Source organism: Homarus americanus, unplaced genomic scaffold (genome assembly GCF_018991925.1).
Source record: "Homarus americanus isolate GMGI-L3 unplaced genomic scaffold, GMGI_Hamer_2.0 scaffold46197, whole genome shotgun sequence".
Classification (NCBI taxonomy): Eukaryota; Metazoa; Arthropoda; class Malacostraca; order Decapoda; family Nephropidae; genus Homarus; species Homarus americanus.
Window position 1 is genome coordinate 2,019,301 of NW_024723050.1, and position 144,179 is coordinate 2,163,479.

Below are 144,179 nucleotides of genomic sequence, written 5' to 3' on the forward strand. Positions count from 1 at the left end.
GATGTACAGTGCAGCTTGGTGCTGGGAAGTGGCAGCGTGGTTACAAGCGTGATGTAGAGAGAGCTGGTTGGTGAGGGTGCTCAGAGGAGGACAACTTGTGGGTCGCCATGCTCACCGGCGGGAGCGAGGGCCGCCAGGCAGTGGCGGAGGAGGTGGTGTAGCTTGCTGCGGCTGTAGCTAGAAGAAGAGAGCTGGTTGGTGAGGATGCTCAGAGGAGGACCAGCTTGTGGAAGCAGCCCTCGTTGGCTCACAAGCGACTGATGAGCAAAAGTACGGTGCCCTGCTCTGTGCCTTGCCCACGGAAGTCGCCACGCAGGTCTCACAGACCATTGCCAACCCTCCAGTTGTCAACAAATTCGCTACCCTGCGGGCTGCCTTGAAGACGCGTTATCAACAGACCAGCCCCAATCTCCTGCAAGACCTATCCTCTATCTCCCTCGGGAACTCAACCCCGGGACGTCTCTGGGAGGAGATGTGTCGGCTGAACTCCCGTCACACAGACAGACTCTATCCTGCGCCAACTTCACGCACAGAAGCTCCCCACACTGGTGCGCATCACCCTGTCTGCAGTAGATTACTCTGCAACACCAGAACTCTACGCATCCTCGGCAGACAGGATATTCAGCAATTGCGCTGCTGCAGGTCTCGCCGCTGCGAACAACCCAACGACCACACCAGTGCCTACCCCCGGACTTGTAAGCCGGGTCATCAACCCTCAGCCGAGCAATACCTCACAAGACATAAAGGACCTGTTGCAGACTTTGAACTGCAGGATGGACACCATTGAACAGTTCTGCTTCTCCAGGCCTGCTGCTGGGCCTGTTCCCGACTCACGCACCGCGCCCTACAATCCCATGCCTACTGCTGGGCCTGCTCCTGGCTCACGCACCGTGCCCTACAATCCAACGCCTGCTACCGGGCCTGTTTCTGGCTCATGCACAGCGCCCTACAATCCCCGATGAGCATTTCCTGCCCCGGAAACCTCTGCCAGCCCCCAGTACAACGGATCTACCCTATGCTGATATCACAGACGTTTCAGCACCAATGCTGAACACTGTGAGCCCCACTGCACCTACTCGGGAAACGGCAACAACAGGGATTGGTAGACGCCTTAGCCCCCGTTCCTTTAGGCGTCGCACTACTGCACATCACCGACCGCACCTCCGGCACGAAATTCCTCGTCGACAAAAGGTTCATCGGTCAGCATTATCCCTCCCTCACTATAAGACACATCAAATCAACCCTCTTATGACCTGTTCGCTGCCAACAGTACCCCCATCGCCTCCTACGGCGTACGCACCCTCGCCTTAGACCTCGGTCTGCCCAAGACTCTGCGTTGGTTATTTGTGATCACAGACGTGTCTCAACACATCCTTGGCTTCGACTTCCTCACCTTCCACAAGCTTGGCGTCGACCCAAGCCATCTATGCCTCATCCATGAGCCTACAGCACGCAAGATCCAGGGTTCATGTGCCAAACACACCAACACTATCACCTGTCTCGCGCCTTCCAACGAGTTCTCCTCCCTGCTCGATGAATTCAAGGAGCTTTTCTCACCCCGAGTCTCTCTACCCCCACCACCTACGTCGGGAATTTTCCACCACATCGAAACCGAAGGACCACCAGTCTTCTCACGCCCTCGCCGCCTGCGCCCTGAGCTCCTGAACACAGCCAAAGCAGAATTCAATAAACAACTGCAAGACGGCATCATTCGTCCTTCAAAGAGTCCCTGGGCATCGCCTCTTCACATGGTTCCTAAGCAAACACCCGGCGAGTGAAGGGTGTGTGGCGACTACAGAGCCCTGAACCTCGTCACCAAGCCTGACAGGTACCCTATTCTGCATGTCCAGGACTTCCACCACAAACTTCATGGCAAGACTATCTTCTCGAAGATCGACTTGGAGCGTGCCTTCCACCAGATCCCAGTAGCACCTGCAGATACCCAGAAGACAGCCATCACCACTCCGTTTGGACTCTTCGAGTATACTTTCATGAGTTTTGGCCTACGCAATGCAGCACAGACTTTCCAGAGGTACATGGACCATATGCTTCGCGACCTCGATTTTGTCACCGTCTACATTGACGACATTCTCGTCGCATCTTCGACGCCTGCTGAGCACCACCACCACCTACAACTCCTTCTCCAACGCCTGCAGAGCAACAACATGAAAGTTCATCCTGCTAAGTGCGTCTTTGGAGCCTCCGCCATCGATTTCCTCGGTCACAGAGTCTCGCCCAGTGGCATACAACCCCTACCACAGAAGATATCTGCCATTAGGGAGTTCCCCAAACCTGAAACGGCGAAGAAACTCCGAGAATTCCAGGGTTTAGTCAACTACTACCACCGCTTCATTGACAAAGCTGCCACCGTCCTAGTCCCCCTCTACGATCTTCTCAAGGGACTCCCAAAGAAGTCTCACAAGCCTCTTGTGTGGACTCAAGAGGCTGTTACGTCATTCACCACTATCAAACAGCACATCACACGCCTAACCCTCCTGGCCCACCCCGCACCTAACGCCCGGACCACTCTCACAACAGACGCTTCTTCTACTGCAGTGGGCGCCATCTTACAGCAGGAGATCAACGGAATTCTCACGCCCATTGCTTTCTTCTCACAACGGCTTCAACCACCACACCTCAAGTACAGCGCCTTTGATCGAGAACTCCTGGCCATATACCTGGCTGTCAAACATTTCCAGCACTTCCTCGAGGCCCGTCAGTTCACCATCTTCACTGATCACATGCCCCTCGTCCACGCCTTCGCTTCAGCTTCCCAGTCACATACACCTCGTGTCCTACACCACTTGGCTTACATCTCGGAGTTCTCCAGCGACGTCCAACACATTAAAGGCAGCCACAACGAGATCGCCGACGCCCTCTCTCGTTGTATATCCAACATTCTTCCCTCATTTCCACCCATTGATTATGGGCAGCTAGCCGCAGCTCAAGAGAACGACGAAGACCTGGCAGCATACAAGACATCCCCCTCAGGCCTCACACTCCAAGAACTCCCTGTTCCTGGCATGAACATAAAATTGTGGTGCGACGTATCCTGTGGGCAGCCTAGACAGTTTGTGCCTCTTGTCCACCGCCGCGCTGTTTTCGACCGCATCCATGGTCTCAGCCACCCAGCGCCTCCTCACGCAACATGTCGTCTGGCCCGGCATCAAGTCTGATACTAAGAAATGGGCTGCCCAGTGCCTGGCCTGCCAGTCCTCCAAAATACATCGTCACATACGGGCCCCCTTAGAAACCTTCCCCATTCCCAAAGGATGTTTTCAAGTTGTACACCTCGACATCGTGGGACCGCTTCCATCATCCTATGGTAGCACCTACATCTTCACCTGAATCGACCGTTTCACCAGGTGGATAGAAGCTATTCCCATGCCCAATGCTACAGCAGAGTCTGCCGTCCGCGCACTCATGTCCGGCTGGGTTTCCCGTTTTGGCCTCCCTGCAACCGTCATCACTGACCGAGGAGCCCACTTTGAGTCACAACTCTGGCAGGACCTCCTACAGTTCCTTGGTACTTCTAGGCAACGCACTACTGCATACCACCCTCAATCCAACGGCATGGTAGAGCGGTTTCACCAGCAGCTCAAGAACGCACTCAAGGCACAGCACGACCCTTACAGCTGGACGGATGAGTTGCCCTTAGTGCTTCTCGGCATCAGTGCATCACACAAGGAGGATATGGACTGTAGCCCAGCAGATATCACACTAGGCGAGCCCCTTCGCCTACCCGGAGATTTCTCACTCCCTCTTGACCTCCACCAACCCACTCCTGCCGTTCGTCACGACTTACTCCACAAACTACGACAAGCAGTTTCTGCATTCAGAGCTACTGCTCCACGCCAGCCTCCTCGGCGCCCTGAACACATCCCTCCTGCACTACTCACTGCCGAGTATGTTTTCGTCAGGCATGATGCTCACCGCAACCCACTACAACGCCCCTATGATGGACCCTTCCAGGTTGTTACCCATTCAGCGAAGTTCCTGACGATTATCCGGAATGGCAGACACGACACCGTCAGCATAGACCAAGTCAAACCGGCCACCTTACCCGTTGGGTCCCTAGCCCAGCAGCAACCCCCACGAACTACACCTGCACTAGTCTACCCGCAGTTACCACCTGCAGCAATACCCCGCCCACAACATTTTTGGGCACCCTAGTTCCACCCTCAGGTACCTGCTGCTCCTGTCGTGGACCCTCCTCCTGACGTGGACCCTGCTGCTCCTGTCATGGACCCCCCTCCTGACGTGGACCCTCCTCCAGACGTGGCCCCTGCTGCTCCTGTCGTGGACCCCCCTCCTGACGTGGACCCTGCTGCCGTCGTGGACCCTGTTGCTGTCATGTACCCTCCTCCTGACGTGAACCCTGCTGCCATCGTGGACCCCGTTGCTATCATGTACCCTCCTCCTGACCCAGCCAGACCCTGCCCACGACATTTCTGGGCACCCTATTTCCACCCTCAGGTACCTACTGCTCCTGTCGTGGACCCTCCTCCTGACGTGGACCCTGTTGCTGTCATGGACCCTCCTCCTGACGTGGCCCTGGCTCCTGACCCAGTCAACCCAGCCAGACCCTGCCCACAACATTTCTGGGCACCCCCCCTGCTCCTGTCCTGCACCCTGCTGTCGTGGTGGACCCTGTTGCTGCCATGGCCCCTGCCCACGACCCAGTCTGCCCAGCCAGTGACGTTGCCCCTGCTGTGACAAGAGCACAACAACCATTGCCTGTACAACCTCCTCTAATCCAAAATCCTCCTCCCCCTGATTCTCCCACAGGTTTTGTGTCACTAGATGGAGTCGTCACCCGTAGTGGTCGAGTGGTACGTACACCTGCCCGTTATGTGTCCCTTGTGGGACACAACCCTGTCAACCTCCAGCCTCCCGCCGCGTCCGGAGGGGAAGGGGAGTATTGTAGTGGACTCCATCCCCTACAAGGGACGACTGAGCTCCCGCGCGCCAATCAGCGTACAGCCAGCGGTGCCAGTAGACCTACTCTCCAGTGCGGACGCACACATAGCAATGCTAGGACCAGAGTGCCGGGTGTGCCTGGCTTCCTCCTCTGTGATTGGCCCTGACGCTACGCTCAACCCAAATCTTGATGTTTGTAAATTGTATAAATACGGCCATGGCTGGCCAGGGAAACCATTCTACTCTGACCTACTGGACCAGCAAGATCTCTCTCCAGCGCCTCACCACCCAGCTCCCTCAGAGAGCTCCTCGCCCTACAGGAACTCTGAGCAAGCTACACCTCACCTAGTAACTTCTTAGCACTGCATTGTGAGTTTCTATTCTACCTCATCCCTGTGAGATATCTACATGTACGTACGTTTGTGTGGCCATACAAAGAGAAAATAGACATCTAAAGAGAATTGACAACTGGCCACATTACAGTACGCTACAGACGTATGGCAAACCTACTTGAGATGCTGCATGAGGAGATAGTTAAAGTAGCCCCAATGCAAGTTCGCCAGTAGGTCGGAGAATTTGAAAGAGGTTTTTCTTAAGTGCTTAAGGGATCAAGGGTTGCAGAGTGGTTTACGTTGGTATTTGCGTGGCCAGCCTGGATTGTCTTATGAAGAATTGGTACAGGTAGCTGCAGAAGGGTCAAAGAAGATGACAAAGCAGCCAATTAAGGAAAAGAACCCATCTTCTGGGAGTTTCCTGCTAGGTTCTTGCTATATATATATATATATATATATATATATATATATATATATATATATATATATATATATATATATACACACACACAGTGGGGTATGCTATAACGAACGGATCCTACTACGAATATTCCTATAACGAGCGGTTTTACCTATGAAATTGAGAATGCTATAACGAACGAAACTCCTACAACGAACATTACAGTATTTAAATTTATTTTTTTTTTTTTTGCTAATTTATTGTTTTTTATTACAAGTATTAATGATATTCTTTATTTCAGGGGTTTAGATGCATATTTATGCACATTTTTAAAATTTTTACAATTTTATATTATATTTTTCAGTGTTAAGTGGTTGTATTTGGGGCCTGGAACGGATTAATCCTATAACGAACGAATGCTATAACGAACAAGGTTCTAGAACCAATTGGATTCGTTATAGCATACTCGACTTAGGACCTACTCGACTTCAGTATTTTTGAGTCCTGACATTAGTGATTGCGCTGTGTACTGACAAAATTTTTGTTTGTAATTCACTTTAAAATGGCTGGCAAGCTTAAAAGTGAGAGTTTTGTGGTGCTGAGAATAAAAAAAGACACCCATTATAGATTTTCTATGTATTATTTAAGCATTTTCGACTTACGACCTGGATTTGGGTCCCTAACCCCATCGTAAGTCGAGGAGCAGCTGTATGTATGTATGTGTGAATGTATGTATGTGTGTGTGTGTGTGTGTGTGTTTGTATACAGTGGTCCCTCGGTTAACGAGTACAATTCATTCCAGAAGGTTGCTCGTTAAACGAAAAATTCGTTAACCGAAACCATTGTTTCAATGGGTTTTTGGGTAATTGGTTCCAGCTCACCGAAAATTACATACAAACGAAAAATAAATGCAGTAAAGTACACTTACTTTGATGTGTGCATGTAGAAGGCTCCTGGTTGATGATGATGATGATGGGAATTAGAAGTGGGGTGGAGGAGAAGGGAGAAGAGAAGGCAATGGGGTGGAAGAGAAGTCACCCCATGCCGCCATTTCACCCATAAAATTTTAGTTCACTTGGTGTAATTCAAGATTATTTTCTTTAAATCAACACTGCACTATATATTATCAATATGTAAAATATATTTCAAAATGACCAATAATTTGACTGGAAACACAGAAAAAAAGCGTTTATGTTGAGTCTCAAACAAGATGTTCCTTCCTCTGAACCTGTAAACAAACTGATGCCAAGCTTGTTGTGTTGAGTGGCTGTTTGGCGCGTATAAAACTAGTTTCCTGTACTTCAATTATGTTCAATAATTGTTAAAATGACTAAAAAATTTAATATAAAACTTTTAAAATGATTGAATAGTACAACCTTCTTGATATTTACTAAAATGGTAAGGAATTTAAGCCCTTCAACTGATTACTGTATTGGCGGACTAATACAACGGCTAGCGAGCAAGCGAAAACATGTTGAGGGGCGCATGGAAGGAATTCGTTAATCGAGGGCTTGCTCGTTAACCTAAGTGAAAAATCTTATGGAAGGTAATTCGTAAACCGAAATTTTGTTAACAGAGGCGCTCGTTAACTGAGGGATCATTGAGAGAGGCTTAAGATCACAGGATGACCTTACAAAACATGAGTTCAGGTCAAAAACATGACATCCACTAATCCACACACCAACACCACTGGAAACATAAGAGGAGCTTAAAAGAAAGAGCGACGTAACTAGTCATGTTAAGTCAGGTAAAATATACAAGCCCCACTAGTCATCTATCCTACATCTACCTCGAATGCTTCAAAGCATTTTTAACCTTGGGTCACTGACAAATAAATTTGTGTAACATATCAGTTTTGTACTGACCATCACTAAGGTTTATAGAATTCAATTCTCTAATCAAACTTGCTTCAACCAGAAGTTTTTCTGTGACACATGATGATTTATACACTTCTAAACTGTTTTCCCAATCTATGGGATGATTATTGTTCCTAACATGAATGAACAGTGCACTGCTTTCAGATGCTGTTCTAATATTGTACTTGTGCTGTTTATTTCTGAGTTGCAATGCTTTCCCAGTCTGACCTACATAATTTCCATTACAATTGCTACATGGAATGCAGTAAACACTTCCATTTACATTCAAAGTTGGGCTATTCTTAATTAATATAAAATAGTAATAGTCAAGTCATACTTAAAAACAACATCAATGTTTAATAATTTAAGGGACTGAACTAATGGGACAAATTTGCGGGGTTAACATGATGTAGAATTGCACTAGGATGGAGGTTAGAAGGGAAACTCACAATGGCATTTTCTATTTATATATTATATACAATGCAGTGCTTGGGAGTTGCTAAGTGTGGTGAGGAGCATGTTGCACAGAGGTCTTGTCTGTTTGAGAGCGCTGAGTAGAATGGACTTCACGGCGAGGCTGGGGGCTTATATACATGAGTCCGCCGGAAGTGAACGTCGCTGCTGGCCGACCACCGCGAGTTTCTCTGCCAAGCCTAGCTGTCTGACTGCGTGGTGATCGGCTGGTCAGCGACAGTTGTAGGGGAGAGTATCCACTACAAATTCATTGCGATAAGAGAGTCAAAATATTCTTAAATGTAGGAACTTGCCTAGTTTGAGTAGAATGAAAGGATTTTTTAACCCTTTTAAAACAATGATCAACAGACAATGAAGGGTACCAAGTCTTTGTGCAATGGACTGAATGGGTTGCAGTTCATCAATATATTCAGGGTCACAAATACGCAAACATCTCAAAAACATAGCAGAAAAAAACTGACATTTTGATAGATTCCAGGTGACTCGATAAGAAATGTATGAAACTATCTACCTATGTATGCTTTTTGTACACCTTAAATTTATAGTTATGACCATTTCTCATGACAAGAATATCAAGAAATAGAAGGGATCCATTTATTTCTCTTAAGCATGTCGAAAAATTCCAGTGGGTCACTGTCTCTAGGCCAAAGACAAAGAACATCATCTACATAACTCTACCATTAAGGAATAAAGTCCCCTATATTGGGTAGTAATCTAGCCCCCCAAAAACTCCAAATAAATACAGGCTAAAGGAGCAGAAAGACAATTACCCATTTACTTACTTTTATCCTCTTCACCACTGATCGGCTCGTTAGCCACTTGGGCGATCGGTCACGTCTCTGATTACTTTTTCTTTTCTTTTATCCTCTTCACCAAATGATCGGCTCGTTAGCCGCTTGGGCAATCGGTCACGTCTCTGTTATGCACTGTTGGCAAGTACTGGGCATGCACCGGCTCCTGACTGTACCTGAACCTGCTCCAGTGTTGGTCAAGTCTTCTCTTGAAAGAGCTCACACTCGGTGCCGTCACAACACTCTCTGGTAGATTGTTCCAAGAATTCACAACTCTCACTCCGAAAAAGTTTGCCCTCACAGTTTTCTGGACTTGCGGCTTCTTCAATCTTGAGCTGTGACCCCTTGTGGGGCGAGCGTCCCGTAAGTATGTCTGGGAGTGCTGGTAGTTTGTTGAACAAAGGGTAGCATCAATATTGGGGATTGCTGCCCTCAGTACCTGTTGGAGAAGTCTCTCTCGATACATCTTTAAGGTGACCCCATGTCGACGTGCAGCACGTGCATTGCAACTATCAGCTATGTTGTTCAGTTGTCGTTTCACAGTGGCTTTCAGTATTGAGAAGCAATTCTCAATAGGATTTAGGAAAGGTGATTGTGGAGGAAGTTTCTTGATGACATGATCCTCAAATTCCTGTTAAATTCCTGCTTGAGAAGGTGCATTATCCATTAAAATCACAGTAGCCTCAGGACCTAGCACAGACTCTAGCGAGGTCATGAAATTTTTTAATACTTCCTTGGTCACAGATGTTACATGAATTTCATAATAGAATAGACCTGCCAGATTATAGATAGCTGCTATCATTGTCACGTTACTGCCAAGCTGTCCTGCAACGATCCTGTTGACGCATTATCCCCATGGAGCCCGGCCGTAGGTCCTACACGTATACAGGTTGTAGCTGGTTTCATCTACGTACACACTATGTTGATGAATGCCATCCATGTAACGTTGTGCTTCAGATTTAACTGCTACTTGGTTCATGACAAAACCAGGCCGAGGTGCAAATATCACAAGGGAAATTATGACAGGATGAGGGAGGAGATGAGGAGTATCCACTGGCCTGACTTACTAAGGAATAAGAATGCAGATACTACGCTGAATATCATAGCTAGTAAAGTTAACCATTTGATCAATAAATATATACCCAAGACCAAACCCAGTGCCTCTAGGAATACAAGGAGACCGCTACACATGAACCATGTGGCGGTCGACAAAGTTAAGAAGAAAACCCAGAAATTCAAGGTGTGGGTTAGGTCAAACGATGAGCAGGACAGGGGGATGTATGCAAGAGCCAGGAACCAAGTAAAGTCAGAGTGTAGAAGGGCTGAAAAAGAGTTCCAGAGGCAGCGAGCAAGTGAGGTCAAGTCAAACCCAAAGGCTTTTTATCGCTATGCAAAGTTGAAATTAAGAACGTGAGTATGCATATCGGACCTGAGGCTTGAAGATGGTAGTTATGCAGATTCTGACCAGGATAAAGCTGCGACATTGAACAAATTCTTTTCATCAGTGTTCACAAGAGAGGATGCGAACAATCTTCCTGCGTTTAAAGAAAGACGGTTCGACACAATGCTGACCGACATCGTGTTCTCGGATGAGTGTTAAGGAGAACTGTGTAACGAGCTTGCTGAGCCCCTTAAGATCCTGTTCTACAAAGGCCTGGATGAGCAAAAGGTCCCCGATGACTGGAAAATGGCTTATGTGAGTCCTATATTCAATAAGGGCGATCGTCACTCCACGAATAATTATAGCCCAGTGACCCTGACCAGCATAGTGTGCAAAGTACTAGAGAGTATTGTAAGAGATGCCATGATGGAACATTTACTACAAAACAACCTTGCAAAGGACTGCCAACACGGTTTTATGCTGGGACGATCCTGCTTAACACATTTTCTCTAGGTACTTAATGTACAGTCACCCAAAAAAGTCCTGTCGCGAACCACGAACCATGAGATTCAGGCTCGTGAACCCGAAGCAGTAGACACTGATACATTATTCTGTCCATAAATGCTTTGGATTCAAGAGTCTGAATCTCGGGGTTCATGGTTCGCAACAGGACTTTTTTGGGTGACTGTACAGTGGCAGCTCGAGCCTAGGAGCTGCAGAACTGCAGTCCCCCCCCAAACACTCACTGCCTGGCATATGATTCCTTCAGACACACAGCAGAATAATACACTATTAACAAATAAATTGTAATAAAAAGTCATTACAGCTCCTCTCCAACTTATGACCACCCGGACATACGACCGCCTCAGTCGTGCCAAAATTTTGTCAAATTACGTATTTTCGAGTCCCAACGTCAGTGATTGCGCTGTGTACTGACAAAATTTTCGTTTGTAATTCACTTTAAAATGGCTGGCAAGCTTAAAAGTGAGAGTTTTGTGGTGCTGAGAAGAAAAGAGACACCCATTTTAGATTTTCTATGTACAGTCAACCCTCACTTTAAGCGGTCCCACATTCCGCGTTTCCACGTTTACGCGGTGCCCTGCTGGAAACCAGGATGCTCACATTCCGCGGTGCGTGTACCCCTTTACGCGGAGAGTGTCTGGCGCGACGATATTTTATATCCGCCCCACCCGCCTGCTCCCGCCTCCTCCACCTGGCCAAGCCGTGCGGTAAGGTTGCGCAGTGCATGTCTCTGTTGCGTTATCACTGACGTCATATGACGTATCCGACTGTGATTGACCATGCATCCCTACCTCCCTCTGCTGTTAGCTGTAATTGGTTTAAAGTAATATGACGTGTCCACCTGGGGGAGGGAGGGAGGGAGGAAAGACGACGCTTAACCTAGCCGCGGCAGTTTCACCCCTCCAGGCCACACCGTGTAATCGTGCATCCATTGTTCTGTAAAATGGCTTCCGCCGGACCACCGCCCCCAGAGAGAAACCTTTCCTTACCTGGACCCAGCCGCCCTAAGCCCAAGAAGACACGACGTTCCTTAAGCTACGAGGTGAAGTACAAGATCATCCAAGAGTTAGAGAAAGGAACAAGACAGGTTGATTTGGCGCGCCAGCATGGTGTGAACGAATCTACGATCCAGACGATAAAGAAGGATGCAGCCAAGATAAAGGAGCACGTGAAGATCACAAAGTCTACAGGTGCTTCTATGATCAAGTATTTTCACAACCAGGTGCTTCTCAAGACTGAAAAATTACTTGTGAGCTACTTGGTGCGTCAGGCGCGACGGAACATGGCGGTCGACACGTGCTCTGTGAAGGACTACGCACGTGAACTGTATGCTGCAGTGTCACGAAAGATGGGAATTATAGAGCCCAAACCCTTTAATGCTTCCTCTGGGTGGTTACAGAGGTTTAAGATGCGGAACAAGATCACCAATATAAACATTGGTGGTGAAGAAGCTAGTGCTGACCGTGCTGCGGCTAGGGAATTTCCTCCGTTTTTACGTGAGATTATGGAGGAAGGACAGTACACCGACGACCAGGTGTTTAACATGGACGAATCTGGTCTTTTTTGGAAAAAGCTACCTTCCAAGACCGTTGTTGTGAAGAATGCCAGCAAGATTCGGGGTCGGAAGATGCAGAAGGAGCGCATCACCGTCCTGTTTACCACCAATGCCTCCGGTACCTGTAAGCTCAAGTTATCGGTGATCCACACAGCCCGCAAGCTGCACGCCTACAAGAACATGGACATGACCAAGCTAAATGTCCACTGGCTGACCGCACGTAAGGCGTGGATGTTCTCTACACTTTCCCTCTTCTGGTTTGATGACTGTTTCGTTCCCAATGTAAAGAAATTCTGTGAGCAACAGAATGTGCCATTCAAGATTTTGTTGCTGCTGGACAACGCACCAGGACACTCGCCCCTACTGTTAGATCGTCACCCCAACGTAAAAGTGATCTTCCTTCCTCCCAACACTACGTCTATATTACAGCCCATGGACCAAGAGTTAATCTGTAATGTAAAAGCTGCATTCTCAACAAAAAAATTCAAGCTCCTGAACGACTACACCAACACCAGGGAAGAGTTGCGTAACCTGAGTGACACCACCACCGATAGCAAGAGCGAAGAAGACGAGGATCAACAGTTGGCAGAGCAAAAGATACTTTTCAAACAATTCTGGAGAATATTTAACATCAAGAAAGCTGAGGACTTCTTGGTGGAGGCATGGGAGCCAGCTGTCTGTAGCAACTGTTCGTCACGCATGGAGACATGTGTTGCAAGGCATTCCGGGCGTAAGGCAGAGTCAATCTGTGACTGGTGAGGTTCAGACTGTTACAGAAGCAGTGGACCTTGCCAGAGAAGCTGCGCAGAGTGTTACAGCTGCAGGCTTCTCCGAGACCACCAACGACGACATCCTGGAGGTGATAATGGAACCTGATGTGACTACCGACGAGATGGTAGATGATGATGACGTCAGTGAAGAGGCAGGTGGTGCGTCATCCCAAGAAGAACGCCACTTATCCCATAGTAATGTAAGGGGTGCCATCGAGTGTATTGAGAAAGTCAAGCTCCTCCTTTCCGACGACCCTGACGCAAACAGGTATGAAATCTTCACTACCCAGCTGTTGCAGACTATGGAGCCCTACATCAAGGTTTATCACGACAACATAAACACCAGCCGTCAGCAAAGCATAACAGAGTTCTTCGCCCGCAACCCACCACAGCCAGCCCAAGCCAGTGATAGTGACAGATGGTAGAGACAGTGAAGATGACTTTGAGGGATTTGTCAGGGAGGCCCTGACAAGTGTGGATGACAGTGATGGTGACTCACCTGAGGGCCAGTAGCCTGCCCTCTGCCTCGGAACCAGCCTCCATCCCCGTATGCCGACCCATCTCTTCTACTAACGTAAGTGTTCAACCTAACTTTTAGTTTTCCTAACCTAACCTTTATTTTTCCTAACTTAACCTTTATTTTTCCTAACCTAACCTCTTCTATATTACTTGTTTGTGCATACCATCATAAAGTTAAGATAAATTTTTTACTACAACACAGTTGTGTGTCGTCAAAAAGTGGAGTTTGGGGGTCGGCCCGGTCTCTATTTCAATTAATCCCATATGTTATGTTATTCACTTTACGTGTTTCTCACTTTCCGCAGTACCCTGTGGGTTACATTAACCGCGTAAAGTGAGACCCAACTGTATTATTTAAGCATTTTTGACTTACGACCATTTCAACTTACTTTCATAGTTGCTGTATGATTCATGTCTGTTATTAATTGGTGCCACATCTGGAAACAATGAACTGCAGTCGGTGGAGTGAGTGAGAATTGTGAACTCTTGGAACAAAATGCCAGTGTTGTGACAGCACTGAGTGTGAGCTAATTCAAGGCCAGACTTGACCCACACTGGAGCAGGTTCCGATATATTCAGGAGCCAGTGCATGCCCAGTATTTGCCAACAGTGCATAACAGACGTGACCGATCACCCAAGCAGCTAACGAACCGATCAGTGGCAAAGAGGATAAAAGTAAAAGTAAATGTGAGAAATGAATAAAAATAATACTAATAAATAAAAGAAAAGAAAAAAATACTACAGTGCCATTTGGCAATTGTTTCACTAAGGACACGGGAAATAGGAGTATGCCCCCTCTCCCACGATTGTGGACTAACTCCCGCAGACATAAGAAATGTTTATTCTCTATGTTTTTCACATTACAGTGGTCCCTTGATTAACGAGCTACTACTACTACTGCTACTGTTGCGTATCAGTATCAGAGTCAGTCGTTAACTGAATCTATTGTTTCAATGAGATATTGGGTAATTGGTTCCAACTCACAGAAAAAGTACATCCAAAGTACTGTATACCAGTAATAGAATTAACAAAAACATTAAATATAAACTAAATACAGAACTGTACAATAATAAATAATAAACATTAGAATACTGTACAGTACTGTATTTTAACTTACTTTGGGCGTGTAAGTCGTAATCCCAGCGACTTTCTTTACATAGCAAACAGCTGATCATAGAGGCAGTCGATGATGACATGCCATATTCTTTACAGAGTGTATTGGTTCTAATGCTTTCTTCGTGTTTCTTAATAATTTCAGAATGACCAATAATTTAAAAGTAAAAATGCAAAAATATTCAAGAGACCAAACAATGTTCACTCCACTGTAAACAAAGTTAAACTGAGAAGCGTTGGAGGGTGATTCGATCAGCTGATGGGGGCACAAAAACTGTTCCCTGTACAGTACTGTCTATATTATCAATATGTTAACTAAATTAGAATGACCAATAATTTTAATATAAAAAATGTAAAAATATTCAAGAACACAACTTTCTTGATATTTACTGCACTGGAAACAAATGTAAACATAGAACCGATTCCTGTATTGGCGGACTAGCCAATCAGCTGATGCACACATCAAGGCGTGTTTCTCGTAAGGCTGTCGTTAATAGAAGTTGTACTCGTTAATAGAACTGAAAATCCTTATGGGAGCTAATTCGTTAACCGAAATCTCGTAAATTGAATGGACCGCTGTATAATAATCATTTCTTTTTACTTTTTTTTTACACATTCCATATGAACAATTGCGTGCATGTAACAGAGTAAAAAAAATGAATAAAATTATAGTCTATACTTCACTCTAACGACTAATTGGTACCATGAAAACGGTCATTAAAGTGAAACTCTTTTATGTGGTAAGTATACTTTACATGCTAAATGGGTCGATTGGTACCAGCCCTCAGACACTTTCACCCCCTATAACCCCCAAAAAATTACAACCACTTATTCACACACACATATAATTGACTCAAATTTAATTAAATGTACAATGCAGGTATTGTTTAATCAGGAAATAGGCAACTTAGGTTTGACGAGTGTTATCGGCAGTCATGGAACCAAACCCCCCTTTCCCACAAGCCTTTATAAGTCTTGCCAACCACAGGATTTTCAAGAAACTAACCACTGTGGTTGGTAAGGGACTACTGTAATGTCAATAGGCTCAAATATCACTTATGAGGGGTAGTTAAACAGGTAAGCTAATTTTCTTATAATTATACTTAATACAAATACAGTACTGTAATTACATCTTACTTATATCTAGATGTTATATACATAGTGGCTTCTGTAATCAATAAAACTACAGTACAGTACTACCAAAAAAACTAAAAATGTTTTGTTGAAATATGTACATTGAAAAATTCAGTCCCCACCAAGAGTTCCCTTGTGCAAGCCCAGCTTCATATCATTAGATAATGTTATTTTTTCACATATTTATTTCTTTATTATTCACATTTTGTTTCCTTTCCTATATATTATCACAACCTTAAGCAATCCTCTTTTTCGCAATAATAGTCACAATTTTCAAAATGTAAATAGGCATACTGTACTGATTCAGTACTCTTAAACATGCTTCCATCAGTGTAATATGGTCTTTAGCACTGAGTACATGAAGAAAATTACAAATGATTCAGGTGTTATAGAAATTGACTAAGATGCAGATATAATAATAAAGGTGCTCTCTGACTCCCCAAAGAACCGGGATTGACACACTGATTGGGAACAAGAAATTGGAGTAAAATATCCTGGTAAGACTGCACTTCCAGGGTTAGGGTGGAGAAAATATTTAACCTATTAATAAGGTGACATGGGATGGGAAAGTGTAAGTAAGTGATGGAAAGGGTAAAGTTCCTTCACCCCTGCATTGGAAGGGTAATGAGGGGAAAGACCCCTCCTACCTAGTGAATACAGAACAGAGAGGGTTATGGAGACAGAATCATCTCAAAGAATGACTCATTTCCTGAACCTTTTGCAAGGCTTTTGTCTAAGATGTGACCCAAAAGTACCAAGAACCATTGCATTTGATGGTTCTAAAACCTTCGAAACACCAACATTTGATGGCTATATGGGAGGCTTCTAGTTCGGGTGTAGTTACGGTGTGTATCTTGCAAAATGAGGGATTAATCCAGAAATCCCATTTTAGTTATGATCTGAAGCAAATGAATGGCCCATGTATGGGAAACACTCACTATTCACAATTCTAGGTTTCACACGTTTCATGCACAGATTTTGCAAGTAAGTTAATGTTTACTAACTCTATTCATGAACCCTGACCCCTAGCATTAATGTGTGTGTGTGTGTGTGAGATAGTGCATTCCCAAACAACATTAGGGACATAGGAGGAAGGTGCACAGAATGTAAAATTTTAAACAGTCTGCACAGCCTAAGCATGTTGCTTTGCCTGCCAGCCTTCTCCTTCCTTCTTGCAAATGCCAATCACCAGTGTTTCTTGGCCCACTACCTTTGCTTCAACATCAGGCATCATAACATTCCCTGCAAAGACAAGCACCTCTATCTCAACTTCAGCCCCCACCTCTCCAAAGTCAGGCACCACCAGCCCCAGCCTTCCTCACACCTGCAACTTCAGAGGAGTCATCCTTCTGACTTCCCCTCTTTATAGTTTATTATTATTTGCAGGTACAATATTTATTAGTCATTGTTCTTGACCAATTACCATCATCCCCCAAGTTCAGTTGTACCAGGAACCTAATGCAATACAGTACTTTTTTTTTTCCACTAAACCAAGTTTTTTACATTTGTAAATTCTGATTTTTTGTGGATTTTCAGTAAGATAATCCCTGCAAATAGCAAGGGTCTACTGTATACATTAGTTCAGTGCATCCATGACCATTACCATATCATGTCCTGACTGCAAAAGGTAGACTATAAAATGAGCTTTTTTTTTCCAACACAAATCTGGGTCCACCAATTCTTTAAAGAAAAGGGCTGTTGCCATTCAAAACAGAAAGACATCTTGATCATAGAAGTTTTTGCTGAAAACCATTCTTTGCTTCACCTGATCACAAAAAAAGTGAACCGAGTTTAATCTGAATCAAAACAGGTACATGGAGCAAACATACATTGAAATCATCTCACATGTGAAGTTCAGCTCTGAAGCAACTACACCCAACCTGCACTCACTTGTTAACTCATTAATTTCAAATGCAACATAATACAAAAATTACACAATATTTTAAAAATTTGATCAGAAAAGCTACATAATATCCATCCACAAGATCAACAAACAAACACATTGTTATGGTTGTTACGATGTCAAGGAGAGCACTTCAAAATGAAGCATAGTTCATGTACTGTCCAGGATATTTATACCTGGATATAATAAGCAAGGATTCTATATTGTATTATTGACAAAATTATCAAGAATAATGGATGGATCCTACACAGGCCACTAGCCTATTTCCCTTGGCATGACCACCTCTAGTGGGTGGCCATTAGGTAAATAAGGATGGCTCACTTCAGTGGGTGATACTGTCGATGGTGACAGCAGCTGCCAAACAGTCAGCATGTCAAAACATCAGATGGCAGGCTGAGTTCAAGGGTGGAGAAGAATTTGTACTGAATATTTTGCCATTAATTCGATTTCCTGTGTCGTTCATCTTGCCCAAGAAGCAATGCAAGAAGAGGACATAAAAGCCATCCCCGCCCTCTCCCTCAACCATCTCAAATCTCGAATATACACCACAACATAAAGCATTCAATGAATACTGGACACGCCTGATATATCGTAGAAGTAACACACTACACCATTTTGACGCTATAACCAGAGTTGACAACCATCACTACGAAGAGTACCATTAAGCTAATCAAGTCAAATTACTGAAAGTTACTTATTTAAATAAAATAAAACATTTCCACAAAAATGATAGTCATCATTTGGGCTTACCCATTAAAGCCTACAAAACAGTAAAGCTTCAAAGCTAGTGACAGTATTTTCTATAGTCATAATTTTTATTGATTACCATGACCTGTGGTGGCAAAGCAACAGGTGAGCATTGCTTCTTGAGGTAGGTCATGCAGAGATCTATAAATTCCTTAAATAAGGAGGCTCTGAATTTGTAGAGAAATAGAAGTTACCCAACACACTGAAAAGAAAATAAGTACAGCATATATAATAGGAGTAATTAAGTGATAACCCTCAAGCAAGGGCATCATATACATTCTAGGTTCAAGTTCAATTCTCAGCCAGGACATAAAATGTAATATGCTGTGGTAGGTTTAGATTTGATCAATACAGTCTCAATCTTAAAAATATATTTGTATTTACAAAGTTACAAAAAAAAAGCTAATTCCAGTGTAAGACTAGAGAGATATTAAATGGAGTATGTGACTTTATTTATTCTTACAATTAAAAGCAAACTTTCATTACATTTCAAATTCAATTTGTATAAAACAGAGTACAGTACTGTATACTTAAATTATTATATTTCACAATTGTATTATCTGGCTAAATAATCACTGAATACTCTTACCTTGCATTTGGATATAGTCCAAAATTATTAACTATCTGGCAATCACAGGTGTTGTTTTGAAAGCTCTGCAAATCTGGACAACCACAAGCAGAGAAGACCTCTTTTCCAGCATACTTTACTGCCTCTATCATGAGTGCAACAGCACGGTAGTGATTGCAAACTTGTTTTGCTGAAAGAAACAAAGATGGTACATGATGTGGTAACAGCACAATAAGTATTACAGTACTGTACTAGGGACTGGCTGTCAGTGTGAACTACAGAATTCCCATGGTGATGGACCAAGGTCACACAAGAGGCTCCTTTATTTGTATTACCAGTGCTCAGCAACTAAAATTTTTATGCTTTACTTAGGTTTTGACCATTCTAATATAAAAAAATGAAAAAATATTAAAGAGCACAACTTCCTTGATATTTATTCCAGTGGAAATGAATGTAAACATAGAAGAGATTACTGAATTGGCAGACTAGCCCATCAACTGATGCTCACAACAAAACGTGATGTTCTTAAGGATTTCGTTAATCAAAGTTTTGTTTGTTAACCGAATTGAAGATCCTTATGGGAGGTAATTCATTAAGCGAAATTTCGTTAATCGAACCGTTCGTTAACTGAGGGACCAGTGTGCGTGCGTGTATATATATATACAGTGACCCCTCCGTTAACGAACTCAATCCGTTCCAGAAGGTCGTTCGTTAACCGAAACCATTGTTTCAATGGGTTTTTGGGTAATTGGTTCCAGCTCACCGAAAATTTCCTAAATTCAACAAAAATGGTAGAAAAGTTCACTTACTTTGAGGTGTGTATGTAGAAGGCTCCTGGATGATGATGATGATGATGATGATGATGATGATGATGATGATGATGATGATGGGATTTAGAATGGGGGTGGAGGAGAAGGAAGAAGAGAAGGCATTGGGGTGGAAGAGAAGTCACCCCATGGCGTCATTTCACCCATAAAATTTTAGTTCTCTTGGTAAGATTCAAGATTATTTTCTTTAAATCAACACTGCACTGCATTATATATTGTCAGTATGTAAAATAAATTTCAAAATGACCAATAATTTGCTTGCAAACACAGAAAAAAGCATTTAGTTGAAGAGAGTCTCAAGCAAGATATTACCTCCACTGAAAAAGCAGAGAAACGGGCGCCTGTTTGCTGTGTTGACAGGCTGGATGGCGCGCATAAAACTAGTTTCTTTACTTTCAATTATGTTCAATAATTGTTAAAATGACTAAAAAATTTAATATTAAACTTTTAAAATTATTGAATAGTATAAACTTATTGATATTTACTAAAATGGTAAGGAATATAAGCCCTAGAACCGATTACTGTATTGGCGGACTAATACTACAGCTGGTGGACCGCCAAATGCAAGCGAAAACATGTTGAGGTCGACTCGTAAGAAACTCGTTACTCGAGGGATTGCTCGTTAACTGAAGTTAAGAATCTTATGGAAGGTAACTCGTTAACCGAAATCTCGTTAACCGAGGGACCACTGTACATGGTGTAGTATTTTCAGTTTCATGTAGTGTCCAAAAAAATATAAATAGTACTGTACTATGCTTTTGAATGTAACTTTTCCTCTTTATTTAAAAAATATGGATTCCATTCATTTTCATTGTTTATTTTTATTATTTTTTGAACTTAGGTCCAACTAGGACTCCGTCTCGTATATCAGATATTATAGAATTTAACAAAATATTTACCTTAACTCACACAAGATATGCTCAAACAAATGCTGTAGACATTGTTGTCTTGTGTTAGTAAACTATACTTTATATAACAAAAAAATACGATATTGTGACAATTTACCTGGACTAAAAATACCGAACTCTTTTCAAATACTGTATACCAAACAAACTTCGATATTGGACAAATTTTTCATATCCGTTTTATACCAAAAACCTCCCTATACCGAACAGGCTGCTCACCAATTATTTGAGAAGAGAGAGTAATACTGTACTGTGTATCATTTTCCTCTAAATATTGTAGAGTATAATAAATGTTTTAAATGATCTTATTACAAATACATACAGGATAATATCAGTTGTAATGCACCAACCTTTATTATAAAAAATATATTTTCCAAGATATGAACTAGGTAACCAACCTGTATCTGGAAAATACCAGTTTTGGCAACCTGGTTGTGACAGTCCTCCATTAGCATAAAAGTCAATGTGGCCAGGAGGGGAATGAGATCCTATTGAGGAGGTTCGAATGTTGACTACAAGAATGGCATCTCCAGCATCTAAGAACTCTTCATTGATTCGAGGTGGTAACCAAGGATATGATGCATCCATACCTAGAAAGATACAACCAGAAAAATTATCTATGGAACATAGCCATGAATGCACACACACTTGTATAAATTATAACAGGAGTATGAATCATTTGATGTAACAAAGGTTGAAAAACAAGGTTTCCCAAGACCACACATGTGACTGGAACTTATCCAGAAATTTGTGTGCACTCTCCTGTCAAAAATCAGTACAGTATTTACACAAGACCTTCAATGGATACAACTACTTCCACTGAAGGATGAAAGCGGTGGGTTTCACTGTCACAGTAGGATAGGCTATTTTGGCTTGCATTATAACATACTTTGTGCATAATTTAATTGCAAGTACCCGTATGTATTATTAAAACCAAATAGCATATGCGTACAGTATTAATGAAATTAGTACAATAGGTTCATGACACTTGTACAATATAAGAAAAGAATGACTGCCACTGTACCTAAATTCATCCTGATCTGTTCTTTTACTTACTCTACTAATATAAGATGACCTACTTGTACCATACATCTCTTTCATCAGTCATTTTACTATTTTTGCTGTGGTCTCGGAGTGTCAGCTATATTTATGTATCATTAAATTTTTCTTATAATAGTTCCCTGCACAGTAGTCACTATTTTATGCAAACTGCATAAGAAAAAATTGTTATTCCACATAAGGATGAACAAGAGCCTTGGAAAGAGTGTCATGAGAAGGAATTCTGAAATGAATGAATTTATTATACAGTAATCCCCCGGGTTACCCAAGGGATGCATCCTTGAAAATTTGACTGTACGTAAAATTCCATAACATGAACCCCATTTTCCATTGAATTCCATTGTATAATTGGAGATGTGTTCCTAAAGAAACTTTATTGGCAGAAAGAAGTAATACAAGCACATTTATGAATGAAAATAAATATATTTAAACACATACATTAATTTTTTTATCATATACAGTAATATGATAATAAATACACAAAAGACTTGAATTTACCTCACCACAAACAACATTGAGTGCTGCATGAAGTGAGGTGGTGCAAAGGGAGTTATTGGTAGATGTAGCAAACCCAAACACTTTTGCAATCTGGCCAAGTTTTTTTCCCCACATCAAACCTCAATAAAACATCAACTTTTATATCCAGCGTAATTCCTTTATGGGCTCTTTTAGCACCACTGCTTTCACTTGCACTTGATGGCCTCTTTTGACTCATCTTGAATACTGTAAGTGTAATACACTGCACAGTCTTGAATAAGATATGTACATAAGTGTTAAATCCAAGACAGATGTCAAACATACAAGCAGTGAGATATAAACAAACCGAGTCCAGGGGCGTAGGTACGTTGCGCACCCATGCTTGGTGGTAGCAAACACCAAGAAATCCAAATCAAATAAATTTTAATTTCTGTGAAATTTTTTATTGTTCTATATCGCAATTTTTGTGTTGAAAATATTTAATATTTACCCCATTTCCACTATGTCTAATTTATGGGTAGTACAGGGTATTCCAAATTTAGTGGTCATAATTTACAAATTCCGTATGGGCAAATTTCAGCAACGTCTATAAATATTTGCTTTAATTATAAAAATATCAAAGCACCATTCATATTCTTACCTGTCATTCTCCCAATGGTCCCTGTCTGAATCCTATCACCAATAAGGCCACTGATTCTTCCACCTAAGCTGAAGCCCATTATATGTATGTTGGTTAGCCTGAAGACATCACATGAAAGTAAAATAAGACCGGTTACAATATATCAAAAATATATACAGTACAGTAATGCAAAAGAAACTGAAGGATCAAAATTAATATGTAAAAGTTTTGATCATTAAAACATAACTTTACAGTATTGTATTACGTAGACATATGCCAGAGACATAAAAAAAATGGAATCCTTGGGCCTGAGTCATCGTTTCTTCTAGTAAAAAAGTGAGGTAACCTTATTAAGTGTTCATTACCTAATAGACTCTTTATTATCCACTGTCTAACTAAACTTGAGTGTCAATTGTCTATTGGTTCTACCCATCCAAACGTAAAAAAATTTCTCTATCATCTGCAGCCCAACATAGAATATCCAAGTTTCACACATCAAATACCTAAGAAATAGATCAAAGCTGCTCATAACATATTGTGTCAGGCATTACAAACAAATAACAAACTTGGCTTAAGAACATTGCAAAAACAAGATATTGGATGTTAATGTATGCACATATGAGTGGTTCTAATAAATACATGCTCTTGGCAAGTGTGAACAGCCTAAGGTTTCATCAATGGTTAAACACTTTGATCCCAATGTTTATCTTTACTCATATGAAAAATATATCAATCAGAAACATAATTGTTACAGCCAACCTCCAAGAAATTACAGATATCAAGGCTCACTAATGAGTGAGGGATGCAGATGTCACTGTGTTTCAATAAAATTTGACCATATTGTAAGAATATGATGACACTGATATTGGCACTAGGATAAACATAAAAAATCAGAAGTGTTACATCGATTGGTTCATTTAATGCAAAAGGCCAATAAAATGATGAATACTACTAAAACCGATTACGACTGCTTGTTCGCATTCATTTTGGAGTAATACGTATGGGTGCTGGTGACTTTCAGAGCACTCTATTTGTAACCACAGAACTTCCTGTTTCCTTCTTACAGAAATCTGGAACAGGAATATCTTTATTAGACGGTTATACAGCTCCAACATGGAAATTTAGGTAAAAAAAGGACAGGACCATCATTTTATATTTATGCAAATGCTGCATGAACACATCAACTTCAGGTTCCTCAAATTGCAAAGCTGTTGTATCCCATGTATGTACTGTATAAACATAAAAGGGAGTGAGCGCATTAAAATGCAAGAATACTGGTAACCCCCTTGCACCCTCCCACTGTGAATTAAGTGCAATTGTCCATTACTTATGCAACAATACTGTCCAGTTTCAAATTAATCCAATTAACATTGTTTGAGCTGATAACACACAATATGTACTTTTATGGAAGGTTCCATATGATTAGCCCTGAAACGTTCAGAACATTATTTAATGGCCATGAAGCGATTACGATGGAATGATAGCCTGATGACGTGGATGCAATGATTCATTGGTCAAAACCTGTTGAGCATAACACTACAGTTACACATAGAACACTGATCATATCACCAAGTTACATTGATTTTGTGATTACGTTACCAATCCATACTCACAGCACAACTACTGGTATATAGAACCATGCTACCTGTACTAGATATCTTCACATGTACATTTTGTCACATCAGGTAACTTTTATCTCTTTCACTTACATGTCAAGGGTGTTAGTATCTCCCAGTATTCATGGCTGGTCGTTAGGTTTGGTGTCCTTTCACTTGTCAAGGTTGGTTCTCCCAGAGTACAGTACTTTCCACATACACGAGCTGTTGACATTAGTACTCCCAAGGTACTAAGATATTTTGCTACAAATACACACACTCATACAAGCTGGAGCTCATTCACCTCACACGCAACTTTCGTGTGTGTTCTGTTCACTGCCATGTCTACCTCCCAACTGCCCTGCCATCTCGGCCTGGCGGACCCGAGACAAAGATGCCTTTGATTATGCCCACTTTTCCACTCCATCTTTCTAATCACCCACACCTTTCTGCTTTCTCACTCCATATTTTAAAATGTTATGTAATGTGATGTTAAAGGGATACAACTTTGCTCATTTATACTTAAACTTATCACAATCTCCCTAAAAATACTTTAGCTTTCGTGTTTATTCAAGACATCTTCAAGTCATGAGACCCACTAATCCCCCACCCAAGAAAGGGTGACCTGGCATTCCATCATAAGGTCAGTAACATGAGACCACTAATCCCCCATCCTACCTCCACCTGACATTGAGTCAGGTCAGGTCCCTTCCAAAAAATACTTTAACTTTCATCTTTTTCAAGACATTTTCAGAAAATTCCCTCGAATTTTACCCTCGGAAAATTTCTTCCTAATGCCGGAAATTTGTGGAAAATTCCGGCTTTGGGAATGATTTTCCGAGCAAATTTCAATTCCGGCTATCGGAGATTTCCGGGTTTGAGGGATTCCGGCTAATAGAGATATTACTGTATACTGTACATGAATGAAAAGAGGAAAAAAGTGTACCACTGTAGCAAAAGCTTTGTTATACAAGAATTTCCAGTGCTTCGATTATCCTATGCAATATTTAATCAGGTAAAGCAAAATAGTACTACAGTAAATGACTAGTTAAAAGTTCAATTTGTACATGGTAATCCCTCACCAACCATGGGTTTAGCAATAGTGATTTTGAGCACAGTATTCATGTTTCAGATTTTGTAAATCATTTCACCTACCCCACTATGCAGTTCTGAAGATTTCTGACCCAGTGCAATGGGAAATTTCACTGGATAATGTCCATCAACTGGCTTTTCTTGTACATTTCATTAGGTACTACACAGTATACGTTCCTAAAATGACAAGAATTATGTTATGAACTACCACACTAAAGTCATTTTCTTTCTCTATCCTCTTTAAATCAACACAAATTGTACACAAAAACAGCAGCTAGAGAGGGAACAACCTTCTACAAAGGCAACAGAATATGATTTAAGCGATCTAAGCAGCCAGACCACCTATGCACCTGGCACTTGGGGACACATTGGATCATGATGCAATCTCTCGGAACTCCCAGTAAATCTGCTCCCAGGCCCAGAACGGAGAGGTTTGGATAGATTTTCTCAGAAGTTTTCCGAAAAATGCACCTGATTTTCATCCTTGGAAACTCGTTCCCATGCTCAGAATAGAGAGAGTTTTCCCGGAAATTTTTTGGCTCAATTTCAATTCCGGCTATTGGAGAGTTCCAGGGATTCAGGTTAACAGAGATTACTTCAATTCTCATAAAAATTACTTACTCGACACTTTTTTCCTCAGCTAGCATGTCAATCATCCTTGCTGTGATGTCTGCGATGTGTCTGACATTGATCATCATGTATGGGCGGGAGATGGTCACTAGGTCCCAGTAGTCCACCAGAATTACAACACTCTTCAGGTCATGTGACAACAATGCTGAAGAGAGAAGATGCCTGGTTTTAATAGACATTACAATACAATAAAAATGAATAGCTGAATTATGTAATCCTAATTAGTGATGTAGAAGAAATAAGTGGCTTGTAAGATTCACTTTATTAAATTACCTACCAGTAGGCACAGTACAGCCTGTTGCCAAATTTATGTTGGTGTGTTTAATGGCATAATATACTGTACAGCAACCAAACAATGTCTGATGATGTTTTCCTACAAGTATTTCTTTCTCACTTAAGTCAAAACAGGGTAAAAGATTTAGGCCTATTGGATCCTGTGGTTGACTCACTGACCAGTGACACTTAAAGTTAGGGATTGTAATTTAAAATAAAATATACGTATATATAATTCAAGCCCTTTTGGCTGCCTCAGTTTTTACTGATTTTTAATTCCAGCAAAAGAGTGAAAGGAAACCAGATCATATTTTTCTTCACTTCAGTCTTAAAACAGGAATTTGTACTTCAGTCCTCCACTTATGACCAATGGGTCATCAAGGAATCACCTGTGAAATTCTAAGCCATTTAGGAATCGACTTTATTTATCAATATTAACATCTTCTGCTAAAAATAGGGATGATTTCCTAGACTGCCCTCAGCCAGGCAGGTCATGTAATGTGCCCACTAGGTCTACAGGTCAGAGAACCAAGAGATTTTAGAACATAGTGACTGGGAACTAATCTAACACATTCCGTCCCTCCCCATTACCGTATACATTTATCACTTTTAAAAGTAAACAATTAGAAGTAACAGTTTCCATTCAAGGGAGATCAGGCAGGCAGCTGGGCTTGTAAAGTCATATTATTAAGTTACCATTACCTTCAGCTACCAGGACCACCATAATGGACTTCAGGTACGATACCCAATTCAGTTTTCAACCACTACTTACCTGGTGCAGATGTGTGTCTTCTGCCCTTGTCTCCATAGAAACAGGACAGGTGCAGCTACCTCGATTTTATAGCAATCAGAATTTCAATAGGCTGTGTCACATGGTTCTTAGCATTACTGTATTACTATACAGTAAGTCCTCGTTTAACGTTGCCCCTGATAACATTGTGTCACTACTCTTTAGATACCCATAATTCGGACAACATCCCGCCGATTCGGTATAACGTTGTCACGTACTACTTTGTACGGCGCATCACCCCTCTCACCCGGTCAGAGCGGGAGGAGGAGCCACCCTCCGGGTCTCAGTGACTCGCCACCCTCCTCCTCCCACCACACATTTGCTCTACCTCAGCGCATCAGTGAGTACAACACAAAATGATTTGGTTTATTTATCTTTTCGGATGTATAATACTGTACTGTATATACTATTTTCTATAAAAATTCCATTGAATTTATGTACGGTATATGTAATGTATTTTATGGGGCAAACGTAGGCTGGGAATGTAACTCCCGTATTTTATCTATTTCTTATGGAAAAATTTACTCCGTTAACGTTGTTTCCGTTTATGTCACAATTTTCAGGAACAGAACCACTGCATTAAGCGAGGACTTACTGTGCTAGAATAAAGTGAGATTTTGGAATTTTCTCTGTTGTTTAGCAAGTGTTGTTTAATTTCATTATTAGCTATTCCTGAGTCCAACTGGTGTGCAGTGAAGCAGCACTGGCTTTAATCAGATTGCATTAAGAAAGCAACCTAATTTACAGCAAGTGGCTTTACCACCATTTTACAGTCATTTTCCAAGCTCGTGTGCATTAGCCATGATTACCTAATGGCAGCTCTCAGATGCTGTATAGTCTCTTACAGCCTATCTCATCAGGTTTTTATCTTTGAGGTCATTTCCTACAACCTACCCTTAGCTCTACTCTACTTCACATTCAGACTCAAGCACTCACGCATCTCTTGAACTAGAGTTAGTAGTATGTACAATATCTCAAAAAAGTGTCTGTCCACACTCTTCGTGAAACATTATGAAACCAAGAATGATAGATATTGGGATATGTGTGTTCCTGCCCTGTATAGTTTAACGTAAGTAATGCAATGTATGTTTATTTCAGCGTAATTAATATGATGTTCGGTTACCAAATGTAGTAGTACTGTATCAATATGTAACAGAGCCACGCAAACCAATAACCAACCCTCCCAGGACATCACAAGCTGCATGTAGCACTTCGAAAGTCATCGGACCCATCCTGGTAGATAATTTTTTTTAGATATTGTAGAGGATTGTGAAATATACAGTGGGTATACTGTATATCCAATAGAAAAATGAGTTTACTAATAATACTTACCATCAGTGAGGTCAACTACCCAAGATCTGAGAGAAGACTCAGTGTAGCCATGGATTATAATGGATACTGGTGTAGAGGGAGTGACAGGCAGTGCTGCAATGCTTTCTTTTGTTGCTTTAAACTCCTTTCTATCTTCATGTAAACTGTTAAGGAGAAGTTTGACAAAAACTGTGAATAAAGACACACACATTCATGAAATATCTCTCTAGCAAAAATTGGTCTGAATTGTTTATCCTTCTCTTCCCATAAAACTAATATTACTCACAGTATGACAAAATAAATAAAATATGTCTATTTGTGCCTCATTCAACAACATACTCCTTAGTTCTACCTTCTTACCGGGTACTTATCTTTCATCCCCTAAATTTAATTTTTTTTTAATTGCAGCATAGCTTAGTCAGTACAGTACAGTAATAACATATAGCAGAATATGATCCTACCAGTTGAGGTCATGATAGTGATCAGATATGAATCCAACTTCCCTTATTTGTGAGAAATTATACAGTATGTATAAATGTTCAGTACACTGTGCATACAAACATAAGGACCTTCTTGTCAAACAGCATTAAGAGTTATAACTCTTGATAAAGTTGACAATATATATCTTAAAATAACCTTTGAATCAAAAAATATCTTGTTTGAATAGGTTTTTCTAATCAACTTTAAATGGAGAAAATGAAAACTGCTTCCCCACTGATACTTGTAGTACAGTACACTACAAACAAAGTATGGTAGGTAACTGGGATACACAAAATAAATGTTTTCTTTTAAGGGTACCCTGCACATTTTAGTAAGGTGCTACACTAAATCTAATTTTCTCCCAAATTATTATTGAATACTGTATTATGGATTACCAATCTTATTAAAAAACATCAAATAAACAAAATCATGAGTCATTCAGGTTTTACAGTAAAAATGATGAAGACTACCATAGTATGACAATGGAGTTACAGATGTTGGAGTTGCAAACTTAATTTTAACGGTAAGGTAAAGATGATACAGCTCATATTATCAAGTTTGGCTACAGTGGTGAGGTGCTGTCAAAATATTTACTTTACCAGTCACATTGCTATCTTGCAGTGAATACTCCAGCAAAGCACTCATCAATTTAGAAGGGTCACCAAGTCATGGGTAAATGCTCCCATGCATACTTCCAACCTCACTTTTCAAAACACAGAACCTGAGATTCCCAAGACACAGTTCCCCTGTCTACCCACTTTTATGCCATACTCCTGGGGGCAAGGGGGAAGGCTATTAATCATGCGTATTGAGATTTAATCCCCTATTAATGTTTATTAACTTCTTGAATGACTCATGATTTTCAAAAGCCAGATAAAGAAAGGGAGGAGATAGAGAAAAGGGTTCTAATGCTGTTAGGGATGTACAGTGCAGTATTGCCAAATGTAAAGTTAATTTTTTTATATAGAATAGCCACATAAGCAGTGATGAGTAACGTCAGATACTTACCAGTGCCATATACTAAAGATGTAGTTCTTTGCAGGAGACTAAGATCCCTTTTGTATGAATGAGGAAACGGGCTCTGATTATCCATTATTTCAGACATGATACTGTAATTGGCACTAAGAATATTAACTACATCTTTAAAATAAAGACAGCATCGACAACATAGACCCTCATCATGTCAACTTTAATGCCAGAGGGCCAGTAATGAATGCAATTCAGTAAGCCCTTTCTGGTAAAGAACCACAATATTTGGCCATTAAAGATTATTGAAATAAATCCTACTAAGTCATAATCTAATATAAAAAAATGGCATGATGATGATTATGTGGGAAACTACTTCAACTTAAGGAGGAATAACCTTTCAGACTGCTCTAGATACCTGACAAGATTAACTGTTGCAGTTACAAGAAAACTGCAGCAGAACCAGAAACATAAAGTAAGAATATGACATCCATCTGTCACATGTTATCGGTGGATCACTTAACGAATGTGTGTTGCTATATTCAGTATTTTATTGGATTCTGATAATGTGGCTTTTTTTACATATCTCATGGGTAACTTACTGAAAACCCATAAGCCCTCAATGGATTTTTAGAGAGTTAATTAAGGGCATCATCCCGCTGTGAACGATCTAAAAACTATGAAAAACGATTTTCTTAAAAAATTCCTCTGAATCTGGCAACCTTTAACTACATGACTGTCAAGTTTGAATGATGTACTATAAGATCTACCCAAACAAGAATCATAAAAGCCTCCTTACCCTGTAGTCAGTTTTAGTTGATTCTTGTTATCTGTTGTCAACATAATACCCTGTACTAGTATTATGAGCAAATGATGTACAGTATTTACATTTATTGTTATATACAGTGGTCCCTCGGTTAACGAACACAATTCGTTCCAGAAGGTCTTTCGTTAACCGAAAATTTCGTTAACCGAAACCATTGTTTCAATGGGTTTTTGGGTAATTGGTTCCAGCTCACCGAAAATTACATACAAACTAAAAATAAATGCAGTAAAGTACACTTACTTTGAGGTGTGTATGTAGAAGGCTCCTGGTTGATGATGATGATGATGGGAATTAGAAGTGGGGTGGAGGAGAAGGGAAAAGAGAAGGCAATGGGGTGGAAGAGATGTCACCCCATGCTTCATGCCGCCATTTCACCCATAAAATTTTAGTTCACTTGGTGTAATTCAAGATTATTTTCTTTAAATCAACACTGCACTGCACTATATATTGTCAATATGTAAAATAAACTTCAGAATGACCAATAATTATACTGTAAAAATGTAAAAATAGTTTATGTTCAAGAGAGTCTCAAGCAAGATGCTTCCTCCACTGAGCAGGGACACACACTGACGCCATTTTGGGTGAGTTGAGTGGCTGTTTGGCGTGCTAAAAACTAGTTCCCTGTACTTCAATTATGTTAAATAATTGTTAAAATGACTAAAAACTTTAATATAAGACTTGGAAAATTATTGAATAGTACAACCTTCTTGATATTTACTCAAATGGTAATGAATTTAAGCCCTAAAACCGATTACTGTATTGGCGGACTAATACTACAGCTGGTGAGCAGGCGAAAACATGTTGGGAAAAATTCGTAAGGAATTCCTTAACCGAAGTGAAGAATCTTATGGAAGGTAATTCGTTAACCGAAATTTCGTTAACCGAGGGATCACTGTATTGTATATATTATTTATTAAAACTAATAAAAAAGTACATCTGGCAACACCTATCAATCAGTCTGCTGAGTGGTGAGATGTGTTTCTTCTCGATGCTTGGCTAGCCCACATGGAGAGCAGACCTATGTGTGGCTAGTGAACCCCCCCCCCCCCTCCTTGCCCTAGTAGTTACACAGTTTCTTCAGTCATTTTCTTCAGTCATTTTTAGACCACATCTTTGGCTATTAGGCATCTTATTTGTTCTCCCTTGTATTCATTACCACCAGTCCTTCCATTATGACACTTTGAAGTAAAACGCTTATCATTTGACACCATGTAAGAAGAAAAGTAGAAAAAATTCAGAGTATTAACCAGGGTTATTCTAACGAGTTTTACGAATCTGCATCATTCTAAAGAGTTCTAAACCTAAAAACAAAAAAAAGTGGTGTCTTTTGACAACCTTGCTCTCTAGCAAGTAATATCATGCAAAATCAAGATGGCACCAGGTCCCAAGATCTTGTAAATATTCAAAGCCTTGTAACTCAAAACAAAAATTTTGCACAAAATTAGAAATCACTCCAAAAGTTCTTGGACGATTTTCAATTTTCAAATAGCATTAGATTCACCAATGATATGAGAATATTCCATACTAGAAAGAGTGTGCATCTCTAAAGATTAATACAGTACACCTAAATTAATGGAAATGCCAAAATTTTTGGAGGATTGTTATGGGTTATTTAAAGGTTTTTCTTGTCACTGAATGGGTTCAGTAGGGTTGGGATATATAGCGACTTCATATAACGATTTTTTTATATCGCGGCTACCAAAAATATCGACATTTTCCAATATACAGCGATAAATTTATCTACAGTAGACTCACAACTTACATGGGGTTATGTTCCTGGGACCTCGCATAAAGCCAAAAACCGTATAAAGTCAAAAGCACTCCTAAAAATTTCCCTAAATTGCCAAAAAAATAAGTTAAAAAACTGTACAGTACAGTAAAGCCTCGAATAACGACGGTGATGTGTCCTCCAAAATTGCAGTGCAAGGTGAATCATCGTATTGCGAATCATTAATTACCATTAAAATAAAGCAATAATAATGAGATGCATTCCCAAGTGTGACCTTTTCATATCTTTTGTGTGGCTTTTTACCCTCTTTTCCCCCAAAACAATACAATTAATGAAAATTGCCAACTATATTCTTTAAATAATGTTTCTGAATGCACCTTATACAATGTAAATGAATAATAATATGGTCACACAAGAGGAGATGGGACGCCATTGTTTTCATTAGTGTTTGCAGCTGGGAGTCCGGGACGATAGTTCTACACGAGAAAATTAAGAAAATAAGACCCTGGTTGTAGCTGTAGTAAAATTAATAAAAAAAAATGAATATATATGTTTTAAGTAAAGTTATTTAATGTTAATAAATTGAACAATAGAAGTAGCTAACCACTAATGGAAAAGAAAAAAAAGTGAGATGGATTGGGGACGCCAACATGTACGTGCGCATTTAAGGATACCTAAGGATACCAGGTCATTTATCTTTATATGCGAAATGATCAATACAATTCATTAATAATACATAGAATATTAAAACACACAAGAGGATAAGAGCCAGCATTGTTGTCAGTGTTTGCACCCATAGTAGTAAAATTAATGTAAAAAATATGTAGGTTTTAATTAATGTTATTTAATTTACAGTAGAAGTAACCACTGATAATAAAGAAAAAACGTGAGACTGATTAGTGGAACGCCAATGTATACGTGCGCACTCAAAGAAGCATAGTGTCATTTACCTTAAAAATATGTACAAAAGATTCATTATTGTTTATTACTGAATATGTATTTGATTTAATTAATGTTTATTTATGCAAAATGAACAATTCAATTCATTAATAATATGCAGAATATTAAAACACACACGAAGAGACAAGACGGCATTGTTTTCGTGACTGACGATGGTTCTACATAAGAAACTGAAGAAAATAAGACCCTGGTTGTAGCTGTAGTGAACTTAATGTAAAAAAATTGAATACCTGTATGTATGTTTTAAGTACAGTAATGTTATTTTATGTTAATAAATGGAACACTAGAAGTAGCTAACCACTAATGGTAAAGAAATAAAGGGAGGCGATTGGGAACGCTAACCTATGTACAGTAAGTGCGTACATGTGAAAACATATCGTCATTTCTCTACATATGAATATGAAAGCAACACTTATTTACTGTTCATATATGTTTTAAATAATACTTACGAATGTAAAAAAAAAATTGTACTCACCAATAGTGGTATAGTTTAAAACATAAGGACAGTCAATGATGTTGTGCGAGTTTTTACTCAGATGACGAAGTCATCTGGTTCAACTCTGGCTGAAGCTGTAGGTTCAACTCTGGCTGAAACTGTAAGTTCAACTCTGGCTGAAGCTGTAGTTTTCCATAAAGCTGTTGCTGAAACTGTAACTGAACCTGAAGTTGTTGTTGAAGCTGCTTATGATGCTGAATTTGATGGTGTAGCTGAAGTTGATGGCTTAAGCCTTCGAATAATAAAGCTGTCGAAAGAACCTTGCACAGCTGCTTTCTTTTCTTATTATACATCTTTATGTAGAGGTCATTTGCATTTATTTAAATTTTAATGCTTTGTTCTGTTAATGGATCCACTTCAGAAAATATGTTCATTGCTTGCTCCATATAATATCCACAGGCCTCTCACCCTTTTCATATTGTTTTAAAACATCTAGTTTCTCGGCTAAGCTTATACAGTGGGGTATGCTATAAGGAATGGATTCTACTACGAATATTCCTACAACGAACGGTTTTACCTAAAAAATTGAGAATGCTATAACGAACGAAACTCCTACAACGATTTTTTTTTTTTTACTAATTTATAGATTTTTTTATTACAAGTATTAATGATATTCTTTATTTCAGGGGTTTAGATGCATATTTATGCACATTTTTACAATTTTTACAATTTTATATTATATTTTTCAGTGTTAAGTGGTTGTATTTGGGGGCCTGGAACGGATTAATCCTATAACGAACGAATGCTATAACGAACAAGGTTCTAGAACCAATTAGATTCGTTATAGCATACCCCACTGTACACTTTCTATTAGCTTTTGAAACAACACTACCATCACTTGCTCTCTTGCTCATGTTGAATAGGGATGCAAAATGCTGTAAGAAACCTGAGAAAGTTTTTCTCCTTTTCCTGTTCAGATGCGTGAAAACAAAGGGCCCGCCAGCTGCGATTGCTTATACTAGTGATGCTGGCGTCACCACTAACAAGCCCAGCAGCCTCCGTGTGCAAGGAGTGGTTTGTTTTTTTATATTGGGATTTAGTTATTATTTATATGAAAATTTAATATATTTTTTAATTTTGTCGTAAATACTAAGAAAATAATGGAGTTAATTGAATTGGGTCCTACATTAACCAGGGTCTTAGATATGAATCTTCATTAGTTGAACCGTCGTTATCGGAGGCTTTACTGTACTTAAATGTACTCTAAAAGACTAAAAATTTTATCTCTTGTGCAAAATATATGAAGTTTATATTCTAATTATTCGCTGTCTTGCAAGGATTCCAGGAAGGCAATTTATATTCTGCTAACTTTAGTCTGTGACATTTTATAAGATAAAAACTTTATGCCTAAAATCACTTTCAATCTTGCCGGAAGTGTAGGTGGAGGTGATGTACAGGTTGACAACCCTTTATCCGAAATTCCGAAAACCGAAAAGCTCTGAAAACCGAAATTTTTTCTTTGGATTTTTTTTTTTTTTTTTTTTTTTAAACAGGGATTAGCCCATCCAGGCATAGATCACTAATCCACATCGGGGCCTGGGGGGCAAAAATGTAATACAGTTAACCCTCACTTTACGCGGTCCCGCATTCCGCGTTTCCACGTTTACGCGGTGCCATGCCGGAACCCAGGATGCTCACATTCCGCGGTGCGTGTACCCCTTTACGCGGAGAGCGGCTGACGAGCCACGCCATTTTTGGTTTCAAACCTCCCGCCATCCGCCATGTTGTGTAAGCTGCGCGAACATGGTGCGCACAAGGTCGCCCAGTCATCAAAACATTACCAGTTCTTCACCCGCCACCCACCACAGCCGGCCCAAGTCAGTGATAGTGATAATTATGGTGAGGATATGGACTTATATGGACTTTGGGGAGTTTGACAAAGAGGCCCTACAAGCCTCTGTGGTGGATAGTGATACAATTGATACAAGTGACACAGGTGAGGGCCAATAATCTGCCCTCTGCCTCGGAACCAACCGCCCATCCCCGTGTGCCCAGCCATTTTTTCTACTAATGTAAGTGTTAAAAAACCTAATATTATTGATATTTCTCTTAATTATTAATTGTGTGTGCATACCATCATAAAGTTAAGATAATATTTTTACTACAACATAGTTGTGTGTCGTCAAAAAGTGGAGTTTGGGGATCGGCCCGGACTCCATTTCAATTAATCCCATATGTTATGTTATTCACTTTACGCGTTTGTCACTTTCCGCGGTACCCTGTGGGTTACATTAACCGCGTAAAGTGAGACCCAACTGTAGTAATACTAATTATAATAATAATAATTATATAATAATAATTATTCATAGTAAATAAAAAATTTTAATTAAAAAATACACCAAAATAAAATAATAATGATAATAATAATATTAAAATATAATAATAAAAGTTATAATAATAATCATAACAATAATACTGTATTATAAAAATAATAATAATAATAAAAAAATACAAGAATGAAAAAAAGATAAAAAGTGAGAAACATGACCTATGCCTATGAATTATTATTATTATAATTATTATTATATTTTCGCCCCCCCCAGGCCCCAATGTGGGTCAGTGACTTGTGCCCGGGTGGGCTAATACACATAATAATATATATAAAAAAAAAAAAAAAAAAAAAAAAAAAAAAAAAAAAAAAAAAAAAAAAAAAAAAAAAATCCGAAATACCTCTGGCCCCAAGGATTTCGGAAAACGGATTGTCAACCTGTACTATGACAGCTGGCCCAGCCGCCGGCTAAGGTTACCTAATGGTATTTATTTATCTGTCATATAGGGAGACTTTACCTTTTTCTCTTATAAAATGACACTGAAATGACTTAAGAGAATATAATTAACATTGCTAATATTCTTGTAAGATAGTGATTAATTTAAATATAAACATGCTATAGTTTGCACTAGACAGAAACAGAAATTTCATTATTTGGTAAATTTGAGTACAAAGGACTAAAACTTTTATCTCTTGAGCAAAATATTTGATGTTTATATTCAAATTATTCGCTGTCTTGCAAGGATTCTAGCAATGCAATTTATATTCTGCTAACTTTAGTCTGTGCCATTTTACGTCAAGTTTAGTCACTTTTATTGGCCTCCAGAACGTAATCCTATTTTCCCCATCGATTACATGTAACTATATATCGCGATTTAATATATAGCAAACATCCTTGGACCCCATCTTGTGACAGGGTCCCGACCCTACTGTTTAACTGTTTTGTTCAAGTATTAAAGTATCATCAGTCTAAGCTCTCTTATCATTAAAAGTAGAAATAATTTCCATCAAAATTGTTTGCTATACAGTGATCCCTCGGTTAACGAACGCCTCGGTTAACGAACTGCCTTCCATAAGAATCTTCAATTCGGTTAACGAACAAAAATTCGGTTAACGAATTTCTTACGAACCGACCTCAACATGTTTTCGCTTGCACTGGCCGGGCAACCAGCTTTAATATCAGTCCGCCAATACATTAATCGGTTCTAGGGCCTAAATTCCTTACTATTTTAGTAAATATCAAGAAGTTTATACTATTCAATAATTTTAAAAGTTTAATATTCAATTTTTTAGTCATTTTAACAATTATTGAACATAATTGAAGGTAAAGTGACTAGTTTAATGCACGGCATCCAGCCTCTTAACACAGCAAACAGGCGTTAGTCTCTCTGTTTTCACTGGAGGTAACATCTTGCTTGAGACTCTCTTCAACTAAACGCTTTTTTTCTGTGTTTCCAAGCAAATTATTGGTCATTTTGAAATATATTTTACATATTGACAATATATAATGCAGTGCAGTGTTGATTTAAAGAAAATAATCTTGAAATACACCAAGAGAACTAAAATTTTATGGGTGAAATGGTGCCATGGGGTGACTTCTCTTCCACCCCAATGCCTTCTCTTCTTCCTTCTCCTCCACCCCCATTCTAATTCCCATCATCATCATCATCATCCAGGAGCCTTCTACATACACACCTCAAAGTAAGTGAACTTTTCTACCATTTTTGTTGAATTTAGGAAATTTTCGGTGAGCTGGAACCAATTACCCAAAAACCCATTGAAACAACGGTTTCGGTTAATGAACTTTTCGGTTAACGAACAACCTGCTGGAACGGATTGAGTTCGTTAACCGAGGGACCACTGTATTTCAATTATAAATACAAATTAAAAACATAAATAATATTAAAAAAATTATCACCCCACTTTGTTTAAATTTTAATGGAAACACTGTTGGATGATCCTAAATAATGTTTTAAATTTTCATATATCCATTCATAAAAAAAAGGGTTCCAGCAGGACAATGCCTTTAAATTCCATGAACATGACATCATCAACAGAAGTTCCCAAAACATTTAATTATAAAGTTCCTGACAGCCTAACAAAGATTTATTAAATGCCCTTTGCTTGGTGTTGCGTGAGCTCTCTCTGTCAATCTTTAATAATATATTTCACTCCCTGTGACCTTCTACAGCATGAAGGGTTAAACACTCTTAAGTAGCATACCATAAAGAATTCTTTATGATGAGTGAAGAAGTCATGAAAGAGAGGGAAATTCTCCTGCATTATTGATACAATATAAATCCCTGTCCTCTCCTAATTCCTACAAACAATGGTAAATACTTATACAGGTATATGTAAATTTGAATGTGATCATAAACTTCTAAAGCAGCCTACCTGGTACTGTAATAGAAGAGAACACCCACACGGCCACTTGGGTAGCTGGAATACACCTTTACCACTATTACAGCTACCAAGGCAACCATCACAGGTACCACCAATACTCGCAACACATTCATCCTGCTGCTGCAATCTTATTTTGTAACAATTATGATGATGAACACTCCAGTCACTTGCATCATTTGTCAGTCACACTTCTGGAAGTCAATATCCCTTTTTACATTATATATTATATTTACTTACAGTTGCTTCCACATGAACATACCACAGCCTGGGAGTGTGAGAGGACTCGGGTACGAAATGTGGCAATACAGCACCGTAGTCAAGGCTGAATGAATGGGCGTGAAACAGTGAAATTACCCAGTTTACAATGAAGTAAACATAAGCAAACCCTGTAATACAAGGAACCAGCCAACAGCGTGATCAAGGGTTTCTTGTCCATGAATATGGTGCTGCGTTGTTGCCAGATCTCATACCTGTGCCCTCACACACTCCCAGGTACAATCATGTGGAGGCAAGTGTACATGAGCTGTAATACAAACAACATTACTGACTTTATGGCACAGATGTGGAACTTATTTATTTTAAGAAAAAAAGCTTTTTATGACAATCCACAGTCTGCACTATTAGTCAAGAATATCATAAACTGATACTGTACCCTGTATTGTGTTGGACCACATTAACATAGAAAGTTGAGAGACAGAAAGAGATAACCGAATTCACAGCTGGTTACCTAACCTTCAATGTTAACCTTCTCTTCCAGAAGACTAATAAGAGAAAATGATAAAAAAAAAATGGTTGAACTTACGAATCAAATTCTTTGCCACAAGAATATGGTAAGTCGCTCAACCCATGAGATTGCCTGCTAAGAACTCCACTGGTGAAACTTGCCTTGTACAGAAGGTTATTTACACTCGAAGGTAGGGGAAACTGCGCTAAACAGATCAGTATATATATATATATATATATATATATATATATATATATATATATATATATATATATATATATATATATATATATATATATATATATATATATATATATATATATATATATATATATATATATATATATATATATATATATATATATATATATATATATATATATATATATATACACACACACACAGTATAGTCTGCATTTACAGTACGCGGTCAATTGAACCCGCGGAGTAGCGCGTAAAACGAGAAACGCGTAAACGAAATAACAGAACATAGGGGATTAATTGAAATAGAGACTGGGCCGACTCCCAAACTCTACTTTTTCCGACACAATACATACCTTGTAGTAAAAATAACATCGTAATTATCGCTGACGTCATATGACGTATTGGACTGTGATTGGGCCACGCATCCTTACCACCCACGCATTCCCTCCGTCGCTAGCTGTGATTGGTCTAATGTAACATGACGTGCCCTGCCACCAGACGAAAGAAGTCGCTGACCTAGCCGGGCCAGTCTCATTGTTCTCAGTCTCCGTCTAGACTGTTCTCTCTTGTGCCCGCTATTCCCCTCACAATGGCTTCCGCTGGACCCCCACCACCCCACCCCCGAGAAACCTTGAACAACCTGGACCACGCCATGGTTATGTGAAGGAAGTCATCGAGTTGGAGGAGAAAATCAAGCTCATCCTTGACAAAGACACGGTCAAGCATCGGTATGAAGTGTCTAATAACCTTCTGTCGAAAATTATGGAGCCGTATGTCCAGATGTATGACGACAACATCAATGCTAGTCGTCAACGTAGTATTATGGACTTCTTAGCCCGCAACCCACCACAACCACAGCCAGCCCAAGTCAGTGATAGTGGCAGTGAGGATATGGACTTTGAGGGGTTTGTCAGGGAGGCCCTGCAAACCTCTGTGAATAGTGATAGTGATTCACTGGAGGGCCACTAATCTGCTCTCTGCCTCGGAACCAGCCGCCATCCACGTGCGCCGACCCATTTCTTCTACTAACGTAAGTGTTGAACAACTTTATGTTTGTACAGTAGTGTAATTTTTTATTTAGATATTATGGGTGTGTCAATACCATCATAAAATTATGATGTTATTTTTACTACAAGGTACATATTGTGTCGGAAAAAGTGGAGTTTGGGAGTCGGCCCAGTCTCTATTACAATTAATCCCATGTTCTGTTATTTCGTTTATGCATTTCTCATTTTACGCGGACCTCCACGGGTTCAATTGACCGCGTAAATGAAGTTTATACTGTATGTATGTATATATATATATATATATATATATATATATATATATATATATATATATATATATATATATATATATATATATATATATATATATATATATATATATATATATATATATATATATATATATATATATATATATATATATATATATATATATATATATATATATATATAAAGCCCATATGGAAGAAGTCCATCTGTTCTCCTAACCCCCTAGAAGACCCTAGCAACAAATAAGCGCTACCACTTGAAGCATTATTTGTTGATTGTTTCCTGAGCTGGACTTTCAACAAATGATCTAAAAATGAGTTGTACAGGGAATATGGGATTCCTTGTAAAGCAGCAGCGAAACATTTGTCCACTTCTGAATTTTCTTCATAGTCCAGCACAAACTTAGTTAATAACAGACACATCATAATTGCAGACCAAACATCTGCTGCCAATTTCCTAATTTTAAATTCTTCAAGCAGCAGTGCAGGAGCAACTGGTTTCAAATTTTTTTCATAACTTATATCAGCATATTTTGGAGCCGACAAATACTGGGAACGTTCATAGAAGGAACTCTTTTGTCATTAAATTGGAACTTCAAAAAACCAAACTTGTGAGCATTCCTGTCTGTGGGAATGAATGTTAAGTCTTTCAATAAATTAGCCCAGACTTCGTCTATTTCAGAGATAATCTTTGGGCAAATATCAGGCCAAGAAAGTGTAGTATCACCTTCCAAAAACAAAGAATGATGACCCAAAGTTGCTTGTCCTTCCTGTCTCTTTGTAGTTGCTGAGATATCAGGAAGCTTAGAGACATTTTCATAAAATATTTTGAATAAGGAATCCATAGATTCAGATGTAGTAGAAAACAAAGAAGACTAAGATCTTACCAATGTTACCCAAGGACTGTTGGAATCATCCTTACACTCAATGTTATCCATCAGCTGCGTGGCAGTTGACAGCAGCCTGTTTCCACTCATAGTAACCAACACTTTTGCCCCAGGTGGAAGTGGTTGCCAAGATGTGGATAGGATGAAGTCAATCCCAACAGGTTCTTCCTGCTCAAGATGCTGAATACTATGATTAGAACCAGCCTCATCGTCCTGATCCTGGAATCCACTGAAATCAGACTGAGTAGATAGAGGTTCTTGTAGACTTCCCATTGCCCCATTGTCTAGAGGGTCCAATAACTTATTTTTCTTAGCAGAAGCAGGCTTGTCTAAGTGGGGATTAAGTCTTTTACCTAACACCTAATAAACCTAAACTTTCTGCCAACTTAGGATCTTTCCATTGTTGTACATTCAAAAATTTACTCTTCAAGGCCTTATTCCACCTATTTTTAATTTGTATTTGCAATAAATCTTTCTTATCACCTGTAGCTTGATGAAATTAAAAAATTTGATCATAACAAACTGCACAATCCATTGGTGAAAATAGGTTATTTGAGACACAGCTGCCATGAATTATGCAAGCCACATGAGGATCTATCTTAGTAATCCAAGTCGCTGTACATTTTTTATAATTACATGTGGTATGGCCCCCTTGGGTCGTGGGTGAAACTACTACTACTGAATTCAAATTCTCTACTGACAGACAATTCCTTGTATGTAGTGCCTGAGCTGAACTTTCTAGTCCTTGTAGCTCATCACTCAATACTATCTCCTCAGGGACAGTTCCATAGTCTCCTCCATCATCCATAGGCCCGGACTCCTGTCCTTCATCCTCCAGTTGCACATCACTCATCTAAACTAGGAGGACACCATGAGTCACATTATATCATTATAAAAATATAATTGTTATATTATTTGTAAGTTAATTCATTAAGATCTCTTATTGTTATATAAGTCACTCATTTGACAATTATAAACAATTAACTCACTATGTCGTACCTCTCTCCCGACTCTTATCTCAAGTATCCCTTAGCTCAATGAAAATTTTTTTTTACATAAAATAATTTCATTTAGAACATTTTATTTAGAGGGATCATCAAGATCTCTATTTATTGCCAATCAGGGGCACAGACATTATCCCCCAAGTAATAACTTAAGTGAAAATTTCTATGTGCGCACTATCACCCAGCAGGGTTGACAGTGCCGAGTCGCTAACATAGCGCTCTATTGGCAACAGTGTTCACTATTACTCTAGCAATATTTATTGAGTTGAGAATTCCACCCTGAATTGTTCTCATATAACCCATATAAGGATGTAAAGTCCATTTCAGCATAACTCTAGATTGCTAGGAAGACCGGAAGGTCAACATTCCGGAAGGAACGCGAAATCTAGCAGCCTCGCTAAAGTTCGCCTGGAAAGGCTGAACCCACTACTGAGGAAATCAATAAAATAAAGTTATGAAGGGCAAAACTCAACTCTGGCCTTTATGCTAAGAGCAATTAGAAAACCGAGGGTGGAAGCCCAAAGGTTTTTGTGAACGAACATAAGAGTAGGAAAGAGACAGTCATGGCATTCATACAAGCACGTGAATAATTGGGACAAAGAAAACCGCAAACAGTATACATATATATGCATATATAAATAGATATACAGTCGATCCTCGTTAAAACGGACTAATAGGGGGGGAAGGGTGCCCATTTCAGCCGATTGTCCGAATTAACCGATTTAGGGGTTAATATTGCATTATATTTCAAAGAAAATGCAGTGAGTTTGTCCTTAGCCTTGCATATGTCCAAAACTGTTTGCTTTTTAACACCATACTCGTCACAAACTCTAGACACCGAAGTACCAGCCTCTAACTTCCTTATAAGTTCCAGTTTCTGGTTCACAGAAAGGGTCACATACTTCCTCTTCAGCGTATTACTCCCCCTTGAAGACATGATGTAAAATACAAGGCTGAAAGATCCCTAATCACTGAAATATCAATGAAAATTGCAGGGCAACACAACACTGATACTCGAATATGGCGCTAAGTCAACAATGACTGGCGGTCTGGCGCGCGCGCCATCTATCGGACAATCCCAGAACCAGAAATTTGATACGGACAGTCCCTCGCTTAGTTCAGATTTCGTCCAAATTATCCGAAATCCGGATTAAAGGGGTCCGAATTAACGAGGGTCGACTGTATTTACATATTCTCTTTCAGTGAAGACGAGCCCGGGAGGGCGCAGCGACATTCACTGAGTGACTTAAAGGCAAGGAATAGTCACAACGATCTAAACGACTTCACAAAGAAGACGTGTTGTGGTCGCCATGATGCTGACGAGAGATTGTACAAGAAATTGTCCCAAATACAATCTTTGAGAGACATAACAAAATAAAAGTCACTCTACTTCATCACTGCTAATAAGTACAAATACCACACTAAAAATCCTCGCGGAGCTTAGTATTTCAGCAATTACAACACAAATTCGCGGAGCTCTCCTTCGTGTGTATTTACAGCTGAATCGCCAGGCAAGAGATGAAGGTCGTGATGCTTATGGTGGGGGGTGAAGGAGGGGGTTTTGAGAATTGTAATTAAATGCCAGGTAGCGACGTGTCCTCCTAATATTACTTTTTAAGTAATTATTAGATGTTTTAATTGCCTGCATGTTGCCCTGGCGAGTTAGCTAGGAATTAACATACCTAGGTAACACTGCTGAGCGTCGCATTCCAACTTGAACAACAATAACAATAACATAACTCCTACCTCAGCCTGGTAAGGGGTTGTGGCTGCCCCAGCTGACTTTCAGGGGTGCACGATTTAAATTTTTTGTAGGCCCCAAATAAATATAAGTGGAGAAAATTTCCGTAACACGAAAAAGATGTGGCAATTTAGGAATTCGTATAAGCTAATTTTCATATCTCAAAATTTCATATAACGAGGGATACCTGTACAAATTAGAGAAAGAACTATGGGTAGATAAAAAAAAATTTGTTCTGCAAAGAAAAACATTATGTAAACTAGGATGTACAGGTAAAGTAAATCCTGTGAGATCCTTCAGAATGTAGGTTTTCTTACCAAAATACTGTAATAGAAGTTATGGAAATACAGTTCAGAAAAAAAAAAAAAAAGTACAATACTGTACACTGTGTACAGTGAATCTGGTTTGGACTGGTGATATTGGAGGTGTAAAAAAAGAATGCATCTTTGGACAAATATTTATGGCAAGCAATGCCTTTTGATAAGTTTACAATGAATTTTCTTAAAATAAATGTCATCCTGTTCTGCTACTGAGCCCCTGTGGCAAACCTTGTTTTATTTCTACAAAACAAGCTGTTGCTTTACTTATCTTTGAGTTAAATGACAATACAGTTTGATGTCATTTTCTGGAGAAATATGATGTCACAGACATTTTTGTACTTTTGTCAAATAATCTAGTGAAACAAGTCTCTCCTCCTATGATTCTTCACTCCAAAGGTTATCAAAAAAAAATATATATAAAACCCTGATTTTTTACCCTGACCTCCCAAAATAGTTTAGTGCTTACTGTATACCCAACATAGTTCATCCATGATATCAGGTTAGATTTGGTGCAAATATGGCCAAGATATATTTTACTACATTATCAGCGCTGATGCAAAAACAGACAAGACAGGATCATTCTAAAGGCACGTGTCCATTTGAGAGTGGACTTTCGATCGTTACTGTCGATACTTCTCTCCTGTGTGTCCACACGAGAGCATATTTCTGCCAGTTTCAGCTTTCGAGGGTTTTTCCGACAGAAACTGTCAGTGAGTACTCTCAGTGGTGTGTCCACCCGAACTAGAGCTGCACACTATAGTGACTCTCAGTTAGTCGGTAACAATGGCTAGAAGACGCGACAGGAAGTTTACTGCAGCAGTTATAGTTGCTGTCATCCTTAATTTTACTACTGCATGCTTATTCACTAGGGTGGCTAGGCCTAATGCAGCTGACTGTACAACTCAGCATATTAATATTTATATATATGTTAGATTAAAAATATTTATATGATTTTTTGCACTATTATTTAATCCCTTACCAAATTAGATGTTGGGGGCCTCACTGCAAGACATGGCTGTAGGAATTTAAGAGCTGAAAAGTACATCCAATTGCTTGTGTAGACTTCATCGGTGCTACTTCCAGTCTTCCTTTTTTAATCTTATTAAGTTCGTGTAAGACCTTAAAAATATTTTACGTAATAGGCCTACATTTAAGTGTGGTAAATTATCAAAGTGCGTTGCTACTTTTAATAATGACAAATGTAATTTTGTTGTGATTAGTATTAAAAATACTGAATAAACAAATACTACAATACCTGGTTTTGTAAATTGTGGAGTTTTCAAACAATTTCTGACTCGGTAACATTAATTTTCTTGCTAATGTCAGTTATGATTTGGGATTTCTTTCTCTGTTGTGGTAGTCTTCCCTCTTGGAATCCCACAGAATAGTTCTTCATAGGGGGATATTAATTCAAAAGTTTTCTCCTGAGTCCAGAGAGCCATGATTCACTTTTCGAGAGCACTGTCAAACTGCGAACTTAGCTCGTATAGCTGATGAGTTACTATGAGAGTTGTGAGCTAGCACGTTTCCACACGATAGCGAACTCACAGATAGTAGCTGTCCGACAGTAGACACGAACTACTGTATCTGACTGTTACTCTCAGAACCACATCCAGTTGATAGGAGCGCTGTCGACAGCACTCTCGACAGCACATTTCTCTCAAGTGGACACGTGCTTTTTTACCATAAATTACCTTGCAAACCATTTTGGGCAAGGGAATGACAGATGAAACATAAGAAATCATACCTGTCAGTAGTCTGTGCATTGCTTCTAAAATTTTAGAGAGGGTGGAGGGAGGGAGTCCTCTCCAATCTATTAGATATAAATTAATCTACAATGAATCATCTGCAGTTACTGTATTATGTGTCAAGAAGATGATCATGGGTAATGTCAGACTAGGTGATGCAGGTATGTGGTGGCTACAGGCCATAGAGTTTAGCCACCTGATTGGCTGAGTAGCAATGGTGAATAGGAGGCATCATTTCTTGTCAATTAGTTACAACCTAAACGACATTACATATACAGTACAATAGAGCTGTTACTGGTTTATATGGCAAGATGGAGAGATATAACGTTGTACCAGGAGATGGAGGTGTGTGGTGGCTAAGTGTCACAGACAGTCATGCCTGGTTGGCTACATGGAGGTGGTGAGTGACATGTCATCTCCCAAAATGTATACTGTATGCATTACAACTTAAAAATATGCATGCATTAATATTTTATTTTCCTAGTCTTTTACATACACAGTCCACTACAGTAAGTTCTGCTATAACGCTTGTTTTGATAACGCGAATTTGCTCTAACGTGATATATGAATAGAGGAACGATATTTGTATAACGCGATTTTTGCTTACTATTTCTCCAATTTTGTGGTATTAACTGTGAATATGGTAAAGAAGAATATCTCCAAGAAGCGTTCTGGTGATCGAATTCCCGGTGATGATCGTAAAAGAAAGGATATAACACTTGAAGAGAACCTCGATGTTATCAACCTCAAAATCACCCTTCTCCCCCATCAAGTTACATTCATATTTTTTCAAGGTAAAGTGTTACGTTTACTGTGTGATTTCATTATTAGATGTGAATGTAACCTTTATTTAGACTGTGCTATCCTTTGTGTTAGGCTAACTACTAATTTTTTTTCGATTTCGAGTAATCTGCACCTAACCCTATTTTCTCCATAAGCCCTGTTATTTCTATTACGCGATTTTCTATAACACGATATTTTACAAGAACACAACTATCGCGTTATAGCAGAACTGACTGTACAAGTAATGTAAAAAACTGGCAAGAAACAAGAAAGTATTTGTTGACCAACTGGTCTAAGAGTGTGTAGTGGTAGGAAGCCATGCTGAATTTTACTTGTTTACCAACCCTCATCATGGAAAAAGACATTACAGTACAGTAAAACCTCAATAAATCGGACTTCAATACAGTAAAAGTCCAAAAATCCGGATGCCAGAAATCCGGACCACCCGAGAATCCGGACTTTTCAAAAACTATTTTTTTTTTTTTTTTTTAGCGGGCTTTTGTGTGTATGTGCGCATGCGTGAGCGCCACAGCTGCACAGCGACAACAGGCGACCACGTGGTCGCCACTTTAAAACGAGCAATCAAACTGTGACAACATACCGTATATACTCGTCTATAACCTCCCCTCGTTTATAGGTCGACCCTGATTTTTTGACCAAGAAATCGTTAATTCATGATATTCCTCGTTTATAGTTCGACCCACGTTTTTGAGGGTAATGGAACAACAAAACCACTAAAAACGCTCTACGTCCTATAAACTGAGGCTTGCCGTGCATGAAACACAAGTGCTGAAGGCAAATTGTTTACCATTTATTATTACGACACTTTACACTGAAACCCGGGTAGTTTCAACAAAAATATTGTATATTTCCATTCAAGTATTTATTCAAGTCAATTAGGAGAAAATATTATTGAAATACAACAGTTTTTAAACTAAACCATTCGAAAAGCGATTACGGTAACATCTTTTGAACGAAAGAAAGCGAAAGTCATTGTTTTCGTCATGATTTTATCCCACTTTCCACTGTAATACGTATGTAATTTCAGGAAAAATATTACATTTCCATGAATGTATTATATCAAGCACAGTATGAATAGAATATCATTGTAATATATCAGAATTTTAACCGAAAACTATTAAAAAAACGAGTAACATTTCAAGAACATCGGAAGCTTAGGTAAAGTCTTTTGTTTTCGTCATGTATTTTATCCTATTTTACATTGAAATACATCACGTTTCAGCAAAACTACTATTTATTTCCGAGAATATATTCATTCAGGCACAGTTTAGGTAAAATTTACGTGTGATGTAATAATTTTTTAACTGAAAACGATTCGAAAAACACATACCCTCTAGCCCTGTTCAAGGAGAGGACTGGGAGAAGCTGTTTGGTGCTGCAGACGATGAAAAGGAAAATGATTTTGATGGATTTTAATGAAAATATTCAGAAATATGGTATCGTAGTATTTATTCAAGTCAATTAGGATAGAATATTATTGTAATACAACAGTTTTTTAACTGAAAACCATACGAAAAGCGATTACGGTAACATCTTTTGAACGAAAGAAAGGGAAAGTCATTGTTTTCGTCACGATTTTTTCCCACTTTCCACTGTAATACGTATGTCATTTCAGCAAAAATATTACATTTCCGTGAATGCATTATATCAAGCACAGTATGAATAGAATACCATTATAATATAACAATATTTTGAGTCCTACTCTTTCCATTTACAGAGTACTGTACAAGCCCATAATAATTGCTCCTAAAGTAGATAAACTTCGTTGTGTGAAGAGAAAGAAGAACACATTGAAATTGAGTGACAAACTTGAAATAATTAAGAAACTAGAACATGGTGTGAGCAATACTGTTCTAATGGAAACATACGACATTGGAAAGTATACAATTTATGATATAAAAATGGCAAAGAATAAAATTCTAGAATTCACAGCTTTTTCATTAAAACTGCTCGTTTTGACAAATGAAGCATGCTATATTTGCTATTGAATAAACTATCAAAATGTACCTGTTCATCTCTTCTTTATTCCTCCTTAAATTTGAATTTTAAAAGTACTGCCTGAGAATCCGGAAAATCCGAAAATCCGGACCAACCCAATCCCCAAGCAGTCCGGATTTTTGGACTTCTACTGTATATCAGAATTCATTTTTTAAGACTCTTGAGATGCTCTGGTCACCAGAAAAAAAAATGGGGAAGATTAAATAAAAAAAATCTGATGAAATGAACCACACTTACTGAATACTGTACTGTGGTCTAATCAGATTTGTTATAGGCCTACTGAGAACTAAGACACTTGAGTATGTGAGCAAGCTGGGGCTGCTCAGGTGTTGACACAAATGTCAGGTTTATTTATTTATTGATTCAGTATCATATTCTCATACAATTGGGCTCTTATGGTTTATGGTTCATCAAGATTAATATAACATTTTCAGTAATAGAGAAAAAATACAATACTGTATGTAATTTGTAATATGACTTGAAAATAAAAGGATAAGTTGTATCAGAAGGTTGTTTACTCAGATTCGATCCTGTGAGCTTTCAGTAGACCAGCTTACAACAGGGGTCAATATAACACACTGTATAGTATTTGATATGAAGATAGCTTCTTAAAAACGTTATTTACAACCTTTGAGTGTTATATGATGACTCAGTTTGGCTGCTTGTACACTTAGACAACTGATTAATGAATAAACGCAGGTATATACAGATGCATAATACTTTACACTACAATATTACTTATTAAGTGATGATAAATACACTGCAATAGTATTTATTAAGTGATGATAAATACAGGCAAACCCCGTTATTCATAGCCTCGGTATTCGTAAACCCGTTTATCCGTAATCAATTTATTGTTACCCATTTCCACTATTTGCAAGGGTTGCCCCGTTTATTTGAAAATTCTTACGAGCAAAAATTTTGAACCGCACGCCTCAACCGTAGCGTAGGACAGTGTGTGTACATATTTCTCCGCCATATGCTCCCGCTCGCCTCAGACCCACATGTGCTGACGTGTGATTTGTGTGATCTCGCAATGCCTAGGCGACCAGCTACTAAAACTCCCAGCAATGTTGCTAAGCGATCACATGTGGCAGTTACGTTGGACGTGAAATTTGATATCGTAAAAAGACATGAACACGGAGAAGGAACGTCAGTGATTGGGCACGTGCACAGCTTGGCTCCCTCTACGGTGCATTCTGTAGTTAAAAGTGCCGACAAGATCAAGGAGATGACCGGGTCTTTAACACCACTGATGGCTACGAAGGTGATGAGGTTTCGTGATGTCTACATTTAAAACTTACCTCAAACACCTACGCACATAAACATTCAAACACTCACAAACTCAAACATGTAAAGTACCCCTGTATACTGTACTTGTAAACATATACGCCTAATAAACTCAGTCCTTGTTATTGATGTTTATTTGATATTATGCCCTTGTTTCTTTATTTATTTTATGTTCTAAATGTATTGAGTAAAACAAGTGTTAAAATCTGAAGGCCGTGACCACTGCGATGCCCGTATCCCCCCTATTTACATTATTTCTTATGGGAGAAATTGCTCCGCTATTCACAATTTTGATATTCACGAGTTTCATGTCCGTAACCTTTGCGATAAGTGAGGCAGCCCTGTACACAACTGTACTGTACTAATTTACTAAGTGTTTGAAGACACATTGTGGTAAGCCGATAAGGTGTTTGCTCTTTGTAAACAAATGACTCATGGTGTTCAGTGTGGGATTCTTTTTTCAGGAAAGTTGATTCTCTTAGGATAATATTTTATCAAACTGGCACCAAATGATCCTAAATTATATGAGAATTGTGGTGGAATTGCATAAAGAAGTGTTAAAGGAATCTTGTGGGGGTTAGGAAGAGGGAGCCACCCACCCATGCTACCCCCCCTCCCTCTGCCAGCTGCTCAGATACACATTTGTCTTCCACATACAATATACTCCTACACTTATTTGTTCTTATTTTTATCTTTATAGTACTGTACAGTATACAGTTTTCTCTTTATTCATAAGACAAATTCTGTGGTTACTTACAAATAACACTTTACAGTAAATAACAACCATCTCGGTGACAGCCAGACCTGTATGTCTGATTTTCAACAAAGAGAGTTCTGTTCATACTTTTTTTTTATTGATTGATGTAATATTCACTTAAATACCTTGCTATACACTTAAAGACCTTAGTTGTTGAAGTGCAGTAATAACATAACTGATTTTCTTTAAACAGTTCAGATAAACAGTGTTATCCCCCCCCCATATATATTTATATATCGCCTTTCTCTGACTTTCGCATTTTTCGGACTGGGGTCTGCCCCAATTAGTCCGATATATCGAGGTTCTACTGTACAATCAATTATTTGGTTAAATTATTATCTAGTACTGTACAAGCTTTTGTTTAATTATTCATCAGCTGTAATATGGTGTAAGAGAGGTAAACTTTGCCATAATGGATTCTTGTTCAAAAAAATTTGTGTTTACATAACCCTTTTCAAGATGCAACTGTATTAAAACAAGGTTCTACTTTAATATTAAACCTAAAACTTATGGTGTTACATAGAAAACTATATTGCTACTAGAATTATTGTAGATTTACTATAATGTATAATAAAATGATGTGAACATAGCTAAATTAAGCTGTATGATAAAAAAATACACCATGTAAATAATCTTTGCTGGCATCACTATCAAGGTGGTGGTGAGTGATAGGTGTAGCTCAAAGACCCCCAAAATTGTCTTCCACAATTTAAAAGAACAGGTGTTGAATTCTCCAAAAAATATTCATTCAAGTGTTTTATATATATATATATATATATATATATATATATATATATATATATATATATATATATATATATATATATATATATATATATATATATATATATATATATATATATATATATATATATTAGCTCAACTACCTTTTATGTGTCCATTATGGATGCACATACATTTACTAAGAAATAAAATAAACAGCATTTGCATATAACAATTACATCCAAGGTGTATTGCCAGACATGACGATAAAATCCTTAAATAACACTAAAGTGGACTGAGTGATGCCACCCAAAGTTTTAAGATAGCTGTACCTGTGTGCATATTTCTTGTGTCCAAAATTCAATTAGGTATATACATAGTACTTACATTTCCTAAACAAATTTACCATTGACTTAAAGAAAGAGAATTACTGGTACAGTATAGACCTTCAAATCCAGGACTCCTGAAACCAAGACTGATCCAATTTTGAAGATTTTCTAGTTTTCTGGGACATTCATATTACCCTTGGCCTACCAGTAGACTACATCAAGTTTTGCTTCATCACACAAACTCAGTTGAACATTTGTTTTGCTTCTTAAATAACAAAATAAAGAAAACCTCATTGTTTGCATACTCTAAATAAAGGAATCATTAAATTTTGTATTTTATTAGTTGAAAGTTGCCAAGTAGGCCTACATAACACCGTATCTTGGGTTTGTTTACATCTGAATCCCAGCAGCTTCTATGTCAAGACCTTTGCAAGAAGTAGAGAGTTCATAAGTAATTATTGTCTGAGAGACAAGATAGTTTAATCTACTTATTACTATACTATATAAAATGATTCTTATTCTCAAAGTATGCAAACAATGGTGTTTTTATTTTTTTTATTTCAGATGAAAAACAAATGTTCCACTGAACTTGTGTGAGTGTGTGAAGAAGCAAAACTTGACTTAGAAAGAAAAGAAAATTCAATCTAACCCATGGAAGAAAATGTCTGGTTTTCTGAGATCAGGTTTTCAGGGTCTATACCTGTACATTGAAATTAAACTTCATGAAATCAATACGAATGCCTAACAATTTCCAGGCAGGTTACCGTTATTATGTTTGTCTCATGGCTCTCTTCTTCTCTATGTATTCTTTCTTGATCTGTTCACGTTCCTCGGCAGGTGGCAAGTTTGGAAGAATGCCTTCTTTTCGCCTCTCTACTCTGATGTCATTCTGCAAAGACTTACTGTCATGTTCCAATTGGTAAGAATACATATTAAATGTATTCACTCTAAAATAAATAAATTCCTAAATATTCCATGCTGAAATATGGGTGCATCTTAAACAGTACACCAGGCAGCTCATGGAGTGATTGAGGAATTCAATTTAATGTGACCACCAGTTCAGGTACAAGCCAGCAATATTTATTAAAAGGATAATCTTCACACACAATTTGTTACTGTCTTATCACCTAGGAGTAAGTAACCATTAAAATAAAACAGTGGAATAAGTGCATATAGTAGTCAACAATATAAACATTTGAACTTGTGTCAGTTTACAGGCCAGGCTCGGCATGGTCTGTTTAATGGATCAGCTGCTATGTGACAGTGGGTCACTTGGGAATGAACTAAGGTTGGGTAAGTCCAAGTGGGGTCATGGGCGGTTGTCACATGGGTCAAAGGTAAAGGTCTCTTTCTTGTTGACAGACTGTCTCTCTCCATAGTACCTCATCTTTTTTGGCTGAACCGAAAGGCTCGCCATTGTGTTTGATTTGCTCAGAAAGCGCCGTATGTTTCAAAGAATACAATCTGAAGCGACATTATAAGTCAAACACGCTACCTATAACAAATTTCGAGGAGAGGCATGAAAAGACGAGGTGGAGAAATTGAAGAGAAGATTACTTGGGCAGCAAAAGGTGTTCAAGAGTGTGAAGAATGACGCAGACAATATTGTTAGAGCAAGCTACCTTGTATGCCAGTGACTAGCCAAATTTTCAAAGCCATTCTCTGATGGTAACTTTGTGAAGAGCTGTATCAGTGATGATGTGCAAATACTTTGCCCAGGTAAGCCTAAGGATGCAGACAAAATTAGCCTCATGTGTCGCACTGAAGCAAGGTGAATAAAGAAAATGGCAGATGATATTAGTGGGTCATTAAAAAAAGTGGCATCAGAAATCAATGCTTTTTCCAAAGCAGCCCAACTGACAATATTCATCCAAGGAATCAACGATGATTTCAGTGTCTCCAGGATCTACTAACTTTTCAGTCAGTGAAAGGGACGACAACGGGGGAAGACCTTTTCTCAGAAGTAAAATCAGCATTTGAACACTGCGAACTGAAATGGGAAACTGGATGGTAATATAACTGATGGGGCAAGGGCTATGGTAGGCTCTAATGTTGACCTTGTTGCATGGAATAAAGCAGAGATGTGTGACCGCAGCTTGAATCGTCCATCAAGACTCTCTCTGTTCCAAGACACTTAATTTTAAGCATGTCATTGACCCAGTCAATACTTGCATCAATTTCATCAAACTTCGAGCTTTCAATTATCGCCAGTTCCGAGATTTCCTTGAAGATCTGGAATCAGATAAAGATCTCGTTTACTATTCTGGTGTACTGGCTCAGGAAAGGTAAAATGTTAAAAAGATTTTTAATTCTCAAAGATGGTGTCTACCTTCATGGAAATGAAAGGTAAGCCAGCGCTGGAATTTAATGATAATGATTGGCTGGCTGAATTGGCATTTCTCATCAATATTATGACACATCACAATGACTTGAACATCTAGGTACAGAAAAGAGGTCAACTGATTGATGAGTTATACAGCCACATCAAATATTTTCAAAAACTGCAATTGTGGCAGACACAACTTTGAAGAGATGAGACATCACACTTTCCTACTCTCCTCAAAGTTTGTGGAAATGAATTCCCTGGGAAAGATAATCAATTTGCTAGAAAACTTGATGTTTTGGCCCAGGAATTCCAATCTCGTCTCAAAGACTTCAAAACTGAAGAAAGCAGCCCGAACATCTTCTCCACACCATTTCATGTTGATGTTGATGACGCTCCAATTCATCTACAGATGGAACTGATCGAAGCTCAAGAGGACCGGGAACTGAGAGTTAAATTGCAAGATGTTCCACTTCATGAATTTTACAGCAAATATTTCCCAAGACACAAATATCCAGGTCTCACAGCATCTGCACTAAAGGTCTCACTGTTTGGCAGCACATATTTATGTGATTTTTTTTTTCACACATGAAGTTTATAAAAGTCCAACCACAGACCCAGACTCACAGAACAGCATCTGGAGTGCTGCCTTGGGGTTGCAACCTCTGAGATTCCTCCAAATTTTGAAAGGCTAAGTCGAAACATCCAAACCCAGGTGTCCCACTAGCTATGACTGGTAGTACTGTACTAATCTCCTATCTCTGACTACAAAATGTTGGACAAAATTGTAACCAAGTGTAAATAGTAAATTACTGTAAGTTCTGCTGTCTTACTAACTGAAACCCTGACTGGTTGTTTATATCATTGATTTATATATTAGTGACTCACAAAATAGAAAGTATTGTGACTGTAAAATAAATTGATCTGCACCAATATGTTTTATTTAATTTTAACCTTGACTGCTATTATGTTACATGCATAATTTCCTTAGTTCCTGTTTTTGATCACATGAAGTTAAATACATTGTGAATGCATTTTTTTAATACAGCATGCCCTTCAAATTCGCGGGGGTTAAGTTCTCAAAATGGCCACAAATAGCCAAATCCGCGAATAACATTTGCTGACCCGGGCGGGGGGGGGGGGTTACATTTTTACTCTTGTGCAAATAAATGTATATGCCCTTTATGTGTTTGCCCTTAGGACAATTATTTCTTTTACCTGTATTGTACTGTATATATGTGTGTGTGTGTGTGTGTGTGTGTGTGTGTGTGTGTGTAGACATACACACACAAAACACATACAAATGAATAATACTTGTGCAATTAGAAAATCCTCTCACAAATAATCAGAAACAAATGTATTAAAAATGTGTGAGTCTACCTTCAAGTCAACTCCATGCTTTGTTATTCATAAAGCACAGAATTGACTTCATGGTAAACTCACCTTTTTAATACATTTGTTTCTGATTATTTGTGAGATTATTTTCCCAGTATTATTTATTTGTATGTGTGTGTCTACACACATACCTGTATATACAATACATGTAAAAAAAATTACTGTCTCTAGAATGAATGGCTCCCTGTCCCAGCCGCAAAAATGCCAGCAACTTTAAAACTACCCTTAGACATTCTTGGGTACATTCAGAGTGTCATCCGCGAATAATTGAGGTCCATGAATTGTCAGGGCATGCTGTATATAGATGTGCCTATAGGTTTCATTGCTGTTCCTCTTGCACCAAGATTAACATTGACATTATTCTGGTGGGTTTCTCATAAGCAAGAAAAATGTTGGTACTGTAGGAAAAATCAACATATTCACAAACTGTTTCACTCATCTTCTGTTAAATGCCAAGAAACATTAACATTTTACTTCAAAAATTAATATGATGAATTTGTTTCACAAATGGGAAAAATAATGTGATTGTAAACTGAAAATATCGTAAGGTGGACGTAATGATAACCGTTTCACTATCCTTGCTTATACAATATTAACACAACTTTTGGGTTAGGTGGGATATAAATTTTGGTGGGTTGGCCCGCAGAAAAATACCTAAATCTTAATGCGGCGCATGACTGAGGAAAGGTTGTCAATGCCTACAGTACACCATAAAATATGGTACAGCATGCCGTGACAATTTGCGGACCACGATTATTCGTGGTTGACACACTGGAAGTACCCAAGAATGTCTGCGTGTAGTTTTAAAGTTGCTAGGACAGGGAGACATTCGTTCTAGAGACAGTAATTTCTTTTATCTGTATTATACATACAGTGGTCCCTCGGTTAATGAACACGATTCGTTCCAGAGGGTCGTTCATTAACCAAAAATTTCGTTAACCAAAACCATTGTTTCAGTGGGATATTGGGTAATTGGTTCCAGCTCACAGAAAAGTACATACAAAGTAAAAAAAAAAAAAAAAAAAAATGTAGTAAAGTTAGGGTTGCCATAAGTCCGTATTTTCCCGGACGTGTCCTCCATTTAGGTCTCGAAATCTTCATCCGGAAGGAATTTTTAAAATTCTTCAAAAGTCCGGAATTTCAGCATCCATCATTTTCTCCACGGAAAAAACATGAAACTGTGGAAAAAAAAAAAAAAAAGAGAGAGAGAGAGAGAGAGAGAGAGAGAGAGAGAGTCATTCAGTTTTCGTCAGCTGATAAGTCACTTGTACGCCTGTACGGTGTTGTCAACTTAACTGTCAAATATTTGATTGATAAGGGGGTAGAAGTTGATGAAGTGTTTTGACCAAGTTAGTAACCTGAAGCAGTTTGTGGAAAATTACAAGAGTGATGAAGAATTTAGTAATCTGCCAACACATGACAAGTGGACCAGATACTTTGAAAAATCAAAGAACATTGAATGCCACTCACAATTGCTAAGAATTGCACAATTCTTCTTTGCTATATCATCTCACAATGTAAATGTAAAAAGAGTTTTTTCATTTATGCAGTCAATGGACAAAGGAAAGGAACAAATTGAGTGTTGAAACAATGAAAGGCATTCTGACTGTACAGTACAACTTCCGAGAAACACTTTGCAGTGACTTCTATACCTTTCTAAAGAGCAATCAGCCAATACTGAAAAAGATCTGATCTACAGAAAAGTATGCATGGGCACATCAAGTCACACACACACACTTGTCAACCGTCAGTGAGACAAGACGTGCCCCGAAGGCGCTCCCGGTTTTAGCAGCCAGGCCGAGTCTGTTTGGCCCTGCCCACTCCCCCTGCTATACCCCTACCAGCCTTACTACACCAGGATCTATTCAGCAAAACATTCTAGTGATTAGTGAACGATTGATTACGGAGCAGTGTTCCTATAGTGCACTTAAGGAACTTTCTCGGCAAAGCATTCAAGTCATCAGTGCAATAAGTGATTATCATACAGTGCTCGATAGTGCACCCAAAGGAAAAGTCAGACAGTGGGCACTTTATCGGTCACCTTTAAAGTGCCAGTGACAAGGACCACCGCGGTGTTTACATATATCGTGAAAACTGTGTCGGCGACCCCAAGCACCAGGGACAAAGACCCGCGGTCTTTACGACTGACAAATATTAACAGATGTCTACCAGTGTCAGTGGCCCCCAAAGTGCCGTCAGTGACAAACACTTCCGTCCGCCCACAACAGATCTCAACAGATGGCCACCAATCACTTACTCCCGACGCACTCTGTACCATCTAAAGCGTGGGAACGGTTATCCTGATGGCAGTGTTATCGCGCGACTCAAGTCACTGAACATATTCCACGCGCGGAGCCGTAGACAAGGCCGTCATACACATAAGCCCATTAGAACCGTAACCTCCACTAGGAAACCGGAGAAACCCACCCCTGACAGACCATACCACCACACTGAAGTTCCACGGATATGGTATGATCTCCCGTCTTTACTGCTATCCAACGTCACTTCCCTAGCTAACAAGTTCGACGAGCTGGCAACTACAGTCAGGTCAGCCGCCGCGAGCGTCGTTGCCATATGTGAGGCTTGGCAAATTGTACCTGAAACGTGTCATATTGAGGGATATCAACTCTTTCATCACCTTCGTTCACATAGACGCGGAGGGGGCGTTGCCCTCTTCTGTCAAGATGACCTACGCCCGTCACGCCTGGATGTTCAAGTCCCAGCAGATGTGGAAGCATTATGGGTACGTGTCGTGCTACGGGCCCACCCGCGCAATACTGCTTCCATCATAATCTGTGTGGAATACCATCCGCCTCGATCACCCACCAGAGACACTCTTATCAATCATCTCATCACCACCTCAGACCACCTCAGAGTTAGGTACCCATGCGCCAAGTTAGTATTATGTGGGGATTTTAATGAAATTGACACCACCGATATCCAGGACCAGCTATCACTATCACAAGTTGTGACCTTCCCCACACACGGTCAGAATACCCTTGACCTTATCTTAACTGACTTGGCGGACCAGTACCAACCACCTCAACCAATGCCTCCTATCGGGTGTAGCACACACTTATCAGTGCTCTGGTCCCCAGCTGCCACTCCCACTCAAGTACAGAGACCCTACATCAAGACCTACAGGCCGATTACTGACTCTGCAGTCTTGCCGAGGCGTGGATAGTTCACCATCCCTGGACTGAAGTACTTGGCGTGGATGACGTGGAAACCAAATGGATCATTATACCAACACCACCACATAGCTCACCACCACTTCTTCCCCGAGGAAGTCCGTCCAGATCTCACCCAGCTGACTTGCCTGGATCACCTCGGATCAAGGCTTATGCAACAGAGGGAAGACAGAGCCTTTCATCTCCAATGACCACATCGCTACAGGTCCTTACATGGCTTGAGTCATCCATAAATCGCACTGCAAGAAGTCCACTACCCAAGCAAATTACAACACCTGAAGCAGATAACATCAGTCAATGGTATGGTAAGCAAAGAACTCTGTGGACTAAACAATAAGACACACCCCTCCTTCATACAGCCATCTCACTAATGTTGGCCTTGGCTAGGCAAACAAATAACCATTGGCTACTATATGCCAGGCGCTCGCGACGGCTTTAACACTCTCCCTGCTTACCTACCAGCCCCTTCCACTGACTTAGTAGAAAGAATTTGTGTAAAACGCTGGACGCTAAAATTAAAGCGGCTCTACCACCCCCCATTGACTTACCAATGAAACTCTTCAAGGAGGAGTTCTCCCAGACTTGCTAAACCCCTATGCTCCATCATCAATGCTTCTCTCAGTCAAGCCAGCAGATGCCCAGCTGACTGGAGGCCTCTTATGTATCACCAGTGCCCAAGTCAACCAGCCCACAATCATAAATCAGCTACGACCCTATTGCAATCACCCAATACCCAGCCTAATCTGTAAGTTTTGTGTTAGAGCTGGGCTTATGCTGATATTGCAGGAGTCACGTAGACCCTCAGCAATTTGGCAACATGAAAACTTCCTCCACCACTCACTGTCTTGTCAGCTTTTTCTCCGATTATATATACATGCATCTCGAGAAACGAAAAAACGTCTGTAGCTGTCGCCTTCATTGATTTCACTAAAAGCGTTAGGCCTAGTGGAAGCCACAATATAATCATCAACAAAGCTATTGACCTCCGGGCTTCGGAGAAGTCTTATACCAACACAGACTTACCCGCCAGTGACCGGCCAAGCTAATAAGCTTCGAGGGGCTGTCTCACCTTTCGAAGTCACTCACCTGTGGCGTCCCCCAAAGCACCAAGATGGGACCACTCTGCTTCCTTATGCTCATCAATGATGCCCTAAGATAAACCCCTGCTCGCTGAAATATAATAAGCGACTCCACCATTGGGATCAGCGTCAACAATTCTGCTCCCCAACTATACACGCCCTTCAGGTTATTGAACAGTCTCCAAAACTGGGCCACCTTAACCATGTCACCATCAACCATACCAAGACCATGGTTATGCACATCAACCTCTCCTCCGACATTGTCCCACCTCCTTCCATTACTCTGAGTCGGTACACTCCAGGTTATGGAATTCCACAGCTCCTCAGCGTCTATAGACAACAAACTAAGGTGGAAACCACATCGGTAAGTTATCAAATCCTCAGTTTCACGTCTCCCACCTCCTCCGCCGACTCAAGTCCCTCGGGAGTTCCTGCACCTGAGCTCCTCAGTGTCTACACAACATTCATACTTCCCAAAGCTCACCTATACCTCCCCCACCTGGTCTTCCTCCTAAATGCCACTAGCGTAAACACCTGAAAAAGTGCAAAAAGAGGGCATGCAGATTATTCTCCTCCTTCTACTCCACATATCAAAAGCTCAACACACACTGGCCCTTTTAGACTCTCACTGACCATCTACCACGACCTCATCTGCAAATTTGGTAAGCTTCTCGCCATCCCGACACGGCTCCTACTACCACCTAAGAGATCCCATGTCCGAGAATTGCTGTTCGACACCTGGCAGCATCCAGCCCATCGTGCAGGCAGTCGCTATAAGAACAGCCCAGTCCCAACCATTGTAAAAATTATCAATAACGCCAATAAATCAGTGTATTCACTCCCAGTAAACACTGCTCCTTACACTGTCACTATGTTGAAATAGACATGGTTTGAGCTTTCACATCTGATTATATGTCTCACTTATTGTCACTTATGTTACTTGTATATTATTTATGATATAACCCATTCCCCAAATAATAACAACCTTTTCAGCCTTCACAGCTGTAAGCTCTTTCAATAAACCTTGCGTTAATTATTTTTTATGTCTCACTTGTGTCACTTATGTTACTTGTATATTATTTGTAATTCGTAACCCATTCCCCAAATATGTAACTGTATATTTTCAGCCTTCTGGCTGCCAAGCTCTTTCAATAAACCGTTAATTATTTTTATTATTATTTTATTATTGCAGTGGGGGAAGAAGACTGCAGCTAAGGGAATGAAGATGTTCAGCCTTAAGCAAAGGTATTTTTTTTTTTAAGATTTTTATACCATGTACAGTATACTGTATATTATTATGTGTGTGCGGAGGATGTCTTCGGGTGTGTCCTCTTTTTTTAATGTTCAGATATGGCAACCCAAAGTAAAGTACACTTATTTTGAGGTGTGTATGTAGAAGGTTCCTGGTTGATGATGAAGATGGGAATTAGAAGTAGGGGTGGAGAAGAAGGGAGAAGAGAAGGAATTGGGGATGGAGGAGAAATCACCTTTCAGGGGACCCATGCTTGATGCTGTCATTTCACCAATAAAATTTTAAGTTCACTAGGTGTAATTCAAGATTATTTTACTTAAAATCAACAGTGCACTGCATTATATATTATCAATATGTTAACTAAATTTCAGAATGACCAATAATTTTAATGTAAAAATGCAAAAATATTCGAGACACCAACAAAATCAATGTTCACTCCACTGTAAACAAAGCCAAACTGACGCCTGGTGAGTGAGTCAAGCAGCTGATGGGCACACAAAAAACTAGTTCTCTGTACTGCATATATTATCAATATGTTAACTTAATTTTTAAAACGACTAATAAATTTAATCTAGAAAATGCAAAAATATAAAAGAGCACAACTTTCTTGATATTTACTCCATTGGAAACGAATGTAAACATAGAACAGATTACTGAATTGGCAGACTAGCCCATCAGCTGATGCTCACAACAAAAGGTGTTAGTCTTAAGGATTTCGTTAATCAAAGTTTTGTTCGTTAACCGAATTGAAGATCCTTTTGGGAGGTAATTCGTGAACCAAAATTTCGTTAATCGAACCGTTCGTTAACCGAGGGGTCACTACGTATGTGCGTGTATGTATCTACACACACACACACACACAATTATATTCAATATAGGTTAAAGAAATAATTGAACTAAGGGCAAACACATGAAGGGAATATACATTTCTTTGCACACGAGCAAAAATGCCATTTTGAGAACCTACTTCCCCCCCCCCACGAATTTTAAGGGCATGCTGTACCTGTAGTTCTTATGGTCAGACTCAACACCTTTCCCTCACCACCTCTTTGCATAGACAAAATGCATACCGTATATGTCGACGTATAAGACGGAACTTGAACCCTAAAAAAATCAGCCCAAAATTAGGGGCCGTCTTAAATGCCAGGTATAAAATCCAAACCTCTACATCCTGTGGTTTAGTGTGTCACCAGTGGTATTGGAGAACATCGTAAAACACTCCCCTTAATCCCATGGTCCTACCACTAATTATTTTCTACTGAAACTTACGTTTGGGAAGCTGGATTAAAAATAAGATTACCAGTGCATTAAAATGATAAAAATGTATTATAAACCTGTCTAACCTACCGTAAATACCGTAAAATAACAACATAATAAATGCAGGTATCATCACGCACCACCCGCCATTTGCAACTGCCGCCGAAGTAAACAAACAGCCAGTCCTACCAATCGTCTTGCCAAGCAAGTTTATAAATTAAAGAAAATACCTGCAGTGTATTTTATGCCTACATTTGTAATATATTACAGTATATTATAAATAAATAAATAAACAAATAAATCAGTAAATCCATTTCAAGTAAAAAGTAAAATTTTACTAGGCACCGACATTAGTTCCAGTAAAATAACCGACGCCTAAGTGACGTCACTAGTGTTTACACTACACCAGCTGGTAATGTTTGATGCCATTACTTGAGATACACTGGCCTTATTTTAAATAAACAAGGATGTGTTGCTTAGTAGTGTGTTTAACAGCATCACTCCACTGGTCAGTGGGATGGTTGGTAAAGGACTACTGGGGCAGTAAGCTCCCAGTGGTAAGTGTCAGAGCTGTGGTAGTCTTATACAGCGAGTATAGCTCAAAACCAATGTTCGAAATGGAAATTTGGGGGTCGTCTTATACACCCTGTGGCCTTGTACGCCGACATATACGGTAAGCAAAAATATTCTTTCGGGCCATAATTAGAGAATTGCCATTCAAAACCCAATACTTCTCCCTGTGGGCAGAATAACTAAAAATCCTAACCACCATAGTACTGTACTGACACTACTGATTCAGGAGTAAACACAGTTTCTAGATGATCAATAAAGCCTCACTAGATCATAAATCCCTGTTAAAACCAGGAAACTTGGAACTTAATGAATTCTCACAAGGCGGGCTAATGTATGGAAACATAAGAGATTGGAACTCTTGTACCAAATAAAGAAAATCAAGGTATTGGTCAACTAAAATAAAGCCAGGATTTCCCCAAACCACTAGGGACAAGCCAATAGCGACTGAAAACGTATTACTTGTACACTCGCAACAAAAAGTATCGGTGCATACTGTAGTGCGAACAATTTGAGACTAGTGACGATAGGTATTGGGAAAGGCGAGTTGTTCCAGCCATATGTTGGCAGCCCTGATTCTCAGCCATATGGCAACACCTAGTGGAGGGGGGGGGGGTGGATTATGAGGATACACTTACCAACCTTCCCGACATATCACAGTGAATACGTATCGTTTCGGAACGCGTCGATCTCACCCTGCACCGATACTTTTTGGTGCTAGTGTATATCAAATTAACAAGGTACGAGACAACCACAACTAACATGGCTAAACTCAGATCAAACCATGCTGGCTCACCTAAAAACAGAACTTCATCCCTGAATCCTAAACAAACTTCAAGCCAAAATCCTGTAAATACGGCTACTTTGCAGGCATCATGGATAATGAAAACTGCACTAAGGTATTGCTTTACATCAAACATGAAGCACAGCACAGCATCTCCCATCCTTCTTCCTTGTCCCTGGGAGCAGGATGGGAAGATGCCTGACTCCACCACCACTCCATCCTCAGGAAATTTGGAACCTAACTTGTAAAATATTTTTCATTCTGGAACATCAGTATTATACAGTTTCATTATGCAATCATACGTACCCAGAACTCCCTACACCTCTTGTAGTTCTCAAAATAGACAGCACAAGTTTCTCTGTTGTAGTTATTTTCATCCAAACACTTGAATGACAACTTGTGTTCCTGAAACAAATAAATTGTTTATTTCTTCCAAAAATGAGATGCAGTAGACCCCACCTAATCTGTGAAGTTAGATTGTAAGAGACTGTAAATTTCATGAATTGTCCATTAATGTAGTACCTGTACTGGCATTTATGGGAATTAGGCCTTACATTCAGGGTTCCTAAAATATTACCCTATGATTCACTTAAACCTGTAAAATAATTATTATTTTCACCTAATAAATTTAAAAACCTTGACAATATTCAGTTAAAAAATACATAAGCAAAAAATTCAAGAAATAGTCCACTGAAAAACATACAAATGCATGGGCACTGAGACAGATAACAAAAACCCCTTTAACGCTCATCTGAACTGTGAGAAACATCACCAAACCCACCTCCAACACACTCGCCCACTCTTCCTTCCCCCTCCCCGAAGTCAATGAAGAAGACTGAGGGGTCAAGTCAAAAAGAGTAGAGAGCATAAGGCTCTTCTTCTCTTTCATTCAGGGAAGGAGATAGAGAAAAGGAAAGATACAGACATCTACACTCATTTTTCTTCAATTTCAATTGTTTATTCCTTGATAGAGGAAGCGGGATCCTAGTGCTGTCACTAGGTACCCCTGTACAATAACACCAGAAGCATCTGGCAAGTGTGACAAGTATATACAGTATAAATATTATAAAGGGGCTCACTAAAGCCTAAGGAAGGAAGGATATTCCTTTAACACATAATCAATGTTATTTACATAGTATCTGGCCAGTATGGGGAGGATCATCGTGTCTCCGTCAGGAAATTTTTCTTCTCTTTGAAAGAGTCATAAGAATGGGAGGAAATAAAATAGATAGACAGTGAGAGTGGTAATCAAGGAATGTTGTGTTGGTATTGAGTTTTTTCATAAACAATATCATTTCTATATACAGAAGGTCCTGGTTATAAGAGTATTCACTATCCACGGTTTTACTTTTTTTTTATCCTCTTCACCCGATCGGCTCGCTAGCCGCCCGGGCGATCGGTCACGTCTCTGTTACGCAATATTGGCAAGTACTGGGCATGCACCAGCTCCTGAATGTACCTGAACCTGCTCCAGTGTTGGTCAAGTCTTGTCTTGAAAGAGCTCACACTAGGTGCCGTCACAACACTCTCTGGTAGATTGTTCCAAGAGTTTACAACTCTCACTCCGAAAAAGTTTGCCCTCACAGTTTTCTGGACTTGCGGCTTCTTCAATCTTGAGCTGTGACCCCTTGTGGGGCGAGCGTCCGCCAGCTCCAAGTAAGGACACTCAACTGAGTACAGTCATGCGCTGGTTAACGTCCTAGATACGCTCTTGGAAACGTGATGTTAACCGAAATGGACGTTGTCCGATCATCACATAAACTTTTTATTTATACTCATGTGTATGTGGAATACTACATACGTACATATACACTTTTACTGTTACATCACTACTGTAATGTGATACAGGTGATTAATTTTTATCTCTTGTGCAAAATACATGACGTTTATATTAAAATTATTCACTGTTTTACAAGAATTCCAGCAACACCGAGCAGATGGGGGAGAGGGTGGGAGCAAGCGAGGGGGCGTGGGGGGAGGGGAGGTAGTACGTTTGACAGTTGGCACAGGCCCAGGTCTAACGCGTGTATATTTATCAGTTCTTAGGTGACTAAGCTTCTCTCTTATAAAAAGCCAGTGAAATGACCTGGGTGAATATAATTAACATAGCTGGGATTCTTGTAACATACTGATCAATTTGAATATAGACATGCTATAATTTGCACTTGACAAAACAATTCTAGTACCGTAATCAAATTAGTACATGTGCACTCCAGCTTTGCACTAAGAAATCTATGTAAATCTACCCAAAAATACAGTTGAAAACTTTTTTATAAAATGTACTACAGTACTGTACACTAATGTACAACAATTTTTATCTCTTGAGCAAAATATATGACATTTATATTCAAATTATTGGCTGTCTTGCAAGGATTCCAGCAATGCAAATTATAATCTCCTAACTTTAGTCTGAGATATTATATAAGATAAAAACTGTAAGCCTAAAAGCCTGGCTGGGGGGTGGGGGGGGACTGACGGCTCCGCCACCCAGCGAGGGGTTGGGGGGGGGTTGAGGTGATAAGTTTGAGGCGAAGGTCTCTGTGTGTTTAATTAACAGTCCTACTAAGCTTCTCTCATTTTAAAATGCCAGTGATATGACTTAGGAGAATATAATTAACATAGCTGGAATTCTTGTAAGATACTGATTTATTTGAATATAAACATGTTGTAATTCACACTAGACATAACAATTTTAGTACCGTAATCAAATTAGTACATGTGCACTCCAGCTTTGCACTAAAGTCATTTACAGTATTTCTTTTACGTTTCTTTTAGTATGGTGTGTGCATGTAAATGGATGAAAATAAATGAAGAAATTTATGTAAATCTACCCAAAAATACAGTAGAATTTTTTTTTATAAAATGTACTACAGTATTGTACACTAATGTATTACATTTTTTATATCTTGATCAAAATATATGACGTTTATATTCAAATTAATCTCTGTCTTGCAAGGATTTCAGCAATGCAAATTATATTATCCTAACTTTAGTCTGAGATATTATATAAAATAAACATAAAGAAATCACCAGGGTGGGAAGAGGGGGCGGGAGGTGAGGTGACAGAATGTCTGGCGTTTGTATGTTCATTTATTTGAGATAAGATTTGACAGTTGGCGGTGAAGGCCTGCCTGCGTGTTTATTTATCATTACTTAAGAGTGACTAAGCTCTTCTCATAATTTTCCACCCAAACGACCTGGGTGAATATAACTTACATTGGAGGGATTCTTGTTAGTAATTTATTTGAATGTTTTTTTTTTTCAATTTAAATTTTAATTGTTTATTCCTTGATGGAGGAAGCGGGATCCTAGTGCTGTCACTTGGTACCCCTGTACCATAACACCAGAAGCAACTGGCCAGTATCACAAGTATATACAGTACAGTACAGTCATCCCTTGGTTATTGCGCCTAATTGGGACCCTGCCGATAAAGAAAGTACAAAACCTATGGGATTTATTCTAATTGGTTCATTTACCCAAGACCCAACCCCAAGTTTCCCATTTTACGACCATTTAGACCCACTAAATATATATATAATGTTATGGTAAATATCATAAACACACATAGGCATGGCTAGGTTTATTACAAAGTGATGAAAAGGGTATGCTTAATATTGTAGTCCACAAAACATGTAGCTATGCTTTTTTTATTTGGTCCCCGTCATACGAGTCCGTTTTCTCTCACATCACGACGCCTGAGTCCTCCGTTTTCTCTCTTAATCTTAGAGTGCACCAGAAACTACTATTTTTAGTAATGCCACGGAATTTGAAATTGCAACCCCAATTGCAACTGGGGTTGCAATTGTTGAGGCAACTAGATATGTCTAATTACAGCAAATGTGTTATTGTCAATTTGTAGGTGAAAGATTTTATCCTCAATAGATGTAGGTTAACATTTCACCTGTAGGCAAACACTTAAAAAAGCCTAAGTAAGGAAGCATATTCCTTTAACACATAATATCTGACCAGTATGGGGAGGATCATCATGTCTCCGTCAGGGGGTCGTGGAGTGGTGGTCCAGCAGGCATCACTTTTTTGGGGGGGGGACACGGATGTATATGCGATTGGACGTTGTTCGGTCGGACGTTAACCGGCGCATGACTGTAGCGCCCCTTGAGATGCTTATACACCTCAACTAGGTCACCCCTTGCCCGTCTGTAGTATAAGCTAAGCAAGTTCAGGCGCTCCAATCTCTAAGGGTAGTTGAGGTGCCGAAGCGCAGACACCAATCTGGTGGCCCTCCTTTAAACATTTTCAACCATCTCACAGTCCCTAGTATATATCGGGGACCAAACGGGGTGACAGTACTCCAGATGGGGAAGCACTTCACTCTTGAAGATCGTTACGAGGGACGGACCGTCTAGATATCTGAACAACCTTCTTATAAGACCTAATAATTTAGTTGCCCGATTTACCTACTTCTTCCAATGGCCCGAGAACTTCAGCTCATTGTCGACATACACACCTAGGTCCTTCTCACAATACCTCAAATAGTGCAGTTTCTTCATCCCGTTGGGACTCATGATACGCCTCCTTACCGTTGGTGCGCCCCAGGTGCATCCTCTTACACTTCGTGACATTGAATCTCAGCAGCCATTTCTTCGACTATTCTTGGAGCCCACAGAGGTCCTTATGCAGCTCTTCACAGTCCGCTTGGTTCTTGATTTCCGGAAATAACTTGGCGTCATCCGCAAACATTTGTATGGAGGAATGTACAGCGTCAGACATGTCATTTATGAAGCAAACAAACAACAGCAAGCCCAATACACTGCCCTGTGGTACCCTGCTTGTGACAGGTACAGATGATGATTTTGTGCCATTAATCACCACACACACTGCTTGCAGTCATGTAGAGTCTTCTATCCACGCTCGGACATTTCTCCGAATTCCGTACCCTTCCAGTTTGATTTTCAGCCTTTCGTGGGGTACAATGTTGAAAGCCTTGGCAATATCTAGGTATTTATATTGTCGATATTACCACCCCGTTCCAGAATATGGGTCCAAATATCCAATACCTTGAGCAATTGTGTTAAGCAGGAGCACCCCGGCATAAAACCATGTTGGCAATCCTTTACAAGGTTGCTTCGTAGTAGATGTTCCATCGCGGCATCTCTGATAATACTCTCATGTACTTTACAATCACTGGGGGCCTTTAGTTCATCCAGGCATTTACAGAACAGGATCTTCAGGGGCTCAGCAAGCTCGTTGCACAACTCTCTTAGCACTCTGGGATGCACCATGTCAGGGCCGGGACTCTTATGGACCTTTAGCTTTGACAGTTTATTTCTTATACCCTCTTCTGTGAACACAATGTGGGTCAGTACTGTGTCGAACTGTCTGTCTTCAAAAGCAGGAACGTTAATGGCATCCTCTCTTGTGAACACCGAGGAAAAGAAGCTGTTCAATGCCTCAGCTTTATCCTGGTCAGAATCTGCATAACTACCATCTTCAAGCCTCGGGTCTGATACTCCTACTCGCGTTTTTAATTTTGACTTTGCATAGCGGTAAAACACCTTTGGGTTTCACTTGACCTCACTTGCAACCAGCCTCTGGAACTCATTTTCATCCCTTCTACACTCTGCCTTTGATTAGTTTGTAGCTCTTGCATACATCCTCCTGTCCTGCTCATCGGTTGACCTTACCCACATCCTGAATTTCTGGGTTTTCTTCTTAACTTTGTCGACCGCCGCATGGTTCATGTGTAGGGATCCCCTCATATTCCTAGAAGCACTGGGTTTGGTTTTGGGTATACAGTAGTACCCCGATTTACGCGGTCAATTGAACCCACAGGGTACCGCGTAAAGTGAACAACAGAACATATGGGATTAATTCCAATAGAGACTGGCCCGACCCCCAAACTCCACTTTTTGACGACACACAACTATGTTGTAGTAAAAATATTATCTTAACTTTATGATGGTATGCACACACAATTAATAATTAAGAGAAATATAAATAATATTAGTTTTTTTAGCACTTACATTAGTAGAAAAGATGGCTGGGCACACGGGGATGGGGGGTTGGTTCCGAGGCAGAGGACAGATTATTGGCCCTCACCTGTATCACTTGTATCAATTGTATCACTATCCACCACATAGGCTTGCAGGGCCTCTTTGTCAAACCCCTCAAAGTCCATATAAGTCCATATCCTCACTATCACTATCACTGACTTAGGCCGGCTGTGGTGGGTGGCGGGTGAAGAACTCGGTAATGTTTTGATGACTGGGCGACCTTGTGCGCATCCTGCCCGCGCCGCTTCCCGCGTGTATGAGTAGATGCACCGCGGAAAGTGAAAGTTCGGTTCTGGCGAGGCACCGCGTAAATGAGAAATCGTGGAAAGTGAAACCGCGTAAAGCGGGGTAATACTGTATATTTAGCGATCAAATGGGTCACTTCATTAGCTTATGATATTCAGCGTAGTGTCTGCGTTCTTGTGCCTTAGTGAGTCAGGCCAGTGGATACCCCTCATCTCTTCCCTCATCCCATTGTAATTTCCCTTGTAATATTTGCACCTTGGCCTGGCTTTATCCTGAACTAGGTAACAGTTAAATCTGAATGACAACACTTCATGGTAACTGGTGCCAACTGGGGCAAGATGTTCCAGTTTGGCCACCATACCCTCCTCGTTTGCTATGATGAGGTCGAGTGGCTTGGGTGTTTGCTCCCCTCTGTAATGCGTCAGGTCTTTTAACATGTTGGAACACAAAATTATCTCAGAGTTTCTACAAAAAGAGTAGCAGGGTTATTCAAGTCATTTGGCGTGAGCTCACTTCTCCGGTCGATGTCGCCATAGTTAAAGTCCCCCATGATAAGGAGGTGGCTAGGGTTGAGCATCGCTACATTGTCTATTAAGGTTCTTAAGTTCTTTTGATTTAGTAGGCCACAGTTTGGGGATCTGTAGATACGCCAGACAATAAGTAAGTTCCCTCCCTTTAATTTAATTTTACACCACTGGGACTCTTCAAAAACATCCTCTCCCTGTACCCTCACCTGGCCGGCTCTAAGGTCTTGCCAAGCATAGATAACCACACCCCTCTTGCAAGTTTCATGAGAAAGGTTCGTAAATGAGTCATATCCAGCAATATCGAACTCACATTCCACTGGGTCGATTCTCCTGGTCTTGTACAACAGTTCTACAACTCCTACGATATCTGGTTGGTGTACTCTTAGTAGTGTTTCAAACTCCTCTCTCTTATCGAGAAACGTGTCAGTATTAGTGTACATGACATTCAAGCCAGAATTTGTTCTCGGTAACATCTCTGCTCTTGGTAGTAACTCCGGCTTCCCTCCATTCGCAGAAACTGCAGCATTTCTTAAGTAAACTGTATTTTGCAGGGTGTGGTTAGAAATGTCAGTGTTTATACGGCACTTGCCTCCTCCCGGCTGGTAGGCGGAGCTGGTTCCACCTCCCTGGTGAGGGGTAGAGTAGGTGGAGGGTGCACTGCTGCCCCCTGGCTCTGTGTCGGCACACTTGCTTCCACTACCCTCCCCCTGAATATAAACCATGTACACCCGTCCCCATTCCTCCTTGACTCCCCCCTCTTCTGCTTCAAGCCATGCAGGAGCTTCTTGTGCTGTTCCCTCTGCATTACCGTGCGATCTGGATGAATGAATGCACTCCGAGATGCCTCGCTCCTTGCTAACTTTTTTGCCTGCCGAATAACCTCCCATTTCTCCTCCTCACTCACTAGTGTGATCCTGAGGGGGCAAGGTTTATCCCCCTGCTTTTGTCCCAGCCTCCTCACATCATGTGGGGTTGCTGGCGTCTTCGGAACCTCTGTACAAATATTCTTAAACTGTATCTTATCTTGTGTTATCCTACTCTCAGTTCCCTCCGCCTGGCTCTCAGGGACTCCAAACACTATTACATTGTTCCTGTGCTGGAAACATTCCCGTTGTTTCTCCTCTCCCCTAACAGTAGGTCCGCTAATTGCCATTTCTTCGACACACTTCTTCAGAGTCATTAGTTGTTGTAGAACCTGTTCTGATCCTGTATTACTCTCCGCCACCTCCCGTGGCCGTGTCAAGGCATGAGCATAACTCCTCTTCGCTACCACCCCCATTCTATGGCTACTTCCTCAGTCTCAGCAAGGATCTCTTTCCCAACAGCAGTTAAGTGGTCAACTTTATGTGACCATTCACTTAAAAAGTCCCTGCATTTAAGTGAATTCCACTCAAAAACTCTGAAAACTCCGGATAAAATCTACGTAAGTACAGTATTTAAAACTCCCGACAAAATCTACGGAATTTTAGCTGAAGCGTTAGAAATTTCATCCTCTTCCTGGCGTCGTGCATGCACACACGTGACCCCACACCAGTCTCCCGCTTTGTTTCTTCCAGACCAGTGCTGTGTTGCCTTTGTTGTATCGTTTTGTGCATGTTGTGGTGAATTACAGTATTTTATAATTTTTGTAGCCTTGAGTTCCCAACCCAGACAGGGTGGTGCAGCACTCAAAAGGAAGCACACTAGCTATAGTATAGATGTAAAATTAGAAGTGATTAGGCAAAAGAAGAGTGAGAGTGGACAATCCACCTAGTCCGGTTTCTTTTTCATCCTACGACTAATCCTCCATCCCTCAACTCCATCAATCCAAACATCTCTACCTTTAAAGCTAAGTAAATAAAAATATTTTGTTATTGAAATTATTTATTTTAAAAACATTATAATAAGTTGCTGTGGACCACTGGGTAGCTGACACAACCTATGTTGCCTAAACACACCAACCCCAATGAACTTTAAGGACTTATAAAGTTACATAATTTCTTAAAATAATGGGTTATCAAATGTTTAAAAAATATTTCTAAGGTAAATAATTGTTAGATGATATCATATACAGGTACAATTTTTGAGAGTCATGTACAATGTCATGGTCTCAGTTTGACCTAGTATTTCCATTATTTCTTAAGGGGTTAATTCCCCGCTTTAAGTGGATTCATTATCAGAGGCGTTTTTCCAATCCCAATTAACCCCAGATAACGAGGACCCCCCCTGTATTTAACTAATTACTTATTTTTACAGTATAATTCATAATTAGTAATACAGTACAGTAATCTCCTCGAGATAATTGGTGCAGAGCTCTTCTGGGTAAACATCTCCGGAATTTGTTCTCAGACCCGGAACAGAAAAGTTTGGAGAGGTTTTCCAGAATTTTCTAAATTTTTCCAGAAAATGCGGCTGATTTTTATCCCAGAAAACTCACCCACAGACTCAGAATTGAGAACAAATTTAAAAAAAAAATTCCGGGACGATTTAAATTCTGCCTATTGGAGAGGTCTGGGGATTCTGACAAATGAGGAGATTACTGTATGTTTACTATACAAAATGCATTTTCATCCATCCATAATATCTTGATAGTACCTAAGTCAGAACATGTGATACGCCCACAGTATCCGTGTGATCAGATGACGTGACCGTTTGTACTAACATTTATTGTCGGCAGGAACAACTATTTTTTCGTGGGCGTATCTGTCTTAGTTTGATATGTATTTATTCAAACTAAAAAAAATTATTTAATGATAAATACATACAGTATTAAAAATATTTAATGCTTCCCTAAGATATTAAATATTTAATACATATTTAATGATTTTACCCTAAAGGCGATAAAGATACCTGTAGTGGATATGATCAGTGAGGAACAGAATAAAGTAAATTATTCTCAAGACACCAATCTTTCTCACTTCAACATTAATTACATCATTTCAAGAGCAATTTTTCTATACAAAATAGCCAGTTAAATTGTATTTATGTACTCAATTGTTCTCTATACAGTACTGATACCTCTTAGGGTACTTGATGCAGACTTTCCCTTCCATCTCAGACTAATGTCCTTTGATTCTCAGACCTAGGTCAGACTCAAACTCATCCTTCTGTCTCTGACTTAATTACCCTCAGATCTTGGACCTGTGTCAGACTTAAGCCTACTCAGAAAATCAACCTTCTCGGACTGCCCTTTCCCCCAATTAGGCTGTGTTCATGAATGTCTACTGTAATAAAATCATTGTAATCTATTATCGTCAATATATTAGTTATTGATTAATGTGATTAAAACATTTATAACAAACTCTTTGAAATAATGTCCAAGTATACTTTTGAGTTGCACTTTCACAACACAATAGAATGTTCATAACTAAACAGTACAACAAGGATGTGCTAGACTCCTTACCCCATCTAAACTCAATAAAGTATTTCATTCATGTTTATCTCTTATGTCATCCTTCTTCGAGTGTTATGGATAATCTAACATATTAGAATCAAATATGTACTTAACCCAATTGTACTTAGGATCCACAATGAGACATAATGGCCCCATCTGTTGCTGATGCTTGCCACAAAATAATTGGAACAGCAAGAGAGCAAGTCAGTACATTTTACTGTACCACAAAAAACAGAAGCCACGGTTGAGAACACCACAATGGACAAATTGACGGTTCTGGGTAAACACAAGAAATACACTCTGCCACGTTCATAGAGTGATACGATATGTATAATTTGTAATAAAAGTTTAAAGTCCTGATATATTAGTCGAGATAAGTTTATTTCTCTAGAAACAGGGCCGCCATTTGCAATGATGTCACCACCTTCTCTGCAGACGATGCACGGATGGAGATATGAGTCAATTTAGAAGTAATGACATTGTCTGGACTTTTTTGAGAATGCCTGATGCTAGGTTAACATGACAACATAGTGCTGTTATTGTTTTGATAATTCACTAATGAACCACTGGGATATATCAGCATTTATATTAATCAATGGGTAAAATTTTACTTTAACTACCATAAGTATTTCGATGCTTAGATTCGAGATAGGCTATATTGGGTAACTTTTAAGTTTTGGTCATCCCTGTACTTAGACATGCAGACTATGTTTTTCTGATGGCTTGCGATGTGTTATGAACGACTTAGACCTTCATTTCTATTGGAAATCACTAGTTTTGGGTTACTACCCCCCCCCCTCCCCTTTACCGGTGTACGTTAAGCTTATCTTATAACTTAAAATATAACTCATCATACCCTAACCTAACATATGGCCTGTACATTAAGTCCGTTCTTAACGTTGTCCTGCTTAACGTTGTTTCGGTACTACATTGCTAAACTTTAGAGACCAAAAATTTATATAACGTTGTGGTGATCTGATACTACGTCGTTTTGCATCATCACAGACTACATTTTACGGCGCATCACCCTCTCTCGTCTTGGCCCAGTCTCAGTGACTCACCACCATACTCCTCCGCTCCCGCTATACTGCTCCCCTTCACTACCCACCACACACTCGCTCTACCACCTCCGCCCATCGGTGAGTACCAATACAAACTTAGTAGTTGTATATGTATGCATTTTTTTCTTTAAAATGGCAATGATTTTCTGTATATGTAAAGTATTTCATGGGGCAAAGGGATGCTCAGGAACATAACTCCCGTAATTTATCTAATTCTTATGGGAAATTGATCCGCTTAACGTTGTTTCGTGTAACGTCGTGTTTTTAGGAACGTAACCCCGACGTTAAGCGAGGACACACAGTATTTTCTTATGCGCTCAAAACAAAAATTTGCGACAGAAATCCTATAGAGATAATTTGTCTTATTATTTAAAGTACTTAATCCCATAATTAGAATCTTAAGGTTCCCCAGATGACCAAAACCAAAATAATACCAATATTGTTTGGAATGTTTATACTATGAAATTTGTAGTTGGGGCAGCTAATATCCATTGAATTAGTTAATGTGCTTAGTAATATTTATTAATTCCATACGTGTATAACATTACTGTGTTGCATAGTAAAGCACAATTAATTATCTAATAATATTAATTTACTGAGCCGATCAGCCGAGAAGGTTGGCCAACTATTTCCAGGGTTCATCAAGGCAGGTGAAAGAAATTTACCAAAAGTAGATGTCTTTATGATTGTAGAGTATTGTCAAGAACTCCGCCATCCAGCTATGATGCAAGTTAAATTACATATCATCTGATCATCTCAAGCCCATCCCCTGGCCATGGTTGTCTCTTGTCCTTCCACAACACTAAATATAGACATCAGTGATGAAAACGTAAATTTTCCAGACATGAAATAGAGAACAGTGATGAAAACTTCCATGTTGGAGTTATCGGTCTTTTGCATCATTAAGGCACCCAGCAAGTAAATACACACAGTAATTTATTTGAACCTAAAAATAAGGTATGGCTGTGTATATGGCCACAAGTCCTGTATTTCTGATGGTAACAGCACATACACCACAGCTGGCTGCCTCCAGGATCCCTCTCTGTGGCTCGCACTTGTCAGTGACGTCACAAGCAATCACAGAGCTTTTTGCAGTCACGTGACTGTTTAACAACTTTAACCCTTATTTTTTTACATTTTTGGGCCCAATTTATTTAAAAATATCATTACCATAGTGAATCTAAGCATATTCTTTACCATTGACCTGCCATTTTACAAAAAAATTCCAACCGTCAACTCGTCCATTGGGAAGACCTGCTTTCTAAATGTTAGTACAGTGCAGTATTTACCTATAAAAAAAGTATTCTATGGGACACAACAAACAATAAATATTAGGTATACCTTGATACATGGATTTTTGTCATCCTGTAACACCTTGGTACCTTTTCTTATGTTTTCTTGTCGATTTTCTTCAGTTTTGGATGGATCACCTAATAGTCCATGAAACATAATTTGTCAATCCTCTGGATCTGAAAAATAGTTTGAGTTTGTAAAAATATAGAACTGAAGTTAGAAATCCCATTCTTGCTTATGGCTAAGAGGAGGATTCAAGTGACCTGTAAGATAGCCAATTTTACTGACACTGATATACTGTACTGTACTAAAACATGGCAGATGAAATTTAATGCAGCAGAATGTAAAGTTCTAATGCTTGGAAATGGAAATAGGGGAGCCAGCTATCGGCTGAAGAATGTACATACTGTATAGGTAGAGAGAAATCAGACGCTGACCTAACCTAACCTAAAATAACCTAACCTGACCTAACTCTCATCATATGATGGAATCACTTATTTCTTACCTTACTGGCCTGGTTCTGGTTTGCCGTTCAATTCTGAGATTAGTACTGGTGAAAATGGCACCTTTCTAAAAAATTTCCTTTGTAATCACTGACGGTGTACGACCACCAACATCTCTTCTTTGTTTTGGGAATAAGGAACGAGTTACTACAATGCCACATATGTTGGTCTTGACAACATTTACATTCGTTCTTACACTTAGGACACTTTACTGAGGTCGGGAGAACACCATGAGACCTAAAAAATAATACAGCTTGTTCGTTTGTTCCCCAAAACGCGCAATCAACTCCATATAATTGAAGTGACACCCATCGCAGACTTCCATGGTCGTAAATAAATTTGAATTTCAAAATATGAGACCCAAAATAAAAATTGAATCGGATTGGACCAAAAATACTGAGAAAATTAAACCACAAATCATTTAAATTGGTGGAAAAAAACGCTTTTGATTGGCCGCGTGACGTGTACGGGAACACACGCGCGTGACGATTTATGAAGGAAACAGGCAGAGTGGGAGGTAGGGTAGGCGATAATGGCGGAAGATTAATGGAAGAAAATAGAAATATCTGGCATGTGCTATCTCCGTTATTATACGTTTGCGACGGTAATTTAATAGAAGAAAATTATCTTCAAATTAGACGTCTTGTTCGAATATGATAATAGATTTGGGGTAGGAAAGTTGTGTGCACTAAAGCAAAAATACCAATTATATTAATAATACCAACAAATGTTCGATAATAGATCCATAAAGTGAAAGTGAGTTGTCGTAGTGAGAAACATGAGAGCATACAGCCAGTGACTTGACTTTGCCAGTACAGTAGGCTATTAGATCTGCAAAAATTATTTTTCCAAAATACACCTTGCTAATTATAGGGTGCATCTTATGACCTGGGAAATATGGTGCTCTGTACTGTCCTGTAGTGTTGACTCCTCTTGATCCCTGGCACACAGCCTCAGAATTATTTTATTTATTTTTCATGGCAATCCGTGAGTTTCTGAGGGACGCAAGCTTTAAAACCTCGAGCTTTAAGGGAATACTGTACTGTAAATGATTTGGGATATATCCAGCCGTACAAACTGTACTTCATTACCTATTGTGCTATATGTTTGTTATCATTTGTTTTTGTTTGCTTATGTTTGGTACAAAACAAAGAAATAATGAAAAGACTTCATTCGAAAGTGAATTTCATCTTTGATTTTAACCTTTCATGATAAATATTTAAAATTTTCTAACAACCTCCCTGAAGTGCTAATGCCTTGAAATCATTTGCATTTTGATAGTCCAAATATTTAATATTATTTTATAGAATAACAGGTCTGCTACCTATTGTGAACACATTTAATTTAAATAAATGGACAGCTACACGAACACTTTCTTTGAACCAATCGGCTATTTGTAGCTATAGACGAGGGGCATGGCTTATGGGCCGGGTAAGCATGGAAATAGAATACAGTAATACCTCGGTTTACGCGGTTCTCGTTTACGCGTTTCCACATTTACACGGTATCCCGCCAGAACCGGAATGCCCAATTTACGCGGTGCATCTACTCATATACGCGGAAGCGGCGTGCGCAGGATGCGCACAAAGTCGCCCAGTCATCAAAACATTACCGAGTTCTTCACCCGCCACCCACCACAGCCGGCCCAAGTCAGTGATAGTGAGGAAATGGACTTATATGGACTTTGAGGGGTTTGACAAAGAGGCCCTGCAAGCCTCTGTGGTGGATAGTGATACAATTGATACAAGTAATACAGGTGAGGGCCAATAATCTGTCCTCTGCCTCGGAACCAACCCCCCCATCCCCGTGTGCCCAGCCATCTTTTCTACTAATGTAAGTGTTAAAAAACCTCATATTATTGATATTTCTCTTAATTATTAATTGTGTGTGCATACCATCATAAAATTAAGATGTTATTTTTACTATAACGTAGGTATTGTGTCTGAAAAAGTGGAGTTTGGGAGTCGGCCCAGTCTCTATTTCAATTAATCCCATATGTTCTGTTATTTCATTTACGCGTTTCTCGTTTTACGCGCTACTCCGCGGGTTCAATTGACCGTGTAAATCGGGGTATTACTGAAGTCCATGTTGACGAATGAACTTTTGGAGATAATCTTCATCCTCTACAAACATAGATAACTTGCAGTAAGAAAATGAACAACCCACACAGGATACCATTAATACTTTGTTAAAATAAAAGATGATGAGCTTGTCTCTGAGTCTGTCCAAGGTCAAAATCCTTGGTCTGTCCCCTTGGAGAAGAACAATAAGTATACCCTGTACAAACATACAATTAACTTAGTATCCAGTGCTACTTGAAAGAAATTAAAAAAGTATCAAAAACCAAAATATGGGATTCAAATCCAACTACTGTATATAATGAATCTCATGATCCTTTACACATAGAATAGGTTAAAGAACCAATTGTGTGGATTAAAAATAAGTGGGATTTGCCCAACCTATAAACATGAACACCAGGAAAGTGAAACCTATAACATTGAAAACAAAAGACAATTAAGCCAATATTCATGGTAATAAAACCCCCAATGAGAGTCTCCGTAGATATTTTTAATCTTTCCAAAGACCAAAATCACAAATTTATAATTTACAATGAGATGTGAACACAGGATGCCATGGAAAAATAGTCTGAAATTTTTGGGTAAATAATTTATTTTTTGCCCATAAAACAAATAAGAGACAGTTTATTACTGCTATGTGATCATTTTTTTTGCCATGTTTTACCCCATAATTTCCCTCTTCTTTTATGCCCTGCCCTCTATAGGTGACTTATGATCATAGCAAGAGTTTTTTTCAAACACTTAAAATTATAGGAAAAGGTTGTATAATTGTATATTACTTACTATCATCGAAACAATATTTGTGGAAAAAATAATGAAATAGAAAAATTATTTCTAGTGTTAACCGTCTCCTCCACTAATATTACCTTTTGGTCCATGATATAAACATCAGTAGTGGAGCAGACGATTAACACCAGAAGGAGTTGTTCATTCACATTCATTTTTTCACAGATGTTCTTTACTTTACTTAATCTCTCTTCACCACTGATTGGCTCGTTAGCCGAATGATAGCAAGTAATAAAAACGATAAAACTTCTTTTAATTGTTATTTTTAGTTTTTAGTTTTCTATATCTACGATGATGAAGGATGAGGGAAATTATGGGATAAAACACGGCAAAAAACTGATCATATGACACTAAAATGTCTCTTCCTGCTTTGTAAGCAAAGAAATTAATTATTTAAAGTAAATATTCCACCACAAAATCTGCCGTGTCGGCGAGTATTGTGATCCACTCTTAAGTTTATTTCAGTGCATCAACGGAGGCGCTCGCCCAACAAAACTTTTTAAATTACACCATGCCGCTTCAAGAAACTTGCTTTCATTGGTATCGAATATCAAAGTAAGTTCTTTCTGTATAATATGCTGGAGGGTCTGGGAGGCAGAGTTAGGTAATGTCATGTAGGTTTCTTTGGTTTGGTTGGTTAGGTTCTATGCATTGTCATATCATTTTTATTACATACTATCATCCAAAGAACATCTGTGGAAAAAATTAATGAAATCCATCAACTCCCTCTGGTGTTAGCAGTCCGCTACACCTTTACCCTACAAACTTCTTTCAGTGTTAACCGTCCCTTCCACCATTACCAAAAGTGTTATATATTAGGCAGTGGATATTTTGCCATGACCGGTAAGTTCCTACTAACGCTATTTTACCGTGAGTGCACTCTGATTGGCTAATCGTCCATAACTGGTGAACGACGCGAGAACCATATTTGACCGTGAATGGCGGTATTTGGCATTTATTTCGCCGTGAGTTGACCGTTGTGTAGCTGTAAACACACTTAACCATATTTCTGTTGTGCATGGTGGAAACTTATCATTATAAAAGATGTGACATTTACTGGAACCTAAGAACCTGACCTAGCCAACCAAAGAAACCTACCTTACTTTACGTAACTTCCTAGCCGGCAGACCCATCATCATATTAAACAAAAAGTACTTAGCCAATCAATGCTCATTCATGGCAAAATAGCGTTAGTTGGAACTTAAACAGTCACGGCAAAATATCAGCCAATCAATGCTCATTCATGGCAAAATAGCGTTAGGTGGAACTTAAACAATCACGGCAAAATATCCACAACGTATATATATATATAAAAAAATATATATACATCATATCTGATTTGACAAGCAATACAGCTAGAATGATGGGGGTTAATATTACGACTGACCCACAGACGAGTTATTCTTTTTACTGTTTATTTTCTTACTCTATTTTCATCAGCGACTTCTGATATAATAATCATTTCTTGTGCAAATGCTTTGTTTGGTAGATAATTAGGCACCTAGGCGTACACTACTCTGTCTTCTTGGCAGTAATGCAGTGGTGACATCTCATCCCAGGATGTAAACAGCCAATCATATTGACGTATTTCAAAACACTTCGCCGCCCGGGCCGGATCAACCCTGATGCTCAGTGTAAGCTTATGAACCATTCGGTACAGGCTGCTGCTCTTACGTCCACAAAAAAAAAATAAAGGTAAAATTGCATTGTCACACAATTCACTTTCAGCACGTAAAAAATATATTTTTCTAGTGTATTTGTGTGTGCTTAGACCGAATATGACCTTCATTTTTGGCGGAAATTAGCCGTTTTTTTGGCGATTTTTTCGTTTTACGTTTTCCAAAAAAAAAAAAGTGGCTAAGTGACTAAAAAATACACAAAAAAAAAACACTAGAAAAACAAAAACCTAACCTAACTTCCATGGTCGGAACTGAACTTGAATTTCAAAATATGAGAGACCCAAAATAAAACTCGATTTTGATTGGGCCAAATATACTCTTAATTAAACCCAAAATCATTTTAATTGGTTCCAAAAGCAAAAACGCTTTTGATTGGCCGTTTGACGTGTACGGGTACGCATGCGGGTCATGATTTATGAAGGAGACGCAAGACACGCAGTGTTGGGTGAGAGGCAGACTATAATGGCGGGAGATTAATAGAAGAAAATAGAATTCTTTTTGGAAAAGCTATCTCCGTTATTATGCATTTCCGCCGGTAATGTAATAGATGAAAATTATCTTATAATTAGACGTCTTATTTGAATATGATAATAGATTAGTGGTAGGAATGAACGGTGTGTAAACGCAATAATACCAAAATAAAATTACACCATATCATAGTAGGTTCTTTGTTTAATATACCACCGGGGGATCCGTGGATAAGAATTCAGGTATTCAGGTAGGATTGTTTGGTTAGGTAGGTGAGGCCTTCTAACAACGCTTCTGCTGCCTGTTTTTCATATCAACTAAGGTTAGGTTACGTTTAATTTAGAAATAATCACTTTTTAACACATTTGCACAAACTACGAGTGTCCACTATAAAGTACAGTGAAATTGCGACTTTCTTATAATTGTTTTCTATGAAAAATCGGCCGCGGGGTCAATCGTCAATAATTACCTTCTCCTGACTTATTAAACCACTATTCAGCCATGGCAGAATATACCACTTAATAGAGCTAGTCTCTGAAGTACAGTATAGTAGCACGGCAAGAAGTACCGTGTAAACAAACTCCCGACTAAATTTATTATTTTGTCCAAAATGTTATGTAACCTACGAAATAAATTATATACTTGGAATTAAACTTACCAATTAACTAGCGTATTTCGCTGAGAGAACATCAGCTATCCTTTCACTTCTAATGTTACACAAGTTAGTGACTCGTCGGACTGTAGGTCGCTTATGGTAAGTAGTAGACCTTCCAGCCTGCCGAGTCCCGACTCCCTATCTCTTGAACGCTATAGTGTAAGACAAGAAATATATCCCTTGGTGTAGGAAGAGCACAAGGTTTTCTTTCATGAATAATTACATTAATCTCATATTACTTTATTAAGTCAGCAACATTAAGAATAGACCTGGTAGCATCCTAGGTATTGTTTGGGAAGATTTAAAAAGAGCAGCTTGTATTCCTTTTCCTTTTATCCTCTTCGCCACTGATCGGCTCGCTAGCCGCCCGGGCGATCGGTCACGTCTCTGTTACACACTGTTGGCAAATACTTGGCATGCACCGGCTCCTGAATGTACCTTGTGGGGTATGAGATGTTTGGTTCTCACTCAGGATGGAATGGAGAAAGGAAACTCACAATGTGCTCTCTATATACATGTTGTATTGGATGTACAATGCAGCTTGGTGCTGGGAAGGCAGCATGGTTACAAGCGTGATGTAGAGAGAGCTGGTTGGTGAGGACGCTCAGAGAAGGACAGCTTGTGGGTCGCCATGCTCGCCGGCGGGAGAGAGGACCGCCAGGCAGGAGGAGGAGCGAGGCCCGCCGGGCAGCGGCGGAGGAGGTGTTGCTGGCTGAAGCTGTAGGTAGAGAGAGAGATCACCACGAGGTCAGGTCTTAAATAGCGGGGGTAGGCGTGGCTTAGCAGTTGACCCCCGCTCCGTGGTGTATGGCGGCGCTGGTTGACCTAGACCACGAGGCATACACTTGGGAATTTGTGGGGTCGGCTAGGCAGCGACAAACAGCGTTTGTAGGGGAGAATTCCACTACAATACTCCCCCTTCCCTCCAGGCGGTGTAGGAGACTTGTTGTCTGCAGAGTTGCTTAGCACATGCGAGGCAGAACGGGCGGTGCGTGCCTCATGTGGACAACGGTAGGCGTGATGAGCCGGTCGCTGGATACAACTGTCTAGATACACAATATCTGTGGGAGTAGAGAGGGAGAATAAGGGTGTTTGGAGGCGATTAATGTTGTGCTTCCCTCACGGCAGGTACAGAGTCGACAGATGCGCCTGCTGGGGTGTGTGGGCCTGGGTCAGGAGCAGGGGCTGCGTCAGCAGAATGAGGGCTCGTGACAGCAGCTGGGTCCACGACAGCAGCAGGGTGCAGGACATTAGCAGGGAGTACCTGGGGGAGAAAAGAGGGGTGTGTGGGTCCGCACTCAGGAACAGAGGCCGCATCAAGGGCGGCAGGGGTAACTGCTGGGCCGGGGTCGGCGTCTGAGGCAGGACGGGTGTGCTGGGGTCGGTAGGACGTGGTGCTTAGGGCAGGAAGAGGAGCTGGTGTCTGCTTAGAGTAGCAGAGCTGCTCTAGGGTGTCTAACCTGCGGTGCCTGCTTCTGGGTGGATAAGCAGTTTCTCCTCCATCCTGTGTGAGTGCGAATCTCCGGGGTCACCATTTGTGGGGTATGAGATTGTTTGGTTCACACTCAGGATGGAATGGAGAAAGGAAACTCACAATGTGCTCTCTATATACATGTTGTATTGGATGTACAATGCAGCTTGGTGCTGGGAAGGCAGCATGGTTACAAGCGTGATGTAGAGAGAGCTGGTTGGTGAGGACGCTCAGAGAAGGACAGCTTGTGGGTCGCCATGCTCGCCAGCGGGAGAGAGGACCGCCAGGCAGGCGGAGGAGCGAGGCCCGCCGGGCAGCGGCGGAGGAGGAGGTGTTGCTGGCTGCAGCTGTAGGTAGAGAGAGAGATCACCACGAGGTCAGGTCTTAAATAGCGGGGGTAGGCGTGGCTTAGCAGTTGACCCCCGCTCCGTGGTGTATGGCGGCGCTGGTTGACCTAGACCACGAGGCATACACTTGGGAATTTGTGGGGTCGGCTAGGCAGCGACAAACAGCGTTTGTAGGGGAGAATTCCACTACAACCTGAACCCGCTCCAGTGTTGGTCAAGTCTTCTCTTGAAAGAGCTCACACTTGGTGCCGTCACAACACTCTCTGGTAGATTGTTCCAAGAGTTTACAACCCTCACTCCGAAAAAGTTTGCCCTCACGGTTTTCTGGACTTGCGGCTTCTTCAATCTTGAGCTGTGACCCCTTGTGGGGCGAGCGTCCGCCAGCTCCAAGTAAGGACACTCAACTGAGTAGTGCCCCCTGAGATGCTTATACACCTCAACTAGGTCCCCCTTGCCCGTCTGTAGTATAAGCTAGGCAAGTTCAGGCGCTCCAATCTCTCAGGGTAGCTGAGGTGCCGAAGTGCAGGCACCAGTCTGGTGGCCCTCCTTTGAACATTTTCAACCAACTGGCAGTCCCTAGCATATCTCGGGGACCAGATGGGGTGACAGTACTCCAGATGGGGAAGCACTTCACTCCTGAAGATCGTCACGAGGGACGGACCGTCTAGATATCTGAACGACCTTCTTATAAGACCCAATAATTTATTTGCCTGATTTACCTTCTTCTCACAATGGCCCGAGAACTTCAGCTCATTGTCAACATACACACCTAGGTCCTTCTCACACACAGTCTCAACTAGTGCATTTTCTTCATCCCGTTGGGACATATGATACGCCTCCTTACCGTTGGTACGCCCCAGGTGCATCCTCTTACACTTCGTGACATTGAATCTCAGCAGCCATTTCTTCGACCATTCCTGGAGCCCACAGAGGTCCTTCTGCAGCTCTTCACAGTCCGCTTGGTTCTTAATTTCCCGAAATAACTTGCCATCATCGGCAAACATTTGTATGGAGGAGTGTACAACGTCAGGCATGTCATTTATGAAACAAACAAACAACAGCGGGCCCAATACACTGCCCTGTGGTACCCCACTTGTTACAGGTACAGATGACGATTTCGTGCCATTAATCACCACACACTGCTTGCGGTCATGTAGAAAGTCTTCTATCCACGCTAGGACATTTCCCCGAATTCCGTACCCTTCCAGTTTGATTTTCAGCCTTTCGTGGGGTACACTGTCGAAAGCCTTGGCAAAATCTAGGTAAATATTGTCGATATTACCACCCCGTTCTAGAATATGGGTCCAAATATCCAATACCTTGAGCAATTGTGTTAAGCAAGAGCGCCCCGGCATAAAACCGTGTTGGCAATCTTTTACAAGGTTGTTTCGTAGTAGATGTTCCATCGCTGCATCTCTGATAATACTCTCAAGTACTTTACATATTATGCTGGTCAGGCTCACCGGTCTATAGTTGTTCGTGGAGTGACTATCGCCCTTCTTGAAGATAGGACTCACATAAGCCACTTTCCATTCACTGGGGACCATTTGTTCATCCAGGCATTTGCAAAACAGGATCTTCAGGGGCTCTGCAAGCTCGTTGCACAACTCTCTTAGCACTCTAGGATGCACCCTGTCAGGTCCGGGACTCTTATGGACCTTTAGCCTGGACAGTTTATTTCTAATACTCTCTTCTGTGAACACAATGTGGGTCAGTGCTGTGTCGAACCGTCTGTCCTCAAACGCAGGAAGGTTAGTTGCATCCTCTCTTGTGAACACTGAGGAAAAGAAGCTGTTCAATGCCTCAGCTTTATCCTGGTCAGAATCTGCTTAACTGCCATCCACCAGCCTCAGGTCTGATACTCCTACTCGCGTTTTCAATTTCGACTTTGCATAGCGGTAAAACGCCTTTGGGTTTGACTTGACCTCGCGTGCAACCAGCCTCTGGAACTCCTTTTCAGCCCTCCTACACTCTATCTTTGCTTGGTTTCTGGCTCTTGCATACATCCTCCTGTCTTGCTCATCGTTTGACCCAACCCACGTCTTGAATTTCTGAGTTTTCTTCTTAATTTTGACGACCGCCGCATGGTTCATGTGTAGGAATCCCCTCGTATTCTTAGAAGCACTGGGTTTGGTCTTGGGTATATATTTATCGATCAAATGGGTAATTTTACTAGTTATGATATTCAGCGTAGTGTCTGCGTTCTTGTACCTTAATAAGTCAGGCCAGTTGATACCCCTCATCTCTTCCCTCATCCCATTGTAATTTCCCTTGTAATATTTGCACCTTGGCCTGGCCTTATCTTGAACTAGGTAACAGTTAAATCTGAATGACAACACTATATGGTGACTGGTGCCAACTGGGGCAAGGTGTTCCAGTTTGGCCACCATACCCTCCTCGTTTGTTATGATGAGGTCAAGTGGCTTGGGTGTTTGCTCCCCTCTGTAATGTGTCGGGTCTCTCACATGTTGGAACAGAAAATTATCTCTCAGAGTTTCTACAAAAAGAGTAGCAGGGTTATTCAAGTCATTCGGGGTGGACTCGTTTCTCCAGTCGATGTCGCCATAGTTAAAGTCCCCCATGATAAGGAGGTGGCTAGGGTTGAGCATCGCCGCATTGTTTATTAAGGTTCTTAAGTTCCTTTGATTTAATGGGCCACAGTTTGGGGATCTGTAGATACACCTGACGATAAGTAAGTCCCCCTCCCTTTAATTTAATTTTACACCACTTGGACTCTTCAAAAACATCCTCTCCCTGTACCCTCGCCTGGCTGGCTCTAAGGTCTTGCCTAGCGTAGATAACCACACTCCTCCTGCAGGATTCTTGAGTTAGGTTCGTAAATAAGTCATATCCGTCAATATTGAACTCGCATTCCTCTGGGTCGATTCTCTTGTTCTTGTAAAACATTTCTACAGCACCCTCTATATCGGGTTGGTGTACCTTCAGAAGTGTTTCAAACTCCTCTCTCTTATCAAGGAACGTGTCAGTATTAGTGTACATGACATTCAAGCCAGAATTTGTTCTCGGTAACGTCTCTGCTCTTAGTAGTAACCCCCCCCCCTCCACATTCTCAGAAGCTGCAGCATTTGCTAAGTACACTGTATTTTGCAGGGTGTGGTTAGCCCCAGGCTGGGATGTATTCGCTCTGGCGCAAATTTCATTTCGAATCCACAAAATATATTTATGTTTTCCTCCTCGGGGCTTACAAAAATACATATCCATATCAAAAATATTCTAAATCACAAAATAGTTGTCTCTGGAGTTCCTCATTTTAACAATTGAAACTTTTGTGTTCATTAGTATATATATATATATATATATATATATATATATATATATATATATATATATATATATATATATATATATATATATATATATATATATATATATATATATATACACTAATGAACACAAAAGTTTTAATTGTTAAAATACATTTAATCTTAAGATAACGTGATGGTATTACAATCTGGCCTGACTGATAAAGGTCTGAAGGTTAATGACCACCGTCCACATCACCTGACAAAGATCTGGGGCGTAGTAGATGAGTGAGGTGCCAAGTTCACGAGCAAGGTGGTGATTAGCTCTGCACGTCACACTATGAGGATGGCCGAGTTCAATGTTCAGTAGGTACAGTATTGTTATCATGGTTATCCAACACAGATTGGTTTCGGTAAAATATATCTTACGTTGGTTGGTTTTGAAAAAGATCATAATTATGATGCACAGGTACTATACTTGTAATACATGAGCAGGGCCGGATTAAGCTTAATAGGGGCCTAAGGCACAGATCAACTTGGGGCCCCCTACCCTCAAGGTATATATAAATAACAAGTACAAAATATCCCCAAATTTATCAATGATTTCATCAATATTAAGCTTCTGCAAAATAACACATTTAATGTTCATAAGAGACAGAAAATTGAGACTTTGCTAGGACATCGTTGAACGAAGTTCATGTTTTGTACGCTTCAACTTCGAGAATGTATGGATTTGGGGGCCCCTTAGATTCGGGGGGCCTGAGGCCAGTGCCTCAAGTGCCTCATGGTTAATCCGGCACTGTACATGGGAAACTAAGCTACAATGAAAGTTTTGAAGAAAAAAATTCCGTGTACCTTTCACTGTTGTGCCCTGGGTTCAATTCCCGGTCCTGGTCAGACGTGAGAAGGGTGTTATCTTGTGTGATCCTGTGGGGTATGAGAAGTTTGTTCGGACTCACACTCAGGATGGGATGGAGAAAGGAAACTCACAATGTGCTCTCTGTATACATGTTGTATTGGATGTACAGTGCAGCTTGGTGCTGGGAAGGCAGCATGGTTACAAGCGTGATGTAGAGAGAGCTGGTTGGTGACGATGCTCAGAGGAGGACAGCTTGTGGGTCGCCATGCTCGCCGGCGGGAGCGAGGGCCGCCAGGCAGTGGCGGAGGAGGTGGTGTTGCTTGCTGCAGCTGTAGCTAGAAGAAGAGGAGAGGTCACAACGAGGTCAGGTCTTAAATAGCGGGGGTAGGCGTGGCTTAGTAGTTGACCTCCGTCATGTAAGGCGGCGCTGGTTACATAAGAACATAAGAAAATAAGGAGTCTGCAATAGGCCGGTTGGCCTGTGCATGGCAGCTCCTGTCGAGAGTTACTACCACTCTCTATCATCCATGAATCTATCTAGCCTCCTTTTGAAACTTTCCAGAGCTCCCGCACTTACTACAAATTTGCTAAGCGTGTTCCACTCGTCCACCACCCTATTTGTGAACCAGTTTCTTCCTATCTCCCTCCTAAACCTAAACTTATCCAACTTGAATCCGTTGCTCCGAGACCTATCCTGCTCGGATATTATAAGAACTTTATCTATATCCCCTTTATTGATGCCTTTCACCCACTTAAATACTTCTATCATATCTCCCCGCACTCTTCGTCTTTCTAGGGAATGCAAGTTAAGTTTCTTTAGCCTATCCTGATATGGAAGGTTTTTAAGTCCCGGAATCATTTTTGTCATTCTTCGCTGCACCGACTCCAGTGAATTTATATCCATTCTATAATAAAGGCACCAGAACTGATCCGCATAATCGAGGCGCGGCCTGACTAGCGCAAGATATAGTTGCAATAAGACCTCTGCACTCTTGTTACTTACACTTCTAGATATAAAACCCAATACTCTGTTTGCCTTATTTCGAACATTAACGCACTGTTTTCTAGGCCGTAGGTCCGGGCTTGCAAGTACCCCTAGGTCTCTTTCACAAGTCGACTTCTCTAGGTTGATGTTGTTAAGGCTGACCTAGACCACGAGGCATACACTGGGGAATTCGCGGGATCGGCTACTCAGCGACAAACAGCGTTTGTAGGGGAGAAATCCACTACAATACTCCCTTCTTCCCTCCAGGCGGTGTAGGAGACTTGTTGTCTGCAGGGTTGCATGGCACATGTGAGGCAGAACGGGCGGTGCATGCCTCATGTGGGACATAACGGCAGGGCGTGGATGAGCCGGCCGCTAGAGACAACTGTCTAGATACGCAATATCTGTGGGAGAAAGAGGGTGTGTGGAGGCGATGAATGTTATGCTTCCCTCACGGCAGGTACAGAGTCCTCAGATGCGCCTGCTGGGGTGTGTGGGCCTGGGTTAGGAGCAGGGGCTGCGTCAGCAGAAGCGGATGAGGGCTCGTGACAGCAGCTGGGTTCACTACAGCAGCAGGGTGCAGGACAGTAGCAGGGAGTACCTGAGGGAGAAAAGAGGGGTGTGTGGGTCCGCACTCAGGCGCATGGGCCGCGTCGGGAGCAGGGACTGGGTCAGCAGAAGCGGCAGGGGGTGCTGCTGGGCCAGGGGCGGCGTCTGAGGCAGGACGGGTGTGCTGGGGTCGGTAGGACGTGGTACTTGGGGCAGGAAGAGGAGCTGGTGTCTGCTTAGAGAAGCAGTGCTTTTCTAGGGTGTCTAACCTGCGGTGTAGAGACAGTAGCTGTAGAGCCGATGAGAGCTGCCTCTGTGTGGATAAGCCAGACTTCCATGTTGCTTGAAGACTGGGAGCGTGAATTGTTTCTCCTCCATCCTGTGTGAGTGCGAATCTCCGGGGGTCACCATTTGTGGGGTATGGGATGTTTGGTTCAAGACTCAAAAATCCTACCCAAATTGATAGCTTCGCTAGGTGCCTGGGTACTGTACTCTGGTTTCCTCATGTACAAACACGGGAAAATAAAGACTATAACAAAGTAACTAAGAACAGTCCCACCGCCCGAACGGTTAGTTAGCAGATACTTGGTGAAATGATAAATTAAAATCAAATTGAATATTAAAAGCATTTAAATTATAGCCTGAATAATCGTAATAAGCAAACGACCGCTTGCTCTCATGATCACATTTTTAAGTGTTGCTTGAGGGCTTAGGAAAAAAAAAAGACATGAGACCACTGATAATGAGCAAAGGTGGTAGTGTGCGAGTGGAGCAGCAGTTATCAGGTAAACACGAGCATGGCTTCACCACATACATATATACATCACTGCCGTTTCTCTTGCCAGTCACTTGCTCCTGCACACTCGCCTTCACTTCACTCACCTCGACCATACAAGTGATACCGTGACACTTTATATTTGCGTACATTGATTTTGACTTTGCATTAAAGAGAAAAATAATTGTACTATATTTAAAAAGAAAAAACTACTAAACGGCTACTAGGAGTGATATTTCGGGGATATTTTGGCATTATTGGTGAAGATGGGAGCGGAGGGGCTTCGAGTATGTGTCAGGAAAAGTGGGAGTGGGCGTGTAGCTAGCCCCAGTATTACTAGTAATGGGCTACATCCTAAGATACGAAATGTTGACAAGAACCATAAAGCTGCTATCAATAAGTCGAAACAGCAACAAGTTGATAGAAGTAGGGTGAAAATTGGAGAGCAAAGTGGTAGTACGGTTAAGAGTGGGGTGATGCGAGGGACAGATGTGAACAAAGGGTGGGTGGTGGCTGTGGTGGTTGGTATTCACTTGGCCGTCCTCCTGCCGCTTCTGCTGCACTACACCCCCACGGGAAACAACGGCGTCTTCTACTACTATTACAATAGGTACTCTATAATTTTTTATCAGTATTTGAAAACACAGGTATTAAAAGCATTCAAGATGACCTGGATGTGTCTCAACAATATTGAAGATAAAAACGAACGATCGTAGTTCTTATGAAAACAAATTTTAATTTTTAGGAAGGAAAGGATATTTTTTACGTTGTCAATGTATTTTTCTTGCACTTTCGTTGTCTACCTTTACTAATAATTTCTCGTGCATTTAAAGTAAAACATCTATAAGTCTGATAAAGAAAATATTGACAAAATAGCAAACCACGCAAAATGAAAACACAATTAAGCAGATAAAGCATTAATATTAATACGACAGTTATACTGAAACCAAAGGAAATTATGGAGGTGGTACCTAAACTTATATATGAATTTAAATGTATCTAATTGTTACTTAATAATCACTTGTTCCTTTTTGGTATAATTATCTGCTCCACACTCATCTCGTGAACAAAGTACTTACGATGTTAAATCAGTATCTTCAAAAACAAATTTACTCAATAGAAGGTCTGTGACTTGTAAATTAACTTGATTTTTTTTTAATCGGAGCATAATTGCCTTCATTTTTTTAAAATTCTTCTGTGAAGATTGATTGCATTATTAAGTAGTACCTACTTCTCTTAGCTGTGTATTATGCTCGTATATCCTCAGTATCATGAAGGTATTTCTTGCAAGGATTCAGTGACTTTTTTTATTTTTAATTTACTGGCCGTCAATTGCTGAGGTTATTACGGCCAAGGGGGGGACGGGTAATAATGCGCTCGTGCACCTTACTAAAGGATGAACTTTGTGGTTTGAGAATACGCCTTGAACATGATGGTCTCCACTCACAGATTAGCTGAGTATGATAAAACTAAGTGTAAACCAGATAACGTTTTTTGAACACTTCCTTGTCAAGTTCGGATAATGTGGGCCAATTAGAAAAGTGGAGGCTCAGGGCATTGGAGGAGATATTCTAAAATGGATTAGTGTGTGGTTACAGGAAAGGAAACAGCGAGTGAGCATTAACGGCACTATATCCGATTGGAGTAACGTCACTAGTGGAGTACCCCAAGGCTCGGTACTTGGACAATTATATATATATATATATATATATATATATATATATATATATATATATATATATATATATATATATATATATATATATATATAAACGACATAGATATCGGCGTAGACAGCAACACAAGTAAATTTGCTGTTGACACTAAAATAGGGCGTAAAATTAAATTTGACGAGGATTCCGCAAAACTACAGGAAGATCTAAACAAATATTTCGAGTGGTCTGAAAAATGGCAGATGAAATTCAATGTGGACAAATGTAAAGTACTTAGTCTAGGAGACGTAAACAGAGACACCAGATATCAGATGAACAACGATGTTATAGATTGTTCTAAGAGTTCACAACTCTCACTCCAGAAAAGTTTGCCCTTACAGTTTTCTGGACTTGCGGCTTCTTCAATCTTAAGCTGTGACTCTTTGTGGGGCGAGCGTCCGCCAGTTCCAAGTAAGGACACTCGAATGAGTAGTGCCCCTTAAGATGCGTGTACACCCCAATTAGGTCCCCCCTTGCCCGTCTGTAGCATAAGCTGGCAAGTTCAGGCGCTCCTATCTCTCAGTGTAGCTGAGGTGCCGAAGTGCAGGCACCAGTCTGGTGGCCCTCCTTTGAACATTTCAAGAGCCTTAATAGACAACGCGGCGGTGCTCAACCCTAGCCACCTCCTTATCATGGGGGACTTTAACTATGGCGACATCGACTTGAGAAACGAGTTCATCCCAAATGACTTGAATAACCCTGCTACTCTTTTTGTAGAAACTTAGAGATAATTTTCTGTTCCAACATGTTAGAGACCCGTTAATTTTAATTTCTTCGACATTTAATTTAGTCCATTTCCGTTAATCTAACGAGTTGTAAGTCCAAGGTTGACACAAAAGAAGCACTTTTCTCTGTAATTTTAACTTTTTGGAAATTCTTAGTGCATGCTGACAATTACCACTAAACGAAAGCCCTTATGGATTTGTGTAACATTGTTGACCAGTGTTGCAAGCCTCAAAGTTATCAGATAATTAAGGGCACATACTTCATCACTTCCAAACATCTGCGTGTTTCTAGACACACTGATGGTTTTGGCGACACGCCAAAGCTTCGTAATTGAGTAAAAATTTGCCTTGCGTTCTCTCCTCCTCCCTTTTGATTCCTTGCTAACGTGGTGTTGGTTGTACAGGCCGGGCGGTGAGAAGCACGAGTTCTGGTCCACTGATGAGGGTGTGGTGGACCTGCCTATCACCAACCACACTCACCTCACCCTCATCATCCACGGCTTCAGCGAGTCTTCACATCGACCCTGGATACGTCGGCTCTCAGATGGTAAGATACTGCTTAGCACTCGCGCGCGCGCACACACACACACACACACACACACACACACACACACACACACACACACACACACACACACACACACGTGAATTTACAAATGCCGCTGTGGTCAAATGAATACTGTACAGTGCTCACCTGTCCTGCGGGTTGCTGCGGGTTGTCCTCTGAGACCTACCTTCAAATTTTCACGCAAAAATGGTTAAGATATTACAGGAGGGATTTTCTTGTTTATAGTAGTTAGTTTTTCATTTTGAAGAAGCACTGCACTACAAAGATACATGGATTGAAAGGAAGGAAAGTTATATTTTTAGTTATCATTATAATTAAATTTATTTGAAATGTGGCATCTTTCTTCCTTTAAATTTGTGTAATTATGTCGTCTGAATACCTTCCTTGATTTCTAATTGTTGCTTACTAGTACACATTGACTAAGTTAGAATACCAGTTTAAATGCCTTAGTTGTTGAAACAGTAATACATTTTAACATCAACATTTTATGCCTACAGGTATCGATGTGAACCTGAAGTGCGAAAGATTTTCATTTAAAAGACAATAAAATTCAATGATAATGCCTATTTTACTTGTTTAGTTATTTACTTTATATTGCTGAGTCCCCCACTCCATCCTTCCCTGCCCTATCTCGGTGTGATTGTCACACTTTTTTTTCGTCCCCCCTCCTATCTAATAATGGATGACGGTGGTGGTGTGTACTGAGTGTTGTTGTTACCAGCACTACTATCGGTGGGCAAAGAAGAGCGGGTGGTAGTGGTGGTGGACTACTGGGACCTGCACACCATCAATTACCTACAGATGAGACACAATGCTCGACAGGTGGCTTCCCTCATCGCTCACCTCATAGACACCCTGGTTGTGCACAAAAGCTTACAGTGAGTCTCGGTTTTATCTTTTCCCTGTCTTCCACAGTCAATCAAGGGATCACCTGAATAACAGCCCACCCAGAGCTTATTTCACCTGCGGATTAAACACCCAAATGATGCTGGGGGAGGGAGGGTAGGTTAGTTTAGATAAGGTAAGGTTAAATTAGGCTAATTTATGTTAGATTAGCGTTACGGGGGTTAATTTAAAGGTGAAATAAGATGGGGCTAATCATCAGGTGTACCGGTAATTGAGTGTATCAGTAGTAAGGTGTACTATTAGTTGAGTGTATCAGTAGTAAGTTGTACCGGTAGTTGAGTGTATCAGGAGTAAGATGTACCGGTAGTTGAGTGTATCAGTAGTAAGTTGTACCGGTAGTTGAGTGTATCAGTAGTAAGGTGTACCGGTAGTTGAGTGTATCAGTAGTAAGTTGTACCGGTAGTTGAATGTATCAGTAGTAAGTTGTACCGGTAGTTGAGTGTATCAGTAGTAAGGTGTACCGGTAGTTGAGTGTATCAGTAGTAAGTTGTACCGGTAGTTGAGTGTATCAGTAGTAAGTTGTACCGGTAGTTGAGTGTATCAGTAGTAAGGTGTACCGGTAGTTGAGTGTATCAGTAGTAAGGTGTACTGGTGGTTGAGTGTATCAGTAGTAAGGTGTACCGGTAATTGAGTGTATCAGTAGTAAGTTGTACTGGTGGTTGAGTGTATCAGTAGTAAGTTGTACCGGTAGTTGAGTGTATCAGTAGTGCCGGTAGTTGAGTGTATCAGTAGTAGTTGTACCGGTAGTTGAATTGTATCAGTAGTAAGGTGTACCGGTAGTTGAGTGTATCAGTAGTAAAGTGTACTGGTGGTTGAGTGTATCAGTAGTAAGGTGTACCGGTAATTGAGTGTATCAGTAGTAAGGTTGTACTGGTGGTTGGAGTGTATCAGTAGTAAGATGTACTGGTGGTTGAGTGTATCAGTAGTAAGTTGTACCGGTAGTTGAGTGTATCGGTAGTAAGTTGTACCGGTAGTTGAGTGTATCAGTAGTAAGTTGTACTGGTGGTTGAGTGTATCAGTAGTAAGTTGTACCGGTGGTTGAGTGTATCAGTAGTAAGTTGTACCGGTGGTTGAGTGTATCAGTAGTAAGGTGTGCTGGTGGTTGAGTGTATCAGTAGTAAGATGTACCGGTAGTTGAGTGTATCAGTAGTAAGTTGTACTGGTGGTTGAGTGTATCAGTAGTAAGTTGTACCGGTAGTTGAGTGTATCAGTAGTAAGGTGTACCGGTAGTTGAGTATCAGTAGTAAGTTGTACCGGTAGTTGAGTGTATCAGTAGTAAGATGTACCGGTAGTTGAGTGTATCAGTAGTAAGTTGTACCGGTAGTTGAGTGTATCAGTCGTAAGGTGTACTGGTGGTTGAGTGTATCAGTAGTAAGTTGTACCGGTAGTTGAGTGTATCAGTAGTAAGGTGTACCGGTAGTTGAGTGTATCAGTAGTAAGATGTACCGGTAGTTGAGTGTATCAGTAGTAAGTTGTACTGGTGGTGGAGTGTATCAGTAGTAAGTTGTACCGGTAGTTGAGTGTATCAGTAGTAAGGTGTACCGGTAGTTGAGTGTATCAGTGTAAGTTGTACCGGTAGTTGAGTGTATCAGTAGTAAGTTGTACCGGTAGTTGAGTGTATCAGTAGTAAGTTGTACCGGTAGTTGAGTGTATCAGTAGTAAGGTGTACCGGTAGTTGAGTGTATCAGTAGTAAGGTGTACTGGTGGTTGAGTGTATCAGTAGTAAGGTGTACCGGTGGTTGAGTGTATCAGTAGTAAGTTGTACCGGTAGTTGAGTGTTTCAGTAGTAAGTTGTACTGGTGGTTGAGTGTATCAGTAGTAAGTTGTACTGGTGGTTGAGTGTATCAGTAGTAAGTTGTACTGGTGGTTGAGTGTATCAGTAGTAAGATGTACCGGTAGTTGAGTGTATCAGTAGTAAGTTGTACCGGTAGTTGAGTGTATCAGTAGTAAGTTGTACCGGTAGTTGAGTGTATCAGTAGTAAGTTGTACCGGAAGTTGAGTGTATCAGTATTAAGATGTACCGGTAGTTGAGTGTATCAGTAGTAAGTTGTACCGGTAGTTGAGTGTATCTGTAGTAAGTTGTACCGGTAGTTGAGTGTATCAGTAGTAAGTTGTACTGGTGGTTGAGTGTATCAGTAGTAAGTTGTACCGGTAGTTGAGTGTATCAGTAGTAAGATGTACCGGTAGTTGAGTGTATCAGTAGTAAGTTGTACTGGTGGTTGAGTGTATCAGTAGTAAGTTGTACTGGTGGTTGAGTGTATCATTAGTAAGTTGTACTGGTGGTTGAGTGTATCAGTAGTAAGATACCGGTAGTTAGTGTATCAGTAGTAAGTTGTACCGGTAGTTGAGTGTATCAGTAGTAAGTTGTACCGGTAGTTGAGTGTATCAGTAGTAAGTTGTACCGGTAGTTGAGTGTATCAGTAGTAAGTTGTACTGGTGGTTGAGTGTATCAGTAATGTGTACCGGTAGTTGAGTGTATCAGTAGTAAGTTGTACCGGTAGTTGAGTGTATCAGTAGTAAGATGTACTGGTAGTTGAGTGTATCAGTAATAAGTTGTACTGGTGGTTGAGTGTATCAGTAGTAAGTTGTACCGGTAGTTGAGTTTATCAGTGTTAAGATGTACTGGTGGTTGAGTGTATCAGTAGTAAGATGTACTGGTGGTTGAATTTATCGTAGTAAGATGTACCGGTAAGTGTATCAGTTGTTATTAAGGTCACCATAGACATTATTGGGTCACCATGAACATTATTAAAGTCACCATGAACATTATTAAGGTCACCATAGACATTATTAAGGTCACCATAGACATTATTAAGGTCATCATGAACATTATTAAGGTCACCATGAATGTGTCCCCCAGGCTGGCTCACACACACGTCATCGGCTTCAGCATGGGCGGGAGGATCAGCGGTATGGTGGGCTCCAAGCTGACCACGGGGCAGCTGGGCAGGATCCGGTGAGTCTACCCTCACTAACCATGAGTCACACCAGTGCTGTAAGTCATGGGTCACACCAGTGCTGTAAGTCATGGGTCACACCAGTGCTGAATCATGGGTCACAGTAGTGCTGTAAGTCATGGGTCACAGTAGTGCTGTAAGTCATGGGTCACAGTAGTGCTTAGTCATGGGTCTGTGGTGCTGTAAGTCATGGGTCTGAGTAGTGCTGTAAGTCATGGGTCTATTAGTGCTGTAAGTCATGGGTCACAGTAGTGCTGTAAGTCATGGGTCACAGTAGTGCTGTAAGTCATGGGTCACAGTAGTGCTGTAAGTCATGGGTCTGGTAGTGCTGTAAGTCATGGGTCACAGTAGTGCAGTCATGGGTCTAGTAGTGCTGTAAGTCATGGGTAACAGTAGTGCTGTAAGTCATGGGTCACAGTAGTGCTGTAAGTCATGGGTCACAATGGTGCTGTAAGTCATGGGTCACAATGAGTGCTGGTGAAGTGGTTCACACTAGTCTTCTGTAAGTCATGGGTCACAGTAGTGCTGTAAGTCATGGGTCACAGTAGTGCTGTAAGTCATGGGTCCAGTAATGGTGGTCTGTCACAGTGCTAAGTCAGTCACAGTAGTGCTGTAAGTCATGGTCCTGTATGTGCTGTAAGCAGGTAACAGTAGTGCTGTAAGTCATGGGTAACAGTAGTGCTGTAAGTCATGGGTCCTGTAGTGCTGTAAGTCATGGTCCGTAGTGCTGTAATCATGGATTACAGTAGTGCTGTAAGTCATGGGTCAGTGTGCTGTAATTATGGGTCAAGTAGTGCTGTAATCATAGGTCACACTAGTTCTGTAAGTCATGGTCGATAGTGCTGCAAGTCATGGGTCCCGGTAGTGCTGTAAGTCATGGTTCACACTAGTGCTGTAAGTCATGGGTCGCAGTAGTGCTGTAAGTCATGGGTCACAGTGGTGCTAAGTGCGGTCACAGTAGTGCTGTAAGTCATGGGTCACAGTATTGCATAAGTCATGGGTAACAGTAGTGCTGTAAGTCATGGGTCACATGGTGTGAAGTCATGGGTCACAGTAGTGCTGTAAGTCATGGGTAACAGTAGTGCTGTAAGTCATGGGTCACAATAGTGCTGTAAGTCATGGGTCACAGTAGTGCTGTAAGTCATGGGTCACAGTAGTGCTGTAAGTCATGGTTCACACTAGTGCTGTAAGTCATGGGTTAGTAGTGCTGTAAGTCATAGGTCACAGTAGTGCTGTAAGTCATGGGTCACAGTAGTGCTGCAAGTCATGGTACACTAGTGCTGTAAGTCATAGGTCTGATAATATAATTCATGGGTCTCAGTAGTGCTGTAAGTCATGGGTCACAGTAGTGCTGTAAGTCATGGGTAACAGTAGTGCTGTAAGTCATGGGTCACAGTAGTGCTGTAAGTCATGGTCACGTAGTGCAAGTCATGGTCACCTAGTGCTGTAAGTCATGGAGTCTGATAGTGCTGTAAGTCGATTCACAGTAGTGCTGTAAGTCATGGGTCACAGTAGTGCTGTAAGTCATGGTCAGTATGTGCAATCATAGTTCACACTAGTGCTGTAAGTCATGGGTCCAATAGTGCTGTGGGCACAGTAGTGCTGAGTCATGGGTCACAATAGTGCTGTAAGTCATGGGTGACAATAGTGCTGTAAGTCATGGGTACAGTAGTGCTGTAAGTCATGGGTCACAGTAGTGCTGTAAGTCATGGGTCCAGTAGTGCTGTAAGTCATGGGTAACAGTAGTGCTGTAAGTCATAGCGTGTGTGTAAGTCATGGGTCACAGTAGTGCTGTAAGTCATGGAGTCTGATAGTGCTGCAAGTCATGGTTCACACTAGTGCTGTAAGTCATGGGTCTACAGTAGTGCTGTAGTCATGTATTACAGTGGTGCTGTAAGTCATGGATGTGGTGCAAGTATGGGTCACAGTAGTGCTGTAAGTCATGGGTCACAGTAGTGCTGTAAGTCATGGGTGCAGTAGTGCTGTAAGTCATAGGTCTGCAGTAGTGCTGTAAGTCATGGAGTCACAGGTCGCAGATCATGGGTCTAAGTAGTGCTATGTAAGTCATGGGTCACAGTAGTGCCGTAAGTCATGGGTCATTCTGTAAGTTGGTTATCGTAAGTGTAGGTAGCAGTAGTGCTGCAAGTCATGGGTCCTGTAGTGCTGTAATCAGTTACTGTGAGTGCTGTAGTGAGTAGTGGTAAGTCATGGGTCACTAGTGCTGTAAGGCATGGGTCACAGTAGTGCTGTAAGTCATGGGTACAGTCCTGCAGTAAGTCATGGGTTATGGTAGCAATGTAAGTGATTGGTTTGTAGTATCTGTAAGTCATGGGTCACTGTAGTGTAAGTCATAGTTCCGTAGTGCTGTAAATCATGGGTCACAGTGTGCTGTAAATCATGGTTCACAGTGTTGTAATCATGGTCTATGTGCTGTATTTCATGGGTCACAGTAGTGCTGTAAGTCATGGGTCTCAGTGGTAATGTAAGTCATGGGTCACAGTAGTGCCATGATCTGGTAAATAGTATGTGCTAATCATGGGTCACGTAGTGCTTAGTCATGGGTCACAGTAGTGCTGTAAGTCATGGTCACAGTAGTGCTGCAAATCATGGGTCTACACTAGTGCTGTAAGTCATGGGTCACAGTAGTGCTGTAAGTCATGGGTCACAATAGTCATGGGTCGTAGTGCTGTAAGTCATGGTTCACATAGTGCTGTAATCAGGGTCACAGTAGTGCTTGTTCATGAGAATGCAGTAGTGCTGTAAGTCATGGAGTAACAGTAGTGCTGTAGTCATAGGTCAACAGTAGTGCTGTAAGTCATGGGTCATAGTGTAAGTCATGATGCAATGGCCAGTCATAGTTCACACTAGTGCTGTAAGTCATGGGTCACAATGTGCTGTAAGTCATGGGTCACAGTAGTGCTGTAAGTCATGGGTCACAGTAGTGCTGTAAGTCATGGGTCACAGTAGTGCTGCAAGTCATGGTTACACTAGTTGTAGATGGGTCACAGTAGTGCTGTAAGTCATGGGTCACAGTAGTGCTATAAGTCATGGGTAACAGTAGTGCTGTAAGTCATGGGTAACAGTAGTGCTGTAAGTCATGGTCACAGTAGTGCTGTAAGTCATGGTCACAGTAGTGCTCTAGTCATGGGTAACAGTAGTGCTGTAAGTCATGGTCCCGTAGTGCTGTAAGTCATGGGTCACAGTAGTGCTGCAAGTCATGGGTCACAGTAGTGCTGCAAGTCATGGTTCACTAGTGCTGTAAGTCATGGGTCAGTGTGCGATAAGTCGCGGGTGCTAAGTCATGGGTGCAGTAGTGCTGTAAGTCATGGGTCACAGTAGTGCTGTAAGTCATGGGTCACAGTAGTGCAAGTCATGGGTCACCGTGTGCTAAGTCATGGGTCAGTTAGTGCTGTAGTCATGGGTCACAGTGGTGCAGGAAGTCAGGTCTGGTAGTGCTGTAGTCATGGTCAGATAGTGCCGTAAGTCATGGGTCAGTGTGCTGTAAGTCATGGGTAACGGTAGTGCTGTAAGTCATGGGTAACAGTAGTGCTGTAAGTCATGGGTCTGATAGTTCTGTAAGTCATGGTGCAATAGTGCTGTAAGTCATAGGTCACAGTAGTGCTGTAAGTCATGGGTCACACTAGTTTGTAAGGCATGGGTCTGGTAGTGCTGTAAGTCATGGGTCAAGTACTGCTGTAAGTCATGGGTTATGGTAGCAATGTAAGTCATGGGTCACAGTAGTGCTGTAAGTCATGGGTCACTGTTAGGTGCTGTAAGTCATGGTTCGTAGTAGTGCTGTAAATCATGGGTCACAGTAGTGCTGTAAATCATGGTTCACAGTAGTGCTGTAAATCATGGGTCACAGTAGTGCTGTATTTCATGGGTCACAGTAGTGCTGTAAGTCGTGGGTCTCAGTGGTAATGTAAGTCATGGGTCACAGTAGTAATGTAAGTTATGGGTCTCAATGGTAACTTTAGTCATGGGTCACAGTGTACTGATGTAAATCATGGGTCACATTTAACAAGAACATTACAGATTATGAGGTTAAAGGATAATGCGGTTATATTATTTACGCAACAAGAGTCAGCATGAGATTGCATCCTCCCTCCCAGGATGGGTTGTTGTTCACTCTGAGAGAGGGACATAGGTGACCTTGAGCTTATCAGCAAGTAGTGGATAGCAGTCAATCACGTGTTGTTTTCATATCACTAGTCTAAAGATAATCGGTTAGAAACTGTCATAAATATCTGAAAGACCGAGCAACCAAGGTATCCATATAATTTCCCCTCTGGTAACTGTGCCATTATTCAAACTGTATCAAATTCATCTTCATCGCAGGCAGCGAAGCGGGGCCTTTAAGGGGACCTTGACGCTAAAGCCCTGCTACCAAGACACAGATTAGAAGCAATTATCATAGTACTAATAATAAAGATCAATATTATTAAGCCGACGATTAGAAATCCATCACATGGTAAACTGGTGGGCTGAAGGCTGAGTAGACCTTACCAGTCTGCACGCCCCTCTTCCCCCAACAGCAACAACCATGAGGTGTAAGGAATTAGGGGCTGAAGCGTCACCAGAGTCTGTTGACATGCAATTACTGCAGGACGACGTCGGACATAGATTGTGTGGGTCTGAGCAATTCAACGTTTAGAACGTTACAGAATGCAGTAAAGCATGAAGGCTGTTGCTGGAATTGCCCTGACTACATAGTCAAAGTGAAAGAGGCCATAGGGGAACGAGTTTCAGGGACGAAATAGATGAAGCTGGATCCTTGCTGGCTACCAAACTAGAACAAGTTGGGAAAGAGATCCTCGCTAAGACTGAGGAATGATAGAATGGAGGTGGTAGTGAAGAGGAGTTATGCTCAGGCCTTAGCAGGGCCACGGGAGGTGGCGGAGAGTAATGTAGGATCCGAACAAGTTCTGAAGTAGCTAGGGAATCTGAAGAAGTGTGTCGAAGAGATGGCAACTAGCAGACACTGTTAGGGGAGAGAAGGAACAACGGAAACGTTTCGAGCGCAAGAACAACGTAATAGTTTTTGGAGTCCATGAGAGCCAGTCGGAGGAAACAGAGTAGGAAAACACACGATAAGTTGCAGTTTGAAAATATTTGTACAGAGGTTCTGAATATGTGAAAACAGAGACATAATTCGCCCACTAGTGAGTGAGGAGAAGGATGGAGGTTATTCGGAAAAAAACTTAACAAGGAGGAGGCATTTCGAAATGCATTCATTCACCCAGATCATGGTAATGGGAACAGCAGGGCTTAGGCAAAGGAGGGTGAAGTGAGGACAGATATGGGATATCAAGGCAGGGTAGTGGAAGCAAAAGTTCCAGCACAGAGCCAGGGGGCAGTACCCTCCAACTGCTCTACCTTCCACCCAAGAGGAGGCACCAGCTCTACCTTCCACCCAGGAGGAGGCGAGCGCCGTGTGAACAATGACATTTCTAACCACACCCTGCAAAATAAAGTGTATTTAACAAATGCTGCAGCTGCTAGAAGGAATGGAGGCCAGAGTCACTACCAAGAGCAGAGACTTTGTAGTGGATTCATCCCCTACAACTTGTAGTCAGTAGCCGACCCCGCGAATTCCAGTGTATGCCTCGTGGTCTAGGTCAACCAACGTTCGCTACATGACGGAGGTCAACTATTAAGCACGCCTACCTCCGCTATAGACCTGACCTCGTGGTGACCTACCTCTTCCCTTCTAGCCAAGCAACACCACCTCCTCTCTGCCGCTGCCTGGCGGCCCTCGCCCCTTCGGCGAGCATGGCGACCCACAGGCCTGCTCCTCTGAGCACCTCCAACCAGCTCTATACTCTACTCAACGCTTGTAACCATGCCTTTCCCAGCACCATTGTCAATACAACATGTGTGAGAGCACATTGTGGGGTTCCTCTCCATCTCATCCTGAGTGTGAACAAACATCTCGTGCCCCACAACGTTACAAACAAATTCCGGCAAGATGTACTGTCTGACACGTTCCTTGATAAGAGAGAGGAGTTTGAAACACTTCTGAAGGTACACCAACCCGATATAGTGGGTGCTGTAGAAATGTTTTACAAGAACAAGAGAATCGACCCAGAGGAATGCGAGTTCAATATTGACGGATATGACTTATTTACGAACCTTTCTCAAGAAACTTGCAAGAGAGGTGTGGTTATCTATGCTAGGCAAGACCTTGGAGCCAGCCCTATGAGGGTACAGGGAGAGGATGCTTTTGAAGAATCCGAGTGGTGTAAAATTAAATTAAAGGGAGGAGACTTACTTATTGTCGGGTGTATCTACAGATCCCCAAACTGTAGCTTACTAAACCAAAGGAACTTAAGACCCTTAATAGACAATGCAACAATGCTCAACCCTAGCCACCTCCTTGTCATGGGGGACTTTAACTATGGCAACACCGACTGGAGAAATGAGTTCACGCCAAATGACTTAAATAACCCTGCCACTCTTTTTTGTAGAAACTCTGAGATAATTTTCTGTTCCAACATGTTAAAAGACCTGACGCATTACAGAGGGGAGCAAACACCCAAGCCACTGGATCTCATCATAACAAACGAGGAGGGTATGGTGGCCAAACTGGAACATCTAGCCCCAGTTGGCACCAGCGACCATGTAATGTTGTCATTCAGATTAAACTGTTACTTAGTTCACGACAAAACCAGGTCAAGGTGCAAATATTACAAGGGAAATTACGACGGGATGAGGGAGGAGACGAGGGGTATCCACTGGCCTGACTCACTAAGGCATAAGAACGCAGATACTACGGTCAATATCATAGCCAGTAAAGTGAACCATTTGATCCCGAAATATATACCCAAAACCAAACCCAATGCCTCTAGGAATACAAGGAGACCCTTACACATAAACCATGTGGCGGTCGACAAAGCTAAGAAGAAAACCCAGAAATTCAAGGTGTGGGTTAGGTAAAACGATGAGCATGACAGGAGGATGTATGCAAGAGCCAGGAACCAAGTAAAGTCAGAGTGTAAAAGGGCTGAAAAGGAATTCCAGAGGCTGGTTGTAAGCGAGGTCAGGTCAAACCCAAAGGCATTTTACCGCTATGCAAAGTCTTAATTAAAAACGCGAGTAGGAGTATCGGACCTGAGGCTTGAAGATGGTAGTTACGCAGATTCTGACCAGGACAAAGCTGCGGCATTGAACAGTTTCTTTTCCTCGGTGTTCACAAGAGAGGATGCGATTAATCTTCTTGCGTTTGAGGACAGATGGTTCGACACAGCACTGACCCACATTGTGTTCACATAAGAGGTTATAAGAAATATACTGTCAAAGCTAAAGGTTCATAAGAGTCCCGGCTCTGACAAGGTGCATCCCAGAGTGGTAAGAGAGTTGTGCAACGAGCTTGCCGAGCCCCTGAAGATCCTCTTCTGTAAATGCCTGGATGAGCAAGAGGTCCCCAGTGACTGGAAAATGGCTGATGCGATTCCTATCTTCAAGAAGGGCAATCGTCACTCCGCGAAAACTATACACCCGTGAGCCTGACCAACATAGTATGTAAAGTATTTGAGAGCATTATAAGAGATGCCATGATGGAACATCATGTAAAGGATTGCTAACTCGGTTTTATGCCGAGGGGCTCCTGCTTAACAGGATTGCCAACACGGTTTTATGCCGGGGCGCTCCTGCTTAACACAATTATTCAAGGTACTGGATGTTTGGACCCAAATTCTGGAACAGGGTGGTAATATCGACAATATATACCTAGATTTTGCCAAGAATTTCGACAGTGTACCCCACGAAAGGCTGAAAATTAAACTGGAAGGGTACGGGATTTGGGGAAATGTCTTAGCATGGATCGGAGACTTTCTCCATGACCGCAAGCAGTGTGTGGTGATTAATGGCACGAAATCACCATGTATTCCCGTCACAAGTGGGGTACCACAGGGTAGTGTATTGGGCCCGCCATTGTTTGTTCGCTTCATAAATGACATGCCTGACGCTGTACATTCCTCCATACAAATGTTTGCGGATGACGCCAAGTTATTTCGGGAAATTAAGAACCAAGCAGACTGTGATGAGCTGCAGAAGGATCTCTCTGAGCTTCAAGAATGGTCGAAGAATGGCTGCTAAGATTCAATGCACCTGGGATGTACCAACGGTAAGAAGGCGTATCATATGTCCCAACGGGACAAAGAAACTGCATTAACTGAGACTGAATGTGAAAAGGACCTCGGAGTGTATGTTGACAATGAGCTGAAGTTCTCGGGCCATTGCGAGAAGAAGGTGAACCAGGCAACTAAATTATTAGGTCTCCGAAGAAGGTCGTTCAGATATCTAGACGGTCCGTATCTCGTAACAATCTTTAAGGTGCTTTCCTGTCTGAAGTACTGTCACCCCTTTTGGTCCCCGAGATATGCTAAGGACTGTCAGTTGATTGAAAATGTCCAAAGGAGGGCCACCAGACTGGTGCCTGCACTTCGGCACCTCAGCTATCCTGAGAGATTAGAGCGTCTGAAATTGCCTAGCTTATACTATAGACGGGCAAGGGGGACCTTACCGGGAGCTGGCGGACACTCGCCCCACAAGGGGTCACAGCTCAAGGTTGAAGAAGCCGCAAGCCCAAAAAACTGTGAGGGGTAACTTTTTCGGAGTGAGAGTTGTGAACTCTTGGAACAATCTGCCAGAGTGTGTTGTGACGGCACCGAATGTGAGCTCTTTCAAGACCAGACTTGACAAGCACTGGAGCAGGTTCACGTACATTCAGGAGCTAGTGCATGCCCAGTACTTGCCAACAGTGCGTAACAAAGACGTGACTGACCTACCAAGTGGCTAACGTGCCGATGGGTGGTGAAGAGGATAAAGGTAAAGTAAAAGTAAGACAGCAGATTTGTTTTTGTTTCTGTTAAATATTTTTTACAGTGTAATGGATGACCCTAATTGGTCGTTTTCCTGAATTTACGGGTTTCTCCTTTGAATTATACACCGCTCCGGCGAGGTAAGAAGGGGTCGCTGTAGATCTAACAACATTAGGTGGGGTCATTAAAACTACCATGGTCTGGGTTTACCAAAGTCAACCGAGGTTCCACATTTCACCAGGGTCACATCTTAACACCCTCCTGCGCCGGCCTGTCCCCATTACTTTCCCCCCCCTCCCTCTCAACTCTGGCCCGTCCACACTGCTGCTGACATCCTGCGTTATCACCTCTACACCCCTCGACCTCTCTCCCTCCCGAGTACACTCATCCGCCTCTACCGCCGTGGACTTCCCCGTGTGTTGACGTTGTCGTCCACACCTTCCCTGGTCGTAAATCCACCCAACTGAGGTATATGCTCAAACTTAACTGCCTTGAGCAGATTAATGATGTCGCTTCCTCTCTAAAGACCTCCCACCCTCCTATCCTCGTCTACTGTGATGGGTCTGTTACCACGCTGGGCAGCGCTGGGGCAGTTGTGTGGATTCCTGAGCGCCAGGCCTGCAGGAAAATCAGGGTCCACGACTGGGCCTCCTCCACTGATGCTGAAAGCATAGCCATCCTCGCAGGCATTCATGAGGGGGCGACCTATGCTCGCACTGAACGCCGGAACCTCCTTATAATCAGTGACAGCACTTCTGCGCTAGCGAGGCTCAAATTACCCTCCCCCTCTTCCCCTGCCGCCCAACACACCCTAGCCGCCGTTGCCGGGCTAGAACAAACTGATGACATCCGTGTCAAGTTTCTTTGGATCCCGTCACATATAGGAATAACTGCCTGTGACACTGTGGATCGGCTTGCCAAAGAAGCTACACAAGAAGAAGATACTGAAGCCACTCTCGCCCTCTCCCTGAATCATCTCAAATCTCGCATACACGCCACACAACGAGAGGCATTCAACGAAAATTGGACACACCTGAAACAACGGGGTAGCGTCACACTATGCCACTATGACGCTGTAACCGGTGACGACAACCGCCACTACAAAGAATATCAATCCCTGACTCGATCTCAACAGCTTATATACATGAGACTGCGCCTAGGGTACAGGTACCTATGGGAGTACATTGGCAACCCTGAGCCTCACCGCAGTTTGTAAACTTTGTGGCCAACCCGACTCTCACACCCTCTCTCACTACATCCTCACTTGCCCTATGACCTCCTCCTATAGGTCCCCAGCCGTTACCAACACCTCTTCCCTCCCAGACCAGATATCCTTCCTCCTAGTCACAGGCCTGGCATTTGACATTATTAGGGACCTGCCACTCTTTGCCATAAACAGATAAAATGTACCGGGAACTTTCCCCCCACACACTCATCATTCTCTCACTTTATGTAACTTGACAGAACCTATGACCCTTCTGGCTTTTACGCCCTTAATGTACGAGTCATAAAGGCAAGTATGAACTTTTCATACTTCCCTGTTGGGCGCTGTAAACGCTTCTGCGCTTCACCTTGCACAGGATGTAAGGGGGGTGCCCAATAAACTAGCCCCCTCGGGGGCAAATCTGAATCTGAATTTCACCAGGGTTAGAAAAAGACAGTGTAGGTTCAAGAAGGTGTGCGTGTGTGTGTGGGGGTGATATACATAGGTCAAAGCTTTGTTTAAAGATATTAAATAATATAAAATAAGCAATATAAAACCACATGGTATTCTCATGATACAGCTCTGGACCCGTCATACCCGATCCTTCACCCAGTGGACCCGTCGGAGACGCTGGATCAGAATGACGCTCAGCTGGTGGTGGTGCTGAGGACGTCCCTTGTAGCTTACTACAACCCTCCTGGACACGTTGACTTCTACCCCAACGGTGGCATTGTTCAGCCAGGATGTGACGTTTGGTTCTACCCAGACATTGGTTAGTTGTGTCCCTGGATACTGTTGTGTGTGTGTGTGTGTGTGTGTGTGTAAATATTCTTTAGAACGTCGGCAATAAAAATCTTAAATTTTGTTTAGCTTCCACACTGACTCCACTGGGCCTTGTGTGAAGTATTATATTAGTAGTGTGCAAGGTGTAGTTTTAGTAACATATCTCACGTCTTTCGTTTGCAGGGCTTCTGGAATATAAACTAGGGAGTCGCCGCCTCCTTCTCTTCTTTGTGCTGCTGCTGCTGTTGCTCGAATTTTAATGTTTGGTTTGCAGGTGCTTCTATTTATTCTCTTCTACGTGAATTAATCCTAAAATAAAAGTTATTTACATTAATACATTGATTGGTAGTGGTTTCTCTCAGCTGAATAAAATCATCTGGCGTTAACCAGAATGAAATACCTATAAGTGTGACACCACTTTAAAAGGTAAAAGTGACAACGATCAGGATTATTAACACAGTCTTAACATATGTATCTTAATTAATCGTTTCGTTTCGATGGTAAGTGTATATTGCATACACTTAAACACAATATATGCATTCAAAATAAAGATAAAATTGCATTAAGTTGTTGTGGTAGGAGCAATGACAGTCTCTTGGTTATAATATATAGCGGAGCGCTCACCAATATCTGCGGAGAAAAAAATATGAAGCTTTGTTTATCATAGCCTAGTTTAGCCTAGCCTAGCCCAGCCATTTGCCTGGTCCCGTGACTTCTGTTTTGACGGTGGTTAAACCAGTGGGCTCAGCGGTATTGGAGGGTTACAAACTTCCAGGTCTTCTCCGTCAGCAGTTGGCTGCACTCACGTTACCCAGATGCCATTACTACTGGTTGATGATGGTGAACCACTCACTACATAGACAATATGCATGAGCATGACTGTGATGGTGGTGGTGGTTGTTTTGACTGTGGTGGTGGCAGTGTTGGCCATGACTGTGGTGACGGTGTTGGCCATAACTGTGGTGACGGTGTTGACCATGACAGTGGTGGAGGTGTTGTCATGACTGTGGTGACGGTGTTGGCCATGACTGTGGTGGTGGTGGTGGTGTTGACATGACTGTAGTGACGGTGTTGTTCATGACTGAGGTGGCGGTGTTGGTCATGACTGTGGTGACGGTGTTGGCCACGACTGTGGTGGTGGTCATGACTTGGCCAGGAAGCCACTCTTGGTGCACCTAAGTTTTTCAGGGATGTGAATTCATTGACCGTGTTGATAAATGCAGTTCAGCCATTACACAACGCAGGGCGACAGTCATGAGCAGGATAAAACTCTTTTCTTGTTTCCGTTCTCAATCTTTTTGTATTCTTTACCATTCTTTCGTCGTTACTATATATTGACTAAGGTTTTAATATCAGTTAGTTTTAAAATTGAACACGAAAGAGGGACAACCATAAAGTTTGTCTTTCTCTTTATTGGTTTGAATTTTCTTTGACACATCTCAAGGGAAAGAAAGAGGTGCTGAGTGGACAACTGCAAGAAAATTGTAGAAACGACTGGAAACGTTTTCCTTTTGCTTCATATCGTATCCCACCCCACAACCAGGTTTAAAGTAATTTTCCAGGATATAGGTCAGATAGTTATAGTAATTCAACACAAATCATACTTATAAACCTTTCATCGTTGTACAGTGTCTGGGAGAAAGGAAAGCCAAGATGCGTGTAAAAAAAAAAAAAAAAAAAAAAAATTATATATATATATATATATATATATATATATATATATATATATATATATATATATATATATATATATATATTGACAACCCTTTATCCGAAATTCCAAAACCGAAAAGCTCTGAAAACCGAAAGTTTTTGTGGAGCAATTTTTTTTTTTTGGTATCAGCCCACCCGGGCACAGGCCACTGACCCACATCGGGGCCTGGGGGGTGAAAATGTAACAGTAATAATAATTATAATATTAATGATAATACAGTAATAATAATTATTCATAGTAAATAAAAATTTTAATAAGAGATACACAAAAATAGAATAAGAATGATAACAATAATAAAAAAATACTGTAATAATAAAATAACAACAATAATAATAAAGAAATAAAAGAATGAAAAAAAATCAAGTGAGAAACATGACCTAGACCTATAAATTATTATTATTATTATTATTATTATTATTATTATTATTATATTTTAGCCCCAAGGCCCCAATGTGGGTCAGTGATCTGTGCCCGGGTGGGCTGATCCCTGGGGGAAAAAAAAAAACCCTAACCATTATGAAAACCGAAAAATTCCAAAAACCGAAATCCATCTGGTTCCAAGGATTTCGGATAAGGGATTGTCAAATATATATATATATATATATATATATATATATATATATATATATATATATATATATATATATATATATATATATATATATATATATATATATATATAATTTTCTTAGGCATACCTGGGTACTCCTCGCACATTCTCTATTCTTCCAAGTTCTCTTTAACATGTCCAAGACTTCTCAGTTTTAATGAAGAGTTACACAATGTGGGAAAAGTACTACCACTAATTTATGTTTTTTGCCTCTTTCATGGCATTTATTGTGGCAACGTGCAGTACAGCAGAGTTGTAGCCACTTCCGGGCGGTGAAGCTGGGAGTGGAGGCGGTGAGGAGGGGGCAACAACAGGTGTTCCCGTCCTGTGGCTGCGACAGCTGGGGCAGCTTCGCCAACAACTCTTGCGACTGTCTCCTCACCAGTAACTTTGACCTCACTACGTACTCCAGGTGGGGTTCGAACAAAAATCCTTACGCAATTAATATTAGATGTATCCACCAATAAATCTTTCAGAGTAAGCAGTTCCTGTCATGAAATGTCTTATATCAAAGGTTGATTGAGGGACTGTTTTGAGTCGCGTGAATTTATTGTTGAATAGAAAAACAAAATAGTTTTCCAGTTTTATGTAGTCTCGTTCAAGATTCTTTGAACACTGCTGGAGACAGCTGGCAACTCAAGGCCGTTTCTTTACTATAGTACGTAGTATAATATAATACAAAGCCCAACCATTAAATTAAGCAACAGGGGACGAAGTCACCAATCACTGATCACTTTTACGTACGTACATTCATAATTTTTACTACGTACTCTAGTAAACAAACGGCCTTGAGTTAAGAACATAAGGAGTCTGCAATAGGCCGGTTGGCCTGTGCATGGCAGCTCCTGTCGAGAGTTACTACCACTCTCTATCGTCCATGAATCTATCTAGCCTCCTTTTAAAACCTTCCAGGGTCCCAGCACTTACTACAAAGCTGCTAAGCTTGTTCCATTCATCTACCACCCTCTGTGTGACCCAGTTTCTTCCTATCTCCCTCCTAAACCTAAGCTTATCCAACTTAAATCCATTGCTATGAGTCCTACCCTGCTCGGATATTATGAGAACTTCATATATTTCCTTTATTGATTCCTTTCACCCACTTAAAGGTACCAGATATACATATACGGCACTTTATCAAACATTAGATATGTAAAGGAGTGGTCGGTATGCAGTGTGGAACTGACCTAAATTTCATATTAGAAAAATATACTGTACAGTATATACTCTCATTTCTATTTTTATTCTAATAGGAGATACCACATATATGTAATATGTATTTTTTTTTCAGTGTCGGCGGCCCATTCTATTTGACAACCAATTCGGACCCACCATACACGATACCATTTGACTAACGTACATGTGAACCCTGGAAAACAACGAGCGGTTCACAAACAATGGCTTGTCGACCAAGTTAAGTTACTGATAACAGAAACCTGAGAGATGGAAGTATTCGATGGGCTGTGGAGACAAAATCCAGTGTATATGGTATTGGTGTGATGTGTAAATAATTTAGAGGCAATTTGAGTAAACCAGGAAAGACTATGGTAACTAAAGGCTAGTTGGACCAAAACTTCCGCTAACACTATACGGTTGTCAGGATAGTTATTGTCATCTTTTATTAAGTATCTGTGTAAGGTAAATTGCCATGTTGCCTGGTTAGGGGCGTCTGTCCGTTTCATTCAATTTAAGGAGTCGCCTCATCTTTTCAGTGTCATGGGTGTCGAATGAGTTCGAGTTATTTAATTTCAAGGGAGTTTCCATGGGGACTGTATAGTGAGTATTCGAACCTGCAACGAGCTTGTGTGTGTGGGAGTTGTATGGGTGTGTTGAGACTGGTAAGAGAGCTCATGTCTGGGGTGCCATCCACCTCCTCCAACCAGCACTCACTCCACACTTCTCATGGTGGACGGACGGTTTCCTCCTCCCTCCTTATACACTGTTTTTTGGGGTGGTGGTAGCCAGTTCACCGGTGTCCACTGAGCTCCAGATTCTTGAATCCTTCCACTTCTGTTGTGAGGCAGGACTTATTTAGCAGAGCTCTCCGACATTATGCTAAAGGCCGAGAATTCCCCAATTCCAGTGAGAAGTGGTGACTGGAAGACCTACCAGGAGAGGTTCCGGTTTGCTGTTTGGCCGAAGGCTTGGCCCCGTCTTGCTTTTCCGAACTGGTACAATCTGTTGGGATAACCTCCCTGTTCGTCAGGCAACTAGAAGTCCTTGGCTGTGCGACCCTGCCCTCTGCTAGTGATTCTACAGAACATTTCCTATTATACCACACTCTTATGTCTGGTGCTTGAAGTAGCTGGTACCTGGTGTTTGATACCAGCCGCTGTAATTCTAAATTTATGTGTACGCGTGACTGGGTTGGTTGTGGCCCATAACCAACCCAGTCACGCCTCGCCCATAACTTATGGGTTATGTAATATTTATTTATAGCTATGTTTTGATAAAATAAACAAAATTATCTTTGTATTTCCTTTTGACCTAGAAGAGATAATCCTGAGTCAGTATTAAGGTATAAAATATATAGTGGCTATAGAAGTTTGAACTCGCTACCTCTGAACTTCGATTGCCTGGAGGTTGTAGAACCTACTGCTATCTGGTCTTCATGGACAACCTCCCTAATAACGGTGTATTATATATTTAAACCAACGCCAAGAATCACTGTAAATCACTGAACCTCGCCGAATATACTTAAAAATCAGGGGAAACAACGTAACCCTGTCCCTTGTTTGACCGACTAGAGGCACAAAGAACTTCTTTACTGTCACGTTGAACACCACCAAAAAGCCATATTTGGCTTAAAATTCTACCATTGTCAAACTTTGTTACAAATAAGAGACTCGTCAATTTTCACAGCAATCCCTGGCCCCCCCCCCAATTTGATTTTGGTAAGATTTAGATGTGTTTTATTATCTTTATTTTATCATTATTATTAATATTATTAATATTCCCAGGATGAAATTAGTGGAGTGTGAATTTTAAAAGTTTTTAATAAAAAAAAATACTGTAACCAAGAGCATTTATAACCATAAAAAAATGTAAATACCCTGTAAACTTATAGAAATGTTTGGGAGACAAATAATATAGGGTGAAGCACAGTCCACGGTAACACACTTGTAACGTATGCAGGCTGGACATGACCGAGGTACTCTGTAGGCATTTATTGTAAGGCGGTTTGGATGCACGGAATAGTTAACGCGTTAGCTATTCCCGGACTGTCATTAAGAAATACGACATTGTACCGCGTCTTGGGAATAACTGTTGTACAACACAGTCTTCAGAAAACAAGAAAATTAGGAGAACTGTTATTTGGACACAATACGGAAAGAAATAGTGAAGAAAATACATGGAAAATTATGGAAAGACAAAATAGGAAAAAAAGTCAATCACTCGACAATAAATAAGAATAAAACAAAAACTCGGGCTCGTTGTAAAGGTAATTTCTCCCGGACTCTGAAACCACACTACCAAGGACCATCTGTCTCTCGCAGTATGGAGTTCACATATTTATACATGAAATACGACGAATTTCAGGTTCGCGTAAGTCTTAATTTTTGCACTTACAGAACTGTAATCAACTTGTTCATCTAATGAGTAATGATATAAAGGTTTCAATCATATTTGAGTAATTATCAATATTGCTACACCAAAGGCTAATGAAATCGGACAGCACCCACAAAAAACGGGCGGAGCCAACACAGGTTTCAACTGGGCTCAATCCTTTGCAATTCTTTCACGCCATACGGTTTGTTTTAGGTCCTATCCATTATACTACCATATACTAGTATATAGAATTATTTTTATTATTATATCACAGTTTTTTATTGGCTTACATGCTCCCCAACTCTTCAATGTTAATCAAAATATTCTCCATGAGCGGCCATGATCAGCGTATTTTCAGTGGGAGAAATCGCTGATTGATTGTTAGCTATTCGGGCCGCTAGGGCACTGCACAAGGCTAACACTTGATCAAGGCATTTGCTTTTCCCTCCTAAGGTGTCATGCACACAACTCGACAGAAGTGTCTGCACAGGCAGTATAGCTAACACGTTAGCTATTCCGTGCATCTAAAACGTCTTAAGTATATGGGTCCTGGTTTTCTAGTCTTTACCAGATCCCTCGAGATTCATTACAAAACAAGTGCTCCAATACCAAGATTTTTTTAGCATACAATACAGTAAATCATTTTTACATTACGATAAATAACAATTAGTCTAATTAGCCTAATTGGCAAAGTTGTTTACACTGAATCAGTAATAGCTCTGTGCCATCTTTGGCACCAAACAACTCTACATCTGTTAACCTAATTCTTCCCTGGACCTACTGGGGTTCTGAGTTTGATCTGTGGGGGTCTTGTCACATCGGTCGTGCTTGGAGGTCCCTTATTACAATCCTATAACAATCCGACATGCTGTGTTAAGCCGGGGCATCTATTTCTATTTCTACTCCTACTACTCATTTCCATCCATTTGTTGTCTTTCTGAACCTTTTTTCACCCTTGTCACATGGGATTTGAATTTAATAATTCAATCATACAGGAGTGGAATCATCACTTATGATCATACCTGTACATGTTGACTGTGAATTTATTCATAAGAAATAATTTTCATTCTTCACCAAATGTACTGTTCATTAACAAATTGCAGTCATAGGCAGCATCTAGAAGCATCCACCAGCATCCCCCCTTGTGTCACGCTATGCCGAGGCAGTTGCACAACTGCTTCCTACTTACGTGACATCAATTGCGTTTTACCCAATTCACATTCAAGTTGTATAAAACGTGTTCCTTAATACAATCGTCGTGCAATAGCAGAACTAAATGTAGAAAGTTAACCCTTTTGATGTGAAGCCGAAGTAGATATCTGTACCCCCAGTGCAAAGGAAAAGCAGGAAAATGAAAAAAAAATCATAAACAATATTTGACCTTCCAAAGTTGTTACGTGATGCAAAAAGACATTTCAGGCCATCTCATACTGAAAGCTATGCTACATTAGGTAACTCTCACCAGTGTATGGTGTACTCAGCATTGCTGCCTGTGTGAATTACCTAATTTAAAAATAATAGCAACAATTCAAAGACACGTAGCACACCTAGGAAATGTAGAAAGATAACAGTATCTTACCACAATTTGTGTTTTGATACACACACGTACGTTTTCATCTATATACACATTTTTTGCAACATATTTGGACATTATTTGCAAAAAATTGCCGACATTTTTACAACACTTTTGCAAAAAAAGAAAAAAAAAGAAAAAAAATGCAGTACACCTTTTCACATACCCGTTGATTCATTGTTAAATAACTATTTGACAAATTTCATAACCGAATGACAGAACACATATCGAATGACAATCTAAAATAACTGTTGGTGGTCTGTCATTCTCCAATTGTTACATTCTCAAACTATATGTAGACTGTCGGTTTATTGTTCACGTCTGTCAACTTCATAACTTATGTCAATTATTTCCGTTAGCATGAACGAACAGTTATTTTAGATTGTCATTCGATATGTGTTGTGTCATTCGGTTATGAAATTTGTCAAATAGTTATGTAACAATGTCTCAACGGATATGTGAAAAGGTGTAGTTCAAGCTGTAATTGTGCAAAATCAATAAATACTTCAGTGTATACACACAGCAGCTTTAATTTGCACTGTAATGAACATAAGAACACGGCACACTTTAAACCTCCATTTCAATCAATTTTTACATTACTTTGTTTAACAGCTCCAGACTAACAGAAAAGCACAAGAAATCAGTTAAAATAGATTCCAGAAACCGAGTAATAAACATTGATTTCTTGTTTTAAGTACGGAGTTACTAAACCAATGTTCAGGTTCATTATGTAACAATTTAACTGTTCATCGGAAATTTTTGGATAAGCAAACCTTAAACATTTTTGGAAACCTTATAACATAAACAATCTGAAAGCAATGTTGCCATATTTTCCATTATCTCTGCTTCTAATAGACTCATACACTTCATTTAATAGTCTTATCATATGTTTTTCAAAGTCGAGAAATCCAATGAAACTACAATAATAGTGATCAGAAATGCATACAAAAAATAAATAACTATTAAAAATGATTGTATTTTGATGATAAATTTCACACCAGGACTTTTACACCGATGACAAATAAAATCAACAATTGATGAAATGTTTGTTTCGAAAATATTTATTCAAATAAAGTTATTTAAAAACAAAAGCAAAAATTGCACCTGGTATGATATGCATAAAATGTCAAAGTACAGGTAGTTCTGCTATAACGCGATAATTGTGTTCTTGTAAAATATCGTGTTATAGAAAATCGCGTAATAGAAATAACAGGGCTTATGGAGAAAATAGGGTTAGGGGCAGATTACTCGAAATCGAAAAAATTTAGTAGTTAGCCTAACACAAAGGATAGCACAGTCTAAATAAAGGTTACATTCATATCTAATAATGAAATCATACAGTAAACGTAACACTTTACCTTGAAAAAATATGAATGTAACTTGATGGGGGAGAAGGGTGATTTTGAGGTTGATAACATCGAGCTTCTCTTCAAGTGTTATATCCTTTCTTTTACGATCATCACCAGGAATTCTATCACCAGAACGCTTCTTGGAGATATTCTTCTTTACCATATTCACAGTTAATACCACAAAATTGGAGAAATAGTAAGCAAAAATCGCGTTATAGCAAACAAGCGTTCGCGTTATACAAATATCGTTCCTAATTCATAAATAGCGTTAGAGCAAATTCGCGTTATCAAAACACGCATTATAGCAGAACTCACTTATAGCAAAATAATAATACATGTTCATTTTCTGTCATATTCCACATGCCCAGATATACAGTCTGCATAATTTTCACATTCAGGACCACACAGAGATTTGTGCAAGGCAAGTTATTTCTCCTGCATGAACATCCCTGCGATGAACAATTGACTTCGCTTTGACATCTGACCAGGTCGATGATCGCCTGTGGCACAGGAAGCTTTGTAGTGACAGGTAGTATCTGACCGTTGTCGTCGTGATAGTAGCCGTGCCCGTACTACAGGGAATCAAATGATGTTTGCTGAAAGACACTGGCTTGGCACCATACTTGGCTTTGTACCTGCACAAGTTTGATGTGTTCTTCGAGAGTACCAAGCGTAGGAGGAAAGTTGTTGCTTTCTGCTAGGTGTTTGAAAAACAGATGCCACCTCAGGTGAGTATTACTTGATAAAAATACCTCTTGGGCAGCATGCCAAGCAGACAAATTTGGCCAATGTCCTTCACCTCCAGCGTTAGGTTACCTTCTTCGGGTAATTTCATCATTGCTTCAATAATGCCACCTTCAGCTTTCATGTTCTGCTGAAACCATCTTGCTTTGCTTATTCCTGAGAATCTCCTGACGTTGCCAGTTCCAGTGAAAGAGTGAAAGACCAGCAAAACTTTTGCCTTTTCTTTGCCTAACGCTCTTCAAATTGGTTCTATTCTAACTTGTCTTGTTGCCATTGAAATTGTTGTCTTTTCGCACAACACGTCATAGTGTGCAACTACTAGAACTAGGACATCTGTCTGGAGTGAAAAACACTAGCTGTGCATTAGGGTACCATTGTGATGTAACTTCTGCCAAACATATCAGTATGTCGCCCTCTTCGTGCGAATTATCTTCAAACTGCATGTACTGGTTGTTACTTCTGGTGTGACTTGATGTCGGTGTGATGACGAACTTATGTGAATCTCTGTTATAATTTTGAGATGCTTCAGCAAGGTACTTTGTCAGGTCAACTTTTGTATTTTCGTGCGAGAAGAAGCGCCTCATTGGATTGCATGTTATGTTCATATTATCTGTAATCCGGTAATGAATGGGATCTTTTCCTTGTCGTTTCTCTCTGGTTTTCTGCTTCAGTGAGTCTGCCTTGTATGTGTCGAAGACAACGATAACTTCATCAAAGCTTGCTGTCAAACTCATAATCCTGTCATTGAAAAACTGACCGAGATCTTTCACTGTTTGATTGTCCCAAGTTTCTTCGTCATCTTCTGGACAATCACCATTCCATCAACTACAGTGATACTTTTGCGTGTGAAGGATGTTGCAAATGATGTTTCAGATTCTATACTCTCATTCTTCTCATCTTCTGTGTCTAGTGGAAGTTCAACTAACTTCTCAAGGCAGTGTATCAGCTTAGACTTGTTAGTGCATGGTAGAATTGACCCATCAGGTGCAAACAGTGCCCTCGGAGTCAGTGTGAATTCGTAGCCTCCAATCGCATTTCTCAAGTCGATATCCCTGCTTGACCTGGCAAGCACCATTAAGTGACCGTACAGATCTTTGGTATCTTTTAGATCAACCGTCTGGTTGCAGATCTTCACTGATTGTTTTCTGTTGCCAGACATATACATCATGTTGTTCTGCTTTTTGGCTGGTGCCCATAGACTGACGTCTCCATTTATACGCTCAGCAACGTAAGTTTCATATAGCTGTTTTATAACTGTGAGAAGTTTTCACAGCTAGAGTATTACCTGAAAATGAAGCTTTGGTTAGGATTATGAGTTTCTCGATGTTAAATGTTGATTAATTGATCCTGAAAACATAGGATTACACTAAGAAATGAAGTTTATGGATCGATTAGTAACAGAGATATTGGAAAACATGTAAAGGGTGGCCATTTTGAAACTCCAATATGGTGGCTATACAGGTATATGTGTCTGTGCAAATGGCAACATTGGTTTTCAATCCTTTATTTCATAACGTTTACAAAAATGTATAGTCTTGCTAAGTCTCCAAAAATTTCCGACGAAAATATATAGCGAACTTGACTATAGTGAAACAAAATAATTTCCTAAAGCCAAACAGAAGGTGTGATTGCCCAAGAAATTCCCCAGTTTACAGTAACCTATAAGATTTATAACTTCCCAAAAAACATTTATCATCTTGGCACACATACTGACAGTTGAAAACAATTATAAATGTATCATATATGTTAAAACAAATATTGTAGAAGCAACACAACGCCCATACACCACCTCCACGAGAAGGGTAATGAAGGCCAGGATGAGGACTGTTTTAGGTGTGTATTTGTTGTGACAATGAAGACGGCGCCCGACACCACCTCCAGCATCTGTCCTTAATACTACACATGTGCTATGCGGTAATTAGTAACTATATACTGTATATGTAATAATAAAATAAAGATTATGCTGGATTATGACTAGCTTTTCATTCCATGTACATGACTTATCTACATCATGTGATGATGACTCGCGTACATCATGTGATGATGACTCGCGTACGTACATCATGTGATGATGACTCGCGTACGTACATCATGTGATGATGACTCATGTACATGTACTGTATATTATGTAATATTATGAGTGATTTATCACAATGTTATATGTCTGTACAAATATGTATGCGCATAATGACAATGATTATATATATATATATATATATATATATATATATATATATATATATATATATATATATATATATATATATATATATATATATATATATATATATAATGTAATAAACTGGAAAAATCACAACTATTAACAAATAATTAAAATGCAAATGTTTCAAAACAATGAAAACACCGCTAGTGAGGATATATAATAAAATGCTGCAGTGGGAGTGGCTGGCTGGAGACCCTTCAGCCCAACACAGCCTCCCTCACCCTCTCCTGCCCCTTACCATCACCACCGAATCTCTCTCTCTCTCTCTCTCTCTCTCTCTCTCTCTCTCTCTCTCTCTCTCTCTCTCTCTCTCTCTCTCTCTCTCGCAGGAATTTGCTGATATTTGGAGAGACTTGCCAGGACTTAAGAAAAGTAGCTGACATCATTGTTATTTACAGTGACTTGGTGAACTGCCTATCATTTGACACTTCTTCATCAGTTGACACTAACAAGTTACAAATACCTGTTTAAACTTGAAGGATCTTAATGATAGAACCACCTTTCATTACTTGGACCTGAATGGAACAGATGACACTTGCAGGAAGCTGGTAGAGCCTGGTAACACCTGCAGTATATATCCAAGATCACTATAGCCAACTCTGGTCTTTTAGCATTGTAATGTGTGCAAGACACTTCCATACTGTACTTCCTTAATAGGCACAGTGTTGCCCACTCCTGGGTGGTAGAGGGGCTCTCTTTCCGCGATGCAGCACTCGCTTATAAAACAACAAACCCTTCATGGAAGGTAAGCCGCGGTGGCGGTAAAGCACAAGTGAAGACTGTCTCTTCGGTTCATACTGTAATGCTCAGATTCCATTGAGTCAGTTTGTGTTTCTCAGATGTAAAAAAAAACCAATATATCACTTTAACCTTAAATCACTCTTTCACGGGTGAAAAGTTCGATAAAGTTTCATTCCAAAATTAGAATTCATCTACGTTTGTACCCAAGGTTCGCAGAACGTCCAGTATTGGACATAACTGGGATGAATTGCACTCTAAACAAGCACTTATGGCATCACTAGAAACCCAACCGAGACTCAGCTGGTTTGCCAGCCTGCTCAACATCACATCAGTCTTATCGACCTCCTCTCACTGTGAATGTGGCCAGGGCACGGGCCCCAGGGCTGGCCGGGAAGTGAAGGAGGCCGCTGGCCGTCAGAGACGTGGAGAGCGAGCGCGAGTCAGCCCACGGGCCCCACTCATGTGGAACCAAACGCGCGCAGGCCGAGGCGATGGCGGTGGTCAGACAATGGTACCTTGTAGCTGGATGGAAGGGACGGAGGCCTCAGATCCACACTCTTCAGGTGGCGTTACCTGCGGCACACAAATAAACTACAAACGTCAAGAAAAACATTGGATCAGTCACTTCTCTAATGTTAACGAGGTTGGTTATAACATCACTTCCAGTGAAGTGTATTGCCAAAAAAAATAACGAAGACAATTTGTTTGAAAAGTACAAAATATTCCCCATTACACAGAAGGGGTTTCATTAAATGTATTCCTGACACAAAAGACGCTTTTACATTATACTTTTTATTAAAAACAATAAATTATGAATTTAAATAGGAGAGAGAGAGAGAGATATTAAAACAAGTGTTGCTTACCTCTAAGCCAATGGAGCCATTGGTAGGGATTTTGATGGAGCCCGTGCGCTCGTCCCTGGTGAGGGGGGTGAGAGGGCTGATGCCCAGCTCCTCAAAGCTGTTGATCTTGCGGGTTCCTTCCAAACCAAAGCGTAATGAGTTGGATCGCCGCATGAGGATATCGTCCACGCGAAGGGAATTGGAACGGCCACGAACATATCCTGTTGGAGGGGACATGGGGACGTGAAGGGACTCTACAAGGGAACCCAGGACGGGAGCTGAAGGAATAGGGAATTGGAGGAAGAATTAGTCTCTGTTAGATGAAAAAACGAGAAGAAAAAGTGTGCAGATTCTGATACGAGTTTCAAAGTTTGCAGATAGGTCTTCGTTGGCACTATTACCGATATGAGTAAGGTGCAGTTAAAGTAGCAGCTGGGGCAGTCAGTTCAGAGGATTATACTCACCAGGGGAAATCTGTGGGCTGTCTGGAAGGCTGAGAGAATTAGACTTGGGAGCTGAGGTGAGTGGCGGAGGGCGAGTGAAGGTGGTACTGCGCCGTCTGGTATCACACAGAGATATGTTTGACTTCCGCCGGGAGTTGTGCCTCTCGAACGTCTTCTGAGCCGAGAATGGACTTGGCCGGATGAGATATCTGGGAGGAAATTCTCAGAGTTCATGTAAAGTAAAGGCTTTGCGTTGGTGTGGAATATATATTTACAACGAATTGCACAAGGCCAAATGAGCTGATAAATAGAAAATGAGATTCGCAGAGTACACTCAACTGTACGAGCATGAGATGATGTGGTATGATTTTTACTTTTGTGAACTTTATGTAATAATGTTTAGACCTTAGAAATTTCAACCATATCACGAAATCACAGTGCAAGAGGCTGAAAATTGATGGTGTAAATCAACCCGCCTCACGCAAGTGTGCTGTTTCATGGGTCACCTCTACCAGTATGATACACACCACCATCCTCCTTCCCTGTTCAAAACAGCGAGCAGATAAGCATGAAAGCTGAGGGGGGCTACATATACCCTCATTGCTGTTTTAAGGTGTGACGGGATAAACTACAGTATGGCTACGTACAACTAGAATATTTCGTCCTAGTCGTCAAGGATGAAATATTCAAAAAATGTGTTGGCAGAATGAAGAGAGTATTATAAAATCCGCTACTATTTCTTCCTACATTTTAATAAAAAAAAAATATTACATTAATTTGCATACATAACTATAGGAAAATCTGAAGTAACTGTTTGAATTATTACAAGTTTGAAATATTAATGCATTGCAAAATAAGACTTTGTCATGAATTCACTTCCTGACAAGGACAACAGAAGGTACTAATGGAATTACATATATAAATATTTCATGAGGTATGAGATCTGAAATTATTCAATACAGGAAGTGATCGTGTAAAACTAATGAGGTAGAAAAAAAGCTTGAACTGGTTTAAAAAGACCAATAACAGCTTGCTCGATGTGAAACTTTAGCGAATTATTGTCACGTATTTCTGATATATGTGGCTGCCGTAGATGTGGAGTGCCGGAGTAACCTCTTACGTCTGGCAGCTTCTCCTTCCTGTTGTGATGCTGATCATGATTCATGCTGGAAATGATCGCATCGGCCAGTGATGAATCGTTCACCAGAATGCCGACACTGCGCACTGAACAATCAGGGCGTTGACGCCGGCAAATGTACCCAGGTTTTCGGGCAACGGTGGAGTAGAATCTGGCTGTATTCAAACTCCTAAGGAATCTCTCTTCCCTTCTGAATTCTGACCTATGCTGTAATCTAAGTATCATCTGGTGTGAGTGCAAAGCGTTTGTTGAATACAAATCAAACGTGAAAATACTATGACAAGGAAGAATTAAATCTTTTAGCTTGATCAAAGAGTAAGGAAATGTCTCAAGAAGGTTATCACACTAGGTTACCTGTATTATGGTGGGAAAACCAATGGAGAACAACTCTAAAAATGAAGACTAAAATGTAAAAGCAAAACATCATAGTTGTCACTCAATGTCATGGAAATACCTGTACTGTATAAAAAATCCCATCGGCCCAAAAATGTAATTACAGTGAACCCTCACTTTACGCGGTTAATTGAACCCACGGCGGCCCGCGTAAAGTGAGAAACGCGTAAAGTGAACAACATAACATATGGGATTAATTGAAATAGAGACTGGGTCGACCCCCAAACTCCACTTTTTCCCGACACAATACGTACGTTTTACTAAAAATAACATCTTAACTTTGTGATGGTATTCACACACACATAATATAGAAGGGAACAATCAATAAGAGAATAATAAACTGAAGGTTAGTTTAGAAAAATACAAGGTTGGGGATTAACACTTACGTTAGTAGAAGAGATGGGTCGGCGTAGGGGAATGGAGGCTGGTTCCGAGGCAGAGGGCAGGCTACTGGCCCTCAGGTGAGACTTCATCGCTGTCATCCACACTTACTAGTGCCTCCCTGACAAATCCCTCAAAGTCATCATCACTGTCTCTGCCTCTGTCACTATCACTGGCTTGGGCTGGCTGTGGTGGGTTGTGGGCAAAGAACTCGGTTATGCCTTGCTGACAGCTGGTGTTTATGTTGTCGTGATAAACCTTGATGTAGGGCTCCATAGTCTGCAACAGCTGGGTAGTGAAGATTTCATACCTGTTAGCATCAGGGTCGTCGGAAAGGAGGAGCTTGACTTTCTCAATACACTCGATGGCACCCCTTACATGACTATGGGATAACTGGCGTTCTTCTTGGGATGACGCACCACCTGCCTCTTCACTGACGTCATCATCATCTACCATCTCATCGGTAGTCACATCAGGATCCCTTATCACCTCCAGGATGTCGTCGTTGGTGGTCTCGGAGAAGCCTGCAGCTGTAACACTGCACAGCTTCTCTGGCAAGGTCCACTGCTACTGCAACAGTCTGAACCTCACCAGTCACAGATTTACTCTGCCTAACACCCGGAATACCTTGCAACACATGTCTCCATGCGTGACGAACAGTTGCTACAGACAGCTGATCCCATGCCTCCACCAAGAAGTCCATAGCTTTCTTGACGTTGAATGTTCTCCAAAATTGTCTCAAGTACTTCTTGCACTGCCAACTGTTGATCCTCGTCGTCTTCGCTCTTGCTATCGGTGTTGGTGTCACTCAGGTTATGCAACTTTTCCTTGGTGTTGGTGTAGTCGTTCAGGAGCTTGAATTTCTTGGCAGAGAATGCAGCTTTTACATTACAGATCAATTCTTGGTCCATGGGCTGTATTATAGACGTAGTGTTGGGAGGAAGGAAGACCACTTTTACATTGGGGTGACAATCTAACAGTAGGGGCGAGTGTCCTGGTGCGTTGTCAAGCAGCAACAAAATCTTGAATGGAACATTGTGTTGCTCACAGAATTTCTTAACGTCAGGAATGTAATAGTCATCAGACCAGGATAGGGACAGAGTAGAGAACATCCACGCCTTACGTGTGGTCAGTCAGTGGACATTTAGCTTGGTCATGTCCATGCTCTTGTAGGCGTGCGGCTTGCGTGCTGTGTGGATCACCGATAACTTGAGCTTACAGGTACTGGAGGCATTGGTGGCAAACAGGACGGTGATGCGCTCCTTCTGCAACTTCCGGCCCCGACACTTGCTGGCATTCTTCACAACGAAGTTCTCGGAAGGTAGCTTTTTCCAAAAAAGACCAGATTCGTCCATGTTAAATACCTGGTCGTCGGTGTACTGTCCTTCCTCCATAATCTCACGTAAAAACGGAGGAAATTCCCTAGCCGCAACATGGTCAGCACTAGCTTCTTCACCACCAATGTTGATATTGGTGATCTTGTTCCTCTTCTTAAACCTCTGTAACCACCCAGAGGAAGCTTTAATGGGTTTGGGCTCTGCAATTCCCATCTTTCGTAACACTGCAGCATACAGTTCACGTGCGTACTCCTTAACTGAGCGCGTGTCCACCGCCATGTTCTGTCGCGCCTGACGAACCAAGTAGCTCACAAGTAATTTTTCCGTCTTGAGAAGCACCTGGTTGTGGAAATACTTGATCATAGAAGCACCTGTAGACTTTGTGATGTTCATGTGCTCCTTTATCTTGGCTGCATCCTTCTTAATTGTCCTGATCGTAGACTCGTTAACACCATGCTGGCGCGCGAGATCAACCTGTCTTGTTCCTTTCTCCAACTCTTGTAAGATCTTATATTTAATTTCGTAGCTTAAGGAACGTCGTGTCTTCTTTGGCTTAGGGCGGCTGGGTCCAGGTAATGCAAGGTTTCTTTGTGGTGGTGGTGGTGGTGGTCCGGTGGAAGCCATTCTTATGGAACAATGGATACCGATATACACGGTGTAGCCGGGAGGGGTGTAACTGACGCAGGTAGGTCAAGAGGCTTGAACGCTACTGCAGCGGGGCATGTCATAATACATTAAACCAATCACAGCTAGCGGGGAGGGAGGTAAGGATGCTTTGCCCAATCACAGTCCAATATGTCATATGACGTCACCGATAACGCAACAAAGACATACACTGCGCAACCTACTCGTGCCGCTTACACAACATGGCGGATGGCGGGAGGTTTGGATCCAAAAATGGCGCGGCGCGAGAGGACCGCCAGCCGCTCTCCGCGCAAAAGGGTACACACACCGCTGGAAAGTGAGCATTCCGTGTTCGGCAGGGTACCGCGTAAACGTGGAAACGCGTAAAGTGAAACCGCGTAAAGCGAGGGTTTGCTGTATATACAGAGCTCTACAAAACACAATAAAAGAATGTAAACAATAGCAAGCACCAGAAGATGGATTACTGATTAATATCCACAATAGCGGAGGAGAGCTTAGAGAAGTTCTTGCACACAATATGTATCAAAGAAAGAAAAGATGCAGAAATTTGGTCTAATGTTTGAATTTTGATTAAAAAATAAAGGAAATGATAAAATTTGAATAATTTTTAGACTTATTAGCCTTCTACATGATACATTATATAAAAAGATATACTTACCAATGAATATCTTACAAGAATCTTAATCAACAGGGAGTACAGGCAAGGCTTAAAGGCAATTACAGTATCACACACCATTTACAAATTACAGGTTTTCCAAGAAATATTGTAAAGATGCAATGGATAAGTATTACTGCAAATTTTAGGTTTTGTTGATATAGTTATTACATTTTAAATGCCTCAAGAAAGGTGGCTACTGAAGAAATCTATATGAACTTTATTAGCGAGATGTGAGGGAGTGCTATTTGTACAGTTAGCCAATCCTAACTACAAATAGCAAGGAAAACATTTTTCTGAAGTTCCAACAGCAGTAGTTTGTTTGTTATTCACTGAGTGGAAGACAACTTTAAATGTCAATGATACCCACTTAAACCAACTTTATCTTGCTGCTGACATTATAGTATTACAAATAAATCAAACAAACTTAACCCTTATGCCCCGGGCTAGGGTGCCGCTGGCTGTAACCCCCACGCGGGATAAATCGAGTAAAATCAACTTTTCCAAAAGCAATATTTAACCTTTTAAAAGACGAAACAATAAAAAAGAAGTAAGAAAAACTATATATTGATCCTCTAGAAACTTCCCTGGCAGTGCTGAGGGAGGGAGAGGGGAGGGAGATAAGGGGACTGTGTTGTTTGACTCGTGGTCACTCCACACTTAGCGACCATTTTGTGCTTGCGGACGTTCTTGCCTAACTAATCTATTAACATTCTTTTCATCAGTTTTCGAATCGGTGGACGAGGGGCACAATTATGATGTGGTATATCTCGACTTTAGTAAAGCCTTCGACAGAGTCCCCCACGAAAGACTAATTAGAAAGGTAGAAGCTCATGGCATCAAAGGTGACATCCTTAAATGGATTAGGGCGTGGTTACAGGACAGGAAACAGCGAGTGAGCATTAACGGCACTAAGTCCCATTGGAGCAACGTCACAAGTGGAGTTCCCCAAGGCTCAGTACTTGGACCATTATTGTTTATTATATACATAAACGACATAGATATCGGCATAGACAGCAACATAAGTAAATTTGCTGATGACACTAAAATAGGACGTGTTATCAAATCTGACGAGGACTCCGCAAAACTACAGGAAGATCTAAACAAATTTTTCGAATGGTCTGAAAAATGGCAGATGAAATTCAATGTCGACAAATGTAAAGTACTCAGTATAGGAGATGTAAACAGGGAAACCAGATACCAGATGAACAACGATGCCATAGAAATCCGACTGCGAGAGAGATTTAGGAGTAATGATAAGTAGGAACCTTAAGCCAAGTAAACAATGTGTTTTGCTCGTAACAAGGCTAATAAAGTACTTGGGTTCATACAAAGGAGTGTTAGTTACAAGACTAGCGAGGTCATCCTAAAACTGTATCTTGCTCTTGTGAGACCACACCTGGATTACGCAGTTCAGTTCTGGTCACCGTATTACAGAATGGATATAGAATCCTTGGAAAGAATTCAGAGGAGAATGACAAGACTAATCCCGGGCATTAGGAACCTTGAGTATAGAGACAGGTTAAAGCATCTTAATTTGCACTCCCTCGAGAGACGTAGAGCGAGGGGCGACCTGATAGAGGTGTATAAGTGGAAGGCAGGGAGGGCTAAACAAAGGGGACATTACAAAGGTACTCAAATTATCCAACCAGGAGCGAACTCGTAACAATGGTTTTAAATTAGACAAATTTAGATTTAGGCGTGAAATAGGTAAACACTGGTTTGGAAACAGAGTAGTGGATGAATGGAACAAGTTACCAAATATCATCATTAACTCGAATACGCTGAATTGCTTCAAACATAGGTTGGATGCTCATATGAGCAATAGGGGTTGGGTGTAAACGGGACTGCCCAGTATGGGCCAATAGGCCCGCTGCAGTTTCCTCCATTCTTATGTTCTTATGTATCCGGGATGGCCTGTAATGCATATATTTACTGATCATAATATTTATTTCCCATAAATATTTCATTTAGAATTTATTTTATCTGCATTATTTTACATAAAAAGTGCTCGGCGACACAGGCATTCTGTCGCCAGGTTGTCTGGCTGTCTTTGTGTTTGGGAGAGCAAGTAATGCATAGAAATAATTATCGGAATAATAATCCCACAAAAAATACATTTATAACATAATCATAGCATTATTTTCCAGTACCTATAATACTACACTACAATACAACTACACTACTTTTAACAATATTACTTTGATACAACATGATAAAATGGACAAACCATGAAAATGAAACAAACAAAAGTAAGTAATTACAGTACATTCAACCAAAAATGATTTTCAGTCAGACTTGATATTTGGTGGGATTAATTTCAGTAACTAAGTACATCCAAAACTACATAAAAACACCAACCAATCACCTCGGAAGGCAATAGATGGGCAGTACTGAAATAAGCATTGAGAAAAATGTCATTTAAATATTCCAAGTGTCATTTCGACCACTAATTATTCCGCAATCAAACTGCCGATAATAGATTCGGAATCGTCATGCTCAGGAGTACCTATACTGAGATTTTGAACAAAATCGCATATATCATGATTTGTTTTGGCCCTGTTTTTTCACCCAAATATGATTTTCTGTCAGACTAGAAATTCGGTGGGATTAATTTCAGTAATTAAGTACATCCAGAAAAACATAAAAATGTCAACCAATCGCCTTGGAAACCAATAGTTGGCGAGTACTTAAATAAGCATTGAGAAAAATGTCATTAAAATATTCCAAGCATCATTTCGACCACTAATTATTCGGCATCGAACTGTCGATAATAGATTCGGAATCGGTATGCTCAGGAGTACCTATACTGATATTTTGAACAAAATCGCATATATCGCGATTTGTTTTGGACCTGAAAAAATCTGTAAGGGGGGGACCCTTACGTGTTTTTTCACCCAAAAATGATCTTCTGTCAGACTTGAAATTTTGTGGGATTAATTTCAGTAATTAAGTAACTCCATAACTACATAAAAACACCAACCAATAGTTGGTGAGTACTCAAATAAGCATCGAGAAAAATGTCATAAAAATAATCCATGTGTCATTTCGACCATTAATTATTCCGCAATCGAAGTGTCGATAATAAATTCGGAATCGGCATGCTCAGGAGTACCTATACTTGTACTGAGATTTTGAAAAAAATTGCACATACTGAGATTTCTCTCATCCATGAAAAAATCTGTGAGGGGGGGACCCTTACGTGTTTTTTCACCAAAATATGATTTTCTGTCAGACTTGAAATTCGGTGGGATTAATTTCAGTAATTAAGTACATCCAGAAAAACAACAATGTCAGCCAATCACCTTGGAAACCAATAGTTGGCGAGTACTGAAATAAGAATTGAGAAAAATGTCATTATAATATTTTAAGCATCATTACGACCACTAATTAAAACACAATGGAGCTTTCAATAATAGATTCAGAATCGGCATGCTCAGGAGTACCTATACTGAAATTTTGAACAAAATTGCTTATATTACGATTTGTTTCGGCCCTGAAAAAATCTGTATGGGGGGAGCGAGTGGCTTGAGACACAAAAAGTCATGCTGGTGTAACGACCACGGTCATACACGTCAGTTAGCACCAAAATCAAACGATTCATATTACGCTCAATAGCCCACAAAACATATAACTCTGCTTTCGTTTGAGCCCTCCGTCTGAGGAGTCCGTTTTCTCATCACTTCAAGACACCTCAGTCCTCCGTTATCCCATTTTCTCTGACTTAATGAAACCAACCTCTCTATAAAATGAATTTGAATGTGAGAGAGAACACCCTTGTTTTGAGTCAACTTAGATATGTTTGATTACAGTTAAAGCAGACAAGATCCTTTGCGAGTGATGTTGAACGCTTTAACTGTCTTTATTGTTAGTAACATTGGGTAGGTAAGTGAGTGTTGAGTCTGCCAGGACAAACGATACCCGCGGTTTCGTTCCCTAAGACTGACCATGACTTTCCAATTGCTACTGAAGTCAGATTATTTTGTTGCCCAAACATCAGAGAATATGATGGTTGTAGTTTAGAGTTTGTCAGTTGTCTCCCCGTGAATAGCTCCTTGTTCGCCTCAGCCCTGAGCTTGCAGAATTAATGTTATCAACGTGTATATTCCACCTTTTCCTGACAAGCTCAACCTCTGATTAGATTATATGAATAGACATAGGAAATTACCCTGATCAAGAACACAGGAGTTCATAACTAAGTATACGGTGATCCAAAATGGTAGAGAAGGTATGTTGTTGGTAAGATCGACCTTTCTGGTATGAATACGGAGGCCCAAGCTGCCCCACGGGTGCACGTATATACCTCTACACGAGGGAGAATCACGCATTCGTGACTCTTCCTCAACGTCTCTCCAGGTATGTTAACGTGTGTTCCCCGCCGCCTATTAATTCAGTTTAACTTAGTCAATTTTGTGAATATCAGTGTTCATGTTGTAACAGTGAAATTTTCATTTACCCAGTGAAAGGATTTATAGAAAGTAAGAGTCGTCTGAACCATTGCCAGACGTATGTTTTGTATAGTTGAAGTTAGACATTTATGCATTCGTGACTCTTCCTCAACGTATCTCCAGGCCAGTGTGTTGAGCTGAATACTCATCGGCTACCGTGGGTGGTAGCCAGGTTGGACGATGCTGTTAATTCGACAGGATCAAACAGTAAAGTCCTGCAAATCAGGCCCCAGCTCCCCTGGAGTGTGTCTGTCTACAACCGACCCCCTAACAGCGATCGTCATTTGTTATGGAGACACCCGGCATATATACCCTGGGGCACTCCTCACAGTTACATGGGCCTAAGTATTATGGTATTGTGATTGAGGGATTAACTAACAGAAATATGGAAATCCCAGGTTAAGTAGTGAACACATAAATGTTGATATTACCAGGATATATGTTATGTGAGTTGGGTACATGAACTGAAGGAAAAGTATCATGTTGTTCATGCCGATAGAATGTGACAAGATAAGTTGATTTGGGATATTGTCAAGTGTCATATAATCATCTGTAGTGACAATGGAATAATGTAATGCTTGTTAAATGTTATAACCAAGAATTGAAGAGGTAATAGGTTACTTATAAAAGGACGACCAGAGGGTCCAGTGTTATCTGACCGTGTGTAGTAACTCCTGAATCTCATTTGTCAGAGAAATAATACCACCGTTGTCATGAAGTAATGAGTATTGAAATAGTCAAATGATATACCAGGTACTTGGAGTTGTTTAATGAGGTAATAAGTACTTGAAGTGTTTAATGAATTAATGAGTAATTATGGATTTATTTGATCAATGGTACAGTAAGACCTGAGAGTCCAGTTTTGTCTGGGTGAATTTAAGTCACATCTTATCCTCTCACTGTGTTAATAAATATTGAATTAGTAATCTATGAGTATCACCTCTCTACTCCTTCTGAACATTGGTTCCCAGAAAATAATACTTACTCACGTGCCTAGAAGCTTGCTACCTAACAGTTCACTAAGATATGTTATATTCTAATAAAATTCTGGGTGGTGGCAGGTCTACCGTTGTAAGTATAATAAGTGTGGTAATAAGGAAGACATGGTTTCCAGGTTAATCCATCGTTTAGAATACAACTAGAACAAAACATATGGAAGATAATATAATATATATGAAAGAAAATGAAAAGGAAGAACACTGACTTGGAAAATATAAACAGAAACATTAGAGTTACTTATATAAGAATATATAAAAATATAAGGTATATAAAGATAAAGAATATAAGCAAGAATCTATAAGAATAAGTATATGTATAAAGAACTGAAGAAGGATAACTATAAAACAGGATACTCATTGAAAAGAATGCTACAAAGAACATATAAGTATATGAATAAATAAGAATACTAACAGAAAAGAATATCTGGATGGTAAATTATTGAAAAGAGAAGAACTCGGCCCGTTACACTGGAATCTGATAATCCGCGCTGGGCATTCAAACAATGCCGCGAAAAGGAGCGCTCATTCTGGAACGTCAACCTGGGTGCCCTAGATGAACATTCTGGAACGTCAAGCAGGGCGTAGGGGTGAAGGCGCCGTCACCAGCACTTTTCCGTCAACTTTCCCCGTTTCAGTAATTTTTTCCAAGAACTGTCAATTTTTCCAACCCATCTCACTTAAATGAAATGTGTCGTTTCTGCCTGACCGACTTAGGCCAATTTCTATGGTAAAGATCTACTATAGTCAACAATGAGGATATTTATACAGTATATAAAATATCGAACCACGTAAAATAACTAAATTTAGTTTTTAAATTATTCAATACATATTGCATTCTTAATAAATTACTAAAGTGAATTTTTTATTTATGTTTAAACTTGTAAATATTTCTCATATGTGTGATTACATTGAGCCTGTGATCAACTTCGTCACGGCCTCTCTATCTATTCCTGTGTGGACACGCCTGTCCGAAGAATACTGTACATGAAATATTAGATCTCAACGTTGCCGTGGGACCATAGGGACGATAAATACAGCAAATAAAATGAAGGGGAAGGCATACAGCATCATTTTCTGTTTACAACTGACAAACACGGTTAAGACTGACGACTAGTTTTCTTTGTATAGCACTTTTTCCGCCATTTTATCGTTTAAATTTTCTAAAACGTTTTCATTTTCCGTGCGCTTCTGTCACACATGCATAATGAACTAGTGTGCTAGTCTTTCCACATTTGGAGTAGGTTTGTGGATTTTAAACCCATCCAGGAGAACAGTCTTGTTATTGTCAGTTCAATTATCCTCTCCTAAACGTCCTCCTGTTTGGTCTGCATGCACGACCTCGCAATACAATGCTCATTCTCTTATATTTATTCATATCTGTGCCTGTGAGTATAGAGAAAATAAACAAATATGACATATTTCAGGTTAACTTAGACCCACACTCAACCACTGGCTGAGCTGATATTGTAGGTTCCACATAAGGACGAAACCCAGATTATCTTTTTTGAGTCTTACTTCTACAATATCGATTTCTATGCATATGATACATTTCTTAGGCACGACAAACTTGACAACTCATGATCTATGGAGCTAAGGTCTACTCATACTTGAATTCGACCCAAATGTAGATGCAAATCCCTTGTGACCACAAAAGCGAATGAGAGCTTGAAAAGACACACTCCCTGGTGCAGAGATTAGGCTGTTCCACACAATGCTGGTATAATATTATCCTTTACTGTATTTTTGTTATTATATTTATACTTTTTCAGTCTCGCACACGCTAACAAGAGACTGGCATTCACACGTGAGGTCTGAGTGAGAGTTTTCAAGTTGATATCCAGTCCTCCCAGCGACCATAATCATACCATGCTCATAGGCTGTTCACAACGTCAGGTGACAGCGAGGAAAATGGCAACTCACACACAGGTGGGAAGGGTAGGCCGTCAACACCTACTTTACTATTACAAAAATTCAAAAAGCCCTTTGAGTTCCAGTAATCTTAATGTGTTTCATCCTGTGTGACATTTTCATTCCAGCCCTAAAAAGTTTCAAAATTTATTATTTATATCAATGATTCTTTTAAACCAAAAGTCTACAAGCATGAAATCCAATCTACAGTATTGTTAATAATATACAGAAGATAACCATATAATCATGAGCCTGGGACAACTTACACAATGTCGCCTTCCTCCAGCTTGAGGTCGCACGAGGGGTTGATGATGACAAAAGACAAAGAGTTGCGCTTCTCAGACACATCGTCATAGTCCTCAGGTGGCAGGGCTGTGGGTGGACACCAGCTGAGTTATGATAGCTAAAGAACAACCAAGTGCTGCAGGGGATAATAAACAGAGGAAGTATTCACTCATCTGAGTTACTTGTGAGAATTTCCAACTCTGGGGTTCATGTGAATTTCAAAGAAGAAATCCCCTTTCTTTGTATGTGAAAAGGTTTGAACACGTGAAAAAAACATAACCACATCAGAAATTAAGAGGGAAAACTAAGCCACTTGATATTTAACATTAGAGTCACAGTAGATCACAGTGAACACTCATCATCTGTCAACATAATCTGCTAAGGATGAGTGCCTTAGTTTTAGTACGAGCTACTTTTGTGATGAATCTGAACCTAATAATTAAGAGTTATGAAAAATATATTGCCAAGAATTTAGGTAGATAGATTTACTGTTTAGCATCCTAACAACAAAAATATAAGTAACTATCCCTTCCTGGATAAAAGTAGAGGATGATTTCTTTAGTATGGAATATGAAAGCCTTATGAGTTCTTTACCCGAGAGTCTATCTTGTGGTTGGGGTGGATGATGGATGTGTCCAAGAGAACACTATGAGGCGACTAATGATCAACCTAAATCCCCCTGCAGCTGGGTAGTGAGGGCGCCGCAGGGTAGCACTGAGAACTTCGCCCAAAACTTACCTAGACTCTGCATGCGGGAACGGACCAGCTGCGCGATCTCGGCCCGCTCGATGAGGTTGCTGTGGCCCTCCTTGGGGTCGTCGGAGATGTTCAGCGAAAACTGAAACATAACCCAAGACACTACTACACGCTCCAACCCTAGAAGTCGGCCACTCCAACTTTGATATGTCATTTTTTATTTACACACTTGCAGTTTATCACGCTCTTGCATGGAAAGTTATTTCTATATGTACATAAAATTTACTTTATTCTTTCACTTGAAAACAGGGATACTAGATTATGGTGTGTTAAACTATACTGACAAGGATGAGGAAGATAGTCACACCTGCAATTCAAGACCAGCCAGGCAGCAATATACACACGAGAGCCACGGGCACTACACCGTGGTGACGACCAAGCACTATACACTACGGCAATCATACTTTACACTACTTCAAAACACTACAACGTATAGCTGTAAAGTGCACACACATTGAGCAACGTGCACAAGGCAAGGCTTACCTCTAACTTATAATGAGAGAAAATGGTTTATCATACACGGGGGTAAACTGAGAGAAAAATGGTATATCATACACCACACAAGTAGTGCGTCGAGCCGAAGGTGGCCTCGGATATATTGACAAGATTGGATGCATCGTCTCCGACATTCTCATGAACGGGATGCCCTTCACGGGTGTGACTCTAGGGTTGTCCAGGGCAAGACTGAGGCAAGCAGCTGTGTCAGGCCGCGAGTGTAGCACGTGTTACTCAGGGGGTGTACAAAGTGTTACCATGGAAGTGTAGCGGCAGATACCATGGAGGTGGAGCTGGTGTTACATGGGGTGTAGCAGGAGTTTACATTAATTGTTCAAGGTGTTACCTGGGGTGTAGAAGGTGTCATTATGGAGATGTAGCGTAAGTTATTTTAAAGCTATAGCTGCTGTTACTTGACGGGTGTAACAGGTATTTAATTGGAATGTAGTGTTACCACAGAGGATCAGCACTTGTTATCATGGTACATAGATGGTGTTGGTGTTATGAGGAGGTAGCTGGTGTAGGTGTTAGGAGGTGTAGCTGGTGTAGGTGTAGCTGGTGTAGGTGTTAGGGAGGTAGGGTGTTATGAGGTGTAGCTGGCGTGGTGTTATGAGGTGTAGCTGGCGTAGGTGTTATGAGGTGTAGCTGGCGTAGGTGTTATGAGGTGTAGCTGGCGTAAGTGTTATGAGGTGTAGCTGGTAGGTGTTATGAGGTAGCTGGTGTAGGTGTTATGAGGTGTAGCTGGTGTAGGTGTTATGAGGTAGCTGGTGTAGGTGTTAAGAGGTGTATGGTGTAGGTGTTATGAGGTGTAGGTGTTAGAGGTGTAGCTGGTGTAGTGAGGTGAGCTGGTGTAGGTGTTATGAGGTGTAGCTGGTGTAGGTGTTGGTGAGGTGGCGGTAGGTGTTAGGGAGGTGTAGCTGGTGTAGGTGTTATGGGAGGTGTAGCTGGTAGGTGTTATGAGGTGTAGCTGGTAGGTGCTATGAGGTGTAGCTGGTGTAGGTGTTATGAGGTGTAGCTGGTGTAGGTGTTAGGAGGTGTAGCTGGTGTAGGTGTTAGGAGGTGTAGCTGGTGTAGGTGTTGTGAGGTGTAGCTGGTGTAGGTGTTAGGAGGTGTAGCTGGTGTTAGGAGGTGTAGCTGGTGTAGGTGTTATGAGGTGTAGCTGGTGTAGATGTTAGGAGGTGTAGCTGGTGTAGGTGTTATGAGGTTGTAGCTGGCGTAGGCGTTATGAAGTGCGGCCGGTGTAGGTGTTAGGAGGTGAATGGTGCAGGTGTTAGGAGTGCGTAGGGCTGGTAGGTGTTAGGAGGTGTAGCTGGTGTAGGTGTTAGGAGGTGTAGCTGGTGTAGGTGTTAGGAGGTGTAGCTGGTGTAGGTGTTAGGAGGTGTAGCTGGTGTAGGTGTTATGAGGTGTAGCTGGTGTAGGTGTTAGGAGGTGTAGCTGGTGTAGGTGTTATGAGGTGTAGCTGGTGTAGGTGTTTTGCAGTGTATATGGTGTTATCATGGGGGTAACGGTATGGTATGACAATGCCTGGCGGTATGGTGGGATAGTGACTGATGGTATGGTGTGATAGTGACTGATAGTATGGTGTGATAGTGACTGACAGTATGGTGGGAAGGTGACTGAGAGCATGGTGGTATAGTGACTGACAGTATGGTGGGATAGTGACTAACAGCATGGTGGTATAGTGACTGACAGTATGGTGGGATAGTGACTGACAGCATGGTGGTATAGTGACTGACAGCATGGTGGGAGAGTGACCGTGAGGGTATGGTGTGATGATGAATGTTACTGTGTGGTACTGTAGTAAATGTAAGGAAACAATGTGATGATGTAAACTTGTGAAGTGATAGTGAAGGTACAGTGATGCACATTGTGCCATAGTGACCTAGCATTAAAGAGTAATAGTGATAACTCGGTTGGTAATGACCGGAAGTGATGGTGACATTGGGTTCGTCACTGTAAATATTGATAGTGAAAACATGCCTATGGTGAGAAAGTGAGCTGATGACTGTAGATGATTGTGAGGATGGTTGAGTGATGGTGAATGTGTGATGTGCATGTGGCAGTGATGGTAGGGAGGCGTGGGTGTGGTGTGTGGCCATGGTAGTGATGGTGAAGGAGGCATGGGTGTGGTGTTTGGCCATGGTAGTGATGGTGAAGGAGGCGTGGGTGTGGTGTGTGGCCATGGTAGTGATGGTGAAGGAGGCATGGGTGTGGTGTTTGGCCATGGTAGTGATGGTGAAGGAGGCGTGGGTGTGGTGTGGGAAATACAGAAAGGATGGTGAAGGAGGCGTGGGTGTGGTGTGGTGGCAACGGTAGTGATGGTGAAGGAGGCGGGTATGAAAATGAAGCGACGGTGGAGGGCATGGCGTGGTGTGCAGGTAGGGATTTTGCGACGATATGTGGTGTGGTGTATCGCTGGTAGTGATGGGATAAGTGTGGTGTAACATAAAGGGATGGTGATGAGGCGGGTGTGGTGTGTGGTCATGGTAGTGATGGTGATGAGGCGGGCGAGTAGGATGGTGATGATAAGGGTGGTGTGTAACATGGTAGTGATGGCGATGAGGCGTGGTGGTGTGCGGTAGTGATGGTAGGCCGAGGCGGTGGTGTGCGTCACGGTAGTGATGGCGAAGGAGCGGCGCGTGTATCACGGTAGCGATGGTAAAGGAGCATGTGGGTGCAGGTATCACAGAAAGAATGGTGATGATATGGGTGTGGTGCGTGTTTCGCTTAAGGATGGCGATGATGCGTGGGTGTGGCGCACAAGGTAGTAATGGTGAAGGAGGCGTGGGTGTGGTGTGTAGCCATGGTAGTGATGGTGAAGGAGGCGTGGGTGTGGCGTGTCGCCATGGTAGTGATGGTAAAGGAGGCATGGGTGTGGTGTGTGGCCATGGTAGTGATGGTGAAGGAGGCGTGGGTGTGGTGTAGGCGTGTACCACCTGCTCCTGGGGTACAAAACAACCATCAACATGGGAGGCAGGGGGGGGGGGCGCTTTCCCTCCCCAAAGTTACCTTCAAATACCGAGATCACAGCTGTCTCTCTCCAAGATCACGTGACAAATATACTCTTTGTTTTTCATGATCTACTGTACTAAAATTGGGAACTTCATCAGTAATAATAATAAATACAGGGTTATCCATTTATGTCTGACGCATTCTTATTGTACATCTATCAACGAAATATCTGTATATCTAAACATTAATTTTTAGTGTTACAGGTGAATCTCAGAATTGAACTGTGGAGCGTAAATTTGTGGCAACGTGGATCATAGATTATTATAGTACTCTATACTGTATTACATACATCTCTATTGTTGAAAGTCAGAGAACATTAGAAAGGGTATTTCGATGCAGAGATGCCCTGTGTCATAACACTATTTTCTCTATCAACATATTTTATGAAGAAGGTAGTGTGTGTCCATCTAAGCAAGTGAGACGTCGTACAATGAGAACACAAGAGACAGAAGTTGCCGTAGCTACAGCAATTTGCCGAAGTCCGGAGACGACGTCACCTTCAACAGAAAATGGTGGTGGTCTCTGGCGTATACTCCGCAAATATCTTCTATGGTTATACAAAATCCATGTTAGTACATCGTGCGTTCCATAGTTCAAATCTTCAGGGATTCACCTGTAACACTGAAAAATGATATTTAAATATAAAGATATTTCTTAGATATTCATATTAAAAATGTGTTAGATATACATGGGACATCCTGTAATAATAATAAACCATCACAGTCATTCATTATCAATTATTGTTATTATTAATTCTGGTTAAACCAACACTATCCAAGATAAATGATCTAGTGATTATTGTACATAAATTAATCCCTATGTTATGAAGGTTCTATGGAGGTGCAGATGTGTGTGTGTGTGTGTCTGAGGCAGTTTGTGTGTGGGGTGGAGGTGGTGAGGAAGTGTGTGTGTGCGGTGCAGGTGTGAGGAAGTGTGTGTGTGCGGTGCAGGTGTGAGGCAGTGTGTGTGGGGTGCAGGTGTGAGGAAGTGTGTGTGGGGTGCAGGTGTGGGAGCAGTGTGTGTGGGGTGCAGGTGTGGGGCAGTGTGTGTGGGGTGCAGGTGGGGGTGTGTGGGGTGCAGGTGTGGGGCGGTGTGTGTGGGGTGCAGGTGTGGGGAGTGTGTGTGTGGGGTGCAGGTGTGAGGGAAGTGTGTGTGGTGCAGGTGTGAGTGTGTGGGGTGTGGGTGTGAGGTGGTGTGTGGTGCAGGTGTGAGGAAGTGTGGGGTGCAGGTGTGAAGAGTGTGTGTGGTGCTCAGGTGTGAGGAAGTGTGGTGTGGTGCAGGTGTGAGGTGTGTGGTGCAGGTGTGGGGAGGTGTGTGGTGCAGGTGTGAGGAAGTGTGTGTGGTGCAGGTGTGAGGGAGTGTGTGTGGGGTGCAGGTGTGAGGAAGTGTGTGGTGCAGGTGCAGGGGGTGTGTGTGTGGGGTGTGGGTGTGAGGAAGTGTGTGTGGTGCAGGTGTGAGGAGGTGGTGTGGGTGTGGGGAAGTGTGTGTGGGGTGCAGGTGCAGGGGAGGTGTGGGGTGCAGGTGCAGTGTGTGTGGGGTGCAGGTGCGAGGAAGTGTGTGGGTGCAGGTGTGGGGAAGTGTGTGTGGGGTGCAGGTGTGAGAGGTGTGTGTGTGGGGTGTGTGGTTGCAGGTGTGAGGAGTGTGTGTGTGGTGCAGGTGAGGTGTGTGTGGTGCAGGTGTGAGGGTGTGTGTGTGGTGCAGGTGTGAGGAGTGTTGTGGTGTGGTGTGAGGAGGTGTGTGTGGGGTGCAGGTGTGGGGAAGTGTGTGGGGTGTGGGTGTGAGGGAAGTGTGTGTGGGGTGCAGGTGTGAGGGTGTGTGTGGGGTGCAGGTGTGAGGGGGTGTGGTGGGGTGCAGCTGTGGGGGTGTGTGTGGGGTGCAGCTGTGAGGGTTGTGGGTGCAGGTGGGGGTGTGTGGTGCAGGTGTGAGGAGTGTGTGTGGGGTGCAGTGTGAGGAGTGTGTGTGGGGTGCAGGTGTGAGGGTGTGTGTCAGGTGCAGGTGTGAGGAGAGTGTGTGTGGGGTGCAGGTGTGAGGTGTGTGTGGGGTGCAGGTGTGAGGTGTGTGTGGGGGTGCAGGTGTGGGGGAAGTGTGTGTGGGGTGCAGGTGTGAGGAGTGTGTGTGGGGTGCAGGTGTGAGGGTGTGTGTGGGGTGCAGGTGTGAGGTGTGTGTGGGGTGCAGGTGTGGGGAGTGTGTGGGGTGCAGGTGTGGGGAAGTGTGTGTGGGGTGCAGGTGTGAGGGGGTGTGTGTGGGGTGGGTGTGAGGGAGGTGTGTGGGGTGCAGGTGTGAGGGAGTGTGTGGGGTGCAGGTGTGGGGAAGTGTGTGTGGGGTGCAGGTGTGAGGAAGTGTGTGGGGTGCAGGTGTGAGGGGAAGTGTGTGTGGGGGTGCAGGTGTGAGGAAGTGTGTGTGGGTGCAGGTGTGAGGAAGTGTGTGTGAGGTGCAGGTGTGGGGAGTGTGTGTGTGGGGTGCAGGTGTGAGGAATGTGTGTGGGGTGCAGGTGTGAGGAGTGTGTGTGGGTGCAGGTGTGGGGTGTGTGTGGGGTGCAGGTGTGAGGGGGTGTGTGTGGTGCAGGTGTGGGGAGTGTGTGGGGTGCAGGTGTGAGGGGTGTGTGGGGTTGGGTGTGAGGGGTGTGTGTGGTGCAGGTGTGAGGTGTGTGTGGGTTTGAGGAGTGTGTGTGTGGGGTGCAGGTGTGAGGAAGTGTGTGTGTGGGGTGCAGGTGTGAGGAAGTGTGGGGTGCAGGGTGGGGTGTGTGTGGGGTGCAGGTGTGAGGAGGTGTGTGTGGGGTGCAGGTGTGAGGAAGTGTGTGTGGGGTGCAGGTGTGAGGGGGTGTGTGTGTGCAGGTGTGAGGAGTGTGTGTGGGGGTGCAGGTGTGAGGAGGTGTGTGTGGGGTGCAGGTGTGAGGGAGGTGTGTGGGGGTGCAGGTGTGAGGGGGTGTGTGGGGTGGGTGTGAGGGAGTGTGTGTGGGGTGCAGGTGTGAGGGGTGTGTGTGGGGTGTGGGTGTGAGGGGTGTGTGGGGTGCAGGTGTGGGGGTGTGTGTGGGGTGCAGGTGTGAGGGTGTGTGTGGGGTGCAGGTGGGGAAGTGTGTGTGGGGTGCAGGTGTGAGGGAGTGTGTGTGGGGTGCAGGTGTGAGGGTGTGTGTGTGGGGTGCAGGTGTGAGGGTGTGTGTGAGGTGCAGGTGTGAGGGGGTGTGTGTGGGTGTGGGTGTGAGGTGTGTGTGGGGTGCAGGTGTGAGGTGTGTGAGGTGCAGGTGAGGGTGTGTGTGGGGTGCAGGTGTGGGGAGTGTGTGTGGGTGCAGGTGTGAGGGGGTGTGTGTGTGGGGTGCAGGTGTGAGGGGTGTGTGTGGGGTGCAGGTGTGAGGGGGTGTGTGTGAGGTGCAGGTGTGAGAGTGTGTGGGGTGCAGGTGTGAGGAAGTGTGTGGGGTGCGGGTGTGAGGAAGTGTGTGTGGGGTGCAGGTGTGAGGAAGTGTGTGTGGGGTGCAGGTTTGAGGGTGTTGTGTGGGGGTACAGGGTGAGGGGTGTGTGTGGGGTGCAGGTGTGAGGGGGTGTGTGGGGGTGCAGGTGTGAGGTGTGTGTGGGGTGCAGGGGTGGGAGGTGTGTGGGTTGCAGGTGTGGGGTGTGTGTGGGGTGGGTGTGGGAGTGTGTGTGGGGTGCGGGGTGTGAGGGTGTGTGTGGGGGTTGTGGGGTGTGAGGGGGTGTGTGTGGGGTGCGGGGTGTGAGGGAGGGTGTGTGTGGGGTGCAGGGTGTGGGGAGGTGTGTGGGGGTGCAGGTGTGGGAAGTGTGTGTGGGGTCAGGGTGTGAGGTGTGTGTGGGGTGCAGGTTTGAGGAAGTGTGTGTGTGGGGTGCAGGTTTGAGGGGTGGGTGTGTGTGGGGTGCGAGGTGTGAGGGAAGTGTGTGTGGGGTGCAGGTGTGAGGAGTGTGTGTGGGGTGCATGTGCGAGGTGTGTGTGGGGTGCAGGTGTGAGGTGTGGGGTGCAGGTGCGATGTGTGTGTGGGTTGCAGGTGCAAGGGAGTGTGTGTGGGGTGCAGGTGCGAGGATGTGTGTGTGTGGGGTGCAGGTGGAGGTGTGTGTGGGGTGCGGGTGCAGGGTGTGTGTGGGGTTGGGAGGGTGTGTGTGGGTGCAGGTGGGGTGTGTGTTGGGGGGTTGCAGGTGCGAGGAGTGTGTGTGGGGTGGGTGCAGGGAAGTGTGTGTGTGGGTGCAGGTGTGAGGGTGTGTGTGGGGTGCAGGTTTGTGTGGGGTGCAGGTGTGAGGGTGTGTGTGGGGTGCAGGGTGTGTGAGGGTGTGTGTGTGTGGGGTGCAGGTGTGAGGTGTGTGTGGGGGGCAAGGGTGTGGGGAGAGTGTGTGTGGGGCAAGGTGTTGTGTGGGGAGTGTGTGTGTGGGGTGCAGGTGTGAGGTGTGTGGGGTTGCGGTCGGGAGAGTGTGTGAGTGTTGGGGTGCAGAGGTGTGTGTGGTGCAGGTGTGAGGGTGTGTGTGGGGTGCAGGTGGAGAGATGTGTGTGGGGTGCAGGTGTGAGGCAGTGGTGTGTGGGGGGTGCAGGTGTGGGGCGTGTGTGTGTGTGGGGTGTGTGTGTGTGGGGTGCTGGTGGGAGGTGTGTGTGGGGTGCAGGTGTGTGTGTGGGGTGAGGTGTGTGTGGGGTGGGTGGGGTGGGTGTGGGGTGTTGGGCTGTGTGGTGAGATGAGAGTGTTGTGGGGTGTGTGGGATGTGTGGGATGCAGAGTAGAAAGTATGTGAGAGTACAAGTAGGAAAAAGTATGTGAAGTACAAGTAGGAAAGTAAGTAGTTTTGGTGTGTTGTGTTTGTTTTACAAATGAAGCAAGTGGGGAAAAGTATGTAAAGTACAGAAGTAGGAAAAGAAATATGTAGGGAGTACAAGTTAGGAAGGGTATGTGAAGTACAAGTAGGAAAGGAAGTGTGGGAATGCAGTGGGAAAAGTGTGTGCAAGTGGAAAAGTGTATACAAAGTACAAGTAGAAAAATGTGTAAATGGGAAAAAAGTGTGT

The 144,179-nt window shown here is 41.4% G+C and overlaps 3 protein-coding genes across 8 annotated transcripts; 1 reads left to right on the forward strand and 2 right to left on the reverse strand.

Moving 5' to 3' along the window:
• Positions 1–15,716: 15,716 nt before the first annotated feature.
• LOC121863250 (lipase member H-like) lies at positions 15,717–83,429 on the reverse strand. Of its 5 annotated transcripts, none has more exons than XM_042361784.1 (10): positions 83,298–83,429; positions 83,032–83,180; positions 76,908–77,035; positions 64,655–64,753; positions 28,585–28,727; positions 26,181–26,334; positions 22,894–22,991; positions 21,116–21,307; positions 19,007–19,175; positions 15,717–18,619 (listed from the first exon to the last, which is right to left on the reverse strand). In XM_042361784.1, exons 3-10 carry the CDS (start codon positions 76,928–76,930, stop codon positions 18,559–18,561), a joined length of 939 nt encoding a protein of 312 aa, XP_042217718.1. In that variant the 5' UTR covers positions 76,931–77,035; positions 83,032–83,180; positions 83,298–83,429; the 3' UTR covers positions 15,717–18,558. The 5 variants fall into 5 exon arrangements, with proteins under 5 accessions (XP_042217718.1, XP_042217719.1, XP_042217717.1 ...); XM_042361785.1 differs by lacking the exons at positions 76,908–77,035; positions 83,298–83,429 and adding exons at positions 38,684–38,883; positions 53,262–53,386 and having other exon boundaries at positions 83,032–83,052; XM_042361783.1 differs by lacking the exon at positions 76,908–77,035.
• A 7,855-nt stretch (positions 83,430–91,284) lies between these two features.
• On the forward strand, positions 91,285–113,742 carry LOC121863251 (lipase member H-like). 2 transcript variants are annotated; one of them, XM_042361790.1, is made up of 7 exons: positions 91,285–91,397; positions 94,119–94,261; positions 95,004–95,160; positions 98,049–98,142; positions 108,748–108,943; positions 111,522–111,690; positions 112,567–113,742. In XM_042361790.1, the coding sequence occupies exons 1-7, from the start codon at positions 91,300–91,302 to the stop codon at positions 112,628–112,630; spliced, it is 921 nt and encodes a 306-aa protein (XP_042217724.1). In that variant the 5' UTR covers positions 91,285–91,299; the 3' UTR covers positions 112,631–113,742. The 2 variants fall into 2 exon arrangements, with proteins under 2 accessions (XP_042217724.1, XP_042217723.1); XM_042361789.1 differs by having other exon boundaries at positions 91,329–91,887.
• A 6,566-nt stretch (positions 113,743–120,308) lies between these two features.
• On the reverse strand, positions 120,309–135,766 carry LOC121863252 (potassium channel subfamily T member 1-like; the record flags this gene model as incomplete). The annotated part of the gene is given in 5 exon segments (XM_042361791.1): positions 120,309–122,028; positions 122,319–122,575; positions 122,762–122,949; positions 134,910–135,015; positions 135,667–135,766. Coding segments are annotated over 5 exon segments (723 nt in total), but the record flags the coding sequence as incomplete, so codon positions are not given.
• Between the last annotated feature and the right edge of the window lie 8,413 nt (positions 135,767–144,179).

Coding starts and splice junctions, on each gene's coding strand:
- LOC121863251 (XM_042361789.1), top strand. CDS start 91,544: ATGGGAGCGGAGGGGCTTCGAGTATGTGTCAGGAAAAGTGGGAGTGGG. Junction 91,888..94,118: donor TTCTACTACTATTACAATAG/GTACTCTATAAT, acceptor TTGGTTGTACAG/GCCGGGCGGTGAGAAGCACG. Junction 111,691..112,566: donor GACCTCACTACGTACTCCAG/GTGGGGTTCGAA, acceptor TTTTTTTTTCAG/TGTCGGCGGCCCATTCTATT.
- LOC121863250 (XM_042361783.1), bottom strand. CDS start 83,063: ATGTTCTCTCAGCGAAATACGCTAGTTAATTG. Junction 64,754..83,031: donor CGAAATACGCTAGTTAATTG/GTAAGTTTAATT, acceptor TATTTGTTTCAG/GAACACAAGTTGTCATTCAA. Junction 26,335..28,584: donor GGTAGTTGACCTCACTGATG/GTAAGTATTATT, acceptor TTCTCTCTTCAG/CATTGTTGTCACATGACCTG.